Source organism: Canis aureus, chromosome 1 (assembly GCF_053574225.1).
Source record: "Canis aureus isolate CA01 chromosome 1, VMU_Caureus_v.1.0, whole genome shotgun sequence".
Taxonomy (NCBI): domain Eukaryota; kingdom Metazoa; phylum Chordata; class Mammalia; order Carnivora; family Canidae; genus Canis; species Canis aureus.
This window is the reverse complement of record NC_135611.1, coordinates 49,654,292-49,788,156: the sequence shown is the minus strand read 5'-3', so window position 1 is coordinate 49,788,156 and position 133,865 is coordinate 49,654,292. Positions and strand designations below refer to the sequence as shown.

Sequence of the window (133,865 nt, the reverse complement as noted above, 5' to 3'; positions counted from 1 at the left end):
GAGAGGTCCAGTGGACGGCACTAGGGGAGCCCCCCACACTGACCCCTCAGCCAGTCGAGCACCTTCCATCTATCCAGTGGGTTGACGGGGGGAGGGGGACGGGGCGGGAGGGCAAGCAGTCGGTGAGAAAAGGCAGGAAGGGTGTAGCAGGCTGGGATGGCAAGGTGGCCCCCTGCTGGAGTCGGCACCTTGGGGTATCCATGGGACCTGAGACTCGCCTGTCTCCATGCAACACATCCAATGTGGCAATGCCACCCATGTGATTACATCACAGTTTAACAGCCACGTTCCTCTTCCCATTGCTGCCTTTGATGGAGCAAATGGCCCTGTGGGGGAGCCCACGTGGCAAGGACATAAGGTGCTGACAACTGCAGGGACGACGTGGGCTCAGAAGGAGATTTTTCCCCAGACTGCAGAGGGTCCAGCTACACTGTGGCCACGCTTCTGTCCCCCAGACATGGGAGACACGTGTGTGTGGCCTTACGCACCTAGTTTTGTGGTGATGTGGCTACACAGCAATAAACGAGGAGAGAAACTGTGGGCTCTGGGGAGCAGCAGGGTCCTGAAGGGCCTGGGGGCCTAGGAGCCACCTCACTCCCAAGGCCTGTGGCTGGCTACCTGTGCTCCACGCGTGCCCCCTGGGACCTCACTTGCCGGACTGACGGCCGAGGCCAGGCATTGGCAGCAGAGGCCGGGCTCGAGCAGCTCTCCCCTCGGCCCATCCGACTGCACACACCCACTCTGTGGCCAACCTCGGAGCAGGGAAGGGGGCAGAGGGGCAGCCTGGGGTCCCCGGCCCCTCCAGGCCTTCACCCTGCTTCCCCCTTGGCCTCCTGTGGGGGGAAATCAGAGCGAGGGGCCTGCTCATCGTGGGGCAGAGCTGGGAGCGAGCCGTCAGGTCCTCTGGCCTCTCAGACAGAGACTCACGTCCCGCGTTTCGCTGGGAGGGACTGAGGCTGAGCACGCAGGGCCAGGAGCTGGCTGCAAACTGATCATAGCGCGGCAGCGGCGCCTTGGCCGGACGGGGAAGCAGCCTCTGGTTTTCTGGTTCACCAGGCCTTCAGCCTGGGGCACATGGTGAGGGGATAGCTGAGCTCCCTAACACACTCATCCCCCACATCCTCACCCCAACATAGGATGGCCGGGCTTTGCAGGACCCCATGGGACCTGACCCAGCACCGCCCTCCCAGCCTGCCCAGGCGGTAGACTCCCAGCTGCTTGACTATACAACAAGCTGACGCCCGGGTCACTGGGCCAAGGGGACCAACTGGACACCGGGTGGGACCCCAGGAGCCTTGGCTGGAGCTGCTGACAGGAGACATCAAAACGGCATCAGAGTCGGTCTCTGAAGATGGCGGAAGAGTAGGGTCTCCAAATCACCTGTCTCCACCAAACTACCTAGAAAACCTTCAAATTATCCTGAAAATCTATGAATTCGGCCTGAGATTTAAAGAGAGACCAGCTGGAATGCAACAGTGAGAAGAGTTCGCGCTTCTATCAAGGTAGGAAGACGGGGAAAAAGAAATAAAGAAACAAAGGCCTCCAAGGGGGAGGGGCCCCGCGAGGAGCCGGGCTGAGGCCGGGGCGAGTGTCCCCAGGACAGGAGAGCCCCGACCCGGAGGAGCAGGAGCTGCACCGACCTTCCCGGAGGAGCAGGAGCTGCACCGACCTTCCCGGGCGGAAAGGGGCTCCAGGGAGTTGGAGCAGGACCCAGGAGGGCGGGGATGCCCTCGGGCTCCCGGGGACACTGACGGACACCTGCGCCCCGGGAGAGTGCGCCGAGCTCCCTAAGGGCTGCAGCGCGCACGGCGGGACCCGGAGCAGCTCGGGGGGCTCGGGCGGCGGCTCCGCGGAGGGGGCTGCGCGGCCCCGGGACCAGCTCGGAGGGGCTCGGGCGGAGGAAGAGGCTCCGTGCGGAGGGGCCTGCGCGGTTCCAGGAGCAGCTCGGAGGGGCTCGGGCGGCGGCTCCGCGGAGGGGGTTGCGCGGGGGAGCAGCTCGGGGGGGCTCGGGAGGTGGCTCCGCGGAGGGGGGTGCGCGGCCCGGGAGCGCGAATCCAGCAGCGCAGGCCCCGGAGCACAGGGCGCCGGGACACAGCCCAGGATCCCGCCTCCCCCGGGACAGGCAGAGGCCGGGAGGGCCCAGGACAGCGAGGACGCTCCTGCCCCAGCTGAGCAGATCAGCGGCCCCGCCCCGGAGCCTCCAGGCCCTGCAGACGGAGTTCCTGCCGGAGCTGAATCCAGGTTTCCAGAGCTGCCCCGCCACTGGGGCTGTTCCTCCTGCGGCCTCACGGGGTAAACAACCCCCACTGAGCCCTGCACCAGGCAGGGGCACAGCAGCTCCCCCAACTGCTAACACCTGAGAATCAGCACAACAGGCCCCTCCCCCAGAAGACCAGCTAGACGGACAACTTCCAGGAGAAGCCAAGGGACTTAAAGTACACAGAATCAGAAGATACTCCCCTGTGGTTCTTTTTTTTGTTTTGTTTTGTTTTTTTGTTTTTTTTGTTTTTTTTTTTGTTTTGTTTTGCTTTTTGATTTGTTTCCTTCCCCCACCCCCCCTTTTTTTCTCCTTTCTTTTTCTTTCTCTTTTTCTTCTTTTTTTTTCTTTCGTTTTTTTTCTCTTCCCTTTTTTTCTCTTTCTCTTTTCTTTCCTTCTTTCTCTCCTCTCTTTTTCTCTTTTTCCCAATACAACTTGCTTTTGGCCACTCTGCACTGAGCAAAATGACTAGAAGGAAAACCTCACCTCAAAAGAAAGAATCAGAAACAGTCCTCTCTCCCACAGAGTTACAAAATCTGGATTACAATTCAATGTCAGAAAACCAATTCAGAAACACTATTATACAGCTACTGGTGGCTCTAGAAAAAAGTATAAAGGACTCAAGAGACTTCATGACTGCAGAATTTAGAGCTAATCAGGCAGAAATTAAAAATCAATTGAATGAGATGCAATCCAAACTAGAAGTCCTAACGACGAGGATTAACGAGGTGGAAGAACGAGTGAGTGACATAGAAGACAAGTTGATAGCAAAGAGGGAAACTGAGGAAAAAAGAGACAAACAATTAAAAGACCATGAAGATAGATTAAGGGAAATAAACGACAGCCTGAGGAAGAAAAACCTACGTTTAATTGGGGTTCCCGAGGGCGCCGAAAGGGACAGAGGGCCAGAATATGTATTTGAACAAATTCTAGCTGAAAACTTTCCTAATCTGGGAAGGGAAACAGGCATTCAGATCCAGGAAATAGAGAGATCCCCCCCTAAAATCAATAAAAACCGTTCAACACCTCGACATTTAATTGTGAAGCTTGCAAATTCCAAAGATAAGGAGAAGATCCTTAAAGCAGCAAGAGACAAGAAATCCCTGACTTTTATGGGGAGGAGCATTAGGGTAACAGCAGACCTCTCCACAGAGACCTGGCAGGCCAGAAAGGGCTGGCAGGATATATTCAGGGTCCTAAATGAGAAGAACATGCAACCAAGAATACTTTATCCAGCAAGGCTCTCATTCAAAATGGAAGGAGAGATAAAGAGCTTCCAAGACAGGCAGCAACTAAAAGAATATGTGACCTCCAAACCAGCTCTGCAAGAAATTTTAAGGGGGACTCTTAAAATTCCCCTTTAAGAAGAAGTTCAGTGGAACAGTCCACAAAAACAAAGACTGAATAGATATCATGATGACACTAAACTCATATCTCTCAATAGTAACTCTGAATGTGAACGGGCTTAATGACCCCCATCAAAAGGCGCAGGGTTTCAGACTGGATAAAAAAGCAGGACCCATCTATTTGCTGTCTACAAGAGACTCATTTTAGACAGAAGGACACCTACAGCCTGAACATAAAAGGTTGGAGAACCATTTACCATTCGAATGGTCCTCAAAAGAAAGCAGGGGTAGCCATCCTTATATCAGATAAACTAAAATTTACCCCAAAGACTGTAGTGAGAGATGAAGAGGGACACTATATCATACTTAAAGGATCTATTCAACAAGAGGACTTACCAATCATCAATATATATGCCCCAAATGTGGGAGCTGCCAAATATATAAATCAATTATTAACCAAAGTGAAGAAATACTTAGATAATAATACACTTATACTTGGTGACTTCAATCTAGCTCTTTCTATACTCGATAGGTCTTCTAAGCACAACATCTCCAAAGAAACGAGAGCTTTAAATGATACACTGGACCAGATGGATTTCACAGATATCTACAGAACTTTACATCCAAACTCAACTGAATACACATTCTTCTCAAGCGCACATGGAACTTTCTCCAGAATAGACCACATATTGGGACACAAATCGGGTCTGAACCGATACCAAAAGATTGGGATTGTCCCCTGCATATTCTCGGACCATAATGCCTTGAAATTAGAACTAAATCACAACAAGAAGTTTGGAAGGACCTCAAACACGTGGAGGTTAAGGACCATCCTGCTAAAAGATAAAAGGGTCAACCAGGAAATTAAGGAAGAATTAAAAAGATTCATGGAAACTAATGAGAATGAAGATACAACCATTCAAAATCTTTGGGATGCAGCAAAAGCAGTCCTAAGGGGGAAATACATCGCAATACAAGCATCCATTCAAAAACTGGAAAGAACTCAAATACAAAAGCTAACCTTACACATAAAGGAGCTAGAGAAAAAACAGCAAATAGATCCTACACCCAAGAGAAGAAGGGAGTTAATAAAGATTCGAGCAGAACTCAACGAAATCGAGACCAGAAGAACTGTGGAACAGATCAACAGAACCAGGAGTTGGTTCTTTGAAAGAATTAATAAGATAGATAAACCATTAGCCAGCCTTATTAAAAAGAAGAGAGAGAAGACTCAAATTAATAAAATCATGAATGAGAAAGGAGAGATCACTACCAACACCAAGGAAATACAAACGATTTTAAAAACATATTATGAACAGCTATACGCCAATAAATTAGGCAATCTAGAAGAAATGGACGCATTCCTGGAAAGCCACAAACTACCAAAACTGGAACAGGAAGAAATAGAAAACCTGAACAGGCCAATAACCAGGGAGGAAATTGAAGCAGTCATCAAAAACCTCCCAAGACACAAGAGTCCAGGGCCAGATGGCTTCCCAGGGGAATTTTATCAAACGTTTAAAGAAGAAATCATACCTATTCTCCTAAAGCTGTTTGGAAAGATAGAAAGAGATGGAGTACTTCCAAATTCGTTCTATGAAGCCAGCATCACCTTAATTCCAAAGCCAGACAAAGACCCCACCAAAAAGGAGAATTACAGACCAATATCCCTGATGAACATGGATGCAAAAATTCTCAACAAGATACTGGCCAATAGGATCCAACAATACATTAAGAAAATTATTCACCATGACCAAGTAGGATTTATCCCTGGGACACAAGGCTGGTTCAACACCCGTAAAACAATCAATGTGATTCATCATATCAGCAAGAGAAAAACCAAGAACCATATGATCCTCTCATTGGATGCAGAGAAAGCATTTGACAAAATACAGCATCCATTCCTGATCAAAACTCTTCAGAGTGTAGGGATAGAGGGAACTTTCCTCGACATCTTAAAAGCCATCTATGAAAAGCCCACAGCAAATATCATTCTCAATGGGGAAGCACTAGGAGCCTTTCCCCTAAGATCAGGAACAAGACAGGGATGTCCACTCTCACCACTGCTGTTCAACATAGTACTGGAAGTCCTAGCCTCAGCAATCAGACAACAAAAAGACATTAAAGGCATTCAGATTGGCAAAGAAGAAGTCAAACTCTCCCTCTTCGCCGATGACATGATACTCTACATAGAAAACCCAAAAGTCTCCACCCCAAGATTGCTAGAACTCATACAGCAATTCGGTAGCGTGGCAGGATACAAAATCAATGCCCAGAAGTCAGTGGCATTTCTATACACTAACAATGAGACTGAAGAAAGAGAAATTAAGGAGTCAATCCCATTTACAATTGCACCCAAAAGCATAAGATACCTAGGAATAAACCTAACCAAAGATGTAAAGGATCTATACCCTCAAAACTATAGAACACTTCTGAAAGAAATTGAGGAAGACACAAAGAGATGGAAAAATATTCCATGCTCATGGATTGGCAGAATTAATATTGTGAAAATGTCAATGTTACCCAGGGCAATATACACGTTTAATGCAATCCCTATCAAAATACCATGGACTTTCTTCAGAGAGTTAGAACAAATTATTTTAAGATTTGTGTGGAATCAGAAAAGACCCCGAATAGCCAGGGGAATTTTAAAAAAGAAAACCATATCTGGGGGCATCACAATGCCAGATTTCAGGTTGTACTACAAAGCTGTGGTCATCAAGACAGTGTGGTACTGGCACAAAAACAGACACATATAGATCAGTGGAACAGAATAGAGAATCCAGAAGTGGACCCTGAACTTTATGGGCAACTAATATTCGATAAAGGAGGAAAGACTATCCATTGGAAGAAAGACAGTCTCTTCAATAAATGGTGCTGGGAAAATTGGACATCCACATGCAGAAGAATGAAACTAGACCACTCTCTTTCACCATACACAAAGATAAACTCAAAATGGATGAAAGATCTAAATGTGAGACAAGATTCCATCAAAATCCTAGAGAAGAACACAGGCAACACCCTTTTTGAACTCGGCCATAGTAACTTCTTGCAAGATACATCCACGAAGGCAAAAGAAACAAAAGCAAAAATGAACTATTGGGACTTCATCAAGATAAGAAGCTTTTGCACAGCAAAGGATACAGTCAACAAAACTCAAAGACAACCTACAGAATGGGAGAAGATATTTGCAAATGACATATCAGATAAAGGGCTAGTTTCCAAGATCTATAAAGAACTTATTAAACTCAACACCAAAGAAACAAACAATCCAATCATGAAATGGGCAAAAGACATGAACAGAAATCTCACAGAAGAAGACATAGACATGGCCAACATGCACATGAGAAAATGTTCTGCATCACTTGCCATCAGGGAAATACAAATCAAAACTACAATGAGATACCACCTCACACCAGTGAGAATGGGGAAAATTAACAAGGCAGGAAACAACAAATGTTGGAGAGGATGCGGAGAAAAGGGAACCCTCTTACACTGTTGGTGGGAATGTGAACTGGTGCAGCCACTCTGGAAAACGGTGTGGAGGTTCCTCAAACAGTTAAAAATATACCTGCCCTACGACCCAGCAATTGCACTGTTGGGGATTTACCCCAAAGATACAGATGCAATGAAACGCCGGGACACCTGCACCCCGATGTTTATAGCAGCAATGGCCACGATAGCCAAACTGTGGAAGGAGCCTCGGTGTCCAACGAAAGATGAATGGATAAAGAAGATGTGGTTTATGTATACAATGGAATATTACTCAGCTATTAGAAATGACAAATACCCACCATTTGCTTCAATGTGGATGGAACTGGAGGGTATTATGCTGAGTGAAGTAAGTCAGTCGGAGAAGGACAAACATTATATGTTCTCATTCATTTGGGGAATATAAATAATAGTGAAAGGGAATATAAGGGAAGGGGGAAGAAATGTGTGGGAAATATCAGAAAGGGAGACAGAACGTAAAGACTGCTAACTCTGGGAAACGAACTAGGGGTGGTAGAAGGGGAGGAGGGCGGGGGGTGGGAGTGAATGGGTGACGGGCACTGGGTGTTATTCTGTATGTTAGTAAATTGAACACCAATAAAAAATAAATTAAAAAAAAAAAAAAAAAAAACGGCATCAGATGGGAAATATCTTCCCCGCTCCCCATCTCAGCCCTGGGACACAGACACAGATGTCAGGACGGGTCCCTTCACCTGCGCACAGGAGAGGCAGACGGGGCAGTGTTTACGGTGCCAACGGCACCCTTTTGTTTCTGGACTCTTCTCTCTCTGCTCCGTGGGCACTGGGAGCCGGCCTCAAGCCCAGGGCTATACCGGCTGGTGTGGCCAAAGTAAGGCCCACGTCACAAGGCTGCAGCTCTGCGATCCCCCTGCCTATGCGGGCTGCTGCCAGAGGGCTGAGCACTGGCTGGGAGGGTGGGAAGGAGGGGGGCCTGGGCAAGCCTCCCCAGAGCCAGGACCTCACACACTCCCAGCTGAAAGGCAGTCCTTTCTACTGGTGTGAGTTCATAGGAAATGTGTCAGGGTCTCTTTCCCCGGTTCCTTGCGTAGAGCTCCAGAAACCCTTGTAATTTCCTAGGTGACAAGAGTGTCCTTTGTTCTAATGATGTGACTCCTGGATGGCTCCTGGTCACAGGACAGATCAAGCCATGCATGGAAGCTTGGAACGTTCAGCCCCACCCAATTCTCTTGAGGAGGAAGATGGGCTGAAAACAGAGCTAATGATCCATCAAGCCTATGTGATGAAGCCTCTGTAGGAATCCTAAAAGTGGGGCACCTGGGTGGCTCAGTGGCTGAACATCTGCCTTCAGCTCAGGTCGTGATCCCGGGGTCCTGGGATCGAGTCCCGCACTGGGCTCTCCACAGGGAGCCTGCTTCTCCCTCTGCCTGTGTCTCTGCCTCTCTGTGTCTCTCATGAATTAAAAAATAGAAAGAAAGAGAGAAAGAGAAAAGAAAGAAAGAAAATAAAAAAAGAAAGAATCCCAAAAGTAAGGGGTCTGAGAGCTTCCTGCTGGTGAACGCATCCACAACAGGAGGATGATGCACCCCAACTTCACGGTGACAGAAGCCCCTCTGCTGCCCTGTGTACCTCTTGATCTGGCTGCTCATCTGTTTCCTTGATCGTATTCCTTGGTAAACTGGTAAATATCAGTGTTTCCCTGAGTTCTCTGAGCTGCTCCAGCAAATCCATTGAATTCAAAGGGGAAGCAGTCATGGGACCCAGATCTGCATCCAAGTCACAGAAATATGGGTGACCTGGGGACCCTCGATCTGCAATTGGTGTCTGAAGTGGGGGGTGGTCTTGTGGGACTGGGCCCCTTACCTGGGGTCTGAGGCTATCTCCAGGTAGACAGTGTCAGAATCCAGTTAAATTATAGGACCCGCAGGTGGTATTCCAGAGCACTGCTTGGTGTGGGGAGAACCCCACACACTTGGTGACCCGAAGTGAGACGTTCTGAGTGAGGAGCAAGGGAGATACACACAGGAGAAGGGAGAGCTGGGTTTTACCTACACAGGAAAACGAGTGGCCACTCAAGCCAGCCAGGGCTGCCCACTCGCTCTCTGTGTTGCCTGGACCAGGGACTCGGTTTCCCATCTCACAATTCCCGGCTCAGGTGCAGCGAGGGTGGCCGAGGACATCTTGGGGATCAGAATGAAAACAGGAGAAGCACCAAGCACTATGACCCTGTAATCAACCACCAAACCACCCATGGCAACTCCCCACCCCTGCCACCCCCACCTCATGGGGGCCCCTCCCCTGGCTGCACTCAGCCCCAGGGCTGAGTCCCAGGCCTGTCCCAGGCCGCAGGCCTCCTCACCAGCTCTGGGGTTGCTGGTTCCCTCTCTGTGCCGCCAGGAGGGCACCACCATGTCCTCTCCTCACAGCCTTCAGTCCCCAGCCCCTTGTCCAAAACAACAGCTTTCTCTTAAGGACCTGAAGGGACAGGGAAACTGCAGTGGGGAGTATGGAAACCACCAGAAACGAGGAACCAGCACAGGAGCCGTGGTGAGATTCGGCAGGGCCATCAGGCACGGCCTTCCTTGTGACCCAGGCCGTCCTCACACCGCAGGCTCCCGCCCGCCCCATGTCGGGGCCCCTCTGCTGACACCAAACCCACTGACGCGGGAGCCTACCCCCCAGAGCTCGGCCAGAGGCCCAACAGGGCAGCCTCCTGTCTCCACCTCCCATCTCCCGGCGCCAGGACCATCCGGACCCAACAGCCTGTGTGTGCCTGCCTGGTTTGCTGCTGACAACCTCTGGTCCTCATTTGTCCCAGCACACGTAGCAAACAGCCACACATATTCCTTCCTACCCTCCCTCCCTCCAGAGCTCAGAGGGCTGAGTGCTCACCAAGGTCACCCTCGGGGCCAGGGGTCCCTGGGAGCAGAGACTAGTCAAGACACTGGGGACGGGTTTGGAGCCAGCCATCACTGGGCTCTGGGTTCCAGTTCTATCCCCAACTGGATGCCGGCATCCCAAGTCCCAGTAGCCTAAGGATACCTGTCGAAGTCCAGCCCGTGAGAACCTACTGGGCTCTCAGTGACCCACCCACCCTGTCCCCGCAAAGGAGCCCACCTGTTCACTCACCCACTCACTCCTTGACGGGCACGATGGCGATCACAGGTCACAGGGGGCAGCTTCAACGAGGCCCCCAGGCACAGCTGTGGGTCCTCCCTGTGTCTGCTGGCCACCAGGACCCTCTAGGGGACCGACCGGGCCTCACATCCCTGGATTAGCATCCCGGGGCGGCCGTAACAAAGGGCCACAGGCCAGGGGAACTGAAATCACAGGCCATGTATTAGAGGTCACAGTCCTGGAGACCAGAACCCAAAACCACAGTGTGGCAGGGCTGGTTTCTTCTCAGGGCTAAGAAGGGAGGATGTGTTCTAGGCCTCTCGTTGGCTTGTGGAAGGCCGTCTTCCCCATGTCGTCACATCCTCCTCTCTCCGTGCACATCTGTCTCTGTCTTTATTGTAAGGACACCGGTCCTAGTGGATGAGGACCCACCTCTGACCTCACCGGCAAACATTTAGAAAGCGCTGCATACCGTACCTTCTTGGAAACCTTCCTACCCTCCCTCCCTCCAGAGCTCAGAGGGCGGAGTGCTCACCAAGGTCACCCCCAGGGCCAGGGGTCATGCTCTCTGCAGGGATCACTGGCTCGCCCCATGCTCTCAGGCCACCCAACAGGCTTGCTCAAGGGTAAGGCCAACTTACCCTTTTTAAAAAAAAAAAAAAAATATATATATATATATATATATATATTAACTCCGTTAACTCCATAATATGCCAATCACGAGCTAGTTTTCAGCAGTTACATTCCCTTGATCACGGCTACAGAAGGATGTAATTGGAAAACAGGGAGACCAGAGACACAGCCGGAGGTGACATCACGCAGCCTACGCCACTGCAGTACAATTGTCAAGTTCAGCGGCGGTTTGGTAAAGCCGGTTCAGTTCTGTTCCCTTTGCCAGGGATTCTCACGTTTGTGAAAATTGGACCAGCGAATGCAGCTGGAGAAGTAAGCCGTGTGAGCACACCTGAGTCATGAGTGGTCTTCAGAAGCTGATGGAGATTTACATCTAACCTCTCTAAACCACCTGTCCCCAAAATGCTCATCACCCCTAGTGACCTGAACCCCAAGAAGAGACTTACATGTCCATCGGTTAACTCTCATGAAGGACTGGATTATCCCCCGATGTTGTTTTAAATGCCCAGGTGCCAATCAACCTTCTGGAAGGGATCATCGTATGCACTATACTATTTCAGTGGTTGGTGAAGAATAGTTTTAGGTGTTCTAAGAGCAGACTTCTACTTTACTAGGGTTTCCTTGACACAGGGTTGCCTCATCATGCTCATCCCCCACTTACTCTGCTCCTCCACCACGCTCGGACAGTCTCAAACAAAAGGGCATGAGATAGTTGGTTCAAGGTATCTGGGTATCAGGGTTGTCCTCTTACCAATAAAATCACTTCTCTGAAAACATCATAGTTCCTACTATTTGCTGTCAGGTCACATTTTTCTAATACTACCCACAACAGCTGGCAAGGGTGGTGACTGTCTTCAGAGCCCAGGGCAGTCAGTGGCGGTTGAGGTTCTTAAGAGTCCGAGCAAACACCCAGAAGCATTTGGCAGGTGGCCGCGGGTTCAGATGAAGACCTCTGCCATCACGTTCACCAACACGGCCAGTGGGTGCCTGCAAGTGGCCTTCCTGACCCAACAGGGGTGGGGAGGGCCTTCCTGTGTGTGTCTTAGAGGGAAGTGAGCAGGCGGGAGAGGCCTGAGAGAACAGCCCCCTGGACATGAAGCTTGAGGACAACCAACTCCTAGGTGTCCGCTTTAGCAAACTGGGGACACCGTGACGTCTGCTTTCTCGAAAAAGAGGGCTGACATGTCAGACCCCCAGAAAGCCGAATGCAGGCGAGGCAGCCCCAGCGCTGCCCACGAAGGGCCAGCAGGACCCCACCGCCGAAACCCACATGCAGACCTCTTTGGGGACTCCACAGAAGAGCACACAGGCTCCCAGACTTGGCGATGGGTTCAGCGACTCTTCACATCGAGGGGGGGTGAAGAAAACATAACACTCGACTAATAATTTATCTTTTATTGAAATTATTGAATACTTTATATTACAGTAAATTCGATTGAAAAAAATGAAAGAAGAAATCAATTTTAAAAAATACACTCATGTTGAAATCAAAATTAGCCAGCCAAACCGAGTACAAACCAAGGAATTCTGTAGGGTAGTTTGCTTTTCAGTACATGAATACCACTGAGTCTATATACAATTCTATAATTCGAGAAAAGTCATTCATTAAACACTTCAAGAAAGGTGCCAACAGCCAGGGAAGGACAGTGGCCCTGCCCTCCCGTCCTGCAGCACTGAGAGGCCAACCCAGCACCCCCAGAGCAGGAATCCCAAGTGCAACGCTAGGGCGAAACGCTGGCCCATCGGCTTTCATGCAGTTTCCGTAAGTCACGCACTGTGCAAATTAAGGCTTCTTATAGGTCGAATGGTTGATAAACACTTTTTTTTTTCTTAAAAAAATAAGCACAGTAAAGGTGGTATCATGAGAACCTGAAGAGGTGAGACCTATATCCCAAATCTGGAAAAAAGTTATTTTCTCTGACATCTCAACTCCATTCTCACACACACACAAAAATAATCTTTGGGTGGGTTGTTTGAATTCACCAGCCGGCGAAAGAAATACTGATAAATGTGCTCTGCGCACCTAGGATTGAAGACGTCATGCAAAAAGCTGCAGCCGTTACTGACTGAAGAGGCAGAGAACAGGCCTCCAGAGCCTAGGCACTCGGGGACCTCTGCACGTGTGTGTGCGTGCACGTGCGCGTTCCCTTAGGAAACAGGAAGCAAAGAGGAAGGACAGAATGGAGCGTTCTAACTTAGAGGCTACATTATTGACCAGTTCAAAAATCTCATATGGAACCTTCCTAGCACACCAACAGCTTCTCCTCCGGGCGGGGGATGAACCTTGACGTCACCCCTGCCGTCAGGGGAAAAAGGCTGTTGGCTTGTTTTTTTATGTTTTTTGTTTTGTTCTTTTTTTTTTTTTTTCCTTTTTCGCAAACCTGAGTAATTGTCAAAGTCAATAAATAGGAGGAGAGAATTAAATGCTAAAATATAATGGTCAAAACCATACAGGGCCTAAAGCAGCAAGGGTTTTTCTCAAATACGCAGCCCTCGGTTCCAAGATGCGTCTGGCCCGGGCACACACTATGAAGCGCCCGGCTGCCACGCTTTTAAAGTGAGGGCTGGGGACAAAACCCAGGGCCCCGGCCCCACCCCCAGTGACAGGAGCAGAGCCTCGTTCCAAGGACTGTAAACCTGACCTCCTCACCCTCTCCCCCAGCACAAAAACTCTTCCCTTTTGAAACAGTTTTTGTTAAAGGCAAAAATGATAGAAGCATCATCGAGCTGAAGTCTTATTTGGTTGGAGGTGCCTGGCGAGGCCGGACCCGCGTCTCCCGTAGGCACCAGGAGACTAGATGTGCAGGAGGTCCTCGTCGCTGTCGTCGTGGAAGGATGCCAGGCCGCCGGAGGTCCCGGTCTTCTGTGGCACAGGCCGTGGCTTCCCCCTGCGGACCCTGTCCCCTGTCACCAGCCCCCCTGCACCATCGGCGCTCTCCCGAAGCCCCCTCCTCTGTGGGATCCTCCCATGCGGCACACTCGCAGCCCCAGTCCCTCTGCCCGAGTGCACCCTCACCTCTGGGATGGTCAGGACCTCATCCTCACTGTCCTGGTCATCCCCATGCAGGGAGGTGAGGGCTTCGGCCGTCACGGACTTCGTGGTAATGTGCCCGTTCTCCTGTCCTTCCTTCCCGGGCCTCGGGGTCGGTGCCTGGATCTCTTCCATCAGCCACTCGGTTTCGTTTTCATCCGCCTCCTCCTCCTTGTTCACCTGCATGAGACAAAGCGAGACCCTGGAGCCTGTTCTGCTCTTCTGTCACCCTCCCTTCCAGGACCTACTCATGAGCTGGGGAACCCCTCCCTGCCCCCTGCAGTCACCCCTTTCCCAGGCTCCCCCATCAGGGAAAGGAAGGGTCAGCTGGCAAGGTCAGCTCCTGCTGAGAGCCTGCCAAGGCAGACAGGGCCAGGAGGAAAGCTTCCACATTGAGCTAGGTGCCCTCAGGGGACAGGAGGGGCCAAGTGGTGAGACAAGCCTCAGGAAGGAGGTGACTGTGTCTGAAATAAGCCTTTTAGAAAGCAGTATGGTGGCTGTATCAGGAGGCACGAGCGTGCATATGCTCTTTAAACAAATAATGTGTTTGGGGGAAATTTATCTGAAAGCCAACCATCCAAATGGCAGATACACAAAAATTTTCATTATTATTATTATTATTTTTAATAGCCAACAAAAGCCTCCTGGGTGGCTCAGTCGGTTAAGCATCTGCCTCCAGCTCAGGTCATGATCTCAGCAGGGTCCTGGGATCAAGCCCCAAGTTGGGCCCCCTGTTGAGCGGGGAACCTGCTTCTCCCTCTGCAACACCACCCCCCAGCCCCTAGCCCCCCGCTGCCAGCTCATGCTTTTTCTCTCTCCTGCTCTCTCTCAAATAAATAAAATCTTAAAAAAAAAAACCCTCCCCCAAATAAATACAGCCAAAAAAGTAGAGACAACTTCAGTATTAAATGTTCTAAGAAAATTGGCTATAATCACAATGAGAAAAAGTTATAGGAAAAAAGGACAAGACATGTGCTTTGGTTCAAAGCAATGGATGATGCTTCCCCTTTTGTGTTTTTCTTGTCATCACCGACTGATGTCATCACCATATGGACAGCCCGATACTGGGGGCAGGGGAGGTGGGAAATTACCTTCGAGTATTTGTAGGACACGTTGGCACTTCTCCTGCAGCAGCTGGTCAGTCTGCTCACCACGATCTCCCTGTAAGGCGAGTGGTCACTGCTGGGTGGGACCAGCAGGGCAGGAGGCCCACCTGGCCAGCCCCACCACCTCGAGCGCCCACTGACAGAAGCCGCAGCGACCACAGGCATGGCCCTCCACGGCATAGGCGCACTAAACCCACGGCAGCTGGGTCAGTTCAGTGAAAAGAATGCTCTGGAATCAGACAGAAGGGGATTTGAAACCTGCTCTGCCTCTCAGCAGTCTAGCGAGGGCAGGAGCAAGTTACCTATGTTTGTGCTGTGTGACTACAATAAGACCATGTTGTTCCCACCACCCCAAGGCTGCGCTGAGATTACGCGTGCCAAATAACTAAGCCAAGACCAGCTCACACCCAGACCTTCTCCCCTGACTCTTCATTCCAGCACATGCCTCTCTGGGTGGGATGGCTGCACACAGATTCTGGACGCCCTCTCTCATTTGCCAGGGCTGACCACACACAGGGCTCTTAGGCTCTGTGTTTCACTCATGCATGATGTGGAAGTCTGCTGGATGGACAGCCACACGTGGTGACAAGCCCTCTGACCCAAAAAAGGTGAGCCAAGGGGATGGTGTCATACCTGGCACACAGCAGGCTCTAGTAAATGCTCACTTTTACAATGGGAGGAAGGGGGCGGGGAGGATAGTGTAGAGGGGTCAGTGGATCAAAAGGAAGTCTGCTCATAAAAGGTGCTAATTTTTTGTCCATCTCAGGACACATCCAGAGACCAATGTCTTAGATACAGATGGGCCAGGCCGAGAGCCTGCAGAGCATCTGCTATGTGACGTGAGCACCAGAATGTGGCTCACAGACTGGGGACAGGTTCCACAGCCCTGCTCAAATAGAACACCTTGTCACAGGAACCCAGGCAGTTAAAAAAACACAGCTTTGAAGACAGCTTCCATAATTTACACACACACACACACACACACACACACAGAAGCTCAGATCCCAGGACTCCAACTTTGAAGCACTGGCCTCACGGCCCACCTGCCTCTGTCTCCTTACCTCCTTTCCTTCTTGTAAAGCAGCAGGGTCAGCAGACAGCCAGTGAGTGCCACCAGCAGCAGGCTGAGGACCGCCCCAACGGCCTGGCTTCTCTCTGACAGCCCCTTGTGCTCCTGTGTGTCCTCGCCTGCATTGTCACCATCAAGGTCCACTCTGAAAGGAAGCCACATCACTTGGTGGCACATCCCCCCGAGCAACAACCCCTGCAGGCCCCAACCCAGGGTGTGGAGAACAGCAAAGGACAGAGTCCTTGGATAGCGAGATTTCCACGAGTATGGAAAACAGGTGCACAAGCAGGAGTACAGGTGGTAGGTGCTGCCTGGAGTGAGGCGGGCGGCGATTACAGAGGGCCATACGCACATCCCTGGGTCACCCCACTCTGCTTATCAGACTCCTAAGTGTGTTCTCGTTTCTACTTCGGGCTCTCCTGTGGGCCAGGAATTATTCTGAAGTGTGTTTTAGTGTCTAAATGTGTTTCCATTTTTCACTTAATTTCTCATTACTGGTTCCTAACTTAATTGCACTGAGTGTGTTATTTATATGGCACCAATGTTTAGAAATTTGCTAAGACTTGCCTTACATCCATGTTCCTAGAAAACACACGATAAAGTGGACTCTTTTTAAAAATGAAAACCAATCTAAGATCTAACAGATGTGATGTGGAATCCCCACCACCATCCCCTAGCACAGTTTTTCCAGACTACAGTGAAATCCCTCTTCAGGAAACAACAGAAACAACTGCAAGGCCGGAACTTTATCTCCTGATCCTAGTCTTGGGACAGAGGATGAGAAACTCCTGTAAGAAACAACCTGGATGAACCTAAAGAAGAAATCCAAGAGGACAGCAGCTTGTAGCCTTTTGTTCTAGATGAGTGCCTCTAAACCTGGCCAAGAACTAGGCAGAGAGACGAAGGCTGTGGGGCATGAGAAGATGTAGGTTCCCTTACCGGAAAGCCCTCAGCACAGAAATGCACACTTCTCATAAAAACCTGGCCTACGGCTGATTGTCAAAATCTGTAGAACAAGTTTTCGTTCATTCAAACATAAACAATACTTTGTTCAAGTTAAAGAGAAATTTATCATATAAGAACCTGCACTAGAACACAAGGAAAAATGTGCTAGGAGCACAAAGATGAGACTGAGCATCTGCCGCCCGCAAGCCAGTGAGGGGACGCATCGGCCAGGGAAGGCCGGGGCGCAGGGGAAAGTGAGGGCGGTCAGGCCTCGTGCATGCAGCCGGCAGGTGGACAGCCAATGCACTGGGAGTGGTGGGTGGTGGGGACAGGGACCAGGAAGGGTGATGCTTGGACAGCCCCTGAAGCTGGGTACTGGCTATATGTTTGCTTCCCTGGTTCTCAGGCAGGCTGGAATATTCCCACAAAACCTGGTGGGGGTGTAGGGATGACACATACAAACATAAGCTTGAGCTAAGTTGAGAGCAGGCTGGAGGTACAGCTGGGAAGTGTCCATCCAAAGGGGAAGTGACCAAAAGTGCCGTCTGTGCCAGGACAGCACACTCACCCCAGGGGACACACAGCAGAGGTGTACCAAGAGAAAAGGTACTGGCAGTCGGCGGTCTCGTGGCTGAACTCGGGGATCCCGTCCTTCACCAAAGGATCACAGTGGAAGAAGATGGTGGAAGACACAGACTTTGTCTTATCTTTTCCACACTTAGAGGATGAGGCAAACACCACATCCAGGTCACCATCTGTTGGAAAGGAAGACAATACAGCCACGCCGCATTATCACCAACATTTCTAAAAAGCTGGTGTAGACTTAAAATCATACGTGAAGGGCCTTCTTCAAAGGTCTTCTTTGAAGACCTTCTTTCACAGATGCCTGACACATTACAGAGGCCCTGCCTTAAGTCAAGGAGCAGGAATGACTTGAACCTGGCCCCAGAAGAGGTCTGGCCTCTGTCCTCAGCTCACAGCAGGATTCAGAACAGGGACCGGCCATGCGGGATCAGCTCATCTGGACAATGAAATGGACCAACTGGGCAACCAAGCAGCCCGCCAACTAAACCAGCCTCTACAATGGAGCCCTGAGTGTTGGGGCGGGGGGTGGTGGTGGTGAGCGTCTCTGGTTGGTGAGACTCTGTGTGTATCGTCACACACACACAGACACTAGGAATGTAACACATCCTCATTCCACAGGGAGAGGACGATGGAAGCATCCAGCTCCCTTCTGGGGAGCCATTCTATGTGCTTCTTCCCTTGGCCAATTTCTATCCTTAACTGTGACTGTAATAGCTCAAATGAGTCCTGAGTCCTAGCAAATGCTCAAACCTCAGGGTAGTGATGGAAGCTCCCTGAAACCTGTAGTTTGTGTCAGAAGTGAGGGAGCCATGTGCAGACGGTGCCTTCTCCAAACTGCCAGTGGCTCAAAGTCCACAGTCAGCCGAGCTACAGAGCCAGGGCGTTCAGTGTGTGAAGCGGACACGTCCACAAACAGAAGGGAGCCCTGAGAGCCGGGCTCTGCGGGCTGGGCCCAAGAAGGCCCCATGTGTTCTCACTCATAACTGGCTGAGGTATGACCCGAACAGACCATCCTGCCAGGCCGGCACACAGGCACACATCCTCAAGCAGATGGGGGAGCCGGGATGGCAGCTCTGAATCACAGTGAGATGGGGCTCCGTGATTTCCTCCTCTTGCCCTCTGTGGTGAATGAAGACTTGGGAAGAGATTTAAGCTGCATTTCTTCACGAAATGCAAAGAGTGGTCTTCAAACTAAACTGACTTTCCTGTGTTGATGAATACTGAAGTGAATAGGTCTGGAAGGGGTTTTATTAACTACGAATAAACAAACACATTGACCCAAATAAACCCAACTCAGAATTACTGGATAAGAACAGAGAACCATGGGCGTTTACACCATGACGTGGAGTTGTGAAAGCAAATCAGGCTGACCTTTGGCGGGTCCCTCTGGCGGGCCCGAGGGGCAAGACTAAGTGCAGTGACACTTGGGCTCAGTGTCCGAGCGCAGAAACATGGACATCTGGGCTTCTACCACTCCGGGAGTGGCTGCTTCTCCCCTCGGGGAATAGCTCAGGAGCCCTTTTTAACATCAAAGTCAGCTGGGTTTTTAAACATGTTTAACTTTTTAAAGGTTGTCTATCTTTTTCTTTTCATCCTTTTGACAAACATAAAATGTCTTCCTCTTCTCTAACAATATCTGAAGTTGCCAAGAACCAACATGACAAAACCAAATGGAAGGTGACTCTTGGACATGCACACTTTGTCTTCTGCCTTCACCCCCACTTCACAACCTCTGGTTCACACCAAGGTTTGGGCTTTCAGGTGTTTCTCTGTTAACTGAGGTGCCTTCTTCTTATAGGGAAATGCTCATCTCACACAACTCTTCAGCCCACTGAGCTGACCAGGTACCAAGACACAGAATCAGACCAGGACTCCTGCTTTAAATTCAGGGATTTCAACTAAGGGAGTTTCTTCACAAAGATGTTAAGCTCTTCCCTCAAAGAAGCCGAACAGGGAATGTTAATGGAAACCAATTACCTTGAATGTAGTATTTGGTTTTGTCAGAAGTTCCAACTTTCCTACTGAAGTGTTGGTCGTTGGGCTTAACCTGGCATATGTTAGCTCCAGAGCATGCGGGATTTCTGGAGCTTGTGATAGAGGAAAGCTGGATCTCATACAGGTACTTATCCCCATTTGTTCTCATGTCTCCAGAGGCGCTAAACAGCCTGAAGAGACAAAAAAGATGGCAGGGCCTCCAGTCCTTCCAGAAACCCACTTACATACACCCAAACACACAGAACAGCTGCAGGGCTGCAGGTCGCGGCCCTGCTCCTGCTTTGCCAGCCTGGGGGGCCTAGGAAGACACCTGAGGGCACCAACCTCCACCCCATCAGCTTCCTGCCTCCCACCCTGCACTCTGAGAGCTGGTGTGCAGTCTCAGATGTGGCGTTCCCCGCACCATGACCCCCGCAGGCTGCCCCCCCGCACAGCCAGCAGGTGTGTGGCCAGTCACCTTGGCCCCCTGACCTCAGGAACCCCTCTGGGAAGACCACTGAGAAACTCTTTTTTTCACAAACCAGTAAGCCCAAGGCTTCCTGATCAAAAACTGTTTCAGGTTTCATCTTCCAGCTTCGAACCCATGGGACTATCAGGAAGGCAAGGAGGAGGGGCAACTTTATTTTTACACTCGAGAGAATTCACCATCTTTGGTGCTGAAACTTCATAGTTGAGTAATGCTTTCCCTCAGTTTAAGCAAAATATGACAACTACCTAGAAACAGTAACTAAAACACACTGCCTATTTTTCTCACAGCTCCCCCCCTCCCCCCGACCAGGGAAAGATCTAAATTGCTGGTTTAATTTTGAATACATGTCAGTGTTCTAAAGGAAAATGTTCCACTTACTTAAAATAAATATCTCCAAGGCTGAAGCTCTTGCCATTTATAGGGTTGGTGATGGTGCCGTTCACCATCTGCACCTCCTGAGGCTTCACCGCACAGGCGGCCCGAGAATCCCAGCTGAAGTAGTAAGTGCAGCTGTCGATGTCGAACCTGGATGGAGGGGAGCATGGACTGCGGTCACGCCCACTGACTTGGGGCCTTGCAGAGCCTTGTGTGCCTGGACGACGGCCACTGGCTTTCAGGGGTCCAGGCGCTTCTGAGCTCTGGGAACCCCCCCACCTGTGCCCCTGTTGCCCCCAGGATGCGTGCCAGCACCTCTGCACTAGGATGGCTATTATTTACACTTCTCAACAGCATAATAAGGAAGATGATGGTCTAGCTCATCAGCAATGTGAAAAAGTACGCAACTGTTTAATATGGGCTTGTTTGTTCAAATTAAGAAACTATGTGACATCTAGGGGCTCCTGGGTGGCTCTGCTGGTTAAGTGTCTATGTTCGGCTCAGGTCATGATCTCAGGGTCCTGGGATGGAGAGTCCCATGTCGGGTTCCCTGCTCAGTGGGGAATCTGTTCCCCACTCCCCTTGCCAGCCCAATAAATAAATCAAATCTTAAAACAATAAAAAACAAAAAAATCAAAAACACTGTGTGACATCTAAAAGCTGAAAAAATTTGCCCCCAAATTTTTGAACTTTATTTTACAAGCTTTTTTGACTCCTACATTGATTTAAATCCTCAGATAATTCCCGGGTCTCCCCAGAAATTCCAGCCCAGCTTCTGGAAGAATCAAACAGCAGCTCATATGCTCCCTCTGTTGGCCAAACTCCTCCTAGCATTAGATGCAGAGTTGCCTAGAAAATTCTAGTAGAATCCAAGAGCATCCCAGGTGCCAGCCCCACCTACTTGGGGGTCTCAGGCCGCTTGAACAGCTGGCCTTGGGTGGCACCCATTGTTGCCCCTTTGGGTCTACAATGATGTTGAAGAGGCCAGTTAAACACTGCTTTACAGCACCGCTTTAGTCAACGGACCATGGTGTCCCAGCCTTTTCCAGGAAATCCCTCCTGGTGCAGAGCAGCTCTACACACTATCGGACAATTAATAGCCCTGGGCCCCTCCTCACTGCAGCCACCCAAACCCCCTTTCCCTGCACACCCGTCTGCATAGCCACAAGGGAAAACCCTGTAGAGAGATCCTGGCGAGCCCCGCTCCATGCTCGCTTCCCGTGGAGGCCCCGACTCTCTCACCTCATGAACGAAGGTCTGCCCACTGTCTTCGCACAGGTCAACTCTATGACGGCAGATGCCGTCTTATTCTCCCCACACTGATAACCTTTTGAGTAAGTTACGATGACTTTGTCATCTGAAACACACAAATGATGGAGGTGACGTTATTTCTGGTTATAAAAAGCTTCAGTGTCAGAAGTCAACATCTATATTAAAACCCCAAACAGAACAAATGTTCAGCTTTCTGAAGACCCATAAGTCTTCAGTCTTGGGTTCTCAGCCTTGCCAAGCTCGGTGACCGCCTCCTGGTCCACACCACAACCTGACGGCTAGGGAAGACCTGGGTTCAGATCCCAGCCCGCCTGCTCCCTAGCTGCCTGACTCTGGGCTACGCAGCTGCTGAGCCTATCTCCTCACCTGCGCAAGAGCAATACTGCCGAAGTGTCTGCCACGAGCCCAGTGCGACAGGCACAGAGAGAAGAACCTCACATAATGCCAGCTGTCATGGCTGCTCTAATTCCAGTGTCCTTTAGGTGCTTTCCCAACAAATCCCCTCATCTGAGTCCCCCGGTAGTAACGGGAGGTGCTAGACCTCCAAACTACAACGAGAAAAACCAGAAACAGAACGACTCTGGTTTTCTCGGGTCTTCTGGCTCTGCATTCAACTTTTCCACTTCTGAAAACACAGATAAAGAGCTGAGACCCTGACCTGCAGGATCTAAGAGGAAAGTGAGCACTGGTTCTCGGCTGCAAGTGCACAGAAGCCAGTGTGGCAACCAGCTCAGCTCTCGCGCTGCTGCCAGCTACTGTGTAGGGCTGCCCAGAGTTGTCCTGGGGCTGCCTGAGCCCAGCCGGCCTGGCTCAGGGCCACAGGGAGGGGCCCTCGGGAGCCACACACACCCAAGACAGGAAAGGCCAGGGGAACACGGGCCTTCGTACCAGCTTCCCACATGTCCTACCCGGGACCCAGGTCAAAGCGCAGGGGACTTGGCTCGGCCAGAGGCCCAGGCTCTTGGCCCTCCCCAAATTCAAAGTGGTACTGGATGAGTTAAATAAACTCATCAGCGCCTCAGTAAAATTTTAGAAAAAAGAGTTCTATTGCTTTAAAAAGAAATTCTTAAACTGCTAGAGTACGGAACCAAACCAGTGCAAGTCATAATGTAAACACCCTGCACTACCAGGCAAGCCACTCGACCTTCCGCGGCTTAGTGCCCCTGACCTGTGACCTGGACTCTAACCCCAAGCCCAACCTCACGACACCAGGAGGATTACACAGGCAGAAAGCACAGCTGGGGATCAACGTTAGCAACTGGAACAGAGAGTCAACTTCTCCACCCCAAATGGCCGCAGCCCTCACTGAGATTGGGGTCATGGTGTTTGTCCTCGGACAGCTGTCCTGTTGGGGCCCCCAGTGTGCTGGGGACCAGGAGCTCCCTGCTAACGCAAGCTCCAGTGAGTCCTTCACGAAGCAAACCTCTTTCAGCTGGTTGTGGGAAACTGAGGGAAAGGCTGATCCTGTGTCCACATACAATCATGAGACTGCGGAACAGAGAGCTACCCTCACCCTCACTGTGAGCTGTGTGGGGACGGCCATGAACCCGAACCCATGGGCTAGGAGGGCCCCTCCAGGCGATGTGACCGACCTGCAAGACCTGGTGTACTTCTCGTCAAGAGTGACAGGGGTTCCCTTGGAAACCTGCTCTCCCTCCCAACAGCTCCAGCAGACTCAAGTCACCCTGTGGCCTAATCAGGACTACTCTAGCTAGGTAAAGGTGTTGTTCTTTCTGGTACCCCAAACACACCCCAGTTGTTCCTATCTAAGAAAGACCTACCTTCTCCTGTAAATAATGAAAGATAGGCATACCGGGGTGATTCAGTCAGTTAAGTGTCTGATTCTGATTTTCGTTCAGGTCATGATCTCAAGAGTCGTGAGATGGAGCCCCATGACACGCTCCGCACATGAAGCCTGCTAAAGATTCTCTCTCTCCCTCTCCCCAGCCCCATCCACGCTCTTGCTCTCACTCGTTCTCTCTCAATAACGAAAGATAGAATCTTCCACTCAACAACCAATTGCAAGTTGAATTTTCTACTAACGTTAAGACTTTCATTATATTCTAAATTATTAAGACATTCCAAAAATGTACCCCTGAACTATCTTTACCAAGATAGTCTTGGTAAAGACTTACGTAACTGCCGTTCAGCTCTCCCGAATAAATGCTGCCACATGTATACGCAGACTTCAACACTTAACCCATAATGGGAGCAAGGATTCAGGGGAACCTTAACCACTGTGACCCTCCCAGGGTAGAAGTACGTTCCCAGGAGAGGTGACCCCTCCACATACACCTGCCAGAACTGCTATCTCTGAGAATACAAAATGGTACTTATTCTAATGTTCCAGGAATTTCCAAAATGCTTTAGAAACAGTCATTGGGAAGAGTATGTGTCAGTTTCAACTAAAGCCAGTGCTGCCCTCGTGGTCCTATGAGGAAGCCCTCACCTTCCCAACTCGGATGCAACACCTATAACCTGAGCACGACAAGGACCCAGGGCCTTACCTAAGACATCCAGCTTCTGTGTGTGAACGAGCCCCAGGGCCTGGACGACTCCAGATGCACTCTTCTTGCAAATGCTGGCTCTGTCAGAGCAGTCGAGAGGCCCTTTATATATCTTCTGACACAGATTTATATAGTACCTGCAAAACAATCCAAAGGGATGCGGGGGTGGGGGTGCAAGGTCAGTCTGCCCTGACACACTGGGTGGCAGCTCTGGGCATAACTTCCAGGAACAGTACTCATTCTGACAACCAAGTATCCCACAGCACCTCTGAATGGAGCACTGAAACAGACTTTCAAATAAAGGCCCAAGGAGTAGTTAGCTACTGGAGAAGGGAGTATGTCACCCAGGCAGGTGGGGGTGAGCCCTGAGACACTGTGGTTTTGAAGAGCTGGAGTTGAAGAGCAGCAGTGGCTCTACTCCTAGCAAGCTGGTAACCTTAGGACCAAAGTCCTGCAAGTCCAGACAGAGGACTTCCCAATCCGGGGGCCCCTGGCAGAGGGGGAATCGCACATGGAGCAGCCACCACAGCCCACAAACCTCGGACCCACACAAAGCCAAAGGGGTTCGTGCCAAAGAGCTGAGAACACACACACACACACACACACACACACACACACACACCCATACACCCAGCAGTGGACAGAAGTCCCTCAGAGCACAATGCTGATCAAGACTCATTCTATGGAACCAACCACTGATCTCCAGCTTCTGGTTCCAAAGGCTCCCTTTCAAACGTCCACCTCTGCCTTCAAAACCTGCCCCATGCCCTGGCCCTGATGCCAGCGGGCTGCTTCCCGGGGCACACCAGGCTTACGTGGCAGCCTCAGCTCTGCAAGGACAAAGGGAGTAGACCACCATGAGCCTACTACCTGAAGGACATGGCCAGCAAGTGGCAACAGGTACTCACGAGACTCCTTCATGGACAAAGAACCAGGACCCGGTGAGCGAGGACAGCAGCCGTAAGTCATAGGTTTTGTGCTTCTGGATGAACTTGCACTCCATCTTCTTCGGAGGGCAGACAACTTTTGTTTTCCACTCAAAGGTCACCTCGCAGCCACGAACTTCACTGAAAACCTGTGGCCTCCCGATATCAGCATCCTCATCGCACTTGAAGATAATCGAGGACATCCGGTGGCTGTTTGCTGGGGAACGGCACGCAGGGAAACTTAGACCACAGCGTGGTCCCAGGCCGGCTCTCAAGCCCCCACCCACTCTGCTGTGCTCCATGCTGATGACTCCACCTGTCAGTGCCCACTGCCCCTGCGCCCCAGCCAGAACTCAGCCTGCCTCATTCACGCCTACCCCGACCCTGAACAGACCAAGGCCCCTCAGGGCCCAGTGTCTGTCTCTTTCTGTGCTTCTTAATGACCCCACGGCACTAGCTCAATCCCTCATGGTATTCAACGTTTGGTCACGCATGAATGAGAACAAAAAATAAAAACAGCAACAGTAAGAGACCTGGAATTAACTAAAAACATGAGTGTCATCCAACAGACCAGGAGAAAGATCTTAAGAAGCCTCAAAACTATGATAGTCCCTGGGCAGCCCGGGTGGCTCAGTGGTTTAGCGCCGCCTTCAGCCCAGGGCCTGACCCTGGAGACCCGGGATTGAGTCCCACGTCAGACTCCCTGCATGGAGCCTGCTTCTCCCTCTGCCTGTGTCTCTGCCTCTCTCTCTCTCTGTCTCGCTATGTTTCTCATGAATGAATAAATAAAATCTTTAAATTAATAAATATATACATACATAACAGCACCCTGAAGATTTAACACTTTATAGTTTCTATCATCTTGTTTCCTGTTCCTTTATAAAAAATAATTTTTTTAATGCATTTTCTCATCACTTTCCTTGAGAACTCCCATCTGTGGGTGTCACACATTTGAGAAGGATTCGCTCACAGCCCTGGTCTCCACGCATCATCAGAGCGAGGGCACGAAGTCTGGCTCACCCTGAAGGCCCGGCCCCTGTCCTGGGCCTGCCATAGAGCCGAGAGCCAGTGAATGAGCCCACCACTGTTCTCATCACTCCCAGCCTGCAGACCCATGACAAGTAGGTCTCTACAGAGGCAGGAACGGGCCTCGCCAATGTTGCAAATTAGCATAAGGGCACCAACCCCCCATGTTACTGAATGGACCTCGCTGACCACCCAGCATCTGCATCTCAGCCCTGCTCTACTCCGGTCTAGGTACATGGTCACATAACACATCCCACGGAGAATTTGAGATGTCCTTTCTTTATGGAATATAGGCCTGACATGGAAAAATATATGCGACAGAATTAACCCAGACATCCACAAAGCTCTGAGCATGAAGCCAGCCTGGGAGGGACGCCGACTAAGTGGCAGCCAGAGCCCAGATGCATGCTCCGCTACGTACAGTGTCTGCAGAAGCCCCACTCGTGGTCTCTGTCATAGTTTGCAGTGGTAGAGCACCAAAGCCTTGCGCGGCCCTCCACAACACACTCCTCGTAGCTCTTCCCATTGAATATGAAGGGGAACACACAGGGATCACCTGCCTCAGTTTCTGGAAAAAAGAAAAACATCTAGGTGACCCTGATTCCCAGCACATCAGCTATGCTTTCCTTGCCAGGCACGGTCACCTAGGAATGCTCAAAAGGATCTCGTGTGGAAGCAATCACCCTAAGCCAACATTGGGACCACTGGGATTCTTGGTCACAGTGTAACAAGTGGCTCACAGGCCAAGGTGTGTCCGAGGCCCGAGCACTCACACTCAGGGCTGTGTGGACAGAACGCCATGTGGTCCAAGCCAGGAGTCCACTTTCATAGCATCTGGAGCTTCATTCCTCAGTTTCTTCCTGCGGCCGGGTCTAACACCACGTTTTAAAGGAACATTAAAACATCCTGCTACAAAGATTTACCTGGAGGACAATTATCTCCATTGGCGTAACTTAAAATGACAGCTTCATCCTGGTGCCTGTAATCCAGTCTCATTGAAGCCAGCCGTCCAAAAGATGCCCCTTTACTCCCAGAAAGTAGGCAGACACCCCCATCCTTACAGCCTCCTTCATCCAGGCCCGCCGCCGCAGTGCACACCCCGATGCTGTAGGTGCGTGAGTCTCGAGTCACCTGGACAGACAATAGCACACGTGGGGGGTCAGAAGTCTGGAGGTAGAAAGAGAGCCATCACTGCAGGGAGGTGCACTTGTGCCAGAAAGCAGAGGCTGCCGGGGGCTCTGCACAGGTGTCTCGGTCCTCTCCACCTTCTCGCCAATCCTGACCTGCCTCCGCAGGGCAATGCCTTACCCACCACCTGAGCATTTCCCTCCAACCACTGGAAGGATCCATACCACACCCCCAAGCCCAGCCTCTTCCTCCTCCCTCCAGGCCCCTACTGGCTGCTCATCCTCCTTCCCAAAGCCCAAGGAGTGCTGAGGTCTGGATCGATGAGCAGAAAGCAGACACAGCCTAACTAAGCTTGGATCTTGCCTTCCTTGCTCAGCCCCGCCCTCTGTGGGCTCACACCTGCTGCACACCTGTCACACCTGTGGAAGGTCTCCATCACAGGAGCTAGCACCACTGGCTTTTGGGCTCACTACTCCCCAGCTACCACCCCCTGGGAGGTGCTGGGATCAGGTGGGCACAGTCCACAGTGTATAACTCAGTAACATCTAGACTACAGGCCCAGAGGTGGAAGGTCCCCCAGACACCAGTGACTTGAGATGCCCATGGCCTCATCAATATCACCAACAGTCCATGACACACAGGCCTGATAAGCCCCCACCCCCAGATGCATCACAAGTCAGCTCCCTCCATCCATCGCCTCTGACTCAGCAAAATAGCTGCCTCTGTGTATCTTAAAGCCAGGTTGGAAGGAGACACGGGGGAATTACACGTGGCCTCTGCGGGGTGCACCAGACCTGGCCCTGTCCTTCTGCAGGACCTGGTCATATGCACGTCCCCAAGCAGCCTTCTGATCTCTGTTGTTGCACCATTTAATCTTTACAAAGCCCTAAGGAGTGAAACTCTGAACTGTGGGGCAGAGCTCAAGTGTTGGTTGTACCTTGTTCGCTACACAATCTAAAACCCCCAATAGGCTAATCCTGTGCATGTCCAGGATGGGGGCTAAACCCATTACCCCTCCATGTACCGTGCCTGAGTGGTCACAGGTGTCCCATTACCTACAACACAAGTGGATAACACAAAGAATCCAGGTCGCGGTGTCCACCAAGATCAGCGGGCTCTGGGTGAGTGGCATTACCTTGAAGGTGCTTTTGGAAAGGCTGGACAGGTTAAAGCTGTAGTGCAGCTGCTCATCCGTCAGGGAGCAGCCGTCCATCTTCACTTCATCTGGACAGACCAGCGGGGTCTCCCACCCAAACACAAAGTCACAGTCACTGGTCCTCAGCAGCATGGGAGCTCCCTATCAGAAAAAAAAAAAACCCACATGGGTCATGTACAGCGTCCTCACACAGTTCTCCTTCCTGTTGCTGGCACCACAGAGAAACCCTTGCTTCCGGGACAGTGGGTACCATCCCTGCACCTGGCAGGGGAGGGAGCCATGGCCATGGCTGTGAGGCTGCTGGGTGCTCTGGGTGACCTGCAGCAGCCCCCCTCTGGGAGGGAGGGCCAGTCATCACCACCCGCTGTGCCCTCATGCCACTGCCAGGCAGCCCTGCCTACACACATGGGACCCCTCACTACTTCCAGGACATCGCCCTGCCCTTAGACACAGAGTCTCTGTGTCCATACTACCAGTTCTTCAAATATCATGACAGAGAAGGGTGTGAAACTGAGCTCCTGGCATTGCACAGGAGGGGGGGGCGAGGGCTCTGGTATGCTGGCCAGCAGCGGTTCCGTTTGTACAAACTGAGGATATTCACCGTAAGGGCCACACACATGGCCAGACCTTCCACTGGCCAAGTATTCTGGATCCATGTGTTTATGCCCTTCCCTGCTCAGCAACAGCCACAAAAACACAGATGGGGCAGCTGGTCAAGAATTTCATTTTTAGTTGCCGCTGAGAATCTGTTTTTCTATAAACTTATGTGGAAAAAGTATTCCCGCTAAAGATAAAAACCACAGGGGAAGAAAATCTCTAAAATCCTTCCAACGCTGAGTGAACATTTAGTGTGAGATGCCTCTCTAAAACCCAGTGAACACTGCTCACTTCCAACACGCTGCTGCTGCTCAGAGAATCAGCACAAGCCCCATGGACATCCGACCACACATGGTTAGCAGTTTTAGAGCTAAGCCGTTACACGTTCTCTCTGTGGGAAGGTGAGATAACCAGCGCTCAAGGGAGGTGGATCTTCAAAACAATCCCCTTTGAAGAATGCAATGCTGATAGTGTCGCCTTTCTACAGATAAAACCAGGCTGCCTTAAGCTGTGTGTGCTGACAGACGCCTGTACAGACACACCCATGCAAACGTGCAGACACACATACAAAGAGATAAAAAGGGTTCACTGATCACAGCTCCGCCTGCCCTGATAACTCAAGATTATCCTGACGGCCAAGGGACAATCTGTGAACAGGGACACGTCCAAGGGCCCTGAGCTGTGGTGTGGCACTATACAGGGAGGCCCCAGGCAGCAATGGTCTGTGTCTTCCCTGCTCTTACTTACCGTACTGTCCGTCGTCACCAGGCTGCTGTCACATCCCCTCCTACCACAGTCAACCCACCCCTATCTGGCAGCCAGAGTTCCCTCTCCCTTACAAATCTGCTACAAGCCAGGAAGTCAGAAAATCATCTTCGTGAATTCATAAGAGACACATTCCAGAACTATAATCCATCTACTGAGCTCCTAGGGCCAGATGAGCCTTGCAATTCATTCTTCAGGATTTTAAGAGGTAATTTGAGATACATATTTCTATTACCCCTCTGTCTCATATACATGCACACACACCCAGTCCTATAGTCAAGCACATTCATATTTCTGCAGCAAAATGTATGAATATTCTTATATCAAGTGGGACAAATAGCATGAGGAGCCTCCACTTGTTCATGTCAGAGGTCTGCAAGTTTTCAGAGCTTCACGGATTTCAGGAGTACAGCTTCTGTGCTGTGAAGCTAGGCTGCCTGGAGCAAAGAGCTCTCTACAGACGGTGAGGGTCGCAGCAGCAGGGCTGCAGGGCTGTACGAGTCACATGCATCACCCAGCAGCTCCGAGTCATTGTGAAACAGGGGCACGACCTACCCATTCATCTCCCATTCACAGAAAGCAAGAAAAACGTACACAGGAACCCTCCATAACAAGATGGTACTCATGATGGGAGCCGTGTTATTTCTAAGTGCACATAGAACAGAAGTGAATAACCTCCTTAGGGGTAACATGTGTAACTTTGTTAGAGCCATTTTGCTTCTGGAGGCCTTCTTTTGTTTGCTAACTTCTAAATTTGAGGTTGTATCATGAATGATGATAGCTGCCGAAAGTCAGTCTAAATTCCCAATAGGAATAAAATCACTAATGCTACAGTATTAAAAAGGAAAAAGAAAGATGACACTTTTATATGTCGGGAGACACCATTGAATACCACTCCTGTGCTCAGGTGCTTCATGTTTTTAAATCATAGCAGGCTTTGATGTGCAAAGTCTGCCCCATTAATTCAGTGTGGGCTTACTCACTGTTAAATTAATGGTTTTACATTATTCAATGCACCACTGACATAAGAGATGACTGCATACATTTTCAATACGGGCATCCTTAACTGATGCATGCTTCCTGGGCTGGGAGCTCTGGCTCACTAATCCATGCTGCACACCCAGACTGTGCACACTTACCATGCTCACGCCTCTCCTACAGTGAAATGCGATCAGTGAGGTATAGTTGAAATGCTTGTCTGCTAAGCAAGGAGTACTACTTTCAAAATTCAAGTAAACTTCATTTGCTATAGGGTTGAGTATCGGAGGTCCGGTGACTCGGCCAATATCCTAAGCAAAGAAAAAAAAAACATTTAAGGAAATTGCTCCCCAGGTTAGCAGAACAAAGACTGATACAGAACTGTAAAAATAGTATTTCATCTGTTTTGAAAATAAACTAAAGCATCTAAAAAAACTAGGTTAACAGTAACTCACTTGCCAAGTCTGGACAATAAGCTGCTACTCAGAAAATTCAGTTTGTTAGCAGTCATCAGTTTTGATCCTACAACTTCTTTCTTTTTTAAAGACCATTCATTCATTCAGTCATTCAGTCATTCATGAGACACAGAATGAGAGAGAGAGGCAGAGACACAGGCAGAGGGAGAAGTAGGCTCCATGCAGGGAGCCTGTTGTGAGGCTCGATCCTGGGACTCCAGGATCATGCCCTGAGCTGAAGGCAAGCGCTTAACTCCTGAGCCACCCAGGTGCCCTGATCCTACAATTTCTAACGATGATTCTATTTCTAATCCTGGGCAATTTTCAAAGACTCCCAGCAATAGGAACTCTCTCTCTCTCTGGGCACATCAAGGATGCTGCGTGGTCTCCTATCACCTGATGGTGCGCAGCAGGAGCTATCGGCCCCCACTCTGGCCTGCCTCCATGACCAGCACCTCACATTATCTCGGGACTGCCTGGCATCTTGGCAGTGCACCTCAGTACAACCTAGGGAGGACACAGCTTTGTTCTCCAACGTGTTTTATTGCTTAGCACAGCATCTGACATACTGGCTGCTCAGTAAATATTTCTGAGCAAATAAACACAAGAATGAAGGAAAGATGAATGGCCAGAAGCAGTGCACGTGTGCATGATGAGTGCATGCGTGAGTGAGCTGCGAGGCTCTTATTCCTCACTGTGGGCCACATTCAGGCCACAATGATGCAACAGCTGCTCTGAGTAGGGAACTGGCGACAGTTTTTAAAATTTAAAATCGGATAGCCAGGCAGAAAAATGCAGCGGATCCAACCTCTCAGAAAGGGATTCACATCAGGGTCCCAGTCTGCACAGTCAGAAAGGACAGTATCAGGTGCTTCCTACTAAGATGTGGTCTACGCAGGCCTTCTGCTCCTCATGGAACTACGACTTTGTGAGATTTGAATCATGGCCAATTTCCCCACCTACTCCCAACATTTCTCTCCATCGACGCTGCAGATAATGTCCATTTTTAAAAGGACATCTCCAGGGGCACCTGGGTGGCTCAGTTGGTTAAGCGTCTGACTTTAGCTCAGGTCATGATCCTGGGGTCTTGGGATGGAGCTCCAAGTTGGGCTCCCTGCTCAGCGGGGAGTCTGGTTCGGTCCCCCCTTCCCCACCCCACTCGTCCTCTCTCTGCTTCAAATAAATCTTTAAAAAAAAAAAAAAAAACCCACAACGTGAAGATAACTCATGAAGACAATTTTCAAAGAGCCAAAGTTGTATTAGAGAGTGCTAGTAGGAGACTCAAACTTTCAAGGCAGGGTATCCAGCAATTAGATCTGCTCTTACCCTGAATGACTCATTTACCAAAGAAAGTTCCTGCACCTCCCAAGCATTTTACCCAAGACACGCATTTCAAAGAAAGAAACCAAGCTCTTATCAGTGTTCTTTCTTGCCACTTCACATAAAAGTTTCCTGGTCAGGGTCAACCTTTAGAGTCCTAACATGATACCAAAGTCTATCTATTCATAGGTGTTCACAGTTTTCTTCCACAGCTCAGAGACACCTTCTGGCCGCCATCATCAGCCTGATGGCTCGCTCAATGCATAAATCCTTCCATGATTCTTCCCCAACTGCCCCAGGACATATGCAGCCCCAGCTCATTTCTCTCTTTCTCTCTCTGCTACAGTAACCTTCCATTGAAAGAAAGAAACTCAACATGATGGTTGTTAAAAATCATGCAAAACTTGTTTCTGCCTTGCCTTTCCCATACTTACTATAGGGGGGCCATCAACTGGAACCTTGCACACGGCCGCTCCGGCAGGACAAGGCACCCCATGCATCGGGTTCAGCGGCTGGCAGATGTTGATGTAGAAGTCAGGGCCGGTGTCGGAGGTGTCATCCTCGCTCTCGTCATATGCCTCATAGCCCCCCGTGCGGTGGATGAGCGGGGACAAGTCAATAATAGAGCTTCCATTCCTCACAGAGCACTCCGTCTGTTAGATAGGAAAGGCCTTGCTGGAGCATCCCGTAACATTTTCCTTACCACCACTGAGCACCCAGAGGAATTTAAAAGCAGGACAGAAGCACGAAAGATGGATCAACGTCCCCAAATGCTTGGGCACTTACAACTACTCATGGTTGGGAATATCGGGTGAATAAAACATGCTGAGTGTTTGCTGGGGGGGCGGGGCAGTGGAGGACAGTGAACAGTAAAACTGATGCTGTAACCAGGGCCCACCTGGGCTGTGGGGACCCTCAGGCATCAGGCAGGCATTTCACAGATGCCACACAGACCCAGCCCCAGACTCACCACCTGCTCGCAGGCCAGAGGCGTGTGCCAGGAAAAGAAGAGCGTGCACGTCTGCTTGTCGAGAGAGATGAGCATAGGCCTGTTGGTGGGCCCGGCCTCAGGCCTGCACACGAAGCTGATCACACTCTTGTAGGTGAGGCCAGACTTGGAAGGACAGGGGGATCCGTCCTCATATACCAGCTGTAAGACCTGATCCACGTAGGTCAGCCTCTTGTTTGCCTTGCCCACACTGATCCTGGTCTGCCCAAAGCAGGCCCCTGTACCGAACGTAAAGAGAGACGGAAAACACATTGTGTATTCAAATGACCACTTTTCTGAGGACTGCTTTCTGCAAATCCAGAGCTAATATGTAATTCTGAGTGTGCAATGTGGTTTTGGCAAGTGTCCTGCATTTACCATTTCATCACCATGTGCCCCCCTGCATGAGCGGACTGTTACCACATAGAAGGTGATTGACCTTTGTATCTACTCCTCTCTTTTGCCACAGGAATGCACAGGTTGGGGACAGTCTTGGGGACAGGAGAGCCAGGTGGTAGGCAGGAAGCCATGGCACTTACCTACGCCAGGGGAGCAGTTTTCATTATCCTCACAGATGCTGATGTACACGAGCCCCTTCTCACTGTAAGCAGCTGTGTGTCCAGCTCTGCCACTTAAAGAGCTCAGATCAAACAGATGTCCTGCAAGGGAGAATGGGACAGACACACAGTGATGCCAGTATGCTCACACACAGACCATGCTGGCCATCAGGCCTTCTGGCATCCTGCAATGAGTCCCCCTTGCCTCGTGCACTGACCTGGCCCTAAATATGCTCCTGGCTAGCCAGTCTATCTCATTAGGTTGCAGACTCCAAACTTACATGATAGCTCATCTTTTCCCCAGAAGACAGCGGCTCATAGCGTTGTCCTCCTCCTGGGGCTGGGCCATAGCAGCCACCAGGATTCTGGTGGGATTCAGGAGAGCCCGATGGCATCTCTCCCACAGTCAAGGCATGTCACCTGCACCCTCCTGGGTGCCCCGCAGAGACATGCAGTCGAAGTATCCTAGCTGCCCTCCCATCACCACTGGAAGGTTAACGGGGAGCCTGATTCTAACCCATCCTGCAAGCCTACAGCCAGCATGACTGGTACCCTCGGACACAGGAGTTACAGACAGCTAGGCTCACAGGGAGATGGACCAATCTCTTCCCCACTGAAGAAGAACTCCTAGTGAACACAACTGGGGAGAGCCAAACAAGAGGCCAGCATGCACACACAGGATAGAATGCTGCTGCCCAAGGGTGGCTTGCTCCCCAGGTTCACATTGGGCCCCTCACTATGGGGCACTGGTGACTAGCAGTGTCTTCACTATGGGTGGGAGGGTCAGTGACTGGCAGTGTCCTCACTGTAGGGGGCAGGTCAGTGACTGGCAACGTCCTCACTGTGGGGGACGTTAGTGACTGGCAGTGTCCTCACTGTGGAGGGTTGGTGACTGACAGAGTCTTCACCATGGGGAGGGTCAGTTACTGGTCCTCATTGTGTGTGGGTGGGGTGGGGGTGGGGGTGGCGGTCCATGACTGGCAGCATCCCTCACCTGTGGCAGGGTTGGTGACTTGGCAGTTGTCGTGCACATTGCTCCTAACAGGACAGGCGGCTGCCGTGGGCCAGGAGAAGGTGTACTCACAGTCCTCCACTGCACTGATGAACATGGGCCTGGAGTTCTATGAGCAAAGAACAGAGCATTGCCAATAGGGCACAAGATCTACGAAACATCAACTTCCATCAAGTGAGAGCTCCTCTGCGATGTGGAATTTTTGCCAATGTCTTTATGGAGTCAGAGCAGACTTAGGAAAGCAAAGGGATCTGTTCCTGGGATCTCACTAGGGGCTTAACACACATAGGGTGAGACAGACACAGAGCCAGAAATCCACTTGGGGGACCATGGAGATGTTCCTACAGCTAAGGCTAGGGAAAGACAAGCTGGGGGCAGGGTGAAGAAGGAGGCTCAGAGGCTCTTTTGAGTCAGGAAAGAGTAAATACTTGATAACACTCTGAAGAGCAAATGAACTCAAATCTGTTATTATAGACAAAACAAGAAGCTCCACCCAGAGAACTCCTCATTTATTCTACTGATGCTTGCACTGGCTAAGGCTTGCTCCGTATACCCCCACGCTTCCTGTCCATCACAGAGCTGCTCAGACTGGTTCAGCAGTACACTCCTTTCCAGATAAACCCCTGGCGTCTTTGTCACCTGGCCACAGCCCACCCTGCAGCCCAACCTACTGGGCAACCCACGTGCAGAGACCCTCACACACCACCCTCGCTTTTCCCCACACATGTCTGTCAGCAATTTCTTCCTTTGCCATGAGCCTCTGCCCAGTTACAGAGCTGAGAAGGTCTATCAGGGCCCAGGTGTCCAGTCCCCAGTGGCTCATGTCTACACCAAGCCTCTGTATGGTTCCTGGAGGAGGAAGGCCCAGCTGCTACTGCTGTTGAGAGGGCAGACCCCAGGCTCCCAGACTCCCTGGGCTCCTCCTACCACTGCTGGCCAAATACAGGTGGAGACAGTGGGCGCTTCGTCCTAACACTGAGTGCACCGGCCCAGCTTGATCTTATTCCTAAAATTAGCTACAACCCTAATCCTAGGCAATAGCACACAGGGTTTCACATTCATCTCACGTGTGGAGATGCTCCAGGGTAGAAAAACAGTCCAGAGAAACCATTAATTCAGTCCCACAGCTGTTAAACCACAGCAACCTCTTAGAGGCACCAACCACAGAAATGAGACTAGCCCCCAGTTACAGGCCCCAACCACACAGCAGCAGTGGGGCCCGGCACCTCCAACCTCTTCTCGCTAAACCTCACAGTGATTTGGTCACATGCAAATAGCTCGTGTTGTTCATGGAGAGACAGCTTAACGTAGTTCAGTAACCAAGCTAGGAAGTGAAGAGCAGCCCTGAATGAGGTCTGTCAAACCTTCTGCTTCTCCCAAGATGCATCCGTGAAGAGAAAGGGTGGGTTGTCAAATAGCCGTTTGCCCTACGGCCTTTGGGAGATCTTCAGGGACCAAACTCCAAGCAGAACCAACTAATCCTGAGACTAGAACTGCCAGGTCAGGCACCCCAAGAGCCAGAAAAGAGAGGAGGTGCCCACAGGCCACAGGGCTGAAGTGGTACCGCTAGCACCTGCTGGTAGGCCCAGGTGTCCGAAGGATCACAGCCTCTGCTCGCATCGCCTCGTTGGCCCTCGGCTCCTTACTGCTCCCCAGCTGCCGCACCCAGGGCCAAGAACACTGTGTCACTTACGACTTGGCTCTCGCTGCAGGTGAATCGGATGGTGGTTGACTTTTTCCGAATCTGGTCTGGACACAAGTCACCATCAACATACTTGAGAACAATGGTGCCTTCTCTCCACTGTGGCCCATCCCTCACCCTGCCAAGGTTCACAGGCTTGGAGCCGCTTAAGAGACACGCAGCTGCTTCTGGAGGGCACGGCTCTGTAAGATGAGACATGGTCAAGGGTTACCTTTGCTGATTTTCCAGTCTAGGATTTACCTGGCAAGTGACATCAGATATGCTATATATCTGATTCCAACAGCCATTCCAAAGGATCTACTATTTCCTTCCCATGAGATGACAATGACGCCACAGGACTTATTCTAAATGCTGTTTTACCATAGGTAGAACGGGGTGTGGGGAGAACCCAAGGTTTCACAGCCTGAATTATTTTTGAACCCCAAATATGTTGAGGCTAAGATATCTAGATTAAGCCAACAGGACATTCTAAATGGGCCCTGTTCACATACCGTCTTTAAGAGTTAATTACCAAAAACTCTGCCAATTTCCCAGTCCCCAAAACGTCTATGCCACCTGGCGTACATGAAGAACTAGTCCCACCTCGTGGATGAGGAGAGACCAGTGGCAGATCACACTGTCACTGGTCTGCCCGGCACAGGCAGTGAGGGGAGGGGGGCCATGGCCTCACATGTAAAAGAGCACCACCCACATTACTCTTGGTAAACCTAGAGGGCATGCACTCAACCTCCGTTTCACCCCTCGAGTCTCCTGTTTTGCTAGAATCAGCTACCACTATGATTACCTCCACCCACCTCATTTCACACAAGGTTACTATGCTCCTCATTTCACACAAGGTTACTATGCTCCCAGCAGCACCTTCCACAGGGACTTTGGCTAGACCATCCCAGGGATCAGTCATGAGACCCTTATGGGATTCCTTCTGCCACTTCATGGCCAAAGCACCCTCAAGGAATCCTGCTCCTACTCGATCTTCCCCCAAGCCATGAGCCCACTGAGAGTTGTCTCTCACCCGAGCCAGCCTGGGGAGACAGAGACTTGCAAACATTGATGAGGTAGTGCTCGGTGGCTCCAGTACTCGTGACGGCTTCCCAGTTGTCGCTGTACCTTGCCAGGGATGAGAGGTCGAAGGTGTTGCCAGCCTCATCTCTGTAGGGAGGAAAACACTGTGGTTAGGCTCAGGCTCACTTGTTACAGTCCATCCAGAAAGTCTCGCTATTAAGGTGTGGTTTGTGCCTGGCATCCTGGGCCTCAACTCTCACCCAGGGACAGAACTTCAGACTGGACCCCCATCCCTCCACCCCCGACCTGCTGGCAGATTCAGAACCCAAGTTCAGGAAACTTCAAGACTTGGTTCAGCAAAATCAGGTATTAATCCAAAAAAGAGCAAAGACTGGGCCTGAAAAGTAAGCACTCCCCCTGCTTGGGCCAGTGAGAGGACAAGAGCAAACAGTGGGCTACAGGGAGTGCTTGCGGCATGGAGCACCTTCGGGAGCAGCCACCTGCTATTGAACCCTGACAAGACCACAGCCACCGAGATAAAGATGAACTGGTGTGGGCAGGTCTGCTCAGGCTGAAGTTTACTCACTACACAAATCCCACATACAAGTGTTACTGACAGCCAACCCCATACCAGGTGCCGCGTTAAATGGGGAGCAAGATGCACACTCTGTCCCCAGGGAGCACCAGGTCCGGGTGAAGACAGGCACGATCACAGATGCTACTTCACAAGGTCTCAGCCAGAAGAGGAGAAACGGAAAGCATTCATTCATTCAAAAACTACGTGCTAAACTGAGGGTATTGTATTGAACCAAATATACAAATCTCTTATGAAATTTACAGAAATTACCAGAATAAAAACACCATAAACAGGATACAAATTTTTTAAAGTAACCAATATGTCAGAGTGTGATTAAAGCTAAGGAGGAAAAAAGGCAGGCAAGGGAGATATGAAATCTAGGGCGAGGTGGTGGGGGGAGGTGGAGATTTTAGATGGTGTGGTCAGAGAACACCTTACCGACAAGGTGACCTCATTTCACACGTTCTTACATCCCCACGAATTTATTAGAATATGCATAGCAAACTTCCATTTTAACTGATCATTCATTTCAACTTCATTAACTCTTTTTAAAATGGAGCATAAAGAAATCTAGTAGGAAAAGCTTTATGGACAAAAAAACATAAAAATAAAGACTCTGTACAATCTCAAAAAGTGGAAGACAGTCTCAAATAGCAGTAAGAGAATGGCTAAGTCAATTAGGCTATCTACTCGGGAGGATCGTTCAAGCTCACTGGAAATGAGAAAGGAATTTGTTTCACATGAAAACGCTCACAAAGTGTTAGGTAGGAAAAGTAATGTCACTTAACACAGATCCCTGAACATACACTTTTCCATTCGTTACTAAAACTTTAAAAAAATTCTACTTTACCTAAACGAAAGGAGAGAATACAACAAAATAGAGCGGGAAAGAAGGAAAACCTGGAAATGACTACACATCCCCCCAGGACTAGATGCTGTAATGCTCTGATCCACGCTTTTCAGGGTTTTCACACAGCAGAAGTGAGAGCATATCCCTTAACCATTCAGAACCACAGACAAAACCTCCAGGGATAGGACGCAGGATGTGTTTTGTGATAGTTCCAAGGACAACTCGGAATGTCTGCTGACATTCACACAAGCAAAGACCTCTACTTCCCTCAGGAGCTGCCGGCCACCTGATTCTGGGAGCCACAGGTGAAAGAGATCAAAAGAACCATTGACAGCCCCTGAGAACCTGCAGTTGGGGGGTCCCCTCCCCCACACTGTCACCAGCACCCCAGCCCCTCATCCTCTCTACACCTCCTTCACAGTGGTGTCCTCAAACACAAGCAGCGTGCAAGGTGGAGCGGAGGCCAGGTGACATCCTGGTCACTCTACCCGCCTTATATCCATGAATCATGCAAAGTTTTCTGTTCCAAGTGCAATCACCTCCTTGTATGCATCTTAACACAAAAAAAATCACCAAAATCCAACATTGGGTAGGATCCAGGAGGTAACCTCGTCCAACCGCTCACTTGAATATGAAGAAATGAAGGCTTAGAAACCACCTAAGCTAACATCCTGTCCCCCAACTGTTAATCATTAGAGCAAAACCTTGCCACGTTCCTCTGGCTGTCCAAAGGACTCAAAAGACGTGTGTACTTACTTGAATGAGCACTCAGTCAGGTCAAAAGGTGCACAGGCATACTGTGTTCGCCACTCAAACAGGTAGGAGCAATCAGAAGTCTCCCTGAGGAACACCGGCTGGAGGAGGTAACAGAGACAAGTCAGACGGGAAACTTCAGCTGGTTTTACTACACCTTAGATCTTAGCAATGAAAATAGTAAAGGATGGTTCTGTTCATGAAAATCCAAATTGACCAAGGTTTCAACATAGCTTCTGTAACTACTACATTTACACTTTACCTAAACAGAGAATTTTGAAACTCCAGAGCAGAGAGGGCTTATAAAGCCAAAAGCAGCAGGAGTGCTGAAACAGCTCCTGAGCACACTCACCCTCTGGGTGCTACGGTCACAGTAGAAGAAGATGGTCGTGGACCGCTGGTACACCTTATGGCAGGTGTCCCCTCCGGTGTAGTTCATTTTCAACAAGCCATTTTCGTATGTCAGCTTCTGAGTGAGGAGACCTGTTCAGAAAGAACCCGATTAATAAAAGGATTGGTACCGCCATGCTTATCCTAACAGACATGTCACATCATGTACCCTGAATAAATAGCTGAAGATCAAGTATGCCTGGCCCCCAGGGCATTGGAGCCTGCTCCCTGACCCACTGTGCTGCAGGATGAATAAAACCAGGCCTCCTCTTGCCCAAGGTCACAATGTTACAGACTAACATGAAATAACGTAACTAAGAGCAGCCACATCTCAGCCTCATCACCTAGGAGGACTGCCCGTAGGGGCTGCCCACACACTCATCACATCAGCTACTTCTGTTTAAAAGTTCTTAAACTTAGAGGTGCCGGGGTGGCTTGGTCAAGTGTCCAACCCTTGGTTTCAGCTCAGGTCCTGATCTCAGCGTCATGGGATCGAGCCCTGGGCTCACGCAGAGTCTGCTTGAGACCCTCTCCCTCTGCCCCTCCCCTCCTTGTGCACACTCTGTCTCTTAAGTAGTTCTTAACTGTAGTATCAGTCACCCAACTGCTGAGTTAGCATGATGACCAACAGCCTGTCCTCTGTCCTGTACATTCATCGCCAAACCCTGTACTAAATATGCCTCCCCTCTGACTTGACTCTAGAAAGTACTACCCCAGAACACCCATTACTGGCTACTTCAGTGTGCCCTGGGTTGCAATAAACAATCAGTACCTGGAATTGCCAAGTAAGAACAGAATAAGCTCTAATGACACCTGTTGGTATGCATTCAGCTTAAGAAAATCAAGTGAAAATCAGAAACATCAGAAGTATTTCACCAGAACATAGCTTTCTTTCTACTCTAGAAAGATGTCATCCTTCAGCATAGCACCATAATACGTAATTCCATTCTGGGACAAGAGCAGAAGAAAAACCTACGGTACCTGCCACTTTGTGAAATCCCAGGGGTCCCCGCTTCTCCTGACATGACGAGATCACCTTGGACTTGTCATCAGTGGGGCAGACATCTGAGGACAGCTTGCCACAGACCCGGAAGTAATAGGTGTATTCGCCAGCACTCACAATGGTGTCATTAACAGCCAGCGGCTTCAGGTCATACAGGTTGCCATGCCTTGGGTCCTTCACTTCACAGTTGTCTCCTTCAAGAACACACAGGAAGTGAAGTGCAACTGCAATCCTACCTGCACTCACTCTCTGGGGCAAAAAGTCTTCCAATATTTAGTCAGGTGAGTACTGCCTTAAAATAAGCATTAAATGTCATTTCTACATTCTCTCATTGTGTCTGTACACATAATTCAGATTGCCTAACAAATAGCTTTCTGAATAGCTGAGGTCACGGGGTGAAGATCCACTTAACCAAACAAAACCCCAAATTAAGATTCTCAAATGTGAGAAGCCAATAGCCTATCATCACTCCAGGCATGTGTGGAGAATGTCCTGGGCAAGGTTAGCAGTGCAGTGGAGTGAAAACACAAGGATAAGAAATTATCCCTCTGCTAATCAGCATCTCATCATCATGCACGTGGCCATTACTATGGGGTCTTGCAGCTAGGATGCTGTCTGGAACATATGCTACTTAATCCACAGCTATGGGTGGGCTAGGCCCCAGGTCTTACCTTCCACTCTGATGACAGGACAGGCTTCCACCGTTCTCCAGACAAACACATACTCACAATCATCCCGAAGCTGAAATGTTGGTGATCCCTACGACGGAAACCAACAACTTATGTTTTTATCTTTAAAAAATAAAATAAAAAAGATAGCTACAATCAATATCCAACTTTCAACCTCCACAATATAAACATACAGCACGTACTAAACATGTAAAACCTTGACGAAAATCATATGTTCTAGGCAAATATTACTAGAGGCCTAAAACCCATGAAAACACAGGCAGGTTTGAACTCTGAGAGACTGAGACAGTGAAAGGAAGCGGGAAACGGAAGCCCCACAGGCAGGACACTTGCGTGTCATCAGCTCACGCACCGAAGTCTGTGCGCATTCAAGCGTGATCCTGGTGGAGAAGCGCTGGTTCCCGCACTTGTCACCGTTGACATAGACAAGACTCAGGGACCCATTCTCTGCAGCCTGGGGGCTGATCTGCACCACGCCCAGGTTCCAGCCGTTGTCTTCTGTCACCAGGCAGGACCCCACTGCACTGCCTGCAAGAGCCAGGAGTTCATCCGGGGCAGGGGGACAAGAAAAAGGCAAATGGAACTCAAGACAAATGCTCTCAACTCACCGTGGCATCCAGGAATATAAGGGAGGGGATTGCAAACACTCAGATAGAAAGTTCTCTTTCTTCCATCAACCGAAGTGTCCACAGCCGTCCAGGGCTTCCGGACTCTGCTTAAGCCACTCAGGTCATACTCGTTTCCTGCAACATCTGAAATATATGGAAACACTCCAGCTACCCCTGCCTTCCCGTTAGCCTTACAGCACCACCCTCACCGTGCCTGAAGACTCACAATTCACAAACTCGACATTCGTTACTAAGCAATTAGGAGAGCCACAGCAGCTAGAAGGCTTTCCCTACAGATGCATACACTAGCTCTGCCCCCTGGATGCTGCCCTTTGCAATGAAGCACCACTGATGTGGAGGTACAGGGCCACCTGCAGAGCACAAGGCATCCTGGAGACACTGTTCAGCATCCAAGGTGTGCCTTATAGAGCTTTGAAGACTTTCTTTAAGGTCCTCAAATAAGATCTGATAGTATTTCCTCCTCCTGAGAATTTTCTTCTGTTCTTAAGTAGCTTCTGATTCCAAAATATAGATTAAAATCCTTAATTCTGGGACACCTGGGTGGTTCAGTGGTTGAGCATCTGCCTTTGGCTCAGGTCGTGATCCCAGGGTCCTGGAATTGAGTTCCGCATCGGCCTCCCTGCAGGGAGCCTGCTTCTCCCTCTGCCTATGTCTCTCTCTCTCTCTCTCTCTCATGAATAAAATCTAAAAAAAAAAAAATCTTAATTCTATATCCGGATTCTCTTCAAGAAAAATATCTGAAGGATCTAAAAAGCACATAAAAATATGCTGCCTATAAAACAAAGCACACTGCAGACCACCACACATTCACACATGTGCATCTATACCCTTACACACAGGGCCTCGACCAGCCTCCTAAACCCAGCCCTCTCAGGCTTACCTGTGACCTGGCAATCCACTGGAGAAGGGACACAAGCCAGTGCAGTCTCAAACTCAAAGAAAGTGTTCCAAATTCCCAGGCCAGAGTCAATGTCCTGATGCAGGAATTTGATGGTTCCTGGGTAAACATCATCGTTGCAAACAAAGCGGATGATAAAGGCATAAGAGTTCCCTGGGGAGAAAGGAGGCCAAACTTGAAGAAACAGAGCAGCAATCACAGCTCAGCCCAGAGCAGCAGCTCCCCTGGGAACTAATCTCCCAGCCATCCTTTAAGACGACATCACAGCACTGGGTTTGTTTCAAGGGGCCTGACGTGAGCTGCAGAGCGGTCACCCACACCATAATGACCCACACAACAACAGGTGTACAGGGTGAGCCTAACACCCTCCACCCTGATACCCCAGAAAACAAACACAGCATCCATTTCTCAACCCAAACGGGAGCTGACGTCGCTGGTTTATTGGACAATACTAAGTTCCTAGCACACGTGGGAGTGAAAGAAACAGAAGAAACCCTCACCCACCCCACTCTGGGAGCTTACGTCCCCATCCAGGGGCCCCAATACCGAGCGCATGCCATAAAGTCAAGGGCACACAAGATGGCAAGACGTGTAAGGAAAGAAGCTGCAGTAGACCCAGGCAGGCGACACCCCACAGGGCTGAGGGTTTTGAAGGAGGTGGCCATCTGAGCCAACAGCTGAGGAAAGGGAAGAAAGGGACCATAGGGCCATCCCGAGGTTAAGAGCACTATGGGCAGAGGAAAGAGCAAGGACAAAGGCTCAGGAGGGGAGGGCGCACAAGGGAGCGTGAGGGAGCCCTGACGGTTTCCAGAGCAGGACAGAGTGAGGAGTGGGATGCCGTCCCTCCGGCCACTGTGACTGTGCCGGCTTCTACACCAGGTGCATGTGGCTGGGAGTGACATGATCTAACACTTAAAATACCACTCTGTGGGGATCCCTGGCTGGCGCAGTGGTTTGGCGCCTGCCTTTAGCCCAGGGCGCGATCCTGGGGACCCGGGATCGAGTCCCACATCGGGCTCCCGGTGCATGGAGCCTGCTTCTCCCTCTGCCTATGTCTCTGCCTCTCTCTCTCTCTGTGTGTGTGACTGTCATAAATTAAAAAAAAAAAAAAAAAAAAACTCTGTGTTGAACACAGAATACTGGGAGGGTGAAGGGGACTAAGGACACAAGCAGGCAGACCGCCAAAGGGCTCCCGCAGCCAGGGGGCCCAAGTCGCAGTGCCAAGGACCCACAGCAGTCCACAGAAGCAGCAGGTAACAGCATCATCCCTGTTCAGTTTAGGAGGGAGGAGACTGAAGCAAAGAGACTTGCTTCAGTCTCGGAGGTCACACAGCTTCATGTCATCGGACCACCAAGGGGCCCGATGCTGGGAGACTGGGGGACAGGGCAGGCAGCAGGAGAGCCAACAGCACAACCCCCCTAGTTACAGGAGCGCATGTCAGGGGCCTGGCCGAGCCACAGGACAATTCTGGAGTGCGGTGCTGTGGCCCGGAGGCAGGAGGGCAGTGACAGGACTGCACCATTGCTTACAGTGCACACGCAGAAGGTTCCTAGACAAGTCAGAGCCCCCAGGATGCTCATTAGCTGCAAAACAACATGGTCCTGAGCTCACCTGTGGAAGGGGAGAGAGGCCCTTTGTAGGTCAGAGTTATAAAGCCCTCAGTGGACAGCTGGAGGGTTTTCTCGAGTCCAACCAGCCTTTTGGGTTTCAGGTTCTTTAGATCCTCTGTCTGAAATTCCGCCTCACAGCCAGAGGCCGGTTTTCCATCGAGGGTCCCACAGACCGGCATCGTGCCACACACGTTAAACTGCAGGCCAGACAGCAAGAGCCGTACATGTTAACTCAGACTACATAACTCGCCACAAACAAGAGCCCTAGGAACTTAAACCCTGCCAGACTAACTAGTTTGCATTCAGGTTACCAACTTACATGTTCAGTAAAATTCTAAATAGTACATAATGCAACATTTAAGTCCAAATGGCAATGTCCATACACTGCTTCTAAGGAAAAATAAACAGGTTTATTTATACAGCCCTGTACCTCTAAATGCAAGAGATACATTGCATATAACGACACACCATCTCTAACAGAAGAAATAAGATGTCGATATCACTCTGTCATGAAAATGAAGTTAAATACACTCTGGTATGAAGACACAGAGAAGACTTCTCTACATCTGTTAAATGATCATGGACAGTGTGTACGTAGTCAAGATTTACATACAGAAAGTGCTTTTCTTAAAGACCAATTTCCGACTAAGGAAATGGCCAGTTAGGATGATACTGCACACAGGTGCTCAGCAGCCGAGTGGATTGTGTGCACGAGGCCTGGGGATGAAATTCTGGGACAGGCTCCCTTTCCTTCTTTCACAGACATGCCCATAAATTAACAACAGAGCTGAGAGAAGCCTGGGCTTGCTCTGCCATGTTGTGGGCACTGGCCATCCTGGCCGCCCACATCTGCAGGCCCCTCCAATTGGAGGTGTCCAGGAGCCCCCAGAGAGGTCTCACTCGCTAGGCAGCTTCAGCAGCACGAGGAGGAGACTGGGTGTATCCAAGGGCAAGTGAGCCCAGCAGGACTAGGTGACGAGGGTACAAAGCCAGGCAGTCAGCTGGTGGGTGGTGGTGTGCTCAGTAGACAGCTCGTCTGGCGGCACACTGGCCATGCCACACCCAGGAGACCAGACACATCTGCCATCTCCCAACACCTCTGCTAGTGTGCCTGAGGCAGAGCCTGTCTGACCTGCTTCTAGCATGTTCTGTGTAAGAGCATCTTCCAGCATGTTTTCTAGTGCACCAACACTTTGTCTGCCTCTCACTCTTACATGTGGCCACATACGCTCTCACCTATTTTAAACCAAACTCCGTAGAAGCAATCTGGGGGCTGAGGGTGGGTGGATGACCAGCCACTGTGCCACTGAGGGACAAATCCCGTTTGGGTGTTCTCCTGGGCTATGGAACGAGCCATATGCTCTTCCGCATGAGGTGTACCTACAAAGTTCCCCTCGGTATCAAGTTTACATAAGACAGTCTTATCCCAACTTCCTTTTCTCAAAGGTTATTCTCTCCTTCCGTCAAGGCTATTGATGAAGGAAGTGGTGTCGGAAGATTCTAGAACACAGCCACCCAGGTCGTTGCCCTTTTATAGGATAACATAAGTACCATTTCCTTCCGACTAGTGGTTCGCAGACTCCAGCAGACAACAGAATCACCCGGGGCCTGGTTAAAACAACCTGAAGGACCCACCCCACAGAATTTGTTCTTCTAACAAATTCCAGGTGACACCAATGCTGCTGGCCTAGGACCACTGCTCTAGACACACAGCAACAGATCAGGAATAATGGATTTTCGGAAGAATGGCACCCTCACACATCTGCAGTACAGCAGGATGGGAGTGCGTTTTACCTCCGTTTCCCCTTAAATTTGGATTCTTTCTTCTCTTTCCAGTTGAGAGCTGCCACCACAGTGCCCTGGGCCATTTCTAAAGACACCTGCCACCAGCTGCACCAGCTGCAGGTGACTCCAGTGCACTCTCTCCTGGTTTCAAAGCAAACTGGAAATTCATCACAGAATTCTTACCACAAAAGTCTTCCCAATGCCTGAGACCACATATCCTTGGGAACTGTTCAGTGGGTTAAGATCAAACACAAAGCCACTGTTTGGGTCCCTGATAGAACAGGCCTGCAAGAGCAATGGGGGGAAAGAGACATGTTCAATCCAATTCCACAGGAGCTCAGCAAATACACAGCACTTCCACAGCCTACATGTATGGACCTCACAAAACATGCGCCTCTCATGGACTTCAAACCCCTATCAGAAGAGCAGCCCTCTGTGTACTCACCAGCCCCTTCAGACATGGCCCCTGCTGTCTACCCAAGTGTGATACTGGGCTTAGAAATATTAAACTTACCTGAAAGCTCTTAGGGCTACAATTTTTACCTGAGTAAGACCACCAAAGCTGACCCCCGAAGGAAAAGTTAGGTTGACTCATATGCAGAATATAAGAAATAGTGCAAAGGACCAAAAAGGAAGAAGGGGAAACTGAGCGTGAAAAATTCAGAGAGGAAGATAAACCATGGGAAACACTTAACTCTCAGAAACAAACTGATGGTTGCTGGAGAGGAGATGGGTGAGGGGATAGAGTAACTGGGTGACGGGCATTAAGGAGGGCACATGATGTGATGAGCACTGGCTGTTACACACAACTAATGAATTAATGAATTCTACATCTGAAACTAATGGTGGCAAATATGTTGGCAAATTGAATTTAAATGAAAAAAAATTAAGTGGAAGCAACCCATAAATAATTTTTAAAAAACAAAAACAAAAAACTCAAAGTTGGTTTAAGTGTTCTGTTTTCTGTCTCATTCATTAGAGGTAACGATAATGGGAGGCACAAGGGATTTCACCGCCCCTCCTCTTCTAGGAGACATCATAAACCTTCCCCTTCCCCATGTCTGTTTTCTGAGCACTCTGCCAGGTGCAGGGAAAGGAGCAGCAGCCCCAACCCCAGAAACTAGGAATGCAGACAGAGTGTGGACCCCTGTCATCCCCACCTTCCCCAGGCTCCACAAGCCCAGGACCCTGGCAGAGACCTTTCCATTCGGTGAGTCTGGGCTCTGCTGTCAAAGCGGAGATTTTAAAAGGGGAGGGAGCAAAGTAAGTCCCACCATAAAGAAAACACGCAGGGCTGTGAATCCACAAGTCTCCCTTTGGAGTCAGAAAACACATCACAGAGTCATTTGCTGCTACGCTCTACAGGAGAGGGCTCACCCAAGGGCAAGAATACATGCCAAGGCCAAAGAGTAGGACGAGCCAGGACGGCACGAGGCACATACAAGAAATGGTCATAATAAATGTGGGATCCAAGTTTTAAAACCTTGAATGTACTGAAACAGATGGGCTAGATCCTACAGATGACGGGGCACCAATACATTTTAGGTGTTAGGGTAATGTATTAACCACTTGCATCTCTGCAGTGGTGGTGAACCCCCAGAGCCCACTGGGATGCCACTGCAATGTCAAAGGGACAGGGGAATGGAGAAGGTAGGAATTTGCAGTCACTGGGCAGCAAAGCTGAGGGCCTGATTTTCGGGCAAGCACCTGGGAGCTGGGGTCAGGAAGTGCGATGCAGGATGATTCCCAGAGGCCTGCTGTCAATGTGTAGGAAAAGGTGATGCCAATAACAGATGGAAGCACAAGGGGAGGTGTGAGTGCAGAGCGGTGACACCTGGGTGGGAATATCCAGAGGCAGCTTGGGGAGATGCCCCGGGACAGCACACGTACCTGGTCTGTGTCCGTCATTATCTGGATAGGACAGGCGGCTTCTGTATTCCACAGGAAACTGACCACACACTCCCAACTGAGGGAAAATATGGGGTGGGTATTCTGAAAAATTAAACCCCGGGTGACAGTCAATATGATAAGACTGAGCTCAATCTCACCAAGACAATACTGGCATCGTGTCTAAAAACAGCCAACTCTACTGAATGTTTAAGAACGCATCTGTGACAGGCTAGCTGCCTCATGTACACTACCAAATTACAATGTAACGTCCTCAGTATTCCTACTAAAGGGATGGTATGTCTCAGGCTTGGGTGTCAAGGAATTCACCTGAGGTCACATGGTTGTAAACAGGAGAACTGGGATCCAAATCTGGGTTTGTGTTTAGTCCAGGCTTTTGAAAAACACTCTACACCAAGAGTATAGGGCATAAGAAACCACACAGCAGACTAGAGTGTGCATGATGTCCTGTGTAAGCTCAAAACTGGGGAACTGCCCCGTGGCGTTAGAGACCAGCATGAGGGTGGAGAAGGGACTGGAAGGAGCAACGGGAGCCTCCTGGGATGCTGCTCTAGGTAGGGTCTGACTGCACAGCTCTGCTCACTGTGTCAACTTACACTCTGTACACTCTTCTGGGTGTGTACCTGTAAGAAACCCCCAGACGTGTGCCACACCATGTTCTATGCAAGGCCTGCCCACTGCAGGTGACAGCCGCTTCCACCAAGAGATCTCATTGCTCCATGAAGTTTTGTTAGCATTTCTCAACGGAGACTCCCAATGACCCCTGGGAACCAGGGTCTGTACTCATCCACTGGGTGTACGCAGACGAGAACACAGGGGCGCAAGAGAGTCTGGACACCCGCCCAGGCTCACAAGATGAGGATGTGCTGGCCACCTGATGGTAAGCCCACACTATGCCCACTGAGTGCCCTCTCAGCCTCGGCATCTCTCACAGTCAAACAGAAACACATCCTTCCCTTCTGCCCCACAGTGCACTTGTGAAAAGGAGCTGCTCTAGGCATGGAAGTTCTGTGGCCTGCTGAATTCTGTGGACAGACTTCTGTTCACAGTGTCTGCATGCACAGCACATGGCCGGCCCTATAAGGCACTCAGAGATAGTCACCACATGAAGCTGCTCTGAAAGCCAACATACACTGTCCACATAAGTAAGGTGTCCCGGGAAGGCTGAAAAACTAAGGATCCCAGAAAGCCTCCTGGAACAGTCCACTATCTCCACGGCAACAAGAAACTAGAGTGGGAAAGGGGGCAAGGCTCTAAGGAGGGGACATGGACATGCCCAGAGGACAGTAAGGGTGGGGCTGAGCAGCCGGGAGTTCTTCCCGAGGCTGAGAAGACAACAGCAAACCCACCCCAGGCTAATCAAGGAGTGGGTTTACTGTTCAGTCATGGAACACCTTTCCTGCACAACACGGGCCCATGCTCATCCAGCTAGTAATTTCATCCCCTTATCAGAGACCCTTTCTTTACCTCCAAAAAATGATCTCTTGGAAAAAATCATGTGTTGGTAAATGACAGACAACTTGGGATCTTGAAGGCAACTGGGACATGTGTGACAAAGTCCCCAGAAGGCTAGCACTGCCTACTTCGGCTCTTTGTCTCAGTGAAGCTACAGGAAGCTGTAACAGACCCTTAAAATGTGTACCTGACTGTCCTCAATAATTTAATAATAAACCTGAATTTCATTATCTCCACTCTGTATTCACCTTAGAGTGTAGTAATTATTCAAAAACCACACGATCCAGGGCAGCCCAGGTGGCTCAGCAGTTTAAGTGCCTGCCTTCAGCCCAGGGTCTAATCCTGGAGACCCAGGATCGAGTCCCATGTCGGGCTCCCTGCATGGAGCCTGCTTTTCCCTCTGCCTGTGTCTCTGCCTCTCTCTCTGTGTCTATCATGAATAAATAAAATCTTAAAAAATTAAAAAAAAAAAAACACGATCCAGATATAAATGTGAAACTCTCAGTGAAAAAGCAAGTGGACTTGGGAGAGCCAAGTTCTGGGCACGAGTGCCAGGGACAGTGCACAACACCGTGAGGGATCTTAATACCACTGAACTATATACCTAAAAAATGGCTTAAATGATACTTTTGTTATATATATTTCTACCAACTTCGTTTTTTTTAAGAAAGCAGTTGGGATGGTCTCATAATGACCCCAAAGCACTTTTATCTGGAGATTCCTCTTCTGCTTTGCCCTGACTGAGAAACTTATGGCCAAAAGCAATCTCTGTTCCTTTCTCTATGTTCTGGCCTTAATCTTTTATGCTTGATCTGCCCACGTGTTACACACGTAGCCCTCATTGCTCGCCTATGGCCCTGTGTGGCACTGGGCCCAGGCTTCCTTACCTACAAACATCAGGGGTTCGGGCCAATCTGTCCTAAGACCATTGTGCTTGTCGGGATCCTCCATCACCAGCTGACAAGAACTAAGGGACAGGATAGGGTCCATACCACCCAGACGGAAAATGCCACCCCACCTCCCCCCAGACTCATTCGTCTCTATAACAGACACACTGACTGGTGCTCAGCCACAAAGACCTCGATGGCATCAAGGTCACAGGCAGCATGTGCCTTACCATGCTGCCCCTGGAACAGACAAGATGGATCCTCGTGGTGTAGGTAGTCAGCTTCCCATCACTGGTGGTGCACTCAGAGCCATTCACATACTCTAATAGGAGGCTGCCGCTGTCTTCCACAGTAGGGCCTGTCTTTGTGACCCCCAAGTTACTGATTGATGCTACCTCAGAAAAGGAACCCTGCAAACAGATGTGTCTGTTAGATTTTCCCACCGAGGAGAAAACAAGACTTCTTCATTACTGATATATTTTGATTCTTGTTATTCAGCAACAGCACTTGCAGTCCACAAAGTCATCACAAACAATGACCCATCATCCCAGGGGAAATATGTCCCTATACATACACTATCCCATAGAGATGACGACCTTAAATCCTGAGAACAACGCATGCTGGCAGATTCTATTTTCTTTACTTTACCATAAGGGAAAGGAGGTTCAGATGTGGTAAGTAACTTGCTGGAGGCCGCCCTGCCAATGGGCATCCAAGACAGGCCTCACCCCCTGTGCACCTGGCCCTGAACCAAGAACCTCTGGCGCTCCTCCACCCTGCCCCATGAATAAATAATGACCATTCCATGGTCATCTCGGGAGAAGAACCCTCAGAAGGCAGAGCTTTGTCTGGCTCCACCTTCTCTGGGAACGTGCACTTTGGGGCCATTCTACACACATCCACATATGAATCATAGCACTGCAGGTTTTGATTTTGGGGCCACAGATCAGTGCTGACAAGTAAGTGATTCTCAAACACAGAACCAGTGGATATAAGGATTGACTCTGAAATCCTCACTCCAACAAAGAGCGCACACAAGTCTGTGCACGTGTAAATGCAGCAAGGAATGTAATTCTTAACCACCAGAGTGCGCTCGTCAGCTTCCTTAAGATACCTCCAAGCTGGAAAAAAACGCGCCAGCAAAAGTACATTCCCGACATGCTATTTTTAAAGCACACATACATCTTATTTTAAGATTCACTGTGTACGAGGAACACAGGGAAACGTACCAAAGTTCCGGCAGTAACTGCATTCGATCGATGATGAGGTGCAGCCCAGCACTCCGAGTAAAAGCTAATGCTTGGATCTACTCTCCCAAGCTCCCTCCCCACTAACAAGCCAGAAGCAAGAGCCTCTGGAAGCGAAAACTTTATACATGTCTACTGGTCTGAAAGATGCTTTTGAACGCAGGCTAGATGTGCCATCAGGAGCTTCGTCTCCCCTGTGCTGTGATCAGAGGTCACCAGCACCAAAGCATCTCATGAAGTTCTAAATCTGAACAATGACTCGAGCATGATCACATCTGTGGGGGGCCCCCACTCTTGCTCATAGGGCTTCGCCTCAGCAGCCAGGCCTACTCTGATCTGGAAGTCCCAAAATAACTGCCTCCACCCACTGAGTCATATGCTCCGGGAGGGGGAGGGCGAGGGCGAGACTCACCTGATCATTTTTGTATTTCATCTGGCACACCGACGCGTACCGATCACAGCCCGGCACGGGGTTCAGAGGTCGACACACATTTATGTAGTATTTCCTCCACGTGCTGTGCTCGCCTGCATTGTCCATGGCATACCAGTTTCCTCCTCGACCACCTTCAGATTTTGCTAGACTAGAATTTGAAAGCAAATGCATACTCTTAATTTTAACAGACTTCAATCTGACAGTTCATGTCTAAGTAGTTAAGGACATTCAGAATGAAACACACACTACCAATTAAACTATGGAATGTGGCTCACCATGACTCACAATACCCATGAACATCTCAACCTTCACTACCCTCAGTACTCAGTGGATCCTGCATGGGCCCACTCCCCCACATCTCTGTACTGACAGTCCTTGTTTTACACAATGAGCTGAAGTCTGACACTCTGCTGTGGCAAAGAGCAGTGGGTGTCACAAAGGCTACCACCAGACTATTCTTAGAATTTACTCTGCTTAAAACTCCCCATCTGCTTCTGCACCCCCAGAACTTGACTCTCCATTTTCAACTCAGTTATGTGCTCACCTAAGCTAATTATCACTACACTGGACTAGGGTCAGGGCCAGGGCCAAGGAAGGCGGACTCTGGTCTCACCTGGAGAGATCATACTGCTCCAGTGTGGAGGGATCGGTCACCACACATTCCAGAGGCTCCTCTGGGCAAGCGTAACTGGTGTACCATCGGAAGTTGTAGGTAGAGTTATCTTCCTCCTAATCACATGACACAGAGAGGAACAGGCAGGGTGGCAAAGACAAAGGGGAATGTTATACCAAGCCAGCATTTAAAAAATGATGGGCAATTTCTGTAAATGAGAACTATAAGAAAGTAAATCTACTTTGCTCATCTACGTGTGTCTTATTAAAATGAATATACCCCAGTAATAAATGAAGATGGAAATCTAGTCTCAGTTAAGTACCATTAGGATGATTTTTTGATGCAAGCTGCATAGACAAAACCAACAGGGTGGTCGGCTACCATTAAGGTGTATGGCCCACTGAATAACCAGTTCAGATGAACAGTGAGTGCCCTAGGTACCCAGGCAAATCTAAAAGGATTAATTAAAATCACAGCAGATGATGATTTGGCCAGGAAACCAGACTAATCATAGCTCTGCTTTCTAAAATAAGGGCCGGGACAGGCTCCTGCGTAAGTCTCGGGGAGCCAGAGAAGTTGATGGTTTCTCCCCAGGAAAGACCACAGATCACACCTCAGCTCTGGTCAGAACCTCATCTCACTCCAGAAAAGTCACAAGCTGTGTTCCACCCACTGTTTTCTTCCCCCCTGTCCTCACGAGACTGATGTTCTCTCACTCTCGGCTCTCATCAGTGATGGAAGCCCACACATGTGCACACGGCTCACAGTTCCTACCTGATATTCAGGGCGACCGACTCCAGCCTCTCGGTCACAAAGGAAGGTGATCAGTGTAGCTCTTGGTGTGTGCTTCTCATTATTGTAAGGCGTGCCATCCTTATAGTTCAACTGGATCATCCCATCATAATATGACAGCTTTGCATTACTCACTCCCAAGCTCCAAGCCTTTCCATCACTAAAACAAACAAATGTCTCTCAGAAAAGACGGCAAGGCCAGAAACCCTGTGATGCTGTAACCCAGAAGCAGAAGGAAGGGCCGCCGAGCAGTGGGGTGGGGACAATGTCCAGGATCACCAGGGTCTGCAGTAGAGTAGAAGGGCAGGCTGACCCCTCAACTCCAGGACCCAAGGCCACGCTGAGCATGGCTGGTTTAAGGTACGACCATCTCACCTGAACTATTACTACACTGAACAGAGAAACATGTGCGTTTCTAACAACTAAGAAATGCAAACTACCCAGAAGCAAGGTATTATGTAAATTCTAAGGGTGCAGTCTGCTCCTCTTCCAGGGAATTAGACTCTTAGCATCCTCTTTTTAAGCCAGGTCTTCTTTGTGTTTACTGCTCCTTGAAAAGCAATGATGTCAGTAGAGAACACACCTATTCCAGAATAAAATATTTGTCAGTATGAGATACCTAAGGGAAGCCCATAACTAAAAAAGAGTTACTTGCCTTTTTGCTATTTGACAGGCTCCAGAGTCCTTCTGACAGAAGCTCACAGACACCGCACCACAAACATTTATGTAAAAATCATACTTCTCTGTATCAACTTTATATGCACCATTTTTCTTTGTGAGGGGTGACAAATCAAAAGAAAACCCTAAGAGTAAAAACAATGCCAATATGTAAGGTCAGTTGGATCACAGGCAAGAAGGGTGGCCCCAAGCTCGCAGTTTCAGAGAGAGAAAAGTCTTCTGAGGAACTGGCCAATGGCGAGGAGCCATAAAGTGGCAGGAAAGATGCTTTTCCCTTCAGGCCTCCAGAACTGCACTTATTGACATTTCCCTGAAAATGGATTCACCACCACCATTCCCATTTGTGTTAACCTAAAAACCCTGTTCAAAGAGCCTAAACTGCTGGGTGAATAAACAACCAGTAAGTTCAAAGCTAGATGACCTTCTTGAAAAGTCTAAGGTAGGGTTTCTAGGCCATTAACTTATACAAAAAGCCCTTTCAAACACGATTTCCTTGTGATCCTCACATTCTGCATTCGGCACACCTACCTCCACCATGCATTTAAGAGGTACGTTTCTCATTATCTCAACCTCAAATGTCAGACTTTCAAATTTTTGGTGAAACAGCATTAATATAATTCTGAAGCAGGTTATGTCTAAAACTTATAGAAAATATTAAAGGGGAGAAAAACAAAAAACCCTAAAGAGTTCCAGGTGGCACCACACCAACAAGGTGCCATGCAGACACACACCTGCCTGGGAATCAAAGACCGTGCAGTTCTCGCCCTCTGTCTTAGACAGCACGCAGGCGGCAGCTGTATGCCACTCAAACTCATAGAAGCAGCCACTGTCCCCAGAGGTCCTCAACACCGGAGCACTTTCCAGATCACCTGTCAACGAAGAAGAAAAATGTATCACTAATCGTTCCTAAACTAAAAATAGTCCCATGAATACTGTGATTCCACTGACATGAGGTTCTGAGAGTAATCAAACCTGCAGAGGCAGAAAGAAGGGTGGTTGCCAGGGGCTGGGGCGGGGTGAGGAGTCAGTGTTCAATAAGGACAGTGTCTGTCTGAGAAGCTGGAAAAGTTCTGGAGACGGATGGTGGTGAATGTCCTTAAGGCCACCGAACTGGACATCTTAACAAGGTTAAAATGTTGGATTTCGTGTTCTGTGCATTTTACTAGAGTTCCTTAAAATTGGCAATTTTTGCCTTACATATATTTTACAATTCAAAAAACACTCAAAAACAAAAAATAGTCCTAGCCCTTGACCTTATCCCACAGCTGGGCATTTTTCCAAAAAAAATATTTCAACAGGAGGGGGAGAGGGGATCTGTAACAGCACAATCACCAGCACTGGAAACATGCTACTAATCCAACAATAGGGAAAACATTTAAAAATAGTAAGACCAAGCCATTAGCAACAAGGAAGTCCCTAAAAATTATTAATATAACTGCGAAACAGAAAAGTATTCACAAAATGCCATGTTTTGAGGAACACTGAAAAAAATATATGAATATATATATAGATTTTGACTGTAAAAACAAAGTAAACCTATAAATAAAGGTAAACGAAGAAGAGCATTGTGTTTAAAGGGTGAGATCACGGACAACATTTTTCAAGCACTTACGATTTTCCCCCTTTGGAGGAAGTTAAGCAGCCGGCACGGCCACTCGGTATCAGTCCCCAGGAAGAGGAAGCCGCGCAGAGACTCATAACTCATTTGGAAAATTGCAACACGACTCTCTCGACACCATATGGTTTCTTCATTTCTGGACTGGTTTGGGGTGGGGGGTGGGGGCTCGAATCCCACAGACCACCACTGAAGGTTCTAGAACCTACATGGTGTGGCACGACCCCTTCCTACCTCCCACTCCTGGCAGCAGCCCGTGAGAAACAGAAATGAAGCATGCGGGCTCAGCTAGGGCAAAAACCACTACCCCATGTAGCCTCTTCCCTTTTTCAAAACGGCTCACCTGGCTTGCAGACAAGTGTTATGTTACTCGTTATCTTCTTGTGGCCACAGTCACTACCATCTGAATATGAGAGCTGAAGATTCCCTCTCTCCTTTGTAGGAGGAGAAATAAATTTGCCTAGATTTTTAAATCCATTTTTATCTGCGGAAAGAAAGGGGGAAAAACAGAAGACACGATTAAAAGTGATGATGACACAGGAGAAGAGGTAGGAACATATCAGCAGGACCCAGCAAGGGTGCTGCGGCCCCATCCCCAGCCTGCCTGGCCTGGCCCCGTGGTTGGTGGGTTTTCTTGAGGGATGGGTTTGGCGGGCAGTGGCTGCCACTCTAGACACCACGGCCACGTCCAGCCTCAATGAGACAGCACAGTGATAATCAACAACGTCCTGTTCCATGGGCACGAGGTCAACAGCAAGCCATCCCATGGAGTAACATTGTTCCCCTGGTTTCTGGGTCTCCGCTCCCCTGAGACACAGGGTCTTTTGAAAGCACAGCCAAGAGGCTAGAGTTTGTCCAGGACCAAAGCAGAAACTAATTGAACTTGTTCAGCAAGCCAGGCAGGTGACTGCTTCTCTCTTGGTTCAGCTGACTTTTACTATCAAGCACTGACACTCTGTCCCAAGTCCTGCTTACACAGATGCATGGGCATGCCTGGACCCGCTTCAAAAGACACATCACCAATTCTGAATGCCAGGGTAATTCCTAAAACCCAGCCTAGGTGCACAATTCTGTATCTAATATTTGTAAACATCCTAATTACTCTCACTGCCCCTCGTTTTCCAGGTGAGTCTTACGTGGCAGACAAGTAACGTGTGAAACATGTGACTGAGCAGTTTCTGCCAAGAAAGCCACAGGACCAACAGTTACAGCTACAGGCACCCCAGGGGTACAAGTATTCTAGGAAGAGTTAAGTGAGATGCCACTTGCCTAAAGCCGTAATTTGTTAACAGTTACAGGCAGTAGAGCTGTTAAAACCCAAAATCAGTTTTATACAAGGTACTGGCAACATTGTTCTTCAAGTTACAAAGTGAAAAGATACTCAACTTCCAGCCTGATTCCTTCTGCTCCCAGTTATGGCATTACCTACCGTCAGGAGTCTCTGGCCAGCTTTATGACAACGACATGCTACAGTTTCTAGAGCTACATTTACCTACATTTGAGTCATCAACTTTTTTTTCCTCCCCATCCCATATCTGCTGAACTCAGAGGAGATTTACATAAACCACAGGAAGACTTTCTCATTTGCTCCAAACTGGATGCAGCCGAGTTCTGCATGCCTTCAGGAAAACCACCACCGGGATCCCTGCTCTGGGCACAACTCACCAACGGAGCACACAGCCGCATCTTCAGGGCAGCCTTTGGCCTGGCCTTCCTGCAACACTCTGTGGCAGATATTAATGAAGAAGTGCTTCTTTCCTATTTCCTCCTCACTGCCATCCACGGCTTCCCAATTCTGTTCCCGTTCTGTAATTAAAAAACAACAAAAAACACTTCTCTTAGCCAAAGGCAGTGATTATTTGTCCATGAGTCACACCATCAATGGTGATTACACCCAAGGAAAAGGTCCCAAGCTCAGCAAGCATGTAGTCCGTAAGCCTCAGGCACTCACGTTTCTGGATGTAGACATACCAGAGACACAGACTCACCAAAATCTTAAGGTTTCTCCTTTCATGTGGTAGAAACAAAGCATGTCAATACCTCCTCAGAAGAGCAGGCTTCACAGGGGAATAGGGACACAGAATCCCACAGCAAAGTTTTCCTAAGCACTGAAGTGTGAAATCAGAGATGCAAAAGCAAATCAGGATGGTAGCCCTTGGCCTGGAAGCAGCAGGGTGATACACCATCAGTAACGCACCCTCCTCCGACCACCAGGGAGGTTAAGGACATCTGCCACCACTTACACACTGGCAGAATGGATGCAGGGCATGCTTTGTTTCTGGAAGATAAGACACATTGGCCCCTAAGCCCCTACAGCTTGTGATCCAGTAATATATTAACAGGATCAAAACTCCACAGGATGGGAAGGGAATGCATGCAAGCACTAAGAGCAGGACCACCAATCACAGGTGTCCCAGACACCATGGCCAAAGGGATGCCTTAGAAATGTGCGTGAAGGGTGCACAGAGATTGAAGGCACTCCTTCCACAGGTAGGATGCCAGGGCTCAAAGGGAAAGCCCCACCACTCATCAGGGGTAACGGTTATTCTGAAGAGCTATGTGCCAATGTCAACCATCAGGAAGGACCCAGAGGTGGCCACGCAAAGACAAACAGGGACAAGGATATGGGGAGAGGGGTGGGTTGACCAGCTGGAAGACAGGCGGACAGTATAAGCAAGCTAGGAAGGAGTTCTGAGCTCATCCTCAGTGGTCGGTGTGAATCCTGTAGGAATCCCCCAGCTGCCCACGGAGCCTGAGCCACGGCATGCGAGCCCCAGCATGTGCCCTGTACGCATGAGGTTTAAAACAACAGTGCTGGACAGAGGGATCTACCAGCATGGCTCAGTTTACTGTAACAAAACTGAGGCCTGTAGAAGGCAGGCAACTCACTGAGGACAACACACAACACTGTGCTCTCTTTCCACCATACAAAGCCCACCTCTTCACAAACACGCAGGCACCAGCATTGACCTGTGGCACCATTCCCAGCTTACCGGGTGAACTACTAATGTACAAAGAACATTAGCTTCTGAGGCAGTTCACCAACACTGAACATTTATAGAGGTCTCGTGTTCAAAATGCAGCTCTTCAACACTCCTTACACGACAGGAATTCCTTTTTCTAATATTATACTGTCCAAACCAGATGGGGACTCAGAACACATGAGTAATCACTCCTACTACATGGGTAATTCTGTGACTCTACGCAAGCATTCTCTCTACCTTAGATGTTATCTCTACAGATGCAAATCACTTCTACTTACAGCTAATTCCAGGGCTGCTAAAAGGGTAAAACTAAAAATGTCCCAACTAGATTCAGTTTCCCTGTTGGGAACTCTGATTCTTAGCACTCGGTGTCTGGGCCCCCCACAAGTTTGAAGAACCTCAGCTGGTGCCTACTGCATAACCAGTGCTCAACGACACCTGCTGAGCAGACTCCACCTCCACCTCGGCAAGTCTTTACCATGAAGCCAGGCCTTGGTGACAGACCTCGTCACTTTGATACGGCCAGGGACACGGCACCCAAGGGCTCCCAACCCATTCTCCTTTCAGGCCCACAAGCATCTGAGGTTAGAGAGGAAATGCTGACCCCACTTTAGAGACAGGAAAAGAGATCATGAGATAAAGGGGGAAAGCACAGGCTGAAAAGAAAGACTGATGCCGGCCACATGGCCCTTCACACCACATGTTCAACCATCAGAGCCCGAAAGGCCAGGGCTGAGGTGGAAGCATGCCTCCTTGAAGGCTGCTGTAAGACTTTAAATTTACCCTTTTTATTGTTTTTAATTGAGATGTAACTGACATAGAATACAGTACTCATTTTTGGTGTAAATGCTATAAAATAATCCCCATGTTTAATGAGCGTCCATCACAACACACAGATAATAAGTCGTGTGTTGGGGGAGAAGCTTTCAAGATCTACCTTCTTAGCAACAAGAATTTAAATCTAAAGTAAAAAACTTTCTAATCACAAAGCACAAGGCCTGGGTCTTGGCAATTTTTACTAAACTATAATAAGATTAGCCCCAGGCATCCCAATGAGAAGAGTCATGCCAACCTCAGACTCAGATATTTTGCCTCCTAATTCGGGGTCATTTCTAATAATTTATACGACTGTGGCATGAGAAGGGGGAAAAGGCCAGGATACAATCAGTTGACAGTTAAAGAAAAAAGCAAGAACATTTCCAAATGTCTTCACAGGGAAAGAGGCAAGAGAATTTTCCCACAAAGCCACGGACAGAGCCCCAAGGGGCCCAAGAGCCCTACCTGAGTGCCGAGCCAGGGCAGACAGGTCATAGCGCTTCTTCCCGTCAATGACGCTGCAGAGGAGATCCTCCTTCTCCTTCACACAGGCGTACTTCGTGTCCCATGTGAAGAAGTAAGTGCAGTCCATCTCCCCAGTGAACACAGGAGCACCTTTCCCATCATTACCTGTGCAATTTAAGGAGGAAACACACAAAAAAACAAAAACACTCCATGATGTGACCAAGACCTAGGAATGTCAACCAGTGACACCAATGCCAACTAGGCAGTTAAACTCAAGTCCCAAAACCCACACATCAGAGGTGTCAGCGATGAGACAGGATTCTTGAGTTTTAGGTAATCACAAACCCATCCACGGCAGGCCTATGTCCCTTCCACCTTGATAAGATGGTCTCATTAAGACATAAGGCTGTTGATAACACGTTCACCAAAGACATGAAATGGGGGGGGAGGGGGAGCCTGGGTGCCTCAGTGGTTGAGCGTCTGCCTTTGGCTCAGGGTGTGACCCAGGAGTCCTGGGATCAAATGCTGCATCGGACTCCCTGCATGGAGCCTGCTTCCCTCTGTCTATGTCTCTGACTCTCTCTGTATCTCTCATGAATAAATAAACAAACAAAAACGACATGAAACGAGTGCCTAATGAGGACTGTGTAAGCCACCAGGCAGGGCTTGCTGCACAAAGGCTGTGGTCAGCCCCCGACAGGCTGGTGGATATCTTCTGGGTTAAATAGGGATTCACCAAAAGGCAGAGGGAGAGACCAGAGCTTGAGCTCTAAGAGCACCACTGGCTTTCAATGTGATTTCGAGGGAGTCCCTGAGATTCATACCTAAACTGAAAAGAAAGAGTCGTAACGTACAACTACCCCCATCGAAGTATGCCAAGAACTACACCACCTCACAAGGTCAGAGGCATGCCTCCAGACACTACAGCACCCTTGACCATCACGCCTTCATCAACATGGATGCCTCCAACACCTACTCTACTCCGTGCTCTGCTCACCCCACCTCCAAGGAGCCCTGGCAGGTCAGCTCTGGTCTGAAAGCCAGCGCTCCATGGGCCACTTCCCTGATCCACGTAGCCTGGGATTCGGCAAACTTTGGTAATTTTTCCCTTACTAGAAATACTATCCCCTCGTCTTTCCAGGCTGGTGGACCGCTGGCACAGAGCTCTGTTTTCCACCCCTTGATGGTTTAATAATCCTCCTCTGGACCTCCTACATGATTTGCCTTTCTTGAGGTCTGGTGCCCTGAAGTGCACAATGTTCTAAAGGAAAGGGAAATAATATTTTGTACAAAGGGCAAATGATGTTTTGATTGCAATTTCTCTTAAATCTTTAATATTATAAATATTATAATTATAATACCAGCGAGAGTAGCTAACCTGTACTGAGCACAATCTAAGCCAGGCACTAAGCATCTAAGTGCTATAGGGGGTCTGCAGAAAACAGGGTCAGGGGTAAATACTTCATATACGTTGGCACATTTAGCCCTATGGCACAGGTACAGTTTTAACCCCATTTTTATAGATTAAGGGGGGGTTAAATAATTTGCCTATGGTTTCATAGCTAGGAAGCAGAGGAGCCAGGATTCAAACGCAGACAGTCTGGACCCAGAGCCAGGATCATAACCATAACCACAAGGCAATACTTCCCTATACTACTGTGGGGTTTTTTTTCTTTTCTTTTTTTTCCTCTTAAACATATGTACTTCAATCCCTTCTTTTTCAGATGCAGCACTCCCAGCTTCTCTCCCGACAACAAACAGCCCACCCTCTCTCGTTGGGAACCCCCCACACTCCCTCCACATGTGCTACCCCACCACCACCCCCCACCGCAATGGAACTTATTCGTCTCTTCACCCCACCTGTGTGACTGAAGGACGACCAGCTTACTCCGACTGGGTTTGTCTGGGTTTGCATTTCGCTATCTGAAAAAAGATTTCTGTTTCCCACAAACGTGAAGTATTTGCTGCGTTTCTCTCTCACCAGGTAAGCCGGCAAATCATTAAATAACACTAGGAATGGTTCTAGTATCGTCTATCCCCATTTGGGAGCTGGTTCTACATCTGAAATCTACTGATGAGGGAGAGCCAGTTTTCAATAACCACTGGTGTGCATCTTACTTGTATTCTTATTTCATTACTCAATGAGTTTTAGAAGAATAGTAAGCTGGAACTCCACAGCTCAAGGGAAAATGGATTCCTCCCATGGAACCAAGTCACTCTCTGCCTACAGCACCATCCCACGTCATGCTGCAGCGAAGACAAAGCTACCTACTCACCAAAATGGCTTAATTCTCCTGGGTGCACAGCTAAGCTGCATTTCCCAGCCTCCCTGCCTCTGAGGTTGGGACATCCCACTTAGTTCTAGCTCATTTTTGACAAAATGCTGCTCCCATTCTGCAGAGTCCTTCAAGGACAAGTTTACAGAAAGCAACAACACGAGATGAGAAGGAAACACAAGGCAGCCCCGCTGCCAGTCCCTCCAGTGACCTGCATTGGCACTAAAGAAATCTTTAACGTAATGAGTCAGCTAAATTTGTGGGTAGCTCCAATATATCGCTCTTCCAAAAACACAATTTAATGTCCTTATCTGATACAATCACCAATAAGTACTGCATTACAGCAAACTAGATGTAAGCCGCTAAAACAAAAGGTTGTATGTAGGTGTATGCACATACAGGCTGAAAGAACAAATGTATGCACCTTTGTGTCTCAAAACGTGTGAGCTCTAGATTTATGAACATAAATAATTCTAGAACATCCAAGTTAAACTATAAACCACATTATATTATATAACCAGTTAACATTCATTCATATACCAAAATTACATTATTACACGTATCCAAACAAAATCCACCGAGGGATTTTTCAATAAGAACTCTAAATTTAAGCCTGAACAAAATAATAACGAAATAACTGTACATACAGTTTGCTCTGAAATTTGAAATACTGAATCACAGAGCTGGGAGCAGTAGTAAATATTTTATATTCCAACTCCAGTGTGAGAACAAGCTCAAAACCTGTCACAAAACATCTAACATCCCCGTCTGGCCTTCCTGCCACCATCCTAACTGGAACAGCCTAGGAAGACGTTGGGTTTTTGGCATGAGGACATCTCTGTGAATCCTGTCAGGTCTGACAAAGGCCCTGGGTCACGGGGAGGAATGGAGGTGGGGTGGAATGTTATGAACCATCAGTGGTGACGTAGAGTTTATATGAAGCAAATTTGGCAAAATATTAGCAACTGTTCAGTAAAAAGTGACAAGCAGATAAATTCTCATTGTAATGTTCTACTTGTGTGTTTGAAAAATCTTTAATAATAAAGATAAAAGAGGAAAAAATGGCCGTTAGCGGTTTTTTTTTTTCAAGCCTTGGCTCATTGAGGCATCGGCATGTTCCAGCACAAGGCTTGAGTGTCGGCGCCTCTCCCCTAGCGGTCGCAGACTATGTACCCTTCTCAATATCCTCCTCACCTGCTGGGATCTTTTTAGATCATTATTCTATCTTCCCAGCATGCCCACATGAGATCAGTGCGCACGCAAAGATCTCAGCCAAGTCATTTATAAAAAGCCCAGGACAGAACGGGGCCAAAAGGGGTAATGACAAGGTCGGAGGGGGACGTGAAGCACAGAAGTTGGCCAACAGCAAAGCAGCTTGGCCAGCAGGGGAGGGTGGGCACCCCGGGGTCCCAAGGCCTGGGCACACAGAGTAAGAAGCAGGGTGCACATCCCAGGCCCGGGGACACAGTAGAGCTGGACTTCAGAGACAGTTCCTCTAAGAGCTTGAGGAGGTGAGGAGGGTGGAAGAAAGATGGGGAGTCTGGAGAGAGCAGCAGGGCATTCAAACAACATGGGAGATGCACCCAAAACACAGTCATTCACCCCCCACCCCAAGGCCTTGGGGATCTATGCTACCTTCTACAGAAAATCCAGCTACTCTGCAGGACATACAAGCTTCTCACTCTCCAGTCTATAGTCCTCTTTAGCCATGTTCTGAGTGCGAAGCTCTGACCTATTCACACCTGCCCACACTCAGGCCTATGCACGAGCTACTCCCTGTGCCGCAAAGACAGTTCCCCACAGCTGCCCAACTTCAGTGTCTGGCTTACTCCTCTCCTCATGGCCCCACAGAGCTCACCAAGCAGCCTCGATCCTCATCACTGCCTCGCCCCCAAACCGCTGATTTGGTGCCACCTTCCTGACAAAGTCCTGGGTGCAGAACCTGTCCACAACCCTGGTCCAGCCTGTGTGACCCGCACCACAGGCCCCATGTTGTCTCCCCGTCTAGGCTTCCAGTCTAAACGCCTGTAAAGGGTACAGCCATTACGGTATCCTAAGGCCTCAGGGTCTCAGCAGATATACAAGACAAACGTATATGGAACAAATCCACTTGAACGTGGAAGTTATCAAAAGGGCCAGCAAAGGGGCACCTGGGTGGCTCAGTGGTTGAGCTTCTGCCTTCAGCTCAGGTTGTGATCCTGGGGTCCTGGGATCAAGTCTCGCATCGGGCTCCCCACAGGGAGTCTGCTTCTCCCTCTGCCTGTGTCTCTGCCTCTCTCTGTGTCTCTCATGAGTAAATAAAATCTTAAAAAAAAAAAAAAAAAAAAAAAGAGCCAGCAAATAAATTCCAGAGTGAGACCAGAGCGCACGCTCCAAGAAGATAAGCAGAGTTAATGGTGAGAGGGCAGGGGAGCCAGGGGGCCAGGGACAGCAGGAGGCTGCTGGAAACGGCAAACGGCACTTTGATTTAAAGTCTTCCCAACTGCTCTACTCCAGGACCCTTCTTTGCCTGCTCCCAAGGCAATTTATTAGAGCCCGGTGCCAATCACAACCGCCCTAACCCCCTTCACCGTCGCAGACGTGAGCTTCTAGAGCACAGTCCACGTCGTGTGCAGCTGCCTCTCCCCAAGCCCCTGGTGAATCACATAGGAACCTGCCTCATGACCACTGGTCAAAGCTCTGCCATAGAAACACAAAAAACAAACAGAACGAATAGCCAAAAAGACCCTCAGGGGTGGGGCAGCCTCTCGAGCTCCTGCGGCTGTACAGCCAGACTGGAACAGGGCCAGCTCCGAAATGAGAGCTCCACGTGGAGGTTCGGTCCGCCTGCATGCACCTAGGCTCACGGCCTAGAGGCCGACAGACTGGCTCTCTGGTGATGATGGGACCCCCACCACCTCCCTCCAGACATGGACTGTGCCCATGATCTTCCAAGATACAGACAGCAGCACAGTTTTTTGAAATGCTCATGCCGCTATGAATGCAAGAAAGCTTCTCTTCAACACTCAGAAAAACCAAACGTTCCACTTAAATTTGCCCTGTGACCTGTTGCAATCTCCACATCCAGCCTCTACCACGGGGCTGCCCGTTTGCAGAAAGGGTCATCTTGAAACTCACTTCGGTCAAGAAGAGCTCTTTTAGTGACCAGCCCTCGAGGGTGGTGAGGAAACCCACACTGCTGGACCCGCACACGCTTCGGTGCAAGCCAGAATTCAAGACAGAAATGCTTTCCCAGCAAGCCCAGTGCCGGGCCCATTCCCAAAATAAACAAGAGAGCAGGGGAAAATGGAAACAGGATGTGTGTGTCGTTGGTGGGGCGGGGTGGCAGGGGTACTCCTACCCGCTACAACACAGCAACCTCGTCTGGGGACCAGAGGTGGCCCTGTCCAAAGGAGAATGTTTGCCTGGTCCATGCCATGAACACACATGCTCCCGTGGCGAGGACAATCGCCGGGCACTCACCTGCGGTCTTATTACACTCAAAGTTGATGACGCTCATCCGCTGGAAGCCTGAGCTGCATTCGTCCCCTCCAAAATATATCAAGGTGAGGTCTCCATCAGAGTATCTAGATGTTTGCAACAAACACACACACAGGTTTGGTAGAACCAGGAAAGGACCTTGAATTGTTACACGTTTCTACATTAAGCCTTTTGCATACCATCAACAAATCAGTACTGACATAAAACAGCAAGCTCTCTGGCCAGCTGGGGAAAAACGTCTAGAGGAAATGAGTTCCAAATGTATGGGCTTGTCGTCCGCGTACTTCAAAGTAATAGCTGGCTGGAAGAAAGGACTGAAGGTTTTGCTGTGAGCATGAAAACTCTTCCACTCTTGTTTTGGATTTTGTACAAAATAAATAAGACCCAAGAAACACAGAGTTTATCTAGCAACTGCCATAAACAGTCTTACCTGAGGAATCCTGCACAATACTCATTTGCAGAGAGCTACGTTTTCCTAACACTTTTGCGAAGATAACTACCAACAGGAATGGTACTGAATGTTTTTTTTTTTTTTTTTTTTTTAGTCATTTCAAACTTTCATGTAATGCTAACGGCATTTTAGATTCTCTAACTGCCAGAGAAAAATCGGAACTCCTCAGGAACACGCACTTTAAAATAAAGGCCGAATCGACTGTAAACTAATCAAATACCTTTCCTACACCGTGATTCCCTACACACAATAGATAATACAATGAGCAGTTTTCACAGAAATAGTCTTATTGGGAAAGCCAGGATCAGTGACAAATGGCAACTCGCCTACGTCAAACATGCAGGAATGTGGGCTCCACAGGACCTGCCTGCACTTTATGGAAACTGGAAGGAGGAAGAAGACAAGGAGAGTCGGTTATGTTTCACAAGAACAGACACAATGCACTTCAAAATTATTGTTTACACACCGGAGGGTCTGATTCTGGTATTTTCCTGCTACTCTGACTTGAGAGGAATCCGACTTTTTCACTTGGCAAACGGCGGCGTCTCTCTTACTACAGAACGGCACTTGGATTTCTCCACAGATATTCAAATAAAACATATATTCCTTTCCATCCGAAGTGTAGTAAGGGGACAATGAAGCTAAAGAAAGGAGAACAGATGAGGAGAGGTTCGGTTACATGCACAAGCGCTAGAGGCTGAGGGGATCACACTTCGGGCACACCTGAACCCCCTTCTGAAACACCCAGTGGCAGAGGCTAGGTGCACCCACCCCCCACAACTTCCCCTTCAAAGTGCCCCTCACCTCCGTCCTGTCTGAGTGGCTGGAGGTCAATGGTGACGTCATGCTGCTCGCTGCTCAGAGAGCAGGTTCTGCTTTCCAGATAATCCCTGTGGCATGCATACTCGGTGACCCACTCGATTTCATAGCGGCAATTGGATTTTGCTGTGAGCTTGGGAATGGTGCCCTATTAGAAACAGTTTGAAAGGAGCAAAATTAATGTTCTTAAATGCAAATTCTCCATGCTTCTGAAAAGCTCAAAGGTACGCTGCTGGGTTTTATGTGCTTCTGTTGCTGTTTCTGAATGATAACTGCCCCTCACATTGTGCGCTCACTTGGTGTAAAACAACCCCTGTTTACTTGCAACCGTTCTCGTCTCTTTCAGAGTCACACTCAAGGTTCAGCCAGTGAGCCTGGCCTGGACTCAACGTCAACCCAATAGCCACAACCTCTGCAAGCAGCCATAACTTGTGAAGGCATTGGGTCTGTTCCCTCCTTTCAACCAGAGCTGAAAGGAGCTGGTCAAACCCCCAAGCTGAGTGGAAATCACTGTGCATGAGTGTATCTGGGGAAATGGTCTGTAACCCCTTTTCTCAGGTTGTCAATGGGGTCTTGGGCACACCTCACCTATCCTTAAATCTGCTCCTGCCCCTGGGGAAAGCCAGGGCATCACCCACTACAAACCCGACTTATGCCACTTTGCTGCCAGAGATCTGCTTTTACAAACAGGAGCTCAGATGCTAGTCTTTGGTGTGATGGGGAAGGAGGCGATCACCGTCGAACAGAGTAGTGTCACCCGTGAACCATCCTCGGGAGAAAGGTTTCACTAGTCTTAGTACCAGGAATAGCCACTCTGCTTCCAGGCAACACCACGCGGCATACATCTCCCGAGTGCCTGCCATGTGCCAAGCACAGTACAAAGTGCCAGGGCTACAAACACGGGCCACAAATTAGTACGATACAGAGCTGCAAGTCCAGGTGACTCAAAATCGAGGTTTAACCACTCGGCTTAGGGCAGTGGGACCCCGAGTGATGGAGTGCCAAGCACTAAGTGAGCAAAGCCAGGTACAAAAGCCCCTCCCTCCCCCCAGGGCAAGGTGCAGTCAGTGCAGTCGCCAGAGCTGGGGGTGGGGTGGGGAGTGACCCAGTGCAGTCTCCAGGGCTGGGGGTGGGGTGGGGAGTGACCGCTCCAGGGCACAAGGTCTCTTCTGGGGTGATGGAAATGTGCTCGTGTTGGATTGTACTGGAGGTTGCACAATTCTGTTAATATGTTCTGTTAATAATGACCATTTCGTTGTACTTGAAACAGGCGAATTTTACAGTATGTCAATTCAACACAGCTTTTCTTAAAAAGATCTATATGATATGGGGAACATTTACTCAAATTCCAGCTCCTAAGAGCATTCAATGAGCCTGAGTAAAGGCTTAAAGGAACCCACAAGTGCTAAGGTGTCATGTGTCACCCAGGTCTGTCCGCAAACGGTGAGGCTGGAAATGGAACCTCTGGCTCCACATATCACAAACCGGCCTCCTTTGCTAATGCCACAAAGTGCCCTGCATCCCACGGAAAAGAAGGGAGGGAATGTCCTAATTCCCCTCGCTGTGGTGGGATGAACCATTTGTCGCTGAACGGACAAGCAGGAAAAGGTAACACTAAAGACCCCCGGCAGCTTAGGACGTCTCATCGGGCTTGAAAGATTTCAAGTCACGTCTGCAGGCACAAAAGGCAAGTGCCCGTAAACATCCCCCCAACGTGTACTTCAGAACTAACGTCGACTGCTGATCTGTGCTAGGCGGACGCCACGTGGCCCTGCAAGTCTGCAGACCTAAAATGGAAAGCTGGCCTGGACTGCACTTTTGTCTCCACATCCCCCACACACGAAACGGGCCAGCTGCCAGCCCGAAACCAGACCAAATTCCATGTTTGTTTGTGGGGAGGGGGAGCACGGTTCCCTCGCCAAAGAATTCAGCTCCTCCTCCATCATTCTATTATGAGGAGACAGAAATAAATTAGAGGAAAGCCCTGCCCTTCCTCCCCAGAGGCTATCTCCCTTCCATCAGCACCCCGCACCTGCTAGAACACTCGAACAGCCACGGACACGTGCAATGTGCCGGGCACGGGCCCAAGGACAAGCAGACTCCAGCCCTACCCTCAAGGAGTTTACGAGTGTGCTGGAAGTGAGTGAACAGCCAGAGGACGAGGACAGGGTCAGGGACCCGCCTGTGAGCATGGGAGGAGGGGATGAAACACTCCACTGCAAGACCCTCAAATAAGAACCTTCCCTCTGGCCGGGACGCTTCTACCTGCATGGCCCCCAAACCCCAGACACTGGCCTGCAGAAGCTCCACTCAGTCTGCATACCATCTGTTCCACTCATTTCTTACTGTTTCTATAAACCAATTAGCTATTTTTACCTTGCCTCATCCTAACAAAGTAGCTAGGAAATCACAGGTTTAAGATTATATACATGGCTTTTCGAATATTCATTCAAACCAGCATTACTATATAATTTTTAAAAAGCTTTCCACGAACCGCTTAAAATCCTCTCACACAAAGTAGAACAAAACACCATCCTGCTTCGATGAACGTAGGGGCCCCTCCAGGTTGTTGAGAAAGAGCACACACCAAGCTGCTGCCCCTGAGACCCTCACACATGCCAGAGAGTCCATCCCAGGAATCACGTCTTCCCAGACATTCCATCACCACATCGTTTTTCGGCTCACGCCCTCCTGCCTCCAGACCCACCGCCCTACCCCCCCTCAGATGTGCTTGCCTCAACAGCCCCCACTAACGTGGGCTGCCATTAATCCTCCTAAGACAAGACACTCACCTCTCTGCGCTCCGACGGGCAGACAAACGTAATCGTCACTGCTGGGCTATGATGGTCACAGAAGTCTAGCTCCCCAGCCCCTTCCTTCACGTAACTCAGGACAAGCCTGAATGACACATGTTGAGAAAATGAGTGTTATAGAAGTAGGAGTTCCCTTCAAATTGATCTGTTGCCCTGGGCATTCAGCACGCTCATTTGAGGGGAAGGGGTAACAGAATTAACACTAAAATATAAAGGAAACTGTAGTACAAAATACCTTAATTTTCACTTTTTTTAAAAAACCTGTTTTTAAGTAAACTTCAATGAATGCTAATTGCTTTTTTAAAAATAAAATGACCAACACGTAAATTTAAATACTAAGAAAAGCTGCTCGAGTAAGACAAATAAGAAAAAACTATAAACGATCGAAGAAAACAAAATAAACACAGCCGAGCAGGCCGAACACATTTCTGGCCACACGGCTGCACGACCACTTCTCCAAACAATAACTCGTAAGTGTAAGCCAAGATCTTCTTTCCTTTAAGCTGAAGACAGCCAAGGGCCCCGGCCACCGTGACCTCCCACAGCCAGGAGGAGCCTGGGCCACCACAGCGCGTGTGGGTCTCCCTGCAGGACGTGCTTGCTGCTCCCAGGGCGAAGGCCAGCCGCAGAACAGCCGAAAACAATGACCTTCCTTTTCTCTGAAGACAAGCTTGAGCTCTCACTCAATGCCTGTGTTTTGCAAAGTCCCCTCTCCCCTGTGAGGAGTCACCCACTTGCCACTTAGAACGGTGGGATGGACTGAACTGTGTTCCCCTACAATTCACATTCCGAAGCCCTAATCCCTGGTACCTCTGCATATGACTGTATTCGAAGGTTTATACAGAGGTGATGAAGCAAAAATGAGGCCACGGGAGCACAGGGGACAGGGGCATGGAGCTAACCAGAAATGACTGGTGTCCATAAACAGAGGACAGCCCAGGACACAGACACACAGAGGAAAAGACATGAGGACAGCCCGGGGAAGGTAGCTGTCTACAAGTTAAGGAGAAACAGCTCTCCTGACATTTTGGACTCCTAGCCTCCAGAACCAAAAGGAAATAAATTTCTGTGCTGAAGCCAGTCTATGGCACTGTTAAGGCAGCCCTGGCAAACTGATACAGACACACATATAGAAACCTCCCAAACATTTTTAAATTTAGGTTATGCTCCAGTGTCTTCTATGGACAGAAGCACCCGCCCTGACACATCACCCGTTCCATGCTAGAACAAGCCACAACAAGGCGTCCACTAAAGCCCCCTGGAATCTAAAGCATGATCCAAGACGTGGTCTGGTGTGACACACTGTAGAAAAACATCCCTCTGATAATTCAAGGTATGAAGGCAGTAGAAGAGCATGTGCCAAAAGCACAGCTTATTATAAGAAACAACCCCCCCGCCACTCCCTGCTGGAACTAGGGTGCGGGCGGTGCCCCAGTCAGAAAGCACACCAGCAAACTGCCCCTCCAGGATGGTGTTCTCCAAGAACAGAGGACTAGGGAGATGGTGTTCTCCAAGAACAGAACTAAGGACACAAAAGCAACTTCATGAGTGACATGGAAAATACCAGAACACACCATAAGGTAGGGGTTATTTCATGAACTGAACACACGTATACATACAGTTGCATCGCAATATACATTTGGGGGGGGGGGGCTATAAAGACAAATGATTAGAAAATCAACAAGCAAAGTGGCCTATGTGACCAGCAGCAATGACTCATGATGTCACAAGCATCGGCAAGGTCTGCTCAGGCAGCACACAGCAAGTGCAGACTCACCTGTCCGTGCTCAGGAGCTTCAGTCCTCCCTTGGGCTGGCCAACGTCAAACGCCTGCTCCCCTCTCACCAGGCAGGCAGCAGTGCCGGGGGGGCAGCCACGCAACTGTAGACTTGAGTCCCGCAGTGAGTCTGTAAAACATCCATCAGACTGGACATCAGAGCTGCTAATCAATCACACTTAACCTAAGGCACAGAAGTTCCTTTAAAACAATTACTGAATTTTTGAAGGTCCTCAAAATAACACAAAGTAGCAGAAGTTTGGAAACAAACAGGAGCTAGGACTCAGCCCCATTCTAAGAGAGGCCTGGGCACACCAGTGACCTCTTCAGATGCATGAAGTGAGAACAGCACTGCCTGCCCTGCAGAGCTGCTGGGAAGTGAAGGCAAGACTAGAAAGCACTTGGTTTGCACTGGTAGGGAAGAGGTACCTGAGAGACAGGGACTATTGATATGCCTGGTGGCTCAGATTTTTAAGTGTCTGCCTTCAGCTTAGGTCATGATCTCAGGGTCCTGGGATGGAGCCTCCCATCAGGCTCCCTGCTCAGCAGGGAGTCTGCTTCTCTCTCTCTCTCCCTCTCTCTGTGCCCCAACCCCCCTCCCCCATACACACACACACTCGTGCTCTCTTTCTCCCTCTCTCGAATGAATAAAATCTTTGGAAAAAAATAAAAGAAATAAAAAAGAAATAGGGACTATAATGTAATTTGTACTCAAGGAATGCCAGTATCCCCATTCCTAAAGATACACTAACCTGAGCATAATCCCCTTCTCCAAACTATAAACCAACTAGAAGATGCAGGCACTCCATGGATCAGTGGGAAGATGAGGAAATTCATGGAAAGAACCTAGAGACCGCTCTGGGTTGAAATCTCTTAACACCACCACTTGCTATCTCTGTAACTTTGCTCTAATTATACAGCTATAGAATTGCAGGTGCATCCCCCCGCCCAAAGGTCTGGGGAAGGACATCTTGATGTGCCTAGAACAATGCCCAGACTTCAGATGACCCGTGGCTTTGCTTGCACCATGGCTGGCATCTACCACAGCAGAGGGTTTACTGGTTTACCAGGCATGTGCCACCCAACTATAAGCTCCATCCAGGGCCGTGACTCAGTGCCTAGCACGTGATAGGAGCTCAAAAAATATTTCCCCCATGAATGAGTAAATATGGCCCAGCCCAGTCTTTAACAAAAGCCTCATCAATCAGAGGGGGAGGGTTGCCATATCTTCTCCAGTTTGACAGGAGGCGGCGCCAGCTGATGAAAAGGAAAGTGCCCCCCTGCAGTGGTCAAGGCTGTACTTCAAATCTTCATAAGGGTGGGTGGGTTTAGTCCATACTGAGTACCTGCTGTGCTGCTTGCCCCCACAGCATTAGTTTACTAAAGGCAAAAATAGGAGACGAGAAAGAACCCTGAGTGTGCAGAGTTAGGCATACAGCAGCAAACCCACAGCTGCTTGTGAGGTTCTCAGGGTCAATGTCAAACAGGGTCTGAGGCCTAAGACAACTTCCTGGGGATGGAGAATGTCTAGACAAAAACTAGTATATTAACTTTATTTAACTTCAAACTCTTAAATTTAAAAAATTACTGTGAGTCAAAATCACTAAAGTTTAATCCAAACTACCAGTAATCAGAATAACAAAAAAACTTGTATAAGAATATCTCCACCAGGGACACCTGGAATCAAAATGTCTCACAAAGAGAACTCAGCAGTTGAGCATCTGCCTTCAGCTCAGGGCATGATCCTGGAGTCCCAGGATCGAGTCCCACATCAGGCTCCCTTCATGGAGCCTGCTTCTCCCTCTGCCTATGTCTCTGCCTCTCTCTCTCTCATGAATAAATAAATAAATAAAATCTTAAAAAAAAAAAAAAAAGAATATCTCCACCAATTTCAGACAATCTTCAAAATGATTTAAAAAAAAAACCAGGAATCTAAATGTTTCCTAAACTAAAATGAATCCAATAATCTGCAAGATTCTTCAGCTTTATAATCCAACTTGAGCTACGGACCCACTTAAGACACAGACTTTGTCTCTCCGCTTTTTTCCAAAAGAACATTAAAAGCTGTCCTTGGAGAAAAAAAGAATGATGCGAAGAGCTGACACACACACAAAAAAATCTAAGATTATCACTGGTCACTTTTACTGAACCACGTATGTCATATACTCACGTTTTAAAACTGTTAAGAAATAATCAAAATGGTACACAACGTACTTGTACAATTCAAAGAATCACTGTAAACTCCTGTACCTACCACCCAGCCACACCCTCCTGTACTCAGTTTATTTTTAGTATTTTTTCCAAACTTTCCTAAGGCCAAAGTTCCATGTACTATGTGAGAAACGGGGACATAAAGAAAACACTAAAAATGATCTTTTTATTTGCTAATTACCAGCAAGATTGACTTGTGACACAACTGCTGCTAGAGTAATGGAAAGTCTTGGCCTACGGGACTAACAACCCCTAGCCCTGAAAAAACACATAAAGCTAGGTTCTAGAAAGTTCTGACAGAACAAAGACTTGGTAAAATTCCTTAGGGCTCTATTTAGATAAAGATCATTTACAATCTTCAGTTCATTTAACAAAGACACCCAAGCTTCTCCCACCACTTCTAGCACCTAAGGAGAATGCCAGGCAAGAAGTTGGCTTAGGCCAAAATACGCAACACAACCAAGTTCCCAAGGTCCCTCGACCATTCTTCTCCCCCTTTCGCAGGCAGGCCTGCAACTCAAAGCCCACAGACATAAGTTACACAACACCCGGCTTCTAAGCCATCCTCCTCACGGCCCCTCCCTGGAAGGCTGACTCAGCATGCTGCGGCAGGTCTGGGGCGCCCAGCACACCCACGGCGTTCATTCTCCCACCATCTCACTGGAAGTCAGTTACCTGAGAATCCTGGAATCAAAATGTCTGGCAAAGAGAACTCACTGAAATGGACCAATAGACTACATAAAATCTGCACTGGAACCAAAACTGACTGGGGGCTGAGGGGTGGGGTTATGCACAGAGTATCTTCCTGCCTCCTTAGAGCGCCTACTCAGGGACATGGATATCCAAATGGAGTAGCAGTGGAAAGGCAAAGATACTAAAGCCTTCTAAGAAATCCTTCACCACCACCACTGCCAAACCTACCTATGTCTCTACAAACGTTGATGAACAGAGAAGTGTCCGGGTCAGAGTCATCCACCAAGTAACCCCCACTAATCTTGATCAGTGGATTTAAATCATGCTTCTTGAGCTCTCCATCAAATGCATAGCATGGCACCTAGAAGAGAAGAGAAAAAGTGAGTCTTCAACATGCACCTCCTTGGGCTACCAGCTCGGCAGAGCCTCTGACCAATGTCGTCTAACACCAGTCTTCACTGCTTAGGGGAGGCCATGAGATCACCCGGAGACAAAAGAAACAAAGCAAAGGCCAATGAGAGCTTCAGCTGCTCTGCATTTAGCACCACCATCTTTCCCTCCCTCCTGTCCCATCTCCACTGGCATGCTATAGTAACTGCCAGCTTACGGATGTCCTCCCTCCCCTCTACACTGCCCATGGCCCTCATGCCAGAAATCTGCCATTTACAGTGAAATTACTTGACTGGTTCCTCCTCATCCACCCCCCTTCCTCCTTTTCCATTCTCTCCTGCATGTGGGCATGGGAGGTTGCTGTTCCCACCACACCAAAACCACTCCCACCACATCACCACTGACCACCTGATGTCAGACCCGATGTGCATTCTCAGCCTCCCCCTGGCCTTGCTCACAGCGGCATTCAAATGCCACTGGCCCTTCCCTACCAGTTCTTCCCTTTGCTGCCTGGTCCCCTAGAGACTCCTAGTTTCCTTCCACCTGCTGGCTGCTCCTTCTCATCCTCCTGGGAACGTTCCTTATCTCCCTTCTAACTCTTAATGCAGAGGCAGGCACTCCACACCTGACTTCTCAGGCCATTTCCCTGTCTACACCCATTCCCCTAGTGATGTCATTCGACGCCAACCAATGATTCCCAAATGTATGTCTCTTGCCCAACTCCAGACTTCCTAGCCAACCACAGTAGATCTTGTTTATCAGCAGACTCTGGAGACAGGATGCTTGGATCCAAACTCTGGTTGCTGACACTTAGCATGACCATGAGCCAATCTGACCTCAGTGCCTCCGTTTCCCCATGTGTCAAATGGAAATAACAGTCATAGCTCAGAGGGTTGTTGTAAGGACTCAATGAGTTAATGTCTGTAAAGTTCTGGGTGCAGTTCCCATCAAGCCCACATAACTGTTGTTACTGTCCCATTATCACTTACATACTCAAAAGCATCTTAAATTTAACATTTAAAAATGAGCACTGGGTGTTACATGCAACTGATGAATCACTAAATTCTACCCCTGAAACTAATAATACACTATATGTTAACTAAATTGAATAAAATATAAAAAATTCTACCCTTGAAACTAATAATATATTTTATGTTAACTAATATTGAATAAAAATTAAAAAATAAGTAATAAACCAAAAAATAATAATTAAAAAAATAAATGGGCCTTTGATTTCTCCCCTAAAACCTACTCTTACTCCAGGGTTCTCCATCTCAGCATTCAGCCGGCTGCTCAAGCTAAAACCTTAAGATCACCCTAGACCCTAACATTCTACCTTCCAAACCATCAGCAAGTCCTGTCAGTTCTGAATCCTTGATCAACAGACGGTCCCTGACCTACAGTGCTTCACCTTATGGTTCTTCAACTTTGCAGTGGCATGAAAGCGATATGCATTCAGTAGAAACCATACTTGGAATTTTGAATTTGAGCCTTGTCTCCAGGCTGATGATCTGCAGGTGGACCCTGTCTCTGATTCTGGGCAGCAGCGGCTCCATCAGTGGGCGACCACAGGGGTAAACAGCACACTGACAACGATTCTGCACCCATATAACATTCAATAAATTACATCAGATGTTCAACACTTTACTATAGAATAGGCTTTGTGCTAGATGATTCTGCCCAACTAGAGGCTAATGGAAGTGTCCTGAGCATGTTCAAGGTGGGCCCGGCTATGCTATGATGTTCCTTCATAGCACTGATGTGTATTTCCAGGCACTGCCATTTGCTGACTTGTCAGCTTCCTCCCACGAGTGGGTAAGCTCCCTGAAGACAGGAACTTAGTCACTCCTGTAGTCCCAAGCAAGGGGCTTAGGATAATGCCTAGAACCTCACAGGGGTGCCTCAAACACCTATTTAGTAACACATGAAGACAAGTTCCCCCTCTGGTCATCTAATCCAGCCCTTACTGGATTCCAACTTATGATCTCTCAGCTCTATGAACTAATGTCCTCTCATTTTTAAAATTTCAAGGAACCCATCACAGTTGGAAGAGCCTGTGCTTTACAAAGTCTATTTCTGAAGGCGAAGCAGTCAAGTCCAGAGATGTGCTCAAGAATAAAACAGACCCTGCTCATGTGGTTAACACCACCTACTGCTACGTCTTTAGGGAAACATCCCTTTAAATCTTATTTCCAAAATAATACACTATCATTTTAATCACCCTGCCAGAGGGTATCCCAAACTTCATGTTCTCGGCAATCATTTCAAACTAATTTGTTTCATCACTATCTAAGGATGATTTTCCTAAAATTTTGTCTGTTAGACTGAAGCTATTCACAGGCAGATCTAAATATATAACAAAAGTTAACTGCTTACTATGTAGCTAACAAGTTTTTCTTAGAAAGATGCTATCAAATCTGCAGGAATGCTCTGACCTACTAACCCTTTTCCGCAGTCTGGTTCTCAGCGATTTCACAGTGATCTAATGGATCGAGTCAACCGGCACCTCCTCCCGGCCCCAGGGGACTCATGAACTCATTTCAACCAGACCCTTAAAGCAATCTCTCCCAACATCCACAGCGGATCAGTGGTCCCGAGGATGACTGAAGAGGCTGGCGTCTATCCCAGGGCGGGGGGGTGCACAGGCACACAAAGCCAGCAAGGTCAGAAAGCCAGGCACCAAGCCTAACACTGCATCCTGCAGAAAAGCAACCAAAATTAAAGGTATTACTGCATACTGGGACCAGGTTCCAATGTCCTGCAAATGTAAAGTCTGCCATCATCACACAGAAACATCAACTCCAGCAGGGAGCGACCCGGGTGGCGTGTGGGACACAATGCAAGGAGCAAGTCTCTAGCTACAAGACCAAGGCCTCTGAGAGGAGGGAGCAGGCTGGGAAGGAAAGCCGGGACCACGTGTGAAAGAGCTCGTAGTTCTAAACTAGCTCGATTTCACCAAAAGACTTAAAGAGATTCCAGTAAGCAAGGTCCACAGACCCCCCACTCGAGGCAGTTTTAGCAACTTCTGGCCGGCTCTCTCCTCCAGGAAGGAACAGAAGACACGCCTAACACAGCACCCCACAGAATTGGAGCATGCATCGGAAAAACAGTCAAGGCTCCTGGGGAAAGTCCTCCCCACTTCCTGCTCCACTGAGTAGAGCAATGGAGACATTCATAAGAGCAGGAATGTAGCCGCCGGGGAAGGAGGTCGTTTGCCAGCTTCACACACCACACAGTGAATCAACCTAGTTAGTGCTGTACGTATATTAACTGTATTTATGTAACTCTGGTAAGAACACTAGCATGTCAGTCCTGAATTTTCTGTGTTCCCCAGAGCGCTACAGTAAGGGGACGTATGTCCAAAATATTTTAGAGAAATTACTATCTTAAAAAACAAAAACAAAAAACACACACAACAACAACCCTACCAGAATCAACTAAACAAGCATTATACGGGCAGTCTGTAAAGGCAGCGTCTGGAACCATCATGAGCTTTGCCCGCCCAATTACTCTAAGTCGGACAAAACCACTGACAACAGAAATGAGGTGCAGAAATCAAGACTCTAGGGACACTAAACCAAATCTGGGTTTCTTTATTTTTTTTTTCTAACATAAAACATTTACTACGGTTTTTGAAGTGCTACCAGAGCCTGCGAGGTGTAACAATGTAACCAAATCTTGCTGAAGACAGACAAGAGGAAATCTGCTCCCTCTGAACTGCTGGGGGTGCCGGGCGGCTGTTCAGCAGCAACCACGCTCTCCGGCTCCTCCCGGCTCAATTTCTCTGTCCCTGAGGCAGAACGGACCCAGGTCGTGAGCGAGGACTTGCCCTCTGTGGCCTCAGTCTGTGGGTTCTCCAAAAGCAAGAGCCCTCTCCAACTTTAATGAAAATCCTACTTCTGAGCCCACGACAGGCCCTCAATAAATGAAAACTGCACGAATAAAGAGCCCCGGTTGCCCCGCAGACCTAAAGGGAGTATCCCTGAGAACAAAGCACACATTTCTTGTGCATCTTTAGGTCAGCTTCGAAGAGAAATTAAATGTCACTGTTTTAAGAAAACACATAGACCATCTCTCTCGCCTCATATACCAAAAACTGATTAAGAGCAAGAGGCCCCTGTTCACTTCCCTCCAAAGAGCAACAAAGTAAATTAGTTTAGGCTCTGTGAGTCACACAGGTCTCTCTTGTTGCTGTTCTTTGCTTTTTTCACAATCCTGTAAAAATGTAAAAAGTGTTCTTAGTTCTGGGGCTGTACAAACATGGGCCAGGGGCAGGCTGTGGCCCAGGGGCTGTAGTCTGTGACTTCTGACCTCCAACACAAAGAAACAGAAAACAAGTAACTATTTGTGGATTTATTTTGCAAAGCAATATCCACCCCCCAGGTAGTGGGAGACACAACTGTCAGTTCAGCAAAGCAGCAAGGCAACGGGACGCTCAGTCCAAACAGGAAAAATGGGTATCACTACCGAGCTGGAGAACCAGAGCCCAGGAGGACATCTGTGGGGCACGGAGAGGTCTGAGGTCCCACAGGAGACCTGGAAGCACACCCCTCCCGTGGTTCTCAGATGCTTTTCCTGCCACTAACCATATACCAGGAGACTCATTAACCGAAGTGTTAAAATTCAAGGTTTCATTTGACATTGTCACCTCCAGATCAGTTTCATTGTACATTATACCTTCACCCTTTCTACACTTGGAACTTCTTTCTCTCTGAATGTTCCTTATGCTCTTTTCCGGGAGGCAACATTTTGCCTCTTCTACTTCCCTATCAAACTGCCACATTTGAAAAACCACTGATCATTTATTATTTATAACTTAATTTAGCTTTATTTTTTAAAAACAAACTCCTCCCTTTTTACCCTTCTTAAATGACATCGTATTGGGCCATCAGTGAAAATAACGGATTGCTCCCATTTTCAGTTCCTAGATCCTAAAAGAGTCTTTGAAATCAACCCTTCAGAACATAAAACTAATGGAGTGATGTGAGAATAACCAACCCATAAAGCCTGTCGTCTAAGCCAGCACAGAAAACCACTTTCAGACCTGAGGTGGTGAGAGGGGAAACGCCATACAGCGGAGCCAACCTCAGAGGCCCTGGGCCCGGGGAGAGGATGGTTCATTAATCACCAAAGATGACTTGACCAAACACCAGGAAAAGAGTAGAAGGAATTCCAGGAGACATCTAGTCTCCAAGGTGAACAGCAAAGGACTGAATGGCTTAGGGACACCTGGCCTAGACTCACAAAGCATCTAGAAGCCACTCCAAGGCCGAGGAGACGGGTGCCAGTACGGAGAGTGAATAATATAAACACAAGCTCAACCATGTCAGCCACTGGGTTGCACAGCACCAGAAACCAAGAACTAACTGAGTAGACAGTGAGCCAGTCTACATCCAATCATATCCTGTGATTTTAAATGCCCTGTCCTAAAAATAAAAACCACCCAGCCACATTTTAACAATTATATCACATGGTATCTCTACTCAAATGGAATTTGAAAACTAAAAAAGATTTTTACCCCAACAGGTTTGGGCCAGGATTTCAATTCTTAAGGTCTCAGAATGTCCTTTATAAAGCACATGACTTTGAGTCCCCTTGTTACCTCTTTTTTAGCCTTAAATGTGTCTTTCTTGCAGGCAGCAGTAGTCCTCCACTCAAAGTAATGCACACAGTCTGTTGCAGTTACAAATTCAGGAGTTCCCTATTTAAAAAAAGTAAAAATAAGTTACCATACTGCATATTGTAAGGGTTTCCCCCCCCCCCCCGCCCAACTTTAAAGTTAGAAACAGTAAGGGCTAATGAAAATTTTAAAAGCAGCAAGAAGAAGGGGGAGGAGGGAGGACACCAACTGTTTTAGTTAATCAAGGTCATCAAGAAGTTCCCAAACCCAGAAATTATGAGACAAAAGCTTCGTGAAATCACGTTGGAATTTTGGTATAACTGGTCCAAAGCTGTTCTACTGCCCCAACTATGCAAGCACAGTAAACTCATGGGATGCAATCCTCGGAGCCCTTCCACTCTCAAACTCCAAATGTTCTCTTAACCAAATGCCAACAAAATCAAAGCCAGAAAATGTGACCTCATACTTCCTGTAAGCTGAGGACGGAGGCCCATCTGGACCCGACCGAGTTCACACACCAGCCTCGCTTTAGACACCCCCACACTCAAGGGAAGCCCCTCCACACAGACTGCAACCCGGGTCGACTCCAAAATGGTCAACCACAGCGCTGCCGGGTGATTGATACGTGACACTGAATTTACCTCCACACTCCCGTGTGCAAATCTAGGGGGTTCTTCGCAATTCTGGCTCTTGTATGATGAATACAGAATTCTTGAAGGAAATCAGTTAAAATTAAAGCAGCAGCTAGCTTACTCTGTAACACAGACCTCCATATTTCATACCACTACAAACAGATCATTTTCTAAGGTTTCAACATAGACAAGAGTGTATCTGACAGGCTGGTCCAAAATTAACAATTTTAAGTTCTATTTTTAAAGTTCTTCAGAGGAGACAGAATGGGCCTGAAGATGCCACAGTCACAGCACCAAATTCTAAAAAGATACTTTAAAGCAATCTGGTAGCCCACATGAGCTCACTCAACCTTATTTTTCTAAACACTTGGGTTCTTACTCTGATTAGAGAACATTCACAGGATCTGTATGTAAATTGCTTCTCCTAAAAGCTAGCAATTATTTACTGAAAGTCCCTTTCTAAATACCAGAGATTAAAACCAACAACTCACATGCAATATGGAAGAGTAAGAACAAACAACATGCTTTAAGTAATGATGCCCTCTTGCAACTGGTCCAAAGCTGTTGCACTCAAAAAAGGTATGATTAGGGGCCATTACCTACTGGCCAAGACTTCTCCTAGATAGATGTTGGTCTCTCCAATTTAATATAAACGAGGAAACAAAAACAATTTAAAAAAAAAAATAATAAATGCATTGCCCTAAAAACTACCAAGATAAAAACGCTAAGAAAAGAAGTTTTAGAAAGAAAAAAAATTAGGGGGGAAAAAAAAGAAAAAAAATTAGGCCTACAATGTAAACACTCAACAGTGTTTTGAATTTAAACACACTAATCACCTTGAATTGTAGTTTTATACAGGATGTAGGTCAAGTTTCACTTAAAAGTTGTAACTATGGGGTAGGGTTTGTTTACATATTGGTTCGTAATGGTGATGGTGTTTTGGTTGCTGGTTTGATGGTTCTGTTTGTGTTTTTAACTTTGCTCACTTATTCTTCCTGGAAAAACACTATAGCAAGAATGCCTAACAGGCAAACATTTTTAACAAAAGGAACATTATATAAAGTACTTGCTGTGGACTCACCAAGGTTTTCCCACATAAGAAGGTGATGCTACTTTGGATTTTGTGACTTGGGTTTTGCTTACAACTCTGTGTTGTGCTGAATTCCAGCAGGGATCTGGTTGCAGTTTTTGAAGAAAAATCACCTATTTGGAAAAGAAAAGCATGAACCAGTGATAAAACATTCATAACCATAAAGCCATCTCCAAGCATAAGCAAATTAAAAGTGGTACATAATTCATCTAAAGCTTATAAGCTTACAAACTGTCCCTTCCCCAGAATTCTCATCTGATGAACAACATCTCCATCCACCCAGTTGCTTTTCAAGCTCCAAATACATTACATGTGAGTCTTATCTTTCTCTCATCTACCACATTCAATAAATCAGAAAGTTCTAATGGTTTTACCTCCATGTCAAATCCATCCACATCTCTCCACCTCTACTACTGCTACTACTAAAACCACTATTACCTCTCATCTATACTCTGGTGATAGCGTAGGATCAGCCCCCTTGGCTCCACTCTTGTCCCTCACCATCACCCCCCAACCCAATCTATACCTCAACCAATGTGACCTTTGAAAACACAAATCAGAAATATTTAACTCAACTGCTGAAGTTCAATAACTTCCCATCATACAGGCTATAAAATCAAAATTCTTAAGAATGGCACTAGGGTGATTACATCTCATTTGCCTGGTATGTCACCGTAGGTAACAAAAGTATAATATGTCTACATCACATCAATATAGTGATCGTTGGTATAGGAACAGATAAACTGAAAGCAGATTAGAACAGGAGCACAGAGATATAATGTGTGAATCAAATCTTACTATATGACAGTAACAGATCAGAGGGCAAAAATGAGACTACTCAATAAAAGGAGCTGACAACAAAATGACAACCTATATGAAAAAGAGATAAAAATTGGATCCGTCCCTACCTATCACTATATGTGAAAATCAACTCTAAAACAATTAAAGACATAAAAATCAAACTTTAGAAATTTTAGAAAATAGTGTATCTTTCATACCTTAATGTAGAAAAAATATTTAAGACTCAAAAACCATTAACTCCAAAATTATCAGTATATTTGACTTCCTAAATCTAAAAGTTTACATTCTTTAAAAATATAGCTTAAGGAAAACAAAAACTAATTGTAAACTGGGAGATACACAGAGCTGGCAAAGAACTGGCACCAAGAATATAGACACTTACACACAAAAGAATAATTAAAAACTTTTTTATATTACTAGAAAGTGAAACAAAATGATCTCTGAACTGAAAGAACACACACACACACAAAAATGAAGAGGTAAGGGAAAACCCACCAACTAGTCATGTCTCGGTGAATTTTAATATCAAAGCCAAAGAGAAAATTCTAAGGCTTCTAGCGAGATAGAATAGTCACATGCAATAGATAACTCAATATAAAATGGATAAGATGCCATCAAAGGGAAGAAAGAGATGTCAGTAAGTATATGAAGTGATAGATGTTCAACACTACTGGTAATCAAGGAATTGCATACCGGGACCACATGACATACCAATTACAACCATTCCACGGACACAGGTTAAATACCAAGTGTTGGAGGAAAAATGGTCTAGGTCTCCTTTGTTGCTTCAGCATGGCATTAGGTCCTAAAATTGAACTTTCATGTACCTCGTGAGCTACATATTCAACTCTCAGGTATCCACACAAAAGAAAACCATATATATGTGCACATCCATATATGTAATATGTATACATACACACATATACACGATTTTATAAATGTACACATATATATGGTCTTACATACAAAAATCATAAATGTAAAAAATAAGAAACACATGAAGCATGAGCAAAAACCTGGAAACAACTCAAGTGCCCATCAGTAGAAGGGTGGATAACCTACCTTGGGAGAGCCAACACAACATTATGTAAGAGTTCACAGGAGCAAACCCCAGTGAAAGGTAACAAGGTGGTGGATCTTTAGCAACATGATATCGCTGTTAACCACTTTAAGTCTCAGAAAATCACACATAGCATGTGCATACATTTTCTATGAAGATAAAAAAAAATCACACACACGCAGACTTTTGAGAAAGAGACAAAGACGGAGAAAGGGAAGAAAATTTTAAATACAGGCTAAGGATGGGGGAAACACGCAGACACTGGCTATTCTCGGATCACTAGATTGTATTAGGGATGGGGCTCGTTACGTCGTCCAAAACAGCTAGTGGAGAAAACAGAAAAAGGTCAGCCCACGGATTAGTTGTGACTGTATCACGAACCGATACAATGGTCCAATTCGACACAAACACCTGAGATCTTTTTTTTTTTTTTTCCAAGAAAGAAAGAAGAGGAGGAGGAGGGGTCAAAACCAGACCCGTGGAGAGGGGTAACGGGCTTCAGAGCTGCCCCCGCAGCACCAGGCTCACAGTCCACTGGTCCTTCCCGACTGCCCGCCCGCCACTGCGCGAAGGTCTGCCCGAACCGCTCTCCCTAAAGCTCCCGACATCTCTCCGAAAATCCCTCTCGTCGGCCGGGACCGAGGACAGCGCCCCGCAGTCTCCGGGACCGAGGACAGCGCCCCGCGGACAGCGCCCCGCGGACAGCGGCGCCGTAGCCCCGCCCACAGAGGGCGGGCCGGGGGCGGGGCGGGGCCGGGCGGGGGCGGGGCCGGGGCGGGGCTTCCACGCGCCCCCGCAGCGCGGCGCTCCAGGAGACGGCAGGAGGCGGCGCGCGCCGCGGCCACAAGGGGGCGCCCACAGGCCGCGCCCCCCGCCGGGAAGACCCTCCCCCACGCCTCCCGCCCCCCACGCGGCGGCCCCTCCGGCCCCGCGCCCAGAGCTCCCGGGGCTCCTCGTAACAGCTGGGCCCGCCCCGCCCCGAAAAGGAACCGCGGAGGGCCCGGGCCTCGGGCTGGGCGGGATCCAGCCAACCTCCGCCGCCGCGGCACGGGGCACCGGCATCCCTAGGCGCCGGCCCGCATCTGCACCGCACCCGCCCGTCCGCCTCGCCGTCTTCCTCGGCCCGCTCCGCCCGGTGGCCGGGACCGGCTGCCGACCCCGGCACTCGGGGAGAGGCCGCAGCGAACCGCGGCAGACAACGCGGCAACCGGCCAGCCTGGCCGTCCTCCCCGGGCGAGAGCCGGGCGAGGACTGCGGGGCCGCGGCCAGCACGCCAGGCCCACGGCCAGCTCCCGAGGACGGCGCCAAATGGGCTGGGCCGCGCTCGCCGGGCCCGCCAGACCGCGCCGGGTCCTCCAGACCGCGCGCCGGGCCCGCCAGACCACGCTCTCCAGGCCGGGCCCGCCAGACCAGGCCGCACTGGCGGGGCCCCAGCAGACCAGACCGCGCAGGGTCCTCCAGGCCGCGCTCGCCAGGCCGGGTCCTCCAGACCAGGCTGCGCGCGCCGGGCCCGCCGCACCGCGGGCTCCCGGCCGGGCCCGCCAGACCAGGCCGCGCTCGCCCAGGCCCGCCAGGCCCGCCAGGCCCGCCAGGCCCGCCAGGCCCGCCAGGCCGCGCCGGGTCCTCCAGACCGCGCTCCCCAGGCCGGGGCCGCCCGACCGCGCCGGGCCCGCCCGACCGCGCCAGGCCCGCCAGACCGCGCGCGCCGGGTCCTCCAGACCGCGCTCTCCAAGCCGGGTCCGCCAGACCAGGCCGCGCTCGCTGGGCCCGCCAGACCAGGCCGCGCTCGCCGGGCCCGCCAGATCGCGCCGGGTCCTCCGGGCCGCGCCGGGCCGCGCGCGCCAGGTCCTCCAGACCCCGGTCTCCAGGCCGGGTCCTGCAAACCCGGCCGCGCGCGCCAGGCCCACCAGACGGCGCTCTCCAGGCCGGGTCCGCCAGACCAGGCCGCGCTCTCCAGGCCAGGCCGCGCCGGGTCCTACAGACCCTGCGTACCAGGCCCGCCAGGCCACGCTCACCAGGGCCCGCCAGACCGCGCCGGGTCCTCCAGACCGCGCTCTCCAGGCCAGGTCCGCCCGACCCGGCCGAGCTCGCCCGGGCCCACCAGACCAGACCGCGTTGGCGAGGCCCCACCAGACTAGACCGCGCCGGGTCCTCCAGGCCGCGCTCGCCAGGCCGGGTCCTCCAGACCAGGCTGCGCGCGCCGGGCCCGCCGGACCGCGGGCTCCCGGCCGGGCCCGCCAGACCAGGCCGCGCTCGCCTGGGCCCGCCAGACCAAACCGCGCTTGCCGGGCCCGCCAGGCCGTGGCGAGTCTGCCAGACCTCGGTCTCCAGGCCAGGTCCGCCAGACCGCGCCGCCGGGTCCACCAGACCGCGCGCTGGGCCCGCCAGACAGCGCTCTCCAGGCCGGGCCCTCCAGGCCGCACTCACCCGGGCCCGCCAGACCAGGCTGCACTCACCCGGACCCGCCAGACCCGGCCACGCTCCACAGGCCAGGCCGCGCCCGGTCCTCCCGACCCTGCGCGCCAGGGGGCCCGCCAGGCCACACTCGCCCGTACCCGCCAGACCCGGCCACGCTCCACAGGCCAGGCCGCGCCGGGTCCTGCAGACCCTGCGCGCCAGGCCCGCCAGGGCGCGCTCGCCCGTACCCGCCAGACCCGGCCACGCTCCACAGGCCAGGCCGCGCCGGGTCCTGCAGACCCTGCGCGCCAGGCCGCACTCACCAGAGCCCGCCAGACCAGGCCACGCTCCAGGCCTACCAGGCCTCGCCTGCAACCCTCGGCGTCCCCGGCCGAGCCCAGCCGAGCTCGCAACTCGGCCTCGCTGAGGCTGCAAGCCCTGGCGATCCCGACTTCGCAGGCAGCCTCAGGGCCCACCGTGCGGCCACCGGGCCTCCCCAACACATCGCTCAGAGCCTGTCAGGCAGGCAGGCAGCCCTCCCCGTGCTAGTCACCAATGTGCTCCAGCAAGACTTCCCTCTTCCCCACTTCCCTTTCTTTATTGTGTCGTGTCCTTCAACGTGTACTATTCACGTGTTCTTTCACCAAATGAAGAAAAGAATCCTCTCCACCCAATTTTTCCCTCCAGCTGCTGCCTCATTTTTCTGCTCCTCTTTATATTAACACTTTAAAAAAAAAAGAGAGAGAGAGAGAGAGAGAGATTTCTATTCTTGCTACCACCAATTACCCTCCCCACTCAAATACTGCCCCTTGTCCCCTGCACTGGCTGCTCCCCCCAGAGCTACCTGACTCACTCCCTCCACTCCAAGTCTTTGCTTAAATGTCACTTTCTCAGCGATACTTACCCCCTTTAATATTCTTGAACACACACTCCTGAGACCTCCAGCACTCCTGATTTTCCTTCCTTTTCTTTTTTACAGCACTTGTCACATTCTAGCGCACTATCTAGTCACTATTTCGGTCTGTCCCCCACAACACTATTAGTATGTAAGATCCACAAGAAAAGGGATTTTTGTCTGTTTTAGTGCTGAGTGAGTCATTCAAGTATTTGTTATAAATAAATAAATGATTAAATGTTGTCTGTTTCAAAATATAATTTATACATGTATCTTTTAAGATGTGACTTAACCAAGTGAATCAGAATACAATATACTACAGTTTATGGAACCCTTCCAGTAGTTAGGTGGTGCCAGCATATCTGCCACAGTTACCAATGCTACCAAAAAAACTACCGTGTATCAAAATCTGTGTACAGTGCTAATTCCTCTACTGGTAAGACTTACAAAAGTAGGTTATGGGAATAGAGGCTTTAAAATTTAACAGCTATTGCCAGACTATCAGGAGAGACATAAATTATATCTAAGTCTCAACCAGATTATCATCTTAAATAACCAAAAGAATTACATGGTTTTAAGAAAAGGAAAGAATACACGGCTTGAAAGGAAAAGAGATGTTCACATCTTAAGAGTCAGAGATGCAAAACTGAACCCCGTGAACAACCTGGAATGGCTGTTCTAGATTTGTCTGACCACATACAAGAATCAACAAATAACAATGTCATCTAAAGTCAGGGGCCAGCCTCTGTACAGTAAATGAAGTCACCTGATGCAGCAACTACAACGGGATCCTCTGTGTCCTATCCAGGTCACCGACAAGAAGCCGATCAGAACCCCAGGCTTTGGCGGTAAGTAACCACAATGACCAGTCTTTCCTGACGTGTATGTTACCTCAGTTCTGTGGGCAGGTAACAGGCTTCCTGAAGTAGATCTACAGCTTTTAACCCTCAGAAAGATTAATGACGTTAAGACCAAAGAATTAACATTTGGGATGTCAGGAGGAAAGTGAATATATTCGGTATTTTTACATAATGGCAATGTTCAGTGTTAGGACTGCAATCAATCCACAGGTTATAACTGAGCAATTGATTGAAACTTGTGACATAGTATTTAGAACATCTAAGAGAATTTCAGGCTTATTATATTTATGTTTAAACTATTAAATTTATAATAATTATTAGTAGTACTTAAGGTCTCATGGTCAGATCAGACATATGAAGCACTTTAAAAGGAAATCATATAGGTCAAATGTAAAAACCATCTTAAACTGTGGTGAAGACGGCTCCACTAGGTAGTAAAAAGAACCAAATGTTGTTCACAGGTCCCATAAAATGATTGCTAAACTCTGCTAGACTGATATTTGTAACAATATAATTTGCCTAAGGAAGAACACATGATTTTTTTTAATTAAAAATAATGTAGTATTGTTTAAACCAAAGTTGAGGCCTTAATATTCATTTCTAAGAACAAAAACAGCCTTTGTGGGCACCATAAAACTCCTATCAACAATGATCTTCCCAAAAGAGTTACAGACAACCATCCTCCTGTAGCAATACAGGCATGTGCCCTTTCTAGGCTCTGTGCCAACACTCTCTGATTCAACCATTTAAACTTCTGTCAATTTGATAGAAGAAAAATGAGATTTCATTATTGCTTTGATTTGCATTTACACCTGGCTTACTAATGAAGTTGTATTGACCATATGGGATTTCTTCTTTTGTGAACTAACTGCCTATCTTCAGACTTTGCCATTTTTCCTCGGGTTGTCTGTCTCCGTTATCATTTACTAAGAGAAGCTCCTACCTCCCCTAGATTATATTTCTGTTTTGCTAGGTTTCTTCCCAATGTTCTATTGTCATTTTACTTTTAATCTTAACTGATATGAAATTTCTGTTATAGGGTATGAAGGAGAGGTCTAAAGCTGTTGTAGCAGATAAATAGCGAAACTGCACCCCAACTTTTGGTTATACATTAAGTTTTCATATGTATTTTAATCTACTACAGCTATATAGCTTTTCCACTCCTCTGACCTATTGAGAGCTCCAATTTTTGTGGCTGTTTTCAAAATTCACATTGTTTTCTTTCTAGCAAGTTCATACATAAGAAGTTAGGTTCTCAGTTGTCCTCTCACAGCCAGGAGTTCAGATTTCCCATCAGGGTTCCCATTTTAGCTCTGCAACTGTCCAACATGACCCTATGACTCCAGCCTAGAATAAGTACCCAGGCTCTGGAGTCCACCTGTCAACATTCGAATCCATAATCGTGCAACCTCTAACCAGCTTCTGTATCCATTTTGTGCTTCAGTTTCTCCATTTATAAAAACAGGAGAAAATGAAGTCATGTACTTCAAGAAGTTGGTGAATGAGCTAAATAAGATATTTTACTTAAAAATATGGCTGGCACATAAATGCACAAAAAAATTAGTTATTATTTAGTTATGAAACCAAATTTATAATAACAAATTCCATTATTTCTATTATACAACACAAACTAGCAAAATTAGATCTGACTCAAGATTGTCTTACTGGAAGGTCATTCGCATTCATTCTAAACGAGAGTTTGCTCTCTTGAGCTGAAGAAGTGGGTCAATGAGGGAAGTAGCCACCACCTAGCACACCATTCTCTCCCTTCGGGAGTGTGAAACTCTGGGAAAAGTGTAAGTAAAATGAGCCTAGAAACTGCTAGGTGACATCAACCTGTAACTTAGCTTTTTAACTCCTCTAGTTACCTTCGGCCTCTTCCCTTTAACCAGCCTTTCCTATTCCATTCTACCCAGCTTTCTTAAAAAAAAAAAAAAAAAAAAAAAAATTTTGCCAGATTACCTCCCCCATTACTGTCACAAAGAAACTATGATGGATCCACTACCTACATCTCAGAAAATATCAATTCTCCTGCCTGGCTTTCAAAGCCACCCCAACTTGGTTATTCACAAATTCTGTCCAGCCACACCAACTTCACAAATCATCCTCCTAGTGACTTATCTGCATCCAGTGTCCATCTGTTACACTGTACTTTCATCAGCCAGAAATACTGTAGTCAAATATTAGAATCAAGTCAAGAGGAAGACTACCTTTTCTCTCTCTGAAAATCTGAGGAACAATGACCAACAGGCCCACTTGTGTCCTACAGCAGGAAGTTGGCCACCTCATTTGCACGTTTTTAAGCAGAACACAAAATGAAATTTGTCTCACCCAAGAGTTCAGAAAAACCTGGTGCTTTCTCAGATCTCTGTCCTGAGCCTCAACTCCTTTTTACCACTGTTTCTAGTCTAGACAATGCCCTTGTTGGGAGAGAGGGGAGCCAAGAGAAGTCACTTGTCACGCAGACCTTACTCTTAACCCTCTAAACGATACTTCCTCAAAATCCTTTTTAGCCGTGTTTAGGAATTTTCATTCAAAATGACAGACAGAACTACCACAGCAAAGCAACCCTCCCAAACTCCAAAAACCTGCCCAGGAGCCTCTACCAGCTACCACACACATCTCCACTTCATGACTATCCTTCACCATCACATCTTACTGTTCAAATTGCTCTGGTCAAAGGTCACCACAGACATTCATGCCACCAAACCCAGGGAAATACCCACTGCTTTTAGGTCTGCCCTCCGCCTCCATCCTTTACGCATCTCCCCCTTGCCTGCTCCACATAACTCAGTAGGCCTGCCGCTGTTGGCCAACTTGAACCCATCATCCTCACCAGAAGAAAGGGATCCTAACCCAAAAAGAGGGCATCTGGGGAAATGAAATGAAAGGAAAATTTGCACTTTTTTTCCTCTGGGATTGGCAGTCCTTAGGACCATTAAATTTTTAAGGTAAGCTTAAAACCAATGACCATCTTTGATCCCATGTAAATACTGACAGCCTGAGACTCAAGCACAGAAGAAAGCAGAATCGTAGGAGGGGGTGAAGAGGGACTGAGCACCGGAAGAAATGAGTGTGAAGGAGGGAGAAAGGTAAAGACTGGGTTCAAGAAAAACATGAGAGGGCAAGAAGAGTCATCCAGGAAACATCCTTCCATACTAATGAATAGAAAGTTGCATAATTCTTCATGATTTTTCATGATTACTATTCCACTAGATGGAAGTAATCTAATTTAATCTCATGTTGCACACATTTAAATTGTTACCACTTGTAACCATCATAAAACATGAAATGTATATATTATAAGCAATATATAAGCCTGCATATAGATAGCTAGAGTCATTTTTGAAAAATTGGGATCTTGTACATTCAGTGATTTAAGGGTAGTTGTACTTACCCACGGAATAATAGCTGTTTGTCTTCACGTCGTACATACAAACAGCACTTGACAATCCACACTGGTCAATATTCATGTTTCCACAGATGTTGATCTTATAAAGCATGTTATTTTTGGTATCAACAGCTTCCCATGTATAACTAGAAAGGAAGAAAAACAATTTGTCACTGTCACTGATCTGCCAATAATTAAACTTCTCCCTAGTTTCACATGCAAGCCATTTACTCCAGGACTACCACAACCTAGAAGACATACTTCCATTCGCCAAAAAATCTAAACGCAAACTATGTTACGTTGAACAGAAGCCAGGGCAGAAACCACTAAATACCGCCTCGCTCTGGTTCCATCCACCCTGAGCTGCCACAAGACTGACCATCATCAAAATACTTAAAAATTCTACCATTAATTTAAGAATATCAACTCACATAAGTAACTACTCAAGAATCATGTTGAATATAAGATAGTAACCTTTCCAATCACATTGGAATGCTGAAAAACCAAAGGACCGTTTTTAACTTTATGTTATATAAAAACTAGTTACAGCATGAAAGATAGTTCTCTTCTGGTTTTACCTTTTACGGCCACAGTTGAGACCCAAGCTGACAAGACAGACTTGTGCAATGGATCCACTATCTGATTCAAAATCAGACAAAATTTACTTTAGTTTGATCCACTCTATCAAGCATTTAACATGCATTAAAACTCACTCTCCGCAAAGTAAATACTGAGTAATTGTTAAGGAGTCGATCTGCATACTTGGGACAAAATAATGGTTTGTCAGTTCTGTCAAAACAATTATTCTCAATCCTCCACTCTTCCTGGGGAGAATGTTTTGTCTGTTTTGTAAAATAGGGGTCATATCCTCAGCAAAGCTAAAGACAGGAAATGAGGAAAGTTGACTAAAAAGCTCCTTTGCAAAATGCAAAGATACTGTATCAATTCAATAGCATCCCTGAAGAGAAGTTAAATATGAACTGCTTAGGTTCAGCCTAGTCAGGAGTTGTGGGGGGTGAAGGGGAGGTGCTTGAGGTTGCTAAGCTCTGAGACCACTCAAGTGTAGCAGGAGTGTATCTCCCCAAAGCAATACCACCTCGAGGACAGAACTTAGAAAGCACTGGGCTCCCAGCTCCCAGGCGGCTCCGGCTCCCAGGCATAGCAGCGCACTTCCCAGGTCCCCATTTCCACGGGGCCTCAGGACAAAGGCCCGCACAGAGCACAGAACACCCGGCAACATGCCCCTCCCTCCCCTCCTCCCCAGTAAGGGAGGAGCCCCAAAAGTAGGGTTGTTGGCTGGCAAGGAGCCAAGCATTCTCCTGAACTTAGGGCTGGGGGATGATTGAATTTACCGGGAAGCATAGAGACATAAGCACACGGAAACACTCAGGCAGGGTGGCAGGATGCTCCCCTAGAAGGCTCTGACAGCCACTACTGGAAAACCTGAAAAACAGGCTGCTGTGCTGGGCACAGTGCAGGCCTTGCAGTACAGGCCTTGCGGTAAAGCCAGGTTCATAGCAGTGACAGCGGAACTATGTTTCTTTTTTCTTTTTCTTTCTTCAAGTATAGCTGACACAGTGTTACCTTAGGTCCAAGTGTGCAACATAGTGATTCAATATCTCTACTCCTTAGGCTGTGTTCACAAGTGCAGCCCCTGCCCGCCAGCCTACAAGGCTACTGACCACACACTCCCTAGGCTAGGCCTTTTATCCCCATGATTCTTCACTCCGGAACTGGAGTCCTCCCACTCCCCTCCACCTATCCCCCTACCCCTCTTCCGTCTGGCAACCACCAGTTTTGAATTCAGCTGCTTTATCAGCAACCCTTTAGATTTATCTCCTAAAGTCAGGAAGGCTAAAGGCAAAAGAAAATAACCCAAGTATTCCCAGGCATGAGAAAGTCATCAATAAAGGCCTGTTTCCTTTGACCTTCACTAACCTTTATTCATTTGCTTCACAAATATTTAAGTACTTCCTGCAGGGGCACTGAGGGGTGCAGCGATGATCAAAGCCAACCAGAAAATCCCTGCCCCCCTGGAGCGTGTGCTCCAGGGGACTACAGAAAATAAGCAGGTACATAAATTCACATACTTCGCTGAGCGCTCCCGGCAAAAAAACAAGATCGCCTGTACTAGGAAATGAGCAAGGACCTACTTTAGACTGGCAAGTCTTCTGAGATAGCATGTGCCCCGGGAATCGAACAACGAAAAAGGAGCAACTCAGGGGAAGAGATGGTGGGAAGCATATTCCAGCAGATAGATTAGCCACTGTTGGGCCCTGCGGGGGGGGGGGGGGGGGGGGGGGGGGGGCGGGGGGGGGACGGACGGGACTTAGCACCCTGATGAAAAAGAGGGCAGTGTGGGGGAGCAAGGTGGGTGAGGTCAAGGAGATGAGGAAGGCCGACTACACCCTACACTGGGGGCTTCACAGATTCAAGCGGCAGTTTTGATTTTGTGCTTGAAACAAAGGAAGGCCAAAGACACTGTGGATCTTATTTTAAAATTTTAAGCTAGGGGTTTTATTTGCAGAGTACTAGTAAAACTTTTCTATTAATTATAGCTAACTAAATCTCTTATTCAAGAGCCATGACTATGTTTTTCTGGGATACTAGACGTTGAATCTAAAACCTTAATAGTGGCATCATGAAAGTGTTTCCCAATCCTAAGTATATGAGAGAGGTACATAGAGGTATCATTTTAGAATGAATCAACAACTAGGAAATCCACACAGGACCTAAAATGCTATGCTTTTCTTAAAACAGAAATCCACTGCTGATTTTGCAGAAGTGGTATTTAAATAAGGTAGCTGTAAAGAGTGTGTGTTTCAGGAGCAGAAAAGAGATGAAAAAAAGAAACTGGGGAATACTGTCTTATCTAATCAGTGTCCCTGGAAAGAAAAATGTTGCTCTATTCAATTTTCTTTTCTTTTCTCTATTTGCATTTGATACTTAGTCAAGACTTAACAAAACGATCAGTGGTTATGGGAATGAGGAGTAAAGAGGATCCTATGAAAGTATTTGAGTGCTGGCTTTCTGCCAGGGGTTGATATAACCACTTACCACAGAATAGACCCTCCATGCTGGCACCTTCAATGCCACTCACAATCCCAACCTCAAATACCTGGGTGTAGAGTCCTTCATCATCTCACGTAAAAATGAAGGAATGGCCAGAGCATGTTTCTAATCTATACTACCAAACTTCTGGAAAAAAGTATTTGCAAGCCACGTAGAAATGTACTCTACACACACACACACACACACACACACCCTCACAACAGTGCTCATGTGCGTGTTTTAAATATATCTGCTACACAAAGATCTCCTGCATCAAGTCAGGTGTGAAAGCCCAGTAGGCATTTCCTTGAATCTGTAACACTCAAAGCAGTATCAAGTCTTCTAGGTCACTGTGGCTCTATGCTATCTTCCAGCCCCTCAGAGGGAAATGACAGGACACAAGGAGGTGGAATGGGGAGAACCGCAAAGGCCTAAGGAAGTGGTTGGTCAATGGGAAATAGCATCCATCAGCCCTGCCCACTAGCCTTGTGAAATTCGGCCAACATCCTCAGAGGAGGAAGCCAATTCCCAGTTGAACTGCTCTTCTGGACACACCACCATCTGCGTGAGAACCCTGGCTCTGAAAATTAGCAAAGGTAAGTAAGGTCCTTGCCATTCTACCGCATTTTCCAGTGTGTGAAATGCAGTAGGCCAATGTCCCCCTCCCACTCTCAAAAAAATTCAAATTTATTTCAATGCACACCTGACACTTCTAGATACACACATAGACCCAGAAAGTCCCCCAAGATCCACAGCTGTGATGCCACAGCACCAGCACTGCCCCACACACAATGCTGGATCTCCTTAGGTGTCCCCAGCCACACAGGGCAGTCAGGGCCTCCCCTCCCAGAATGATGACTGCGGGCCCTGGGCCACTAGGGAAGAAGGCTGCAGTGGGCCAGGATGGCAGCACAGCACAGCTCTCCCAGCAAAGCCACCCCACCCTTCTTCCACTATTCCGAGCGCCTCAGCCTGGGAGCCAAAGATACCAAGGCTCAGAATATCAAGCTCCTTGCCCAACGTCACGCAGTTATGAAATGTGCCAAGTCCAGCTCAGCTCCAAGGGCAAGTGCTTAACCACCAACGTGAATTGCCTCATTTATTTTTAATTCTTAAAAGTTTTTTTTTTTAACTTCCCAGAAAATAGTTTCAATTACAACACCACAACTGACAAAACACCCCACAGAACTAAAATGAGAGATTCCGCATCGCGGAGATTCCCAGGGTGAGCGAATCCACCTGCGGAAACGCTGGGAAGGAACCTGTGCAAGATCTAGGCAGCCCCGTGCCACATGGCCCAAGAGACTGTAACTTTCTGAACTCAAGTTCTCCTCGTTTTCCACTTCTGCTGCCCTCTTGCACAGTTTGAATGGCCAAATGCCAAAGGTGCCACCTTCTGCAACCTCTCTTCCCTCACCCAGTGGTTTCTAAGGAAAGGATATCAATCCCCTCAGCCCCCTTTCCCAGCGCTACCCTCACCCCACTTGTGGATCCAAGCTGGTTGAGGACTTCATGGAGAAGGGACTCATCTCTGATTCACTCTCCTTCAAAGTGAGCACTTAGCTTGGCAGCGAGTGGCCCTTTCATACCCCAACCCAGAGTCCAAGAGTGTCACCAGGAGCTCAGAAACACCCTGCCATCACTCCTGCAGATCCAGCGGGGAGCAGGGGCAGAAGTCACACACAAGGCAAATGACTTTAAGATGTCTCTGATTTTAAAGTGAATTCTGAGCCTGAAATATGCCCTAAACATGGACAACTAATTTCATCATAAAAACTGAGCACACAGGCTGAGTCCTCCCTTTAAAGGACGCTTAAAACTGTCTGGCCCCGACTGCAATCCCACGGCCTCTGCCGAAAGTCAGTCGGTGTCTGTCCAGTGGCACAGAGGTTCCATTTTAACCTCATTTGGTTTAAATTTCATAATATCCTGAAAGGTGTTGGCAGATTACCAGCGAGAAGGAGGCACACAAGTAGCATACTGTCAACCAAGCCAGAGACAGGAAGGCATTTCTACTTTCCCAATACTGCTCCAGCAAATGCCACAGGCAGAACCCATCCTGGTCAAGAATAAACCCATGTACGGGCAGCAACAAAGAAGCAAAGCCAGCTGGCCAACACAACTGCCTAGAGTTCAGAAAGCTTAATGAAGAAACACAAGGCCATCTCCTCTGAACGAGGTCGATATGTCTGTCCTAAAGAAAGAAAATTCCAAAGAAAAAGCCAGAGAGGTACTGGACAAAATGTGTAAATTATTTGAGGGTAATGTCTTCCTGGGACACCTCTCAGGTTTTCGTAACTGTCATCACTGAATATCTGCAAAACTGCAATATCTTGCAAAATAGAATATGGGTTTCTCTCATTTTTAAAACTGCTAATGTCTAAAGTAAAGGACATAAAATTCAGTTATACAATGTAGGATGTGCCCAACTTCCTAGAGAAAAAAAAAATCTTAGAAAACTTGAGTTCCCTCCCTCCAACACAAAACAGCCCCATGCACTCCTCTTCTTCACATGTACTGCCACAAAGCCACACACTTTTGAAATATACCTTAGTTCCCTCACACTCCCTGAGTCTTGGGGTTATGGTAATGGTCATGTAGCTATTAAACTTTTTATTACTGGCCTACAATTAATTATTGGTTTATAAAGCAGTATAGAAACATGATGGAATCGGTAATAAAATTAATAAGCATGTGTGAATCTATAATTTGGTTTCTTAAAAGAAAAAACACACAAAGCTCAGTAAAACAGACTAAATTCACACAGCACAGTAACGGGGCTAGAAGAATGTTTTTCTGAATCCGGAGCGAGCAGCAAATCTAAAATTTTAGGGACAAGGGAAAAGTCTTTCCAACCTGAACATCAAAAAAAGACTTTCCTATTTTTTGGCCTGCATCCAAGTCCTCTTGCAGAACATTCAGGAAATCGTCTGGCTCACTTCTGCCCCTTATCATTACCAGATAGTTTCTCAGCTCGTATATCCAGCTCGCTAACCTTCAAAAATCTGGAACAGTCTCCCAAACTTCAGAAGGGGGAGGGGGCAGGCAGGGAGGGAAAGGAGGGCGCGGAAAGAAGCAGGATTTCCAAAATGGACATTGCAGCAGAATGTCAAGAGCTTAATGGAACCACCGTTGTGGACGACTTTCTGTAGCTGACACGAAAAGAGAAGAATCTGATTTGGCATGATAAATCTGCGACCTGGTCTGAAGGCCAGGAGACACATGAGTTTGACACAGCATGGCAAAAGCATATATAGGAAGTACTTCACTTCCTATTCTAACAAACCCACAAAGCTGTGGATAAAGATATGAGGCCTGCACAAAAAAAAAAAAAAAAAAAAGAAAGAAAGAAAAAGAAAAAAAAAGAAAGGAAAGGAAAGGAAAGGAAAGGAAAGGAAAGGAAAGGAAAGGAAAGGAAAGGAAAAAGAAAGAGAAAGAAGCCAGACATTAGTCTTTGGTTTTCCCGGGTGGTTACACAGGGTCTGGGAGCAAGAAGCCAGTTGGCTAGAGAGGGATCCAGCTGGAAGCAAGGCTCTAAGTCCACACCAGAGCCTAAGGCGCTAGGGGATGGTTGGGGGGGTGGGGGGCAGCAAAGTTTTCAAACCATCACCAAGAGTGACTAACAAAGGTCATGTGAAATAGAGAGGGAGGTGAGCTGCACTCGGAAAGGTGCCATGGCAAGTGGAAGGAGCCCAGAGACATGGCTCCAACTCCCACCCCACCCTGAGCAGCTGCGTGGGACACGCTTAATCTCCCGAGCCCCGACTTCCTCATCTATGAAACTCAGCTGCTACACAAAGTCACTGCGAGGAAAATCATGACCAGGAATGTAGAACTTTTGAGAAACTAGGATTTAAGGCTTTCATCTGATCAATAGAAAGCTTCAGGCTGCTTAAAAATGGAGTTTACAAAAAAAGGTACATTGGCTTGGAGCCTCCTAAAGGAATGTCACGTAACACAGGTCAGGAAGTGGAGGGAACAGGCCCCTGTCTTGGGCCATCTCCATGGAGCTGGAGATGGGGGTCCCTCAGGACAACGCATGTGTGTACACACACACACACACACACACACACACACACACACAAACCCTACTGCCTCCTAGGTTCTCTCAGGACAAGAGATCCACTTTGGACCTACACATGCCTGGGCCCCATAGCCACCAGTTGCCACCAGAACAGAGGCCTGATGAATTTGAATTTCTGGCAGAGGAGCAGGGGAAAAAAAACATGAGACCTTCCTAAGGAGGTTCCACTGCAATGCAAGAGGTGGAATTCTTAGTAAATTGGCAAGGGCCCCTCCACAACACAAAGTTCCCCAAAAGACTGCTTGTCCTTCCTCTGCTATGACCATGGCACTTTTTTGCTCAGGTCAACTCTGTGGTGTCAGGATGCAGGCCTGTATTTCAACCCTAATCCCTCTGCGAGGATTTTTTTAAAAATCAGAGTAATTACCTGGATGTTCCCATACTTTGTTCCTCATGTGCATAAAGAAAAGTTGGATTACAGGCTAAACCTCCTTAATTATATGGATGCCTGAATTCAACTGCTTTTAAAGCCAACCCACCAGCCCACGGCATAGAATTCAAACCATAATGCTCAGTCCCCTTGTAAGCTGTCACCAGTGTCCCAGAAACCCCTCCCAGACTCAGTGCAATTCCAGCAGAGACGTAACCCCAAGGGCAGGTCTGCCCTCTGCAGCATAACGCCCCTGAGGCTGCTCTCAGGTGCTAAATCTTCTCCAGGCTGGTGAGGCTGACACAGGAGAAAAATCTCTGCTTTGAAGATGCCGGGGTCAAATGTCAGACTGGCGAAGACAGCTCAGCAAAACCTAACACCCAACTGGGAAAAGGAAACACACAGGGCACTCCTTTAGTGCCAGGACAGGTATCACCTTTATGAGTTCATTTTAAAAGGACAGCATTATCTCACCTCAACTTCAAGAGCTCTCATGAAGAATAAGGGAAACATCTATCGAGCGACTTCATGGCTCACACTTTTGCTGAATGGTCTGCAAACACTCACTCAGCTGCCCCCAATCCCTCCGGGGCGGAGGGGGGGCGGTTCCCTTTTCCAGCACAGAATGATGGCCTGAGAGAAGAGGCAGCCACTTGCTGAACTGCCACCCTCAGCAGAGATCTTGCTTCTTGCTTCACTATGGAAATTAAAATAGAAACTTCCAGATTTCCATCATATCTACCAGTCTACCTGCATCGTCTTCACACACTCCCATCACTAAGGCCCACCCTTCCTGGTGCCCTGGCTGCCAGACCTGTCCCCTATTTGGGGACAGCACCCAGGTTTTGTGTTCTCTCTCTCTTTTCCTTCCTTCTCTCCCTTCACCCTGGATCACCAATCTTTCTCTGTGCTGGTTCACTCCCTTCAGCATACCAACCTTTTATAATAGATCCCACTTTTTACAACCCTCTCCCTTGACCCCACACACCAGTGCAGTATCCCCCCACTGCTCTGATCCCTTTACAGCAAACCCCAAACTTACTGTTTGCTCGTCCTATCATGCCCTCTCATTCCCTTAAAGCCAACTGGGCTTTCACCCACCTCTCCACCAAAACCTGTGGTATCCTCATCAAAGACCTCTGTGCTGCCAAATCCACTGGTCACTTAGTGTCGTGGTACTCGGTGCTCCACATGTGACACACCTGACCACTTTCTTCCTACAACCCTGCCTTCCCTGGGCTTCCAGGACATTGCGCTCTCTTGATTCTCATCCCATCTCCCTGGCAGCTCTTTGTCAGCTTCCCCTACAGGTTCCCAGCATCCTGCAGACCTCTGAGAACAGGGTTCCTCAGAATTTGCCTCCACCACTCCCTAAGGACTCACTCAAGTGCTTTCTAGCTATGCAACAGCAGCTCCCAAACTGACATTCCCAGGCTCGGACATTGCCCTCAACCCAAAGACACTGCTCTAGCTGCCCACCCAACCTCCCCACTCAGATGCTAGATGTAACCGAACATCAACATGGCTAAGCCAAACTCCTTGTCTTCCCCCTAAACTGGCTTTTCCCCCCCATCTCTGAAAACAGCAATTCCATTTGCAATGCAACTTCCAATTGCACAGACTAAACCCTGCACTCGTCTTTCTCACCTCATATCCCGGACACAATCGTCAGAAAATCCATCAGCTCCACCTTCAAAATATCCAACTCCGACTACTCTTCACCACACCCTTTGTTATAACCCTGGTCCAATTACTGTAACTTCTTACCCAGTCTATCAAAAAACCCAGCTTCCCCCTTTGGCCACCCCCACCCTATATCACTCCTCTGCTCAAAATCTTCCCAGGGCTCGCACCTCCCTAGGAATAGAAGCCAGAGTCATTGCAATGGCCTATGGGACCTGACACCCAGCTACATCACCTTCCCTCTGGTTCCCTCCTTCTGTTCCCTTGGACACTCATGTTTTTCCAGCCACAAGAGCCCCTCTACCATGTCCTAGCCCCACCAGCGTGCTCCCAGCCAGAGCACCTGATACAGGGTCCCCAATTTGACCCACTTCCTGCATGGTCTATGTTTTCACATCATCTTACAGAAAGGCCTTGGAAAAGTTTGTCCTGCCTTATAGAAGGGCCCTGCCCACAGCTCTTCCCTCCCTTGGTATCAACCAAAGGCGAACTGTACAGAGACAGAAAAGAGCTACGTGGCTTCTCACTTTGCTTGTGGTGAGGAACACATGTACAGCTCACAGCAGGTGAAGGAGTCTCAGAGAGACAACAAGGGTGACTCAGTGGAGATGCACCCTTGTCACTTCTAGGAATTCACTTCTTTGGCACTTCCAGTTTGGTGGTTTGGTTTTCTATTTTCAGACCAGGGGCAAACAGCAGGGAGCGTCGGGGGAAGTTTTTGGTTTTCGGTACAAAACACCATTTTACAACTGTGACTGGCTGCAGAGTGGAGAGAACCTACAGACAGCAACAACTGCATGTGACACACAACCAAAATCCAACAGTCCCCTGGCTCCTCGATGGGCTCTCTGCATGCACACATTACTGCAACACACACATGTGCATGAAGGATACTGACAGCGCTCGGGCACAAAGGCTCTGATTGAAAAGCCAGCTCCTGAACTTTCCTCCCAGGCCGCCCACTGGCAACCACATTTCAAAGGCCACCTTCCACTGTTCCCACATGCCACCATCTTTCCCTCCATTGGTTAAAATAAAACCAGGAGTAACACCTTCACGATCTAACTTCCTGCATCTCTCCTCGCCCTCTGTGAACCGAAATACTTGTCAGAATCCGCTCCCTCCATCCAAGGAAGCTACCCTCCATATGTTTGCTCAAGGACAGCTGCCCCAGCAGAGCTAAGAGCACACCAAAGCTAACAGAAAAACCCCACCAAAGGTCTCTAGCTGCTCTGAAAGGTAAGTTTCATGCTCCCGGGGACCGGAGCAACCAGCCTTTCCCCACCCCGCTGTGAAGGGCTGGCGCCCTGCCGCCCCCCTGCGCTGGCTAACATAGAGACGAAAATAGGCAGATGACACAGGGCTTCGGGCACCTCCAAATCCTCTCCAGCAGCAGCTGTCTAAGCTGAGCAGCACGGTGGAGCTGAGGAAGTACTTGCACATCCACCACCACCCCACCCCACCCCCGCCTTGCCTCCTGGCTCCCTGTTCCCACCTACGACAGACAGCCTGCAATCCAGCACCCATTCCCCCTTCCAGGGAAGCCCTGCGAGGGCAGAGAAGGGGCCCCTGCTGACCACTGACACCCATGCACAAGTCGGCTGGGGCTCCTTAACCCCTACAGGAGAGAAACAAGGAGGCTCTCTCTCTTTCCTTGGACCGTGGAACTGCTGCAGCCACCCCAGGAAGGAAGACAAGCCAAGAAAGCTGCAGGAAGGGGCCCAGGGCTGGCCTGACATATGGCATCTGGCATCCGCCCAAAGCCTCCACCTCCTATCATCAAACTCCTCCTTGTTTAAGGGAATTTGAGTTGGGCTTTCTGCAACTCACAACTGGAGGAATCCTGAAGGATGCATACCTCAGAACCACAGAATTTTGGATGCAAAATGGACCCCGAGAATCACACAGCCCAGTGGTTTCTAGACTTTTTCAAATGATGGAAACGTTTCTTTCTCAAAAGGACTCTTTGGGTGGAGTGCCAATGTATAAAGCGGCTAAAGAAGAAATGCTCTCTGGTTGAGGCAGAAGCCCCAAGGCACTAATAGAGAGCCCAGGGGGTACAGGATAACAGGCTAAAAATATCAGGAAGCTAACGCAGGAACTCTAACTTATAGACAAAAAGGAATCACCGCCACTGCCCCAGTAGATGAACATGAAGGGCGGGGCAGGCACTGAAATGCATTCTGATCCTCACACCACCCCTAGAAGCTTGACTAGCACCCTGGTTTGACACAAACAGAAATTAAGGCCTATCAGGACCAGTACCTGGCCTGAGACCTAATAACTAGTAAAGGGAGGGGTCCAAATTCAAACCCAAGACAGCCACTGCCCTCTCATGTGGAGGAAACTGAGATCCAGAGAAAGGAGATGTGCCACAGCCAACTCAACAACCCAGCTCTCCTGTGTCCAGCTGCAAGCAGGACACGTTGCACTTGGCCAGTTGTGATCAACACGGGCTTATCAGATATCTCTGGGCAGGCACAGGCTGGGAGGGGTGATACCTGGAAGGGCAGAAAAGTCTCGAGAGATTCGAGATTCACAGAGCAGGCTCGAGATGCATCAGCCAGAGGCCCGCCTTGCCCATCCCCCAGACTCCCCAGAAACCATTTAGAGCCAAGAGCCAACAACTGCTTCCAGCCCTACCCTGCACAGCTGCACTAGGACAGGCAACAAATGTCCAAAAGGAGACTTACCGCCAAGACCACAATCAAGAATCACCAGTTATCAAAAGGGCGCCAACGCCATGAAAACGAGGACAAACTCCCCCAACAAAAGAAACTGGGCCCAAGGAAAGAGAATTAATAGAGCAATCAGAGCCGAACTTTACAACCTATCTTACTAGGAATGATGAAAGCTGTGGCAGCCACAAAGATGGATTCACAGGCAGCTGTGAATATACATCAACTGGAGACCTCGCTGAAATCAAAATTAAAAAAAAAAAAAAAAAAAAAAAAACAGAAAAGTTTAAGAGCTATGAGCAACAGAATGGCTAAGCTGGGAATGGGAGACAAGGCATTCTTCTGGAACTCTAAGTGGTAGCCAGATACAAAGTATTAAAGACAAGTCAAGCAGGACAAAGAATAAGTTACAATGAAGAAAAGCTGAACAGAACAATTATAGAAACTTTGACCCAAATGAAGAACAGTTTTTCCAAACACAGAACACTCCCAATTTGACTAGGTGCTAGGCCACAAGGGAAATGTCAATAAATTCCACCATATTTACTAGCCACCACGGGTGGAAGGGATCCATTCTAGGGAAAAAATGATTCTAAAAAATTAGTGAGTTCAGAGAGTTGAAATAGTTAGAATTTAGGTCCTGAAACAAACTATTTAGAGCATAAAAATAAAAAACTATGTAACAAAGCTCTGAGTAGTACAGTCCTTAGAACAAAGAAACCTATAGCTTTAAATTTATCTCATATTATGTAAAATTATTTAAAATAAAAGATCTAAGCTTTTTGACAAAGTTACTAGGAGAGAGCAAGTTAACAAAATTGACAATACATGGTGATGGAGCTTGTGAACAAATGTAAAAAATCTTTAATAAAAATGATGAAGAAAAAAATGTACAAACATCAGAAGTTTTTAAAAATTTACCTAGAGATACAAAGAGTATTTTCAAAATTATAAGAGTAGCACACTACATATTTATACGTGAATGCAAAATTAAAATGACAATTTTCCAGAAAATATAGTTTTGGTTAAACTGGATCAAGAATAAATAGAAAATCTGACTAGATACATAAAAAAGCTAAAACTGAAACCATAATCAAAACAACTCCTCTACTGTACTCTACTTTCTCAAAGACTCCAGGCCCAGATAGTTTTACTGGTGAGTTCTACCAAAATTTAAGAAAGCGAAAACATCTATCTTACACAAAACTATTCCATGGCATATAAAATAGTAAAAGCTAATTATAATTAGCTCTTTCCACAAAGCAAACACTTCCTTGATGCTAAATTCAGCCAAGACCAGCATGGCAAAGAAAATTATAGTCCAATCTCACTTTTAAAAAAGCTATAAGTGGGCAGCCCAGGTGGCTCTGTGATTTAGCACCACCTCAGCCTGGAGACCCAGAATTGAGTCCCATGTCAGGCTCCCTGCATGGAGCCTGCTTCTCCCTCTGCCTGTGTGTGTGTGTGTGTGTGTGTGTGTGTGTGTCTTTCGTGAATAAATAAAATCTTCAAAAAAAAAAAAAAACTATAAGCATCCTACATAAAATATTAGTAAACATAACTAGATATATGCGTGGAAAAAGTAAACTTTCACCCTGTCCTCACATCATACATAAAAATTAACCCAAAAAATTGATCATAGGGCCAAACATAAAAGTTAAAACTACAAAACTTCTAGACAACCATAAAAGAAAATCTGTTTGAGCTTTGAGTCAATCAGTGCTTCTCAACAGGAGTTAATTTTGTCCACCAGGGGCCATTTAAAATGTCTGAAGTCATTTCTGTTGGTCATGACCAGGGTGGGGGCAAGGGGTTCCCTCCTGGCATCTAATGGGTAGAGGCCAGGGATGCTACTTAACATCCTCCATGCACAATGCAGTCCCCACAACTGAGAATTACCCAGGCTAAATGTCAATAGGGCTGAAATTGAGAAACCTTAACACAGGTAAATATTTCTTAAGCTACAAACACCAGGAACCACTAAAAGATAATAATAAATTGAAGTTCAGCAAAATTTTCAAGTATTTGTTGATCAAAGTATACATCAAGGAAATAAAAAGGCAAGCCAGGAACTGGGAAAAAATATTCATAGTACACATTACACATACCTACAAAAGGACTTGTACTCAGAAAACAGAGAGAGTCCTTAAAACTCATTAAGATGACCCTTCCCCCAGAAAAATTGGAGAGGGGAGTGGCAAAAGACTGGTTTTAACAGACATTACTGAAGACTGTCCAAATGGTCAATAAACACATGGAAGATGCTCATCATTAGACATTCCAACAAATGCACAAAAAAGATATTCAACGTCACGAAGTCAGGGATATGGAAATTAAGATGGCACTGAGGTACCACTACAAACCCACCAGAATGGCCAAAATTAAAAAGACTTGTAAGACCAAGTGTTAGCAAAGACGCAGAACTGAAAATCTTATCCTACTGATGGGAATGCACAATGGACATCCACTTCTGAATACATTTGACAGCCCCCATAGTTAAACACTCACCATTCAATGAACAATTCCACTCCTACGTATCTACTCAAGAAAAAAAGGAATGTACAAGTCCACGCAAAATCTTGTACGTAAGTACTCAAAAGCTTTATTCAAAAGAGCAAAAAACGAGTTAACATCTTAGATTATTTTTAGATCAAAGGGAAAACCAATAGGAAGATTACACTGTTTAAAATTAACAAACATAACGTGAGAAGGGTGTCATGGTTGCTGCTGTCATGGCCAGCACAATCTTCTTCCAACATGATGTTCCATTCCTGGGGTCTCCAATTCCAGCTTTGGCCTCTCCCACTGTTCCCTCTGCTTAAGAAATTATTGGAGAATAAATGAATCCTGCGTCACCTTGCCAGGATTAAAGATGAGGAGAACATAATAAGCATAAGTTCAGGCCTCTGTCCCTCAGTGGTCATGAGTTAGCTATAAGGAAGACACAAAGGATCCATAGGCATACCCAATCTCAGCTACTTCCACCTTCTCACACACCACAATGGCCGGTGCCATTACCAAGAGACAGATCCCGGTGGCTGGGAAAACAAAAAGGAAGAAAAGGGAAAGAGGAGGGGGTGGGGGGGAAGAAGAAAGAAGAAGAAAAGAAAGAGAAAGAACATTACCTGCAAAGTAATGAGCTACTTCCTGTCACTCAGTCCCAGTTCTGAGACTCTACAAAACCTCTGACCAACGCAATAGTTTTACATGCCGAGATCAAAATAAAGATGAGAACATCTGAATTATTTTTCTCAACTCCATCTTTTAAAAATCCTTCTATGTAACACTGATAAAAAACGTGAAATCCATTCAGGAATTCATTTTCTGGGAATTTATCAGGAACACTCTTCTAAGAATTAATGCATGAGATCTAATGTACCCATAATTAACAATTGTGGGCTTCTACACACACTTACTGTTGCAAGAAATGTACACACACAAATGGATGTGGTCCAGGTTTAACATGTGGCCCAAATTAAGCATATAAGCATTGTTCCTTCAGAAAAATCTCAGGGAAAAAAAAACCTCAGGAAAAAAAATCTCCTTAGAGACAGCAACTAAACCAACCTCAACTCCCAGCTGGCTTCATTATTCTCTTGTTCTCAATATAATAAAAACTTTCCAGCATTGGTACCCAAATGATTGGGGGGGAACTTGTTCTGAATAAATTATAAAGTACCCTACTTAGATCAAGCAGTCCAGTGCACTATTTTATAACTAGTACAAACTGTTAAGATCTCACTAATGATGTTAACATCTAAATAAAATGGAAACTCACCTACTACATAGGATGTAAAATGATATTTTCTGAGGCGTAAATCACACGGTGATAAGTAAAGCTACTGACCAGCAGAGAGCATCTTGGTGACTTTTGGTGACTCTGCATGGCCACTTGGCTTTCACTGCTCCAGCCCCACTGACCTCCAGACATCCCTCACCAGCACTAACACTCCTCCTTCCTCAGAACCTCGGTACCCGCCAGACCCACAGCCAGGCACAGTGGCCTCAGGAAACATGTTCCTTCTCCTAGCACCACCACCACCACCACCCCACCACCCTCCCCAACCCTCCCCAAGAAACGGCTGGTGACTAAGAATACACCAACTTCTGCGGCACACGTCTCACCCGGCACAGTCATCTGTATCTTAGAGAACAGACGACCGAGGTGCTCTAAGAAACAGTGTGCTAATAAGTGCTGCAGGGGGCCAGATACACTTAGGGAAAATCACCTTTTCTGTCCCTGCTTTTCAGTACACAACTCAGAGACCTGTGCTCTCCTCCATGTGCACAAATATAGTTAAAGCTACTGCTGAAATAGTTCTCTACTGTTTTCTTCACCCCTCCCAATAACTAACCACACCAGAAACCACACCCCTGCCACCTCCTTACCCCAGGAGAGAGCTGGCCCTTGGCTTTGCCCTCACCTGGTGACCTGCAGGCAGCAGGTCGACTGAAGCAGACTCGACTTCCCTCCAGTGGGTTCTAAGGGACCAAAGATGAAAAGTACCCTCTTTGGTTCTAGAAAGCTGGACTTGAGAGAAGTTGCTTCCTAGGATCCAACTCTATTATTGAGAGACAATGAAAATTTACCACCAGGGCTCCAATTAAGGCTGTGCAGTGTCTGGGCACTCCAAAGCTGTGGTGTGGATGACAGGTTTCTGGTGACTGCCCTGGGCACCAAACCACAATGAGCAAGACGATTCTCAATAGAAAAATATGTTCTGTATTACAAACAAGCAATTTACAAATATTTGGGATGTGATCCTTGGGTCTACAGGGGGTGTCTACCTGGGGTCTGCTGCCACTTGACCAAACTCCACAAACGTTAACACTTGTAAAGTCTACTTTTCATGCTCCTGGGAGAAGTGGGGTGGATCTGGGTGGGTTATTCACATTTCAGACAAATGGACTCTCAGAGATAGAATAAAAAGGCAGCTTAACACATCCTGCTTTGGTGATACTAAGTAGAACTTTTCCTACTGTATTTAAAAAATTATCAGCTCACATTCCTGTTCTTCAAATATATGCTAAAGAACTTTTAGCCAGTGTTACCTAATAAAAGAACACAGATTTTTTACATCCCCCCCCAACCAAAAAAAAAAAAAAAACTTAAGTATTTAAGCCAAGGTATTCATTTAAAATGGGAATAAATAGGAAAAATTTCATTTGGCGGAATATTGAGTTTAAAGTTGAGATTATGCACAGCTCTGGAGCAATCTCAATGCAAAACCGCAGAGTGCTGAGAGAGAAAAGAAATGTGTGCAAGCTCACCCCTGAATGGACTGGGAGATTTGCTGTCCTAAGGAAATCTGGCAGAAAGAGTAAAAGCGCCAACTTTAAAGATATTCTAAGATTGCAGAAGACACATTTGTCACACTAACAATGCATATCCCCCTAGAGCGCTCTCTAGCATTTTCGAGCTGAAAATACAAAGGCCATTTCCTACTGGACCCAGAGGCCATGTTCCACTCGCAAATGAGGTTAACAAATGCAGATTCAAATTCAAGACGCTGTGAGGACTCACGTAATGCGAAACTAAGCATCCCCCCCCCCCCATCAGCCACTAAATATGTGTCTGCCCTCGAAGCCAACTTTAACCCTAACTATTAAAAAATAAATTCCAATTTGCTAACAAGACCAAGATTTCGACACCACTAGCCCCGCTGAGCTAATTTCTCATGGATAGGGCTGGTCACATTAGCCATTATTCCAAACCTCCTTCCTTTGAATGTAAGCCACACCTCCACCTGGCAGAAATTGACCCCCTTTTTCTGTGTACCCTGCTCATTACTGTGTAGTATGTATCTTAGGGCAGCCAACTAACTATAAACTAATGTGCAGTAAATTCTCCAGCCTGCCATCCTCCCCTCTCCCCCCCAAAAAAGGGAAAAGAAATAAAGAACATGGACCTTGCAAGAAATTTCTATTGTGAGCTCAGCCTTATTCTCCTTAGAATAGTGGTATCTGCAAGTCCTAAACTCAGGGGTACGAATCAGACCATGTCTGATACAAAGGAAAAACTAAGAATCCCATAAACCCCACCAAAAGCTCAAAGTTCAGCTCAAAGCGGGCTCAACTTCATTCTGAGAAGTAACTTGCTAGCGCCGGTCCACTGGTCTTTCTGAACCCTTCATCCTGCTTCCTTTTTACCAAAGTTTAAAAAAAAAAATAGTATAAGTTGGATTTTCCATCATCCTAAACAGTCCACGAAAGGTTGGTCAGAAAATTCTCTGGTGGTTGGTGGTTCCCCAGCCGGGGGACTCCTATCCTCGCCAGCGCAGGGCACTCACAGCCCTCGATGGGACCCGCGATTATACAATCATGATTCCCAGAGCGAAAGCCTCCACTAGAATAATCCACCCTAGAGACAATGACATCATGTGAGCAACTAGACAGGAAGTTAGGCTCGGAGAAGTGGAGGGTAAAGTCTTGAGAGCCAACACAGGATGACCACCCTCCATTCCCGATCGGGGCGGAGGTGGCGGGGGGAGTCACCTTCTGCAGAAAAGCTACTTTAAAGAGAAAAATGGAAAACCTACAGGGAGGAAATCAATCAGCAAGTGACACCGACGCCCCCCAACTCTGAGGCCACTCGTGCGGCGTCCTCCGACACTGAGGGGCCTCGCCAAGGTCCCGCTGGTGGAACTCGGAGGAAAACGTGGAGTGGGAACAAAGCAAAGCTGTAGTTCCTGCGTCCTCCAACTTTGCCGGCGCCCCGCTGAGAGGGCACGAGCTGGCGGAGGGTGCCCGCAGCGTGCCACCGGCTGGGTCGGGGCGGCCGGCTGCTCGCACACAAAGCCGCCCCGGACTCAGTGACAGCCACAAGTGGCCGGGCAGCGCCCCCGCCCCCACCCCCCGGGCAGCGCCGGCCGGCACCGGGGCGGCGGGAACCCCGCGCCCCCCGCCCGCGCGCGCGCGACCCCTCGTCCCCCGTCCCTCGCCACCACGCGGGCAACTTTCCCTCGGGGCCAGCGGGACCCAGACCCGGACGGAGGGAGACTCGGGGGCCCAGCCCCTCCCCGGAGCGCCCCCGCCCCCCACCCAGCCCCGCCGCGCGCCCCGGGCACTGCGAGCGAAGCCTGCGCCCCGGCGGGGCCACCCACCTGCACAGCTCGGGGAAGTCGGCGCCCTGGGCCCGCGCGGCGCCCGGGGCCCCGACCAGCAGCAGCAGCTGCAGCAGGACCAGGGAGCGCAGCGGGCGGGCGGCGGGCGCGGGCCCCGGCCCCAGGTGGGCGCTCCGGCCGGCGGCGGCCCCCATCGCGCCCGGCCCGGGCTGCGCGGCGAGCGCGGAGCTAGCGGCGCGCGGCTGCCGGGGGCCGCGCCCGGGACATGGTCGCACCGCCAGGGCGGAGGCTGGGCTGCAGGCGAGGAGGAGGAGAGGAGCACGACAGGAGCGGGAGCGGAGCGGGAGCCCGAGGGGCGCGCGGCTCGGCTCGGCTGGGCTCGGCGGCGGCGGCGGCGGCGGCCCCGGAACCGCGTCACGTGACCGCGCCCGGCCCCGCCCCCGCCCCGCCCCGCCCCGCTCACATGACTCCCTTGTTCAGGTGATCCCCGCCCGCCCCGGCTCCGCCCAGGCCCGGTCACGTGAGCGCGGCACGCGCGGGGCAGGAAGCGGCGCGGCGGGGCGCGGGGCGCAGGTGCGTGGCCGGGGCCTGCGTGCCGGCGGCGGCCCTCGGCGGGGACCGGCGCACGCCCCGGGCGCGCTCTGGGGGCCCCGCAGCTCGGAGCCCCCGCAGCTCGGAGCCCCGCACCTCCGCCTCGACCGACGGCCGGGGTCGGCGAGGGGGGTCGGACCTTGGTGCCGCGCGGCGGATGCCGTCACGCGGCGGCGCGGCTGCGGGTCCGGCTGGCGGGGCCCGGCGCGGGGTCCCAGGGCTCGCCCCGAGCCTCTCCCGGCCGCCGCTGGGAGTGTCACTGGCCCCGGGCAGGAGGGCGGCTCCCCAGGTGGGGGCGGCGGAGGGAGGCAGGCGGGGGCGGCTGAGAGGCGAGTGCCCCTCGCGAGGCTCTGGGAATTCCTCTGTTCAAAGGTTCTCTCGAGCCCACCCCAGGTGAATGGCTCCGAGCCGGGCTCGGTGCGAAAGTAAGCGGACCTCCGAAGCCCGGGACCCCAAGCGTGCGCCTTGCCTTACAGCAACTAGCGCGACCCCGACCCCCGGCGGAGACCGCTCGTCTTCAAGGCTTACTCCGAGCCCGACGCCGCCGGCCCGCACTGACGCACCGGGCTGGGAACCGCGAGGCTGCACCCTCGTGACAGATGAGCCGCAGACTCAGAGATGTCGAGTGACTTACCCAGGGACACTCTGGGATGTGGCGAAGCTGGGGTTCAAACACAGACGCACGGGGATCCCCGGGTGGCGCCGCGGTTTGGCGCTGCCTGCAGCCCGGGGCGTGATCCTGGGGTCCCGGGGTCGAGTCCCGCGTCGGGCTCCCCGCATGGAGCCTGCTTCTCCCTCCGCCCGTGCCTCTCCCTCTCTGTGAGTCTCTCATGAATAAATAAAACCTTAAAATAAAAAGGAAGCAAATACATACATATGATTAGGACCCAATAGCAGCTGACATTTACTAAGCAGGTAATTATGTGCAAAGGAGCATTCTGGCGCTTTGGTGTAGCTCACTTAATTCTAACACGAGCCTGTAAAAAAACGGTACCTTTATTGCACCTACTTTACAGATAAGGAAACTGAGACAAGAGAGAGAGTAAATGACTTGCCAGTCATGCAGCTAGTAAGAAAAAGCCTGGGTGTGAGCCAAGTCAGGCAGTGCCCCGAGTCTCTGTCTTAGTCACCATGCTTTTGAAAGAGTAATATAACCCAAGAAAGGAAAAGGTTGTAGTGGCTCAGAGGAGGAGCTCGGGTGTCCAACGGTGGGTATCTAGAAAGGGTACGTATTTTGCAACTCCAGTGTTATAACTGACACAGCAAAGATCTTCAGGGGATACTGAAACCAGCAGGTGAAAAATCATTACAACTGGAATATTCACTTTGTCTCAAAGTATCACCCTCAAAGTGTATTTCCCGAATACAAGGGAAATATACCTTTACAATGGAAAGATCTGATAGATCCACCTTAGGTGATTAAAATTACTATCACCAACATGTGGAAAAACTAACATTTTATGCATCCTATAGTGACACAATGAAAAATACTGCTAAAGGTAATATTTAAAAGAGAGTATAATGATGACTCAGAGGCGGATGTAAAATGAACACGTGTTAAAGATGTTATTTAAATCATTAATTAACATAAGAACGAGTAGCATGTAACAATTGACTCGAAGGGGAATCCAAAGACAGAGTCCAACACATACATCAAGTAGTCAGGAATGCTGAAGTTAAATTGCCTAATAGATGGAGGGTTGGTCACTATCCATAAGTCAAAAATCAATTGCATTTCAACGGACATAATTTGCATTTCTAAAGACAAGAATCATAGATTATCAACAGTATTCTACAATTTCCAAAGCTGTAAAATAGCTCAAAGACCATGAAAGATACAAAACCCCATAGAATCAGCACAGCAGGGAGCATTAGATGGTGCTTAGCCTTCAGCTGAGGTTATTATTTATTTTTGGTCTATTTCAAAGTCTTCCATCATTTTCCCCTATAGTAAGCAATATCACTTGTATATTCTTCTCATCATGATGTTTAATTTAAATCAGAATAAAACCATTGAATCCAGTTATGAAGCATTCTATAAGAAAACTGAATTAGACAATTAAAATATGGCAATGCTCAGGGCCCCCGAGTGACTCTTGAGCATCGGACTCTTGGTGTTGGCTCAGGTCATGGTCTCGTGGGATCAAGCTTCAAGTTGGGCTCAGTGCTCCACGTGGAGTCTGCTTGAGATCCTCCCTCTCCCTCTCCTCCTGCCTCTCTCCCTGCTCATGCTCTAATTAATTAATTAATTAATTAAATCTTTTTTAAAAAGTCAATGCTCTGTAAGGCACCCCCCCCCCAAAAAAAGCAAGAGTACTATTCCAAATCAGGGTTACAAACAACACACTAAGGGCCAAATCTGGCCAGAGAGATCTTTTGTAAATAAAGTTTTATTGGAATGTAGTCATACCTATTTGTTTATGTATTGTCTACAGCTGCTACTAAATAAAAGACCTTGAAGTCACATTGTCATTTCCTGATCCTCACAACAATAAGCGAAGTAATCTGCTTTCCGGGGCAGGCAGGCGGGTGTGTGGGGCGGGGGGGGAGGACTGTACAGTAAATAGTATTATCAAATCAATGTTAAATTTTGGGAGATGAGATCATGATATTGTCATTTTGTAGGCAAACATCCTTGCTCTTACGTGATACATGCTGAATGTAAAGTATCATGATGTCAGCAACTTTCATATGGCTCTAAAAAGAAGGATATGTATAGAGAGAAAACAGGTATCAGGGTGCCTGAGTGGTTCAGTGGAGCATCTGATTCTTGGTTTTAGCTCAGGTCATGATCTCAAGGTGGTGAAATTGAGCCCCGCATTGGATGCTGGGCTGGGTATGGAGCCTGCTTGAGATTCTCTCTCTCCCTCTGTCCCTCCCCACAGCTCTCTTTCTTAAAAAAAAAAAAAAAAAAAAAAAAAAAAGGGGCATGTCAAAAATATTAACAATTGCCACATGTAGGTGAAGAGTGTATCAGTGCTCTTTACTATCCTTTCAGTTTTTCAGAAGCTTGACATTTTTCAAACATGAGTTGGGAAAGAGATCCCACCAGGGAAGAGACTGCTTCTGAGATGAGCCTGGAAGGAAGTTGGATGGGGTGAGGGGGGCACATGGATACAGAGAAAGGACATTGCAGACAGGACAACAGCAAGAGCAAGGCATAGGTAGAAAAAGACAGAAGCTGTATAATGAGCAAGACCTTTTCCTCGAGTGAGAAGCACATAGGAATAGAGAGAAGCTACTTTGGCCAAAGATTGTGCTAAATCCTGGCCTTATAAAATATAATCCTTCCCTCAAGTAGCCCATGACACAGTAGAGAAGATCATCCATTTTAATGTAAGTTTGGAAAAATTTTATTGGGTTCAGCTCCTACAGGATTTTAAATGGTCACTTAAGAAATTTAGATTCAATTGGATATAAAGTGAGGAACAATAATAGCTGACAAAAGTAATATCTATTGAAGACTCACTCTGTGCCAAAAACCATTTTGTATTATATCATTTACTCTTCATAGCATACCTATGAGATAGGTACTTTTATTACCCTCATTTAAAAGATGAGAAATTTAGACATAAAGAAATTAAATTCCTTGCCCAGGGTCGTGCAATTAGTCGTGCAATTAGAACTTCAGTGTAAGTTGTATGACCTGATATGAAAGTCCATGATTTTAACTCAGAAACTTCCCCCTCATTAAGAGGTTTGGAGCCTGAGAAAGAGATGGTCACGGTTAACCCTTCAGGAAAATCCATCTGGTTACAGGATGCCCTGGAAATGGCTTCTGTAAAAGTATCAAAATTAAGGTGACGAAGAGACGGTAGAAAGCCTTTTGTCCTTCCTCAAGAACTGTTTAACATTTGGCCAAGAGTAGAACTCAGGGCTTGTCACTATCCAGGGCACCTGGGTTCATTGTAACTACCCAGAGGGAGGGGGAATGGGGATAGAGGTGTGAGGTGGGTAGGGTTACCGTCTTCTTGTAGGCATTCTTTTCTGTGCTGGCAAAGCCCATCTTTCACTGAAGGCTTAAGACCCTGCATCTCAGCCATTCTTACAATCAGAGGGAGAGCATAAAACACAATTCTTAAGATGGAAATTAATGGGACGTCTCCAAAGACCTTCTGCAAAATATTTTCCTCTTCAATAAAAAGTGAGACCAAGAGGCAAATAAAACAAGATGAAATCAGAGATGGAGACAAACCAGAAGAGACTCTTAACCATAGGAAACAAGCTGAGGGCTGCTGGAAGGGAGGTGAGTGGAGGGAGGGTACATGATGTAATGAGCACTAGGTGTTATATACAACTGATGAATTATTGAACTCTACAACTGAAACTAATGTTACCTTATAACTTAACTAATTGAATTTAAATAAGTAAAAAATAAAATTAAAAATTGTTAAAGCGAGACAAAGGAGGAAATTCGCCACCTCTTTTTTTGGTGGATGGAACGCTCTCTGTTGAAGATACCTGTAGGTGCTATAGCCCTTTGTAACTCTGAGGGAAGATATGTCCAACACAGTGGGAGAACGATGGAAAACATCGGGATCTTTGATGACATTGACATTCAAGAAAACTCTGGAACTGGCCAGTATCTGATCATTTGCTTTGTGACACAATAAATAAATTTGCTTAAGCCATCTGTGTTAGTTAATCATTTATTGCCTCTCAGTTCCAAAGGCACCCTCTAATATATGTTCTGTGATAAAGGAATTTTTTTACAGTAGTCCTCCTTTAAAGGGAGCATGCTGTTAAGCTTTCTGAGTAGAAGGCACCCTGGAGGGATGCTGTGGGAGACAGGTTCTTCAGGCCTTTCCAGCACATCCATGACACTGGTTGCTGATTATCTGCCACCCTCCCCACACACACTCCAAAGGAGGACCTATTGCAACTGCAGACCAACTCCAGCCTTGCTAATCCAGAGAACTTCTCTACAATTCAGTCACCTGAATCTCACCTCCTATACAATCTGAACCCCTTCCAAGCCTGTCTTTCCCTGGGTCCTCTTCCTCAGCCCTAGTGTACCATATAGAGTTTCTTCCTATCTCATAGCTGCTCTTTTGTCACAGTTAATAATTTTCTATATTAGGGACCTCTGGGTGGCTCAGCAGTTGAGTGTCTGCCGTTGGTTCAGGTCATGATCCTGGAGTCCAGGGATCGAGTCCCATATCGGGCTCCCCACAGGGAGCCTGCCTTTCTCTCTGCCTATATCTCTGCTTCCCTCTTTGTGTCTCTCATGAATAAATAAATAAAACCTTTAACTAATAATATGTTTCTATATTAAACATCTCTGGGATCCCCGGGTGGCGCAGCGGGTTAACACCTGTCTTTGGCCCAGGGCCCGATCCTGGAGACCCGGGATCGAATCCCACGTCGGGCTCCCGGTGCATGGAGCCTGCTTCTCCCTCTGCCTATGTCTCTGCCTCTCTCTCTCTCTCTGTGACTATCATAAATAAATAAAAATTTTTTAAAAACATCTCTATTTCTGTCTTCTGATTGGACCCAGACTGCTATACCATATTTAGTTGGCCTTTGTATTGTAGCCAAAAATGTATCAACTGACCCAATGCAACACCTTAGCACCTCGCTGGATAGGACAGACAAAGATAGCATCAATGATGATTAAAATTTCTAGATGGGAAGATTGATGCTGCCAAGAACAGAAAGAGGGAACAGGAGAAGAGACATGAACTTGAGGAGAAAGAGGCTAAGTGCCTTTCTGTGCATGAGTGAGTGTGAGGCATACCCAGAGAAAGGTACCCTGACAAAGAGAAAGCTGACAGTACAATGCTGAACATGGACAAGAAGTTGGACCCAGAAGAAAGTATGGAGGAGACACTTGCAAAGAGAAGAGAGCTGGTGATGGGAGAGATAACTGGACATCAGCAAAGTAAGTGAACTCACCCAGGGAAAGAACAAAAAAGAGATTCTTGGCATATTAGAGATCTATTGAATGTAACAAATTACCCTCAAATGTGGTGACTTAAAATAACAATCATCATTTATTAATTCTCACAAGTTGTTATGGGTCAGGAATTCAGACAGAGCCCAGTAGGGATGGCTCCTTTCTGCTCCATGACTTCTGGCCCTCAGCTGGAAGATTCAAGGGTTCATGCTGGAGTCATCTGAACACTCATTCACCCCAACATCTGATGGTCAGTGCTGTCGACTGAGACTTTAGCTGGAGTGCCTGTGTGTGGCCTCCACATGTGGCCCGAGCTCCTTCAAATATGGTGGCTGGGCTCCAAGTCAAACAGAGAAAGAGAAAGGGGGAGAAGAGGGAGAGAGGTGGACTCAACTTGGAAGTCACATTAACACCAGTTTGGTCATGCGCAGTTGATCAGGGCAGTCACCAGACCCTGTCCAGTTTCAAGGGGAGGAATCCTAGACCCCCGTTCTCAGGGGGAGACTGTCAGTTACACCACAAGAAGAGAAAGTGGAATGAGATAAATATTAAGGAGTGGGCATCTCTGGAAAGGGCAATTTGCCACCCTTGGGAAGCACCATTATTCATGGGGGAAGAGAGAATACACCAGAAAAGGAATGGAGGTGTAGAAAGAGAACAGAGAGGAATCACAAGAGCCAAGAGGGAAGAGAAAGTTCCTGTGAAGTTCCACATGAGGTTGGTGTGGAGTTCAGTTATGAGAAGCACATACGAAAATGGAAGGTGGTGGGTGTGTTGTGGGCAACCTCTACTTTCAGGTTGGTGGTTGGAAAGTCAAGTCCTTAGATTAAAGACATCCATTCTTTAGGTTGTCCTACTAAGAAGCAAGACAACCTCATGGAAGTGAGGAGATGAGAGAACAGAAGTGCCCTTTTAAACAAACCATTCTCTGGCTGCCTTTCCTTTAGTTTGTAATGTTCCCTGCAATGAGAGTTAGGAGCTCATGAATAAATACAAACCGTCTGGGACACCTGTGTGGCTCAGCGGTTGAGCACCTGCCTTCAGCCCAGGCGTGATCCTGGAGACCCAGGATCGAGTCCCACGTCGGACTCCCCACATGGAACCTGCTTCTCCCTCTGTCTGTGTCTCTGCCTCTCTCTCTGTGTCTCTGATGAGTAAATACACAAAATCTTTTTTAAAAAATAAAATAAAAACAAACCATTGGATCCACATTAGCAAGACTCCACCTCCGTGCATTCTCTCACAGAACTAGAATGGGACCGAGGTGACTCTTTGGGCCACCATCTTTCTCTTCTCACTCTCCACAAAAGGTGTAATCCCAAGAGAAGACAGTAAAGTTAATTCAACAAACACATATTGAATATTGATGTTTTTCAATTGATAACTATATTCAGCCCTGGGGGAGCAAAGAAGGCACAGTCCGTGCCTCCAAGGACTCACAGATTTAAGAAGAGACACAAGTAAACAATTTCCCACTCAGCGTGATAAGTAGGGAAATACTTGCCTACAGGAAACCAAAGGAAACAGAGTTTCCTCTAAGTCTCACTGAACCAGGAGGAATCAGGGGGAGGCGGACCCACATACAAGAAGGGTGCCACGTGTAGGTTGGAGTTCTGCTGCCATGGGCCAAGGAACCACCAGAACCTGGAAGAGAGGTCTGGAGCCTTCAAAGGGAGCATGGCCTCACCAATACCTTAATCTGGGACTTGGGGCCTTCAGAAATTTCCGTTGCTCTAAGCCATCCAACTCCTTGTGATAGTTTATTGTGCAGCCCCAGAAAACTGATCTACCTGGAGAGGGTGATGAGGGTTCAGGTAAGGCAGCCACACTGAGGACAGAGAGCAGCAGGAAGTACTCATCAGATTCGGGGGCTCCTTATGGAGGTTGGAAGAGAGGAGTTAGGACAGCTCCCCAGTCTTGTAGGAGGACTGAGTATTTGTTGGCACCATCCATTGAAAAAGAGAAAATCCTCCCAGAACGCAAGCTCAGTGGCTGTGTTTTGCTCAGTGTGACTCCTAGTGTCCAGAACAGTAACAGCTCAGTACCTGGAGCAGATGGTTACTGAGTGAACGGGGAACCAAATGAAATAGGGAGAAGAGGAAAATTATCTGTTTTATGTCTATAACACATGCATAGACATTTTCAATGTTTCCCCACCAAGTTTTTAAAGTTCCATACAAATCCATTTTGTGTGCAGCCTTCTTTTCAGTGTTCTCTATTGTCCCCCTTTTTTAGCCCTCCTACCTACCATTCCCTCCTTTTCCCTCTTCCCTTCTGCTAAAGTGCAAATTTTCTAACCAAAGAAATCAGGGTCTATGATCCCCTAACGAAAGCATACTTAACAGATTCCACCACAGTGCTTGACCAAAGCAAGTGCTCCATAAAAGTTACCTATTCTGTTATCTAAATAGTGAACTTGTACTTCTCTGATAAACCTGAACATATCTTCTCTTTTTTTTCCTTCTTTTCACTTCATTTTATTTCTTACTTGCCTCCTTCTTTGTCCTTTATTTCATGGCTAATCCTTCATTCTGACCTGTGTACCCCATGTACCACCACTCTTTTGACCTAATATGGATGAAACATATTAGTTATCTACTGCAGCTTAATGAATCATCCCAAAACTTCACGACTCAAAATAACAATAGGTATTAATGTTCTCCCGTACTTCTGTGGGTGAGCAGGGCAGGGCTGGCTCAGCTCTCTCCTAAGATTGTCATCATCTGAAGGTCTGACTGAGGTGGCTCTGCCTCCAAGATGGCACTCACATGGATTGCAAGTTGGCGTGGCTGTTGGTTGGAAGTTCTAGTTCCCCACCATGGGGGCTTCTCCACAGGGCCCCTTGAGCATCCTCCCTGCACAGTGACTGGGTTTCCACCAGAGCAAGCAATGTGGGAAGCTAAGTTAGAGGTTGCAGCGCCCCTGTGGCAAAGCTTTAGAGCTGCACACTTTAACACTGCACAAAGACCAACCCTTATATAATATGGAAGGAAACTGTAGGAAAGCATAATGCCAGAAGGTGAAGGTGACTGGGGGCCATCTTGGAGATTGGCTACCATGGAAAGTCAGAGAGGAAGATGAGGAGGGGGTATTGAAATATAATAAGGAAAAAATAGATATCATAGTTGTGTCTTTTTTATGAATACTATATTTAGTCATTCACTGTTTTCCCTTCATCTAAAATTAATATGAATCAACATTTCATCTATGGGAAGTTATTTTTGAAAATCCTTAATTTTAACCCTATGGTCATTGAAAATTTTTAATCCTATTCCAGTTGGTGTTTCTGTATTCTTAAGTGGGTGTCAAGCTTATTTCGATGGATATTAAAATATCCCTTCAATTTTCTCATGCCCCAAACTATTCCTTTATTTATAGTAGCCTGTGAATTCATTCATTGTTTCTAGGAATTGCATTAGTCATTATTAACATATTTATTCATCAAGCCTATGTCAATGTTGCTGTGTATAAGAGGCTGAATTGGCACACATCACAAAAAAAATGCAAGCCTATCTCAAGAAATTCTTTCCTGGGGGTAGCAAGAGTTGGGCATATGGGTTAGAATCTAGCCTCTGTGTCTTGTTAGCTCTTTGACTTCAGACAGGTCATTTAACCTCAACTCCACTTCCTTCATTTAGAACAAGGGCCAGTATTTTAGGTTTTGTGAACCACATGGTCTCTAACACAACTATTCAACACAATTTTGCAGCATAAAAGCAGCTGTAAATATGAGCAAATGAGCATGGTTATGTTCCAATAAAACTTTATTTACAAAGACAGGTAGTTAGCCAGATTTGCTTCAAGGACTATAGTCTGCCAACCCCCAATCTAGAAAACAAACACATGAAAAAAAAGTTATAGTTGAGTGCTGGATACCTATTATATCCCAGATGATTAATTTAAGTCGATCTAAGATGTTGATCCCTTGGGCCATATTAGCTCAGAAATGGGCATGCCCAAGCCATTCTGTGCCAGTGAAACATGAGGAGAAGATTACTGGAAGTTTCAGGGCAATCAACAACCTTGCTCTTAGAGAAATCCTGAAAAAAAAAAAAAAAGAAATGTTGAAAAATCCTGCTGCACAAGGATAGCCTCTCGGTACCCAAATCATGGACAAGAAACTACAAGCTGAATTGCCACTAACAGCTTTAGGAACAATTGTACAATGTGGATGGCAGAGAGAAGCCTTTATCTAGACTTCCTTTCATAGAACTAAAGAAATTTCCAACTTCTGGGACCTTCTGGGAACTTCACCCTTCTGGGTGGCTCAGTAGTTGAGCATCTGCCTTTGGCTCAGGTCGCGATCCCCGGGTCCTGGGATCAAGTCCTGCATCAGGCTCCCCAGGGAGCCTGCTTCTTCCTCTGCCTGTGTCTCTGCCCCTCTCTCTCTCTCTCTCTCTCTCTCTCTCTCTCTGTGTGTGTGTGTCTCACAAATAAATAAAATCTTTGAAAAAAAAAATTTCCAACCTCTCCTTATAAACTCTGGGTTGGATCATCTGTTATTTCAGCTAAAGTCATCCTAAGTGGAAACCTCATCAAGTATACTTATGAAATCTAAGTGGGACAGATGTGTGTGCCTGTGGCATGTAAGTTTAAATTCTAACATATGAATGTTGCTAATATTGAAATAATTGCCAAGAACCCCTCCCCCAATCATCATTGGGTCTCAGTCATGTTGACTGTATACACATGACTTTGAGACCCGTATTCCATTGAAAAGCCCTTCATTTCTCTTCAATAATAATAATAATAATAAAAAAAACCCTGCAAACTATTACTTCTCTTAGATTGAGATTCCCAACCCACATAAGAAAAAACTTAGTGGAAAGAAACCAACAATAATTATTAGCTTGTCAAAGTGATGAAGTAGTGGCATCCTGACGACAACCACAGGGGCTGGTGAAGGTGCTTACAAAGCAGTCTTTCCTTCTGTCTCTCTTTCTCCCCACCCCCCCCCCTTCCTTTTCTGGAAAGTAGCAATGCAGAAACTTGAGTTTGAGGGATGTCAGACTGGAGTGAACAATTCGTCTTCTTTGGCTATCCAACTTTGTCCCTAAGTAGATTCTTACATACTAGATGTTACTAGTCCTCATAAATATTATCTCATATCAAAAAAGTATAACCAGGGATTTGTGGTTATTTGTTAAAATAAAAAATGCCGAGTACCTTAAAGAGTGAAAACAGTCTTATTCTCTCTCCTTCCCTCTGGAGAGATTTAGCACAACCAGCAGTATGTTTTTTCTATTGCTTTTTTTATCTTTCCATGATGACCCAGTTTTGTGATGATTTGAAAATGTATAACAAGGAAATAAATATATCCAATATAACATTTCATAACCTGTGCTGCATGTGACTATGTCACAGGTACGGTATACCAGAGGTGGTCAATAAGTTGCTGTTCTAATTTACCAAGTACCAAGGACGTCTGAAGAACGGTACTGAGTGCTTGACAGTCATTAACCTTTATCGCAACCTTGTAAGGCATTATTATCTGCATCTTACATGTGAGGAAACTGAGGTTCCCAAGAGGGTAAGGAAACTTGCCCAAGGCTGTAGAACAAGAAAGTGGGGGACCTGGAGGTGGATACACACCTGGAGGATTACAAAGGGTATTTGGGGAAAACAACTCAACTCAGAAAGCTTGAAAATTGTGAGTCTGCCAGAAACTCATGTTATGCAGGGCTCCTGGCTGAGACCACTCCAAGGGTGGGCGTGCCACATTGGGCGGCAGGACTCTGGAGACGCAAATACTGAACATGAGTGAGAAAGGAGGCAAGCTGCCCAGGGGGAGTCTGGTGGGCTGGGCTCTCCCTGCTGTGCCACAGACCTCAAACCCAAGAAGCTCTGTACCAGGCTCAAATTCACATGTGACAGAACCTGAACGCCAGCTGAAGGCTAGCTCCTGACTCTTATCCCATTCCTTTTTCTGTTAAAAACAAAAACAAACCCCAACAAAACAAAAACCCAAAAGCAAAACAACAAAACACCTTCCCTTTATTAAGCCCTGCACAAAACTCTCCTTTCTCCCTGTGCCTTGGTCGACCCCTCTGGGCCCCCTGGCATCCCCACTCTGAATGCCAAGAACGCTCCTCTCGTTTGGCATTTGCCATAACTAATTAACTTGTATCGTTCGTTAACCTTCCATTAATGTGCATTTATTTTGGCAAACTCAAAGACAGGAGCTGTATTTTATGATTGTGTGTGTGTGTGCCCACTGCTAAAAAACAAAACTCGGGGATCCCTGGGTGGCTCAGCGGTTTCGCGCCTGCCTTTGGCCCAGGGCGCGATCCTGGAGTCCCGGGATCGAGTCCCGCATCGGGCTCCCAGCATGGAGCCTGTTTCTCCCTCTGCCTGTGTCTCTGTCTCTGTCTCTCTCTCTCATAAATAAATAAAAATAAATCTTTAAAAAAAAAAAAAAAACTCAGTTGAGTGAGTTTAAAGATCTAACTGGCTTTATTCAATATTCATGACTAGGGGAACATCTCATGAGGAGTAGAAAAGAGCTCTGAGGAGCTCTTTAAGGAAGATGGAAGGATTTTATAGGCAGGAAGGGGAGTGGGACAAGGAGATTATCAGCAGAAAGAAAGGATCATTTCAGTCAAGGTCACCTTCCCTTAGGGGCAAGGGGAAGGGGTCTTATCAGGCAGATGACCTCCCTAGTGCTGAACCAGAAATTTCAGATCGATTGGTTTAAAATCCACTCCTGGGAGAGGTTGAAACTGCAATTAAGGCTTGGTTTTCTGTCCTGGGACAAGTGACTTCACCTTGGGCCTGTTATTTTATTTTATTATTTTACTTTATTTTATTATTTTATTTTATTATTTTATTTTATTTTATTGACGGTGCATATTTTTTTGTGCCTCTCACAGGATCTAGCACAATGCCAAGCACACAATACTCACCGGATGTTGGACTGATGTAACAATAGAGATGGACGGGGACATGTGTCTACATGTGCCAACCTTTTCCCACAGACCCTTGAGTGCACAGAGCTGTTTATGAGATACAATATGGTTCTGTGGGTAAGCACCTGGACTTTCAAAAAGGCAGCCTGGGTTTGAAATCCTGCCCTCCTACATTCTAGCTGGGCCATCTGGATGATTTACTTCTCCAACTCCTATTTCTTAATCTGTAAAATACGAGTAATAATAAATAGCTGTAAAGTGCCCAGCACTGTCCTCAACACACAGAGAGCAGTTGACAAAGAACTTCCATATGCTCCATACCCATTAAGTGCTCAATAAATGGTATATGTTGTCGATGCAAATTGAACACACCTTTTAGAATCTCTACAAGTAAGAAAGAGAGTTTTATTCGAGCCCAAGTTAGGACAACTGCCTGGGAACATGCTCTTCACAGAGAAGAAGGTGCTCCAGAGAATGAACAGTTTTTACAGGGTTATATACTTTTTACATCTTGTAACAGTTCTAAAGATTATAGATGAGCATATAGGCAGGAATCACAAGTTTTATTGTAAAGGAATGCAGGGAGTAGGAGCGTTGGTCCATATGTCAAGGACAAGATGGTTTTCCTCTCGACAGCTCATTCACAAAGCAGACGTACAGTGCATGCACGGCAGCCATAAATCAGGCTTTTGGTTTAAACAAAATTTATACACAGTCCTGTTGACTTAGAAAGAAATCTAAACTGGCTCCCCTCATACATCAGGCCTTCAGAGAATGTTTCTCTCATCAGTGTCTTGTGACAGTTTTTAAATATCAGTGACCGAAACATTTGTTGAATGCACATAAAAAAGTAGACTAAGGGACGCCTGGGTGGCTCAGCAGTTGAGCGTCTGCCTTAGCTCAGGGCGTGATCCCAGGGTCTGGGATCAAGTCCCGCATGGGGCTCTTTGCGGGGAGCCTGCTTCTCCCTCTGCCTGTGTCTCTGCCTCTCTCTCTCTGTGTCTCTCATGAATAAATAAATAAAATCTTAAAAAAAAAAAATTCCTCCACGCAGAAACATCTTTAAAAAAAATCTTTTTTTTAAAAAAAAGTACACTAAGAATTAGTAGAAATAAAGTTGGCATTCAACTTTGCTGCTAACTGGCTGCAAACCTGTTCTGGGGAACATATTTTTAACCCCTGTAAAATGAGGATCTTCTTTTCCACCTTGTGCTGCACCCTCTTCTTCAGGCTATAGATCGAAAACTAAACAACACTAATTGAGTATCCCCTGAACACAGAATTCAGTTCTTCAGTGGTCTCCAGAGGGGTGCATTTCTCTATATCAGAGGTTCTCAAAGTGTGGACCAGAGACCCTTTCAACGTGTCTGGGAAGTCAAAGCTATTTTTATAAAAATAAGATGCGCTTTTGCCTTTTTCACTTGTAAAGTATTACTTTCCAAAGGATACCTGAGGTGTGATGATGTATCTGTCTCAGCTGATGGCGAGAGAGTTTGGGGATTCCTGTGTTTTTTAATTTTCTCAGTGTTAATTTTGAATATGATAAATATCTGGGGTGCCTGGGTGGCTCAGGCAGTTAAGTGCCTGACTCTTGGTTTTGGCTCAGATCATGATATCAGGGTTGTGAGATCAAGCCCTGCATTGGACTCCGTGCTCAGTGCAGGGTCTGCTGGAGATTGTCTCTCCTCCTCCCTCTGCCCCTCTTGCTTGTGCCCTTTCTCTAAAATAAATTTTTAAAATCTTTAAAAAATTGAATATGGAAAATATCAGTAGATAGAATCCACATTTAAAAAAGAAACAATGGGGGCAGCCCAAGTGGCTCAGCGGTTTAGCACCGCCTTCAGCCCAGGATGTGATCCTGGAGCCCCCGGATCGAGTCCCATGTCGGGCTTCCTGCATGGAGCCTGCTTCTCCCTCTGCCTGTGTCTCTGCCTCTCTCTCTCTCTGTTTCTTTCATGAATAAATAAATAAAATCTTTAAAAAATAAAATAAAATAAAATAAAATAAAATTAAATTAAATTAAATTAAATTAAATTAAAAAAAAAAAGAAACAATGTTGGGACCCCCCAGTACTTTTTAAGAGTGAGTCCCACCCAATACCAAAAGGTTTAGGAACCTGGGATCTAGATGCTTCTGTGTTACCTTTGCAAGTGCACCAGGTAACTTTGCCTTACACGCATTCATCCCCAAGTCATCCACTATCTTCATCCTCTTCGTTATAAAGCCATGTAAGCAGTGGTAAGGATGCCCTTTGATTTGAGGATACATTTTTCTGATGGGTCCGTTTCAGTAAGCCTTGTCAGCATTTCTGTTGAAAATTATGTTGATGATTACGGGCCTACAGACACTCATGGAAGAGTCGATCTTCCTTTTAGGTTAAGAAAAATGTCCAGCAACAGGCCACTACTCATGAAAATGGTCCCTGCAAACCAGCTGTTTCTAACTGTCCCATTGCTTCTCATTTCATTTTCCACCTTGAGCGCTGGGCTTTGCTTTCAAACAATTCTATTCCAGAATTTGTGAAATGGCCCCATTGAGCGGTCCTTACAATGATTTTCTGTTTCCCAAGAGTATGCTTTTAAGGGTCGTGGTTACAGGAGTTAGAAAAGGCTGGGTGGGGTGAGCTAATTATATATAAATTATTGCTTCACGTTTTCCTGTCCCACAGACTCAGTGCAGATGGGAAGATTGTCCACACAGCAGGGGCAGATCTGCCACCAAAGAGACAGGAAATCTTGGCGGGAGGCATACAACCTCCACGGGTGTGTCTCATTGACCTTGGCATCCCTCCAGCAGAGCTTTCCTTTTTGGTAAACGAGGGAGACAGCTTGCGTGGGCTCTGCCAAGGCTAATCGGACTCTGGTTTTCCCGAGCTCTGGAACTCGCTGGCTTTAGGCTTAAGGGAGAAACGAGACGCCTCTTGAGAAACAGCAGCAAATGCACATTCCCCCTTAATCACACAGGCTTCGTCAACGGTCTAATCTCTCACAAACAGGACCTTCCTGGAGGTATCCGCTCAGGAGATGTCTATTCTGGAGACAAAATAAATCCTGAATGTGTTTACAAGAGACATCTGCTTTCTTTGGCTAGTTGTTGCCATTAAATCAAAATGTATATGGAATTTACAGCCCTTGGCAGAACAAGGATATAATCAAGGTTGAAAGGTTGAGAAGGTTGACAGACTGAAAGAGAATTTATAAATTCCACAAATGGGTAGGACCCGTCTCCAAGGGTCCTGGAAATAATGAAATAAGGTCCCTGACTTAGAAGCACCACAATATGGCAGGCTCTCCAGACGCAAAACAAATCGGCCACCCCCGCCCAGCTACCATCCTCACCAGCCTCCTTGACTGGCCTTTCTCCGTCCTCCGCTTGCTAGGCGTCCGCCACTGGGAAATTTTAGAATGTTTAGAACATTCCAGAATCAGATTTCAAAGCCCTTGCCAGTCCCATCCCCACCTGAAATTCTTTCCCTTGTGACTTGGGGCCCCTCCTCCCCGCCCTTGGGCCTGAGTCACCCACTTCAGACCAGGAACAGTGTGTAAATACTTGGCTGCTAGGCCCCAGAGCCAACGGCCTCTGGATTCAGATGCAGATTTACAGAGCTGTTTTTTTTGGTTCCCAGAGCTGAGAGAAAATACGCTGGGGCCTCAGAAGCAGAGGGGGAAGGGGAGGGTCCCTGGGACAAAGCCTGGAGGGGGCTTGTCTGAAAGAGATGGAACCACCAGTCCCTGGCTGTGCTTCGCAGACAACCACCAGTCTCCTGCCTGCCAATGAGCTGGTGTTAGTTGACTGGTGCCTCTACCCAAGACTCCCCAGTTTGTTGTTTGAGAGCCCAGGACCCTCCGACATCCTCTAGGACTTCTAGAATGGAGGACAGAGGTGTTTGTAGAGGTGAGCCTCCTAAGGGCAGGGACTGGGCCCGATGAAGGGAAATCTCACTTTTAACCAAGTCAGGCTCAGAGGGAAGCAGTTTTCAACCCACCAGGTGGAATATATTGACCTGTTACACTCCTCCAGGACTAGGGTAACTCTGCCTTCAGGCTGCACAGGAGCCATTTCTCACCTGTAAGGCAGATTTAAGCCTGTAGATGAGAAGAAAATTGAGAATCATTAATATTTTAGTCTCTGGGGGTCTCCGGGAAGGGCCCAGCTCCGTACTCCTGGGCCAGTGCTACAATAGAAGAGCAAAAAGTGAGAAATCCCAGATAAAGTGAGGAATGCCTGGTTCTCAGGGCAAAGCTCATGAGGCTGCAAACCCCAAAGACAATTTGTATGCCCACAGGACACCGGGGTGAGTGATTGGGTAGCAATGCCAAGGTGTTTAGGCTGATGCGTTCAAGAGAAGCTTTTGAAAGGGTGCAGAATGCATAACCTCAAAATATGCCTTTTTAGCATGCACACTATTTTGAAGTGAAGGCAATCAAGGCCCAACAGATTCAAGAAAAACTTTTACCTCTCCCTTATCTACCTAAAAGAATTTAGATAGGGTGCCCAGCTCAGAGACAGGGCTATTACCAGAGATAACTTTTATCTAAACAGCTTATCTGTATGCCAGGGCAAGCGTCTAATTACCAACATATGCTCTCCTTATGTCCCATGAATTACCTTTCTGCCCTCTCAAGCCCTAGGCCCTATTCCATTCTTTAGCTCAGGAGGGCATGTAAACCTCAACGGCCCGACCTGCCTTTAGGGCTCATATTTTTATGGGGTTGCTGTACATACAAAATTAAATGAGTTTTTTTCCTATTAAGCTGTCTTATGTTGATTTAATTATTAGGTCAGCTGAAGAACTTACAAGGGTAGAAGGAAAACTTTTCCTTCCCTATAGTACACAAGAGGGCAGAGCAGCAAGGAGATGGCCAAAATAGCGAGGGGTCTCAAAAGGATTCTCCTGATTGGGATGGAGACCAACCAAGTTGCCCCAGTGTAGGTGCCCTTGGAAAATGGTGCACCTTCTTGGAAACCAGCAGAAACAAGATCACCGAGAACCATAAAGCACTTCCCCACAGCAGGATGGTGGGGAGCCTCCCCCAAACCCAGATACCACCTGGGGAAAGAGAAGAAGGCACAGAGGTCGGAAAGACTCCCCAGTTAACCTAGTAGTTTCCTAAAGGAGGCTGCTGTAAACTAGAGGCAACTGAATTGTGGCAAGATGAAGTTCTCCTTCAGAGGAAATGAAAAGTTGTCAGCAAAGTTGAATTTGGTTTTAGAGAAATTACATTTCTGCACACCCGTGTTTGTGGATGGAGAAACTTATGCCTTTTATAGGGTCATGGCAATCTCCTGCTAATACTATCATAGTTTCCCGTTGCACTTGTAAATTAATCCAGACTCTGACCTCTGACCTACAAGAGTATGAATCTGTTCTTCCTCTTCTAGTTCCACCCCACCCCCTACTAAGCTTTTGTCCCACTGGTCCCCTTTGTGAATGGCACACTCGCCAAGTTCTTTCCTACTCAAGGCTTATGTGTATACAGTTGTTTCTGCCAGGAACACTCTTTCTCACACCAGCAGAGGAAACTGGCGCCTTTTCAAATTTGGTGAGGCCAGCTGCAACGGATCTAAATAGCTGTTCTCCCTACATCTTATTCTCTATCTCAGCACGCTTCTCTTCTCCACTTCCTAGCACTTCACGCTTTAGAGTCACTTGTTTATTTATGATCTGTTGCTCCCACTTAGACTCTAAGCTCCGTGAGGGTGGGGATCTTGTCTATCGTGCTCACAGTGGTACCTAGAGTGCTAGCACATCGTCTGCATGTAGTAGGCATCTGTCAAATATTTGTTGATTAAGTGGCTAAATAAGCAATCAAATTAACCAAGCAGCGTAACAAAGGACTCCAGAGAGTGCACCGGAAGTCCAAGTCTACAAATGACTAATTCTGCTCAGTGGATTTAGAGACGATTTCACAGGAGGCGCATATCGTGACAGCATGGGAGAGATGGGAGTGGGTAAGGCACACATATACTAGGAAGAAAAAAAAAAAACAGAGAAGATAACACTTATACCAGCTTTAATATTCTTCCATATTAGGAAAGGAAGTAGCATCTATGGTTTGGAGGAGGGAGGGGTTCGGGTATATGCAGGATGCTAGAGTGTAGAAATAGGAATAGGGTGTAAAGACTAAGATTAGACCTGTCACTTTATACTCTTATCTGAGGCTTATGGCATGCTGGATATATCCAGGTCAGGAACCAAGGCTGCCTGAGACATGGCTCTGTCCACTGTGGTGGGGCCATCGATCGATCTCTGAAAGACTTGAAGCCATCAGCTCCAGATGAGCATGACATAACACATGTGACCACTCTGGGTTGTCATAATTTTTTTTTAAGATTTTATTTATTTGAGAGAGAGAGATTGAGAGAAAGCAAGTGAGCATGAGTGGGAAGGAAGAGCAGAGGGAGAAGGAGAAGCAGATTCCCTCCTGAGCAGGGAGCTGACTCAGGGCTCCATCCCAAGACCCCCAGGATCATGACCTGAGCTGAAGGCAGATGCTTAACTGATGGAGCCACCCAGGTGTCCTGGATTGTCATACTTCTTGAATGAAAGAAAGGAATCTGAAAGAAATTCACTGTGAGACTTCATGATTGGTGTATGTACACTTTTTGGAGGAAAGATTTAAAAATAACATGTATATGTGAAACTCCTAAGGGCCATGTGACCCCCAATTGGGATATGCTGCTTTAAATATCAGTTCACCTTAATGACCAGGCACCTTCTTACAATTCAATCATAAAAAGACAAATAATCCAATTTAAAAATGTGCAAAGGGTCTGAATAGACATTTCTCAAAGGAAGATATACAAATGGCCAATAAGCACATGAAATGATGCTCAACATCATTAGTCATTAGGGAGATGCAAATCGAAATCACAACCAAATATCACTTCACACTTACTAGAATGGCTAAAATTCAAAAGTGAGATAACAACAACTGTTGACAAAGATGTGGAGAAACTGGAAGCCTCACACACTTCCTAGTGGAATGTAAAAGGGTGTAGGCACTTTGGAAAACAGTCTGGCAATTTCCCAAATGATTACCATAAGACCCAGCAATTTTACTCATAGTATATACCCAAGAGAATTGAAAATACCTATGTGTTTTATTTATAAACATTTATAAACAAACTTATGTTAATAGCAGTATTACTCATAATATCCAAATGATGGAAATGACCCAAATGTCCACCGACTAACAAATGGGTAAATAAAATGTGGTACATCCATTCAATGGAATATTACTTAGCTATGAAAAGAAATGAAATACTGATATATGCTACAATTTGGATAAACCTCAAAAACATCAGGATAAGCAAAAGAAACCATGCAAAAGACCACATACCACATAACTCCATTTATATGAAGTGTCCAGAAAAGGGAAATCTATATAGAAAGTAGGTAAGTGGTTGCTTAGGGATGGGGAGGGGAATGGTGGAGGGTAAGGGGATGGTAGTAAATGAGTATGGGGTTTCCTTCTGAGGTGATGAAAATATTCTAAAATTGACTGTGGTGATGGTGGCACATATCTGCAAATATACTTAACAAAAACATTGAATCGTAGACTTTAAATAGGCAAATTATATGTGAATTATATCTCAATAAACATTGTTTAAATAATATAATAAAAAAAGACCAGCCACCTACAGAATAGTTAGGAAGGTATGCTAACATACCTGTTCTGGATAAAACAAAGTACCCTTGTATTGTCCCAATTGGAGTCATGGTCCCTTTAAGCCAGAAACACATTCATCATTGCAGCCTCTAGGTGACTAATGCAATGCTGTGCACATAAGAATAATTCAATAAAGCAGTTGATAAAAAAATGAACAGGAAAGTAAATGAGTTACTTACATGAGTGAATATTACTGTTCTTGAGCACAGAGTAAGAAAAGAGAGATAAATGCCAGGAGGAAGCTTTTAGATTAGGTATTTGGTAAAACGGCCTAACATGAAGTATTGGACCAAGCGGAAGAATAATCTGTTATGGCCTCTTAATTACAAAATTGAAGTCAATCCAGCAAGCGATTGGTGAACTTTTCTCTGACGGGAATTGGAAGACTCAGTCCACCATTACTATCTCCAATCCTCTACCTTTCCTCAACTACGGGAAACACCATGGAAAGAAAAGCATCAAAGGATCAACAGCCTAGTCAGGCAAAAATAACATCCCCCAAGCAATTAAACACATGCAGCATATTATTATCATTCCCAATATTTTGGGAATGATGACATCTTTCTCTTGTTTGTTCAAATAATCTTCTTCTTTCCTCTCTACACTTCTCCACCCTTATTGAGTGAATTAAAATTAATCTCAAGTAAATTAAAAGTTTGAGAATTTCATACCTCTGAGATAGAGACACCTTAAAAATTGGGACTGGAAACTCTAAAACTGGGTGGGGGTGAGGTAAGGTCCATGATGAAAATGCCATATTATCTGTGACATAGTTTATTTAACAGAATATGCTTTACGTATTAATGGAAAAGGAAGTATTATACAAAGACAAGATAAAAAGCCCCATCCCTGATGTTGACAAGCATATGATGTTAGTTCTGGAGTTGGCCCAATTACTCCCTACCAGGCTTGTCAGGGCAGAAGCATCACATTTCTTTCTGCTCCTCTTCTTGTTATTGAGAGAGGAGAATCTCCACTCCCCATGGGCAGTACTTATGTGGTACACTTGAAAGGGAGCACAGCTGTGTCCCTGTTCCGAATCCAAACCATAGGCTAACTGTTCTACTCCCACCAAAGAGGAAACCATACTCATTTTCTTGCAGCCTTGCAAGAACATTGCACATGGAATACTTGGTAAAAGTTGGATAAATAGATCCCACAAGGATCCTGGAACTGTGAGGTGAGAAGCCCTAGTTCCCAGAGAAGGGATCCCTCCAGCAGGGCTACAGTGGTCACCAGCCCTCCCTATGCCAAGAGATGAGCTGGCAAGAAAAGGATTCATCCTACCGGCAGGGTTAACTGACCCTGATCATCAGGAGGGTCTGTCCTTCTACAACAGGGCCATG

The 133,865-nt window shown here is 47.7% G+C and overlaps 1 protein-coding gene and 2 long non-coding RNA genes across 3 annotated transcripts; 1 reads left to right on the top strand and 2 right to left on the bottom strand.

Moving 5' to 3' along the window:
- Positions 1-12,204: 12,204 nt before the first annotated feature.
- On the bottom strand, positions 12,205-111,663 carry IGF2R (insulin like growth factor 2 receptor). The gene is made up of 48 exons (XM_077899126.1): positions 111,494-111,663; positions 92,531-92,670; positions 83,112-83,233; positions 81,381-81,479; positions 75,617-75,749; positions 72,485-72,614; positions 70,687-70,792; positions 67,880-68,042; positions 67,542-67,716; positions 66,607-66,710; positions 60,869-61,033; positions 58,269-58,409; positions 56,947-57,087; positions 55,720-55,857; positions 54,966-55,113; positions 54,293-54,470; positions 53,519-53,634; positions 52,885-53,053; positions 51,456-51,635; positions 48,866-48,967; positions 47,159-47,260; positions 45,192-45,387; positions 43,562-43,732; positions 42,661-42,804; positions 42,405-42,580; positions 42,035-42,122; positions 41,342-41,557; positions 40,323-40,453; positions 39,974-40,071; positions 37,801-37,937; positions 36,780-36,970; positions 35,069-35,195; positions 34,057-34,176; positions 33,500-33,756; positions 32,964-33,182; positions 30,916-31,065; positions 28,394-28,555; positions 27,054-27,261; positions 26,552-26,698; positions 25,087-25,321; positions 24,179-24,315; positions 21,642-21,756; positions 20,403-20,549; positions 19,538-19,725; positions 17,544-17,730; positions 16,023-16,175; positions 14,947-15,016; positions 12,205-14,035 (listed from the first exon to the last, which is right to left on the bottom strand). The coding sequence occupies exons 1-48, from the start codon at positions 111,646-111,648 to the stop codon at positions 13,619-13,621; spliced, it is 7,494 nt and encodes a 2,497-aa protein (XP_077755252.1). The 5' UTR covers positions 111,649-111,663; the 3' UTR covers positions 12,205-13,618.
- LOC144314692 (uncharacterized) lies at positions 106,968-111,173 on the bottom strand. Its single transcript, XR_013380550.1, has 2 exons — positions 108,815-111,173; positions 106,968-107,428 (listed from the first exon to the last, which is right to left on the bottom strand). It is a non-coding gene; the product is annotated as an uncharacterized LOC144314692 (long non-coding RNA).
- A 296-nt stretch (positions 111,664-111,959) lies between the features above and the next one.
- LOC144314694 (uncharacterized) lies at positions 111,960-112,912 on the top strand. Its single transcript, XR_013380551.1, has 2 exons — positions 111,960-112,027; positions 112,418-112,912. It is a non-coding gene; the product is annotated as an uncharacterized LOC144314694 (long non-coding RNA).
- The last annotated feature ends 20,953 nt before the right edge of the window (positions 112,913-133,865 follow it).

What these genes read in the sequence shown, in the direction of transcription:
- IGF2R (XM_077899126.1), bottom strand. Translation starts at nt 111,648, where the DNA reads ATGGGGGCCGCCGCCGGCCGGAGCGCCCACCTGGGGCCGGGGCCCGCG. An exon ending in TCTTATGTGGGAAAACCTTG is followed by an intron (nt 81,480 to 83,111) that starts GTGAGTCCACAG and finishes TTTTTTAAATAG; the next exon opens with GGAACTCCTGAATTTGTAAC. An exon ending in AAACTGCTCCCCTGGCGTAG is followed by an intron (nt 33,757 to 34,056) that starts GTAAGTGCCATG and finishes CGTTCGGTACAG; the next exon opens with GGGCCTGCTTTGGGCAGACC.